Here is a 144,179-nt window from a genome sequence, read left to right on the forward strand (position 1 = left end):
GGGTAGTGGTGGAGGGATGCATGGAGCTTCCATGCCCTCTCTTGTTCCACCCCCGCCATGTTCACCAACCTGGAAGCTCATCAACACTCATGGTTCAAGAGTTTTATAGAGCTCAACCTTCAGGGCTTCCCATTCCAGAAGGTCAGTTAGGTGGGTTGAAGGGTTCGACTTTCTAATCCCTCAGCATTTCTGGTCCCATCCCCATCCTGAAGCTATTTAGGGGCCCCACCATAAGCCACCTCATTAGTATAAATTTAGGTGCTATAGGCCCATTAAGAATAACAAAGACACCCTTACCATTCAGGAAACTCCAACCGTTTTAGGAGCTCTGGTCCAGGGACTAGAGATAAAGACTAAATTTTCGAATCCAGGCGCCATGACTTTTTGAACTGAGAGGGGGAGAGCTACTATGCTTGGCTCTGTTGCTACCATTTAGAAAGCAGAAGTTGGCCATGAGCAGCTCCATTCTGAGTACAAATGCCAAGAATGAATACCTTGGTACTGTGGGCAAGTAGATAGCTGTCAGATGTTGGACATACAGAACTTATCAAAAAGAATAAGCCTATGGAGAGCAGGCCATGCTCTGCTCTGAATTACTTCATGATGAACCGCAGTTTTCAGGCTGTTACTCCATTTTTTGGAGCCATAGTTTGCCATGGGCTACTCCATTTTGGATACAAGTACCAAGGCAGAATGACTCCCCACCCTGCTTGGGGGGAGTTGTTAAAGTAAACAACAACCTTTGACCAGGTGCCATCATAAGGCCCGTGGTGCTTTAAACATGCCAACTTATCGAATTAAACTGGGGAGTATCTGGACACATGAACATCCCAAAATCACACCAGGAACTTATCCAATAAATCAGAAGCACATGGAAGTATCAAACTCATATCAGAAAAACCAGACCCATGAGCTTATTGATATACTAGACCACCAGATGCAACCTCCTCACTCAAAACCCACAAAAGGAAGGGCACCCAGGCCTGGACACTGTGGCACCTTGACTTCATCATCTGGTCACTCATCATATGCCTTGCCCAGGAAAATTGCCACAGCAACGAACCTTTGAATCTCTGTCCTTGGGCTTTAGCAGAGTGTGGTTCCCCCCTTGCATGACAATCATTCTAGTCCCACTCCAAGCTGACACTCCATGCTGACCCTGGGAAACTGCTGCCATCTGGACCTTGGCCTAGAATTAGTTCTGTGCTGTGACAGCTCTGTGCCCTGAAGATGTTCTTTGGCTGGTGCAGTAATCTTATCTGACCACCTACAGAGAATCTTTGCATTTGTATCTGTTCTCTGCCTTTGCTCAGCCTTCGGAACTTCTGTGTCTGCCTTAACTCTTTTTGAACTTTTCTGTAATACACACACATACACACACACACACACACACACGCACATTTGTGTAAAGTGTGATGTGTGACTTGAGTGCTAGATATTAGAAATCAAGATTGGAATAAAAGAACCTGTCATTGCCTGGCTTATGACTACCAGGTGACCCACAGGTACTCAGTGAATTGCCACTGATGAAAGTGGTGTAGCCTGTGAATGTATTATTTTTTAGTTTTTTTAAATGTATTTTTTAGTTGTTGATGGACCTTTATTTTATTTATTTCTTTATATGTGGTGCTGAGAATCAAATCCAGTGCCTCACACATGCTAGGCAAGCGCTCTACCACCGAGCCACAACTTCAGCCCTTAATGTATTCAGTAAATTCTGATGTTGGGGAAAGACCAAACATATTTCATCTGTGTTAATGCCAGCATGCTCACAACAACCCCCAACTACACCCCACAACAAGATAAAATTTTAACTCACCCTTGCTTACTGGTAGAATTCCAAAGGGCTCTCTAGTTTGCAAAAGCTTAATTCCAAGCTAGTCACAACACGTTGTTTAATGTGTTAAATAGAGGTGAGATTGATCAGAGGTGCCCTTTATTCTATGTGGAGACCCTGGGAAGCAGTGTGTGTGTGTGTGTGTGTGTGTGTGTGTGTGTGTGTGTGTGTGTGTGTGTATGGTGTGTTTCTGAGAGACCAGGAGCAAAGTTTAGAGAACTCTACCTACAGATACAAATATTTAGAAGAAATAGGCTTTCAGGATGCCCATCAGCATAGTGAGATGTGCAGATAAGTTCCTGTCAGTTCACTTAGGCTGCTATAGCAAGATACCACAGACTGGGTAATTTATAATAAAGAGAAATACATTTGGCTCTTGGTTCAAGATCCAGGGGCCATGTTTGATGAATGCCTTCCTGCCATGTCATAACCTAACATGGCGGGAGACATCACATGGGTGAGAGAGAATAAGAGAGGGCCAAACTTGATTTTGTAATGAGCCTGTTCCCCAAATAAGGAACCTACTCCAGCAATAACCCCCTTAACCCATCTATGAGCACTCTGTCTCCATGAACTAAACACCTCCCCTTTGGCCCCAGCACCCAACACTGTTGAGCTGGGGATTAAATTTCCAATACCTGGTCTTTGTGGTGCACATTCAAATCAAAGCGGTTCCAAACCTTTGCTTTCAATAAGAATGAAGAAAAAAAAAAAAAAGATCTTTACAAATAAGCCAGAAACCAATGAGTGATTTTTGGCCAAGATATTGAAATAAATTGTGTTCCTGGTTGCTGGCAGAATTTCAGTATTCCCATTATGAAATGTTGATTCAAATCCAGATGCTAGAGGGCATAGTTCATTGTGTTCCATTAATGTCTTTGAATTAAAGAGTGTGTATGTCCTGATTACTCACTCATAGGTTGTCACATGGTTCTCTTTGAAACAAGGATAAAATCCACTGATTCATTAATCTGACCACGACATGGTAGGAAGTAATAGATTCAAAGACAAACCCATACAAGAAAATCAGGTTGCAAAAATGAATCATCCTTACACACCTACTTATCTTTTCTTTGTAGCTATTTTTGGATGCATATTGCTGTTTAATTTAGGAGAACTCATAGAATCTTTCTAAGGATCTGCTTGGATTTGTTCCAGCAAAGTCCTCTGCTTCCTCCAAGGCCCAGTTTGAGCCACACCTATCATGACTCTTCTCCAGCAGCCTTATTTAGTTCCTTGCTATGGATCAATTGTGGTGTTTCCCCAAATTCATATGTTGAAATATTAACCCCTATTGTGATGGTATTAAGCATTGGGACCTCTGGGAATTAGAGTTAGGTCATCAGGGCAGAGTCCTCATGAATGGGGACTTTGTAGAAGAGACCTCAGAAAGCTCCCTGGCTCTTTCTCTGCCATGAGAAGATACGTACGTTGAGAAGTCAGCAGTCTGAAACCAGGAAGAGGGCTCTAACCTGCATTCAGCCATGCCAGTTGGTACCTCCTCTTGGACTTTCAACCTCCATAATGATGAAAAATACATTTCTGTTGCTTTTCAGCTGCTCAGCCTCTAGTACTTTGCTGAGACATCCCTGGTTTACTATTCCTGCTGTTTCATCACCATAATCACCTAAGAGTTCTGGAAACAAAACGAAACACATAAACAAACCAGGCAAGATTTCTAGAGATTATCACCTTTAAGTAAGTCTTGGGTGGGCCCAGTAATCTACAGTTGTAAGAGTTTTCTTGGCAATTGCAGTTACCACACAGAGTAAGAAGCCAGGGATCTATCTTACTTATCTAGTACCTAAGAGAAGTACAGTAGATAAGTTTTAGAAATATATAACCCCCCAAGACTTGCTTTTCTGAGAACTGTTTTCCTATCCACAGGGGTGGGTCCTGATAAGTGTGGTTTTAGTATACAACTTTCCCTTAGGCCCTGATGAATTGACCGAGGAAAGACATCTGGCATAAACTAGGTCAATTTTTTTTTTTTTTTCTTGAGTTTTGTTGGAATTGAGAGCAATTGAGATGGAAGAAGTTGGGAATTGCATCACGCAGGAGGACATCAGATCCAAGGTCTACAATGTCGGCTGCTAGGTCCCTCAGGTTTTCTGGTTCCTATTTTCCTGATGCACATTGCACTCAGATTTTTCTTTAATTATGTAAAAAGCTCTGTATTAGTTTCCTCAGGCTGCTGTAATAACAACCCAACCCCAACCCCTGCTTAAACCAATGGGCATTTACTTATATTCTATCATTATTCAGGGGGCTGGAGGTTTGAATCAAGACTGTTGGTTCAGGGCTGGGGAGATAGCTAAGTCAGTAGAGTGCTTGCCTTGCAAGCACAAGACCCTGGGTTCGATCCCCAGCACCGAAAAAGGACTGTTGGTATCTCCCAAAGGCTGTGAGAGAGAAAGCACCCCATGCATCTCTCCCAGCTTCTGGTAGTTGCCAGCAATCCTCTGGGTTCCTTAATTTGCAGACATTATTCTAACTTCTGCCTCCACCATCGCAGGGTCTTCTTTTATGTACCTCTGCTCAGTGATGCTAGTCATTGTATTTAGGGGTACCCAAAGAATGTCAAGATCCTTAACTAATTATATCTGAAAAAGGCTCTGTTTCTAAATAAGGTCACAGTTTAAAGTTCTGGGTGGATGGAAATGAATTCCAGGACCTGCTCCACACTCATATTGCCAAAGACAATACATTTGAAATTCCAAAGAGAAAGAACTTTTCTTCCTTGGCACTGATAACCATAAAGATTTGACAGTGATGGGGTTGGGGTCAGCTTAAGTCATATGATCACCCCTGGACCAATCACTGTGTCAATGGAGGTGGACATTCTGATAGGCCAGCCTGAGTCACATGCTGAGAAAGAGGGTCCACATGATTGACAATCTCACCAATCACAAGGGACAGAGGAGAAAAAAGTTCCAGAAGGGCAAAAATGCTGAGGAGATCATGTATCTGCTGTGGAAGTTCAGCCTCTCAACATCATTACAATTCATTCTGGCCCAAGATTCAAAGGAAAAATAAAAATTCCAATCAACTTTTACATATACTCTGTCCTAATCAGTTACCCCTTAAATAGGGTGTAGCACATTTTAGTTGAAGGGTTCCTAAGGCTTATTAATAAAAGATGAAATCATGAATTAAAAGACCCAAATCTTAGTCTCCCTGTCTCAAAATTGTTTTATCCCTAAAAGCAACTCTCTGTTCAAAGACATGATAGTTACTCACACTGACAAAGCACTTTGCACTTCTGTAGCTGTTCTCAGAATGGATAAGCACAATAACTCTGGGAAGGAGGTCTGTGCTATTATTATCCTAAAGATTTAGGAAACTCAGGATCAGAGTAAGTAAGTAATTTGCCTGAGGTCAACCAGAGTCAGAATCCAGACCCATCATGCTGAGATAAGGCAATCTCAAAAAACTAAAGGACAAATGATCCCGCTGATAAGCGGATGATGACACATAATGGGGGGTGGGAGGGAGCAAGAATGGAGGAAGGAGGGACTGTATAGAGAGAAAAGAGGGGTGGGGGAGTGAGGGGGGGAAAATAACAGAATGAATCAAAAACTATTACCCTAGGTAAATATATGATTACAAAAATGGTATGCTTCTACTTCATATACAAACAGAGAAACAAGATGTATCCCATTTGTTTACAATACAAATGAATTAAAAAAAAAAAAAAAAAGAATCCAGACCCACCTGATTCCAGATCCTAGCTAGAAGAGGACAGTTATCCCTCAGTATTCAATGGGTTCAGTTTCAGGACTCCCTACAGATATCAAAATCTATGGATGCTCAAGTCTCTTATATAAAATGTCCTAATATTTTCATACCACCTATGTACATCTTTCTGTATACTTGGTCTTCCGTATATTACTTATAATACCTAATAAAATGTAAATGCAATGTAAATAGTAGTTATACTATATTTTTAAGGGCTGATAATAAGAAAAAATGTGTATGTCAATATGGATGCAATCACTGTAGACCTAACCACATTTTTTTATCCACAGTTGGTTGAATCCACACATACAGAGTCCATGAATGTGGGGGGTCACCTTTACTCTAGCAAACAGCTCCTTTCTCTCAGCCCGCCTCTCCATGACAGAAATCACTCTCTGCTGGGACACTCTATTACCACTTTCAATCTCACAAACACATTTTTTCTTCCCTGTAGGCACATATTTTTGTCCAGAAGAAATGTGAAACTCAGAGGTTCCAGAAATCAATCTTTGTTCTTTCCTGGGAAAGTGGGGAGGGGGGAAAGGAGAACTTTATTAGTTTCTTCTTTCATTATATAAACAGAAAACAAACAAAAACACCCCAAAGTATGACTCCTTTCTCTTTTGGCAGTTTGAGGACCAAGGCTTGGGATGGTGGATTTCAATTGTAACCAGAGGGATATGTCTGGACTCAGGGAGACACCCATGTGCAGACTTACTGGACAGATTCAGGCTGCATGGTGTGAGGCAGTAATGTTAATTTTTCTACAACATGACTAGTTCTGGGCAATAACAAGAGAAAACAAATGGCATTTTATCATTGCCTGTGAACTTGTAGAAAATTCAGCTCTTCTTGTCATCCCAGACCTCCTGAGCACTTAAGGAAGAACCAGGAAGAAGGGTGAGCCTAATATCTAACTTTGTATGTTAATTTGGCTAGGTTTCCATCAGTATCCAGACATTGGGTCACACATCAGTCCAGATGTTGCTATAATGATATTTTTCAGGAGAGATCCAAGATGGCGGACTAGAGGGAGGCTGCATTCCTTGTCGCTCCGTAACTCCAGTTTCAAGCAGAGGCTATCTGTTTCTTGGTGAGGCAGTTTTTGCTGCTTACCGATCCCCTGCTGTTTACCCCATTTGTCTGCTGTGATGACCTGCAGTCTGCCAGCATATCGACGCCTTTTTTGAGTGCAGATTGCTCACTGTCAGGCACCTATCATCTGCCATTTGCCTACCTCTTGCCTGTCCATTGCCTGCCTTACACCTATCCATCACCCAAAGCACGAGGTTCACCTCCCAATTGTCCAACAACAGTCAGCAAACTGATCGCTGACGGCCAGTGGAGCACCAGCTGCCTGCTGTTGCCTGGAAGTTCACTGTCACAGTACCTGCAGGTTTGATTACACGTGGCTGCCACCATTTTGACACAAAAGCTAGGCCCCATAGGACCCCTGGCCAAACTGACTGAGCCCCATCTCCAGGATCCCTCAGCCCGACCAATCACTCCCTGCCTCTGGGGCCCTCACATCAACTGACTGCTCCCTGCTGCCAGGACCCCCAGACCAACTGACTGCACCCGGCCTCCAGGATCCCACAACCACACCAAACACACCTGACCTCCAGGACCCCTGCCTGACCAACCGCATCCTGTCTCCAGGACCTCCAGCTGACCACGTCCACCCCTGAGCTGCAACTCCCCATTTGCCAACACATTTCGAAGCCAGAGCGGCCATCTTGGATAATCCTGGAAGCCATAGCTCCGATCTTTAGGTGGGGCAAATCCCATCCTGAGACGCCTGCTAGAGGCTTTGAAGCTCATTGTCAGGTACCTCTCATGCATCAGGCTACTGAAGACTGGGAGGTTTCATTACTATATGACTATTATACTGTAGATTTTCTTTTTTTTTTTCCTTATTGAAAAAATTTAAGTTTTTATTTCTTTACTTTTCTTGCTCTCTTTTCCTTTTGCTTACCTGTTCCCTCAGAGTCTCTTTCTCCCTTTTTTGCATGCTAACATCCAATTTCTTTTGATTACACTCTCACCCTTTCTATTATCTAGAACTTCTGTATATTCTTATCCCATTAACAGCTACATTCTACATCCCTCTGCATCCTCTTTGTCCTCCACTAGAAACCGCAGACCTTATTGCAAATCTGTTTGTTTTACTGAAGATAATATTTGAACTCAGAATATTTGAATTCTGTTTATTATGACAATTTTGTTATTGTCCTCATAGGGGCTATTTGGTGTAGGATTGCATAGTGTCTGAATTGGGCACTGCTAATATTGATCTCCCCTTAAAGAAAAGGTTTTGGAAACCTATAGGGCCACTATAAGCCTATAGGGGGAAATCTGCAATACCCCAGATCTGCACTGCTAGAGGGGAAGATACATGAACAAAGATATTTTTCAGATGAGGTTAGTATTTAAATCAGTTAGACTTTGAGTAAAGCAGATCATCCTCTATCACATGGATGGGCCTCATTTAATCGGTTAAAGAGTTTAAGAGAAACCAGACGGAGGACCTGGGAGGTAGGAGTCCTGCCAGCAGAGGGTCTCTGACTTGAACTGTCCTTCCTTGGGTCTCCAGTCACTGCCTCACTCTGCAGATTTTTGAGGCTGTAATTAGAATATAAAAAATTTTAACTTTCATGATTGTGCAAACCATGGCATAATTGTCTCTTGAAATACATTTTTATACACTATCCAATTGGTTCTGTTTCTCTGGAGAACCTGACTAATCCAGCAAGAGTTGCATAGTCTCTCTTTCCTACAGCACATGCTTCCACACATTCTTCAGCTGCAATGTGCCTTCCCCTGCCCTGCCCATGTGGCTACTGATGTTTTTGTGTTTCCATGGTTACCTATGCTTCCCTGCCGGCACCCTCCACAACCCACCCCCCAGATGCCTGTGGTCTGCTGTATTGTCTCCCTTCCAATGTAGGTGGTTTTACTGGATATATGGGTCATTCTCACACATGCCATTGTTCTTCCACATCTCTCTGTCCCCTACTTTAAGTATGTTCTCTGTGCCTCAGTCAACATCCTTGCACCGAAGACCAAAAAGCGGCATTGACTTGTGCTCAGTCTCTTAGGGACTTCAGCATCACAGGTATTTCAGGTTACTATCTCCTCTTTCCAGACTTTGGAACACATTTCTAGGGTAAACTATTGTTTCTAATAACCTTCTAAGATGTCATCAAGATCTCTTTTCCAAGAAAAATTAGTATACTTATATCTTCCAAGGAGTATCCTTCTGAAGCACAGATATAAAGACATTATAGCAAATCCTCTCTTGATTTCTCATAGGTTTTATGTGTCTTATGTTTGGTTTTTGATATTCTAATTCTGCTGTTCAATTCACCATCATTTGGAAACTTACAGAATCCCAGTGATGCTCACATTAGAAATAAATGAGAAGACATTTCTTTAATAATTGATTAGTCTTAGAATCATGTAAACATGGAGTAGTTCTAATCTTTAGAAATAGTTAACTTTTCCTATACATTTACTATACATTATACATTTTTCATATACATTTATACTTTTACCATACTTTTCCATTAGGTATTTGTGCTACTTTCATATTGAGAGTGACAATCCATTTCTTTACTATATTACTTGATATTCTGACCTTGAAAATTACCCAGGAGACCAGCAGAAAAATGCAGAGTGGTCTTCCTCTGAGAGGATGAAACAATCAGTGTCTGTACCTTCCTTCCTTAGCTACCCAAATCTGATGAGAGTGATACACAGTATAGATGGTTCTTCCCACCTTTTCCCCTCATGGGGCTGAGGATTGAATCCAGGGCTGCATGTATGCTAATCAGGTACTCTACCACTGAGCTACACCTCCAGTCCCACAACACAGTTCTTAAAAGAATAAATCCATAATAGAGCTGTAAAAGAAGAAAGGGCATATTCAGTAAGTGTGATGTGTGTGCATGGAGGGGATTTCTGGAATATAGAAAGTTACCCCACTCCTTGGTATATATCCAAAGGAGTTAAAATCAGCATACTACAGTGACTCAGCCACATCAATGTTTATAGCAGCTCAATTCACAATAGCTAAGCTATGGAACCAACCTAGGTGCCCTTTGACAGATGAATGGATAACAAAATATGGTATATATACACAATGGAATATTACTCAGACATAAAGAAGAATGTCTTTATGACATTTGCCAGAAAATGGTTGGATCTGGAGACTATCATGCTAAGTGAAGTAAGCTAGTCCCATAAAACCAAAGGTCGAATGTTTTCTCTGCTAGGTGGAAGCTAACCCACAATAAGGGGGGAAATGAGGGGGTAGAAGTGCAGTAGATTAGACAATAGGAAATGGAGGGAAGGGAGTGGGAATAAGCAAAGACAATGGAATGAATCTGACATAGTTTTCCCATGTACATTTATGAAAACAACACAGTGAATCCCACCACCATGTACATCCATAAGAATGGGACTCTAACTAGAGTAAGATAGATTCCATGCTGGTACAATTATATCAAAACAGATTCTGCTGTCATATACAATTAAAAAGAACTGATAAAAAAAAAAAAAAAAAGCAAATGGCATCAGATTGATTTAGAAACCAAGGCAGAGAGAGTTATGCTAGCTAGAGACCAGTAACAGAGCAAAGTCATTTTCCCTAAATGGGGCCCCAAAGACCCTCCAAGTTTGGGATCAATAATAACAAACATGAATATTAGTTCAAAACCTACTTGCAGAATAGAAAGATTGCAGCTTGTCATGCTTCCCAGTCATGTTGGGTATGAAAACCTGCTTATCTATTTCCTGTTGGAAAACAACAAAGTGGAAATGTGTATTAAGTATACCAATAGTCAAAAAGAAATATAAATGGCTTTTAAATGCTTGAAAATATGCTCAAATTCTCTAGTAGGTAAAAGCAAAAGAATGACAACACACCATATTTTACTCATTTAAAAGCTGATAGTATTCTGTTTAAGCATATGAGTGAACAGTCTCGGACTCTGGTAGGAGTTTAAAGCTACAGTCTTCCAGGATAGCAATTTATCAGCCTCTAACAAAATGTCACATGTATATAGATTTTCATTCTGCAATTCTAGGAATTTCCTACAGTAATATAGACACAGGTTGGATAGAAATATAAGGATATAATGTGCATCATTGTTTGCAATGAATAAAAATTAGAAACTAGAAGGAAATGGGTAAGTAAAAGATGTTTTGTTCATACTATAGAATATTATTGGATACAATATTAAAAATGACCGACACAGAATGATTCTCAAGATCTACTCTTAAAATAAACAGCAGGGCTGGGTAGAGAACTTGGCTAGAATGCAAAGGCCCTGGGTTTGATTCTCAATGCCACACACAAAAAAAATTAAATAATAATACTGGGATAAAATAAATAAAAAAATTTAAAAAGCCATGTGCTCCCTGCATTGTCTGAATGAACTCAATGCAATCATAAGTGTCCTTAGGGAGACAGTAAAGTTATGATCAGAGAGAAATGATTTAAGGATGAGAGAGAAGGACAGAAGCAGAGCTCAGAGAAGACAGCAGATGCTGGGCTGCTGTTTTGAAGACTGACGGGGAGAGCCACCTCTACCAGCAAAGAAATGCAGTCTGGAAAAGGCAAACAGTCTTGCCTGGAGCTGGTACTTTTTCCTGTGTGTGTGTGTGTGTGTGTGTGTGTGTGTGTGTGTGTGTGTGTCCAATGGTTTTATTTTCATATTAACTGTGTATATGGTAAAACATGCTAACATTTGATGAGGGGGTTTCTTTTATTTGTTCTAATTAGTTATACATGACAGTAGAATGTACTTTGACATATTATACATAAATGGAGTATAACTTCTCATTTTTCTAGTTGTACCTGATATAGAATCACATTGGTCATGTAGGTGGTAGGAAGACTTCATTGTTTATTTCCTGATTTGATGTAATTTTGCTAATGTAAAACAATGTGCTTACTGGTAGGAATTACAAACCAAACAATTCAGGGGTGATAGGGTATTGTATCATCAATTTACTCTCAAATGGCTCAGAAAAAAATAATTTATACTATTCTTGAAAATGGTCAGTATGTCCAAAATTATTTTAAAATCAATAACAGCAAAAGAAATCATATAGGATATCAAATCAGGAAATCAACAAGGAAGTCTTCCTACCACCTAATCCAAAGATCTCATTCAAGTTTCTCCAGTGACCCCAATAATGTCCTTTATATAATGCAAAATGTCCAGTATAGTTTCTCCCACAATGTACATGTTGTATTAATGCATTCTTTCAAGTACATGCTTTGATTTGTCTATCACTGCAGAGATTAATTATGATGACTCAAGGGGATAGCTATCAGATTTCTTCACTGTGGAACACCAACCTTTTTCAATCAGAAAGGAAAAGTAAGGCTATTTAAATATCCCATTTCTTTTTGAACAATGACCTACTGATCTTTTAGCATCCATAGATACTTCTTGAGTTAATTGTTACTATATTAATTACTAAAAGTGATTTTCCGATTGTGTCATTTTTTTTTCTACATTTACTTATTGGCATTTGCATTAGTTTCTATTGTGCATCACAGTATATTAGTGCTGCTGTAATAAGCTACCACAAACTTGGGGGCTTAAAACAACATGTTTATTATTTTATTATTCTGGAGGGCAGATGAAATTAGTTCCATGAAGTTAAAAGCAAGGTGTAACAGGCCTGTGTTCCTTCTGAAGACTAGAGAAGCTGTCTTAGACCTCTTTTAGCTTCTGGAGGCCTCCTGCATTCCTTGGCTTACGGCCCCTTCCTCCATCTTCAATCAGCAGCATAGCATCATCTTTGCTTTCTGACTTCTACTTCTATCTTTCCATGTTCTCTCTGACTCTGATCCTTGTGCCTTCCTTCTTCTCAGAAACCTGTGACTACATTCTGTCCATGTGGATAATCTAGTATAATTTTTTTTTATCTCAACCTCCTAAGTTAATCATGCATGCGAAATACTTTTTACATGGAAAGATAACATATTTACTGGTTCTGAGGATTAGGACATGGACTCCTTCTCCTCCTCCCCCTCCTTCTCATCTTTCTAAGGATTGAAACCCAAAGGCACTGGACCACTGAGCTACATTCCTAGCCCACCACTCCCTTTTATTCTTTGAGATAAGGTCTTGATAAATTACAGAGGCTGGTCTAGAACTTGCAGGCCTTCTGCTGCAATCTCCCAAGTCACTGGAACGATAAATGTGTGCCATCATGTATAGCATGACGAGGACATCTTTGGGGACCATTACTCTGCTTCCATAGCCTATTGGGAGAAAAGTTTCTTTCTCTCTCTCTCTCTCTTTGTCTCTCTCTCTCATAGATTCCCATTTGATTCAATGGATTATGACCTGTTACTGGTTCATTAAAAGCCTCTTTAGACTGATTGTGTCCTTTTATCATATTTCCATTGTTCTTTGAGGGCTTCCTTATTTTCTGCCACAAGACATTCCAACTCGTCCCATACTTTCCCTGCCCCAGCCCTGGAATCAGTCATTTTTCAAAGAAATTCTGATTTCTTTTACTGGAGAATGATGTTTACAAATCACAAATGGGCACCTGCTGTGTTCATTGTTATTAGGGTGTTGCTGCTCTGAGAACCACTCAGGTAATAGACAATAAATACACATATATGTATATATTCATACACATACATGTGTACATACCTACATACGTATACACACTCAAACACATACATGTAATATATATTACACATAATGTATTATATATAATGTTACATATATCATATAGATATAATTAATCCATATCTATCTATTTAAAGCCATGATTTCACCCCAGTATTTTTTTGGGGGGGGGGTTGTAGGTGGACACAATACCTTTACTTTTTATTTGTATGTGGTGCTGAGGATCAAACTCAGGGCCTGACGCGTGCTAGGCAAGCGCTGTACCTCGAGCCACAACCCCAGTCCCAGTATTATTTTTAATTCTCATCTAACCAGTTAGTTTTTTTTTTTTTTTTCAATCTTTCACAGTTGTAGCTCTTTTCCAAAATAGGCAAATCTGACCCTCACCATTCTCGAGGTATTGAACTGTTGCACCAGTCAGTTCCTCTTGTATGAATCCCTCTTCCATCCTTGCCATAGATCTTCATGCAGACTCCGCCCTCAGCCCAGTTGGCCTCCAGTGGCCCATGACAGGCTGCATGGACACCTTCCTCACTCTGGGTGGCCTCTGTGGCCTTGCTCCAGGTCTCCCTGCCATCCCTCCACATGGATGCCCTTTTGCTCTGTCAGGTTCTAACAGTCCAAGCTGTGTCCTGTGGATGTCCTCCTCCTCTGCTAGGGGCTGATGTCCTGTGGGGGTGGCTGCCACTGCTTCTCCCTCCTCTCCCCATTCTTCCTACTCAGTCCATTGGGCTCCAGTAACCCATGTTGGGCCTCAACTACTTCCACAAATGCTTGGACGCCCTCCTTGGCCTGCTTGTCTCTGAAGCAAGGAGCTGGGTCACTGCTGTTGCTGTCCCCACATGGTCCCCTTCCTTCCCTTGCTTGGCCCTCAACACCGACAGGGCACAGCTACCCAGGGAGGGGTGTGCTGGAACTGGCCCAAAATGGCTCATTACCTTCCCAACTCTGTGTTCAGGTCACATTGGTAGCTGGAAATTGGCCACCATGGGAGTATTTATACCACAGCAATTGACAAACATTACAAATCAGGCCCTCCGCAGCCCCAGCTGGCTTTTTAAACATTTACTCACACAGCAATAGCCTAACCCCATTCCAATGTCTAACTTGCACAGCCTCTTCTAATCACTTTTGAATTTATAAAGGGAAGAATGGAGGAAGGGAAGAAGGAGGGAGAGAAGACATGAAGGAAGGCTTTACTGTTTAGGTTTTAAATTAATTAATTAAATTAGCTTAAGTTTTTTGCCATGTTGGGGAGGGAATCCAGATACTCACACATGCTAGGTAAGAGTTCTACCACTGAGCTACATCCCCAGTCCCTAGGTTTGTTTTTTTATTTTTATTTTTTAAATGAGGAACATCAGTTACTTTTATATTTGAAAAAAAACAAAAACACAATGATTGCTACCAAGTTCTGTTTTTCTTAAATAATACTACTTATTTAGGACTAAGTAAAAAAAAAATTCAAATTTTCCATCATTCCAAATTGGATTAAGATAGTTACTGTTGAAAAGAAAAGAAATGATTAAGTATGACTTAATTCTTTTATTTTAGAGTCCACAGAGACTGAGACTTTAATCTTCACATTGAATAGACAAGAGAACGTGTTTAGAGGACAACAAAAGAAGGCCGATTGGACTTCCAGACAATATTACAGTCAATATATTTTGACATTGAAATGAGTAACCACATACAGTAAAGAAAGTTCCTTGACTCAAGACTTAAAAAGATTAAATAAAGCAAAGCTGAGCTGTTAAATATTCCGTACTCAAATCATTTTCTGCAAGATCCTTAACTTCATAATACAGCTATGTTAGAGTTCTACAAAAAAAACAGAAGCAATAGGAGATATGGATTCATATATATTCATGTGTGTGTATATATATGTGGTGTGTGTGTGTGTGTGTGTGTGTGTGTACAGAGAGAGAGAGAGTTTTTTTTTTTTTACAATTAATCATGTGATTACTGAGCTTGGCAAGTCTGAAGTCTGTGGACCCAAAGCCTAGAAATTCAGGGAAGAGTTGATGTTGCAGTCTTGAGTCTTAAATTTGCAGGGCAGGCCAGGCAGACTAGACACTCGGGTTGGTTTCTAGGTTTTAATGTTAGGGTTGAATCCCTCCTTCTTCATGAGACCTGAGACTCTGCTCTTCAGCCCTCCATTGACTGGAGGACATGCACCCACATTATGGAGGGTAAATCCACTTTATGTAAAGTCAATTGATTGTAAAGGTTAACCACATCTACTGAAGACCTTCACAGCAACATCCAGGTTCAAATTTGATCAAATAACAGCATGATCACTTAGCTGACTTGACACAAACGAACCATCCTAATGATTATCTGCTTTTAAAGGAATATTGATTTTCTTTGGTAATCAATTCCAAAAATTTGACTTCTTTTTTTTAGCACTAATTATTTAGGGTTAAGTAGCAACTAATTAACTGCTAGCTGATTTTGAAAAACTTGCATGCAAATCTTATGAGAAAATTGACTTGCGTGTGTTAGAAAACATTTACTGTGTTATTTGGGATCAATTTTAATTTTTGCATTCTTTTCTCTGTGATCATATATTGAATTTTCACTGGAGATTTTCCTTGATGTCAACTATATTTGGGGATAATATAGATTATTTTTACTGAACATGTGTCATTGGTTTGGGCAAACAACAGCGAGTCTTGTGATGTGGACTGGACCACATGAGCAGGGGTATGACAGATGCAGGGTCTGTCTCAGCACTCTGTGGCGGGACCTGGGTCCAGCAACTTGGACTAATGTGGGTCAGGCCTCCAAGGGAAGGGCTCAAGTCCCCCACCCCCACTCAGTTGCTTTCCCTTTTTATAGAGCAAGCATGAGAATATCTTGCCAGCTGGGACAAAGTGTCTGTTTGGGCATCCGGCAGGCTGAGGAGAGGCGACAGCTGCTGAGAGAGCGAGCTGTCTGGAGTGCCTGCTGCCAGCACCTGTTGACCTTCAGCAGACCACACTTGGGCACAGTCCCTCCTGCTGAGAACAAGGAGGAGGTGCTGGCCTTGTGGAGATTTGTGCCAAGCAACCTAAGTTTTCAGGGTCAGACAATCCCGTTTATCTTTCCACAAAGAATATAGAGAATTCGTAAATGAAACAAATTTTAAGTAAAATTTGGGTTGTTGAGGGAACAATGTTTTTCTTTTCTTTTGCCTCCCTCTTTCACATTATTGCCTATAGCTGCTACCAATTTGAAACAACGTTGAGATAATCTGCATGCACAGTCCCTGCAAGAAACAACATAAAGAGAGCTATCATATATACTGATATTGGGATGGTATTGCTACAGGTTAAAAGTAACCTCAATGGAGCATAATGATTTTATAATCTACTGTTTAAATAAGACAATAAATAAAAATATATATATGGGTTTAACAACTTCAATTGTTTAAGCAGTGAGGGCTAAATTATATTATTTCATCTCTAGTATATTTTAATGTACCCTCTGTCAATTCCATAGAAACCTTCCTTGTAGACCCATTTGTTCAATAAGGTAGCACTAGCCACATGTGATTATATTCATTAAAATTAACTAGCTTAAATTAACAATTAGTTTTCTCAGTCACACTAGCCACATTTTAAGCGTTCAGGAGCCACATGTGGCTAGTGGCAACCTTATTGAACAACATAGTTATAGAATATTTCCATCATGGCAAAAAGCTATATTGGATAGTGCTTTGGCAGGAAACAAAATCTTGGCTGGTCTGATGTTCAAGTCTCATCAGAAACCTGTTTAAGAGAAGCAATGTTTATAGAAGATTGGTGGAAAGTGCCCATTCCTATGATTTCTTTGAGTTTCAACCTGAGTCAAGCAAGATTCCCCATCATCAGCATTTCTAGAATACAGTCTTGGCTTTTGAACTACTTTCATTGAATCATATTTTAGGATTTTTGTCTAAGAACATACTAAGAAATAACCTCATGAATATTGCTGTGCCTGCAAGTAAAGAATTACTCAGCTCTAATGGGGACCTGCCAAGAGGATATTGATGCCATTGTGATTGGGCATTCATGGTCACTTCTGGGAGAAATTGGGCAGGAAAAAAAATAATGATAAGGGAGATGACTGGATTAATCCAGGATGGACCTGAGTCCATATTAATACTAATAAATGTATAGAAAGAGAATGGAAAGTTCTTCCTAACCCTCAAATGCCAACAAATGAATGCAGAAGGTTGATAGAATATCTCCATTTGGCTACCACCATTATCATAAATGTGTCAAGCAAGAATTAGCAATAGAGACTGGGGAATGAAAATTGGATAAAAATAAGATATTACATGATATCAAAGTATTGCCTTATAAAATATTTTCAGTGATAAAGGTAAATAAATAGTAACTTCAAAGTGGAGAAACTTGGAAGATGCTATCTTAACCAAGGGTTAGGTTAACAGCACCAGTAAAGGGAAGAGACAAGATCAGGTGCCTCCTGATGGGATGCACTGAAGACAGAGTGTCACTTCTAAGATATTCCTACCAAAATAGTAGGGGCTCATCAAATCATGAGGAAACATTTGAACAAGACAAAATCAAGGGACCTCCTACAAAATATCTGGCTTGTTCTGTTCCAAAATGTCAAGGTCTTACCAGACAAAGGAACACTGAAGCAGTGTTCCAGATTAAAGATCAAAGAGATGCGATAATAAAGTGCAAGTCTGATGCTAGGATAAGATACTAGAGCAGAATTTTTTCCATCTGTCATAAAACGCATTTGAGAAAAATGGTAGAATCTGAAAGGTTGATTTATTAGGAAATGGTACTTTATCAATGCTAATTTCCTGATTTTGATTATTATTCTGTGGTTATGCAAGAGAATACCCTAGCTTTTAGGAAACACACACTGAACTATTTAGGAATAAAGGAACATTGATGTCCCCAATTATGGTTCAGAAATATGTATACATGCATGTAGAGAGAATAGAGATTGGGAGAGAGGGGCCAGGGACAGAGACAGAGGAGGATGAAAAAGTAAATATATGGTAACAACAGAACAGACATTACATTTGGGGAATCTAAGTGAAGAACCTGGGGGACTTCCTTGTCCCATTTTTTGCAATTTTTCTATAGGTCTGAAATTATTTTCAAGTAAAAGTTCATAACAGAAATAACCTCATGAAACTCATTACTGTTGTGAGAGATTTAAACTTCTTGAATCTCCATTATGAAATTTAACATGCGCAAATTCTCACAGAGTTAAAAGCTATAAAAACTTTGATTCCCCGACCTCCCCCTGCCCCCGACCCATAGACTGTGCAGTTTCTCTTTTTGTCTGTTAAAGGTATGTAACTGTTTCCTTTTCCAATGTGATCTCCAGGAAGCTCAGAGCTAACTTTTCAGCTATTATAACTAGATAGAACTCTATAGAAAATTCTGTTTTCTATGTGCCCATTGGTTCTATGAGTCCTGTATTTCCCTAGTATAGGTACTTCTGTTGTTTATCTTCATCTGCTACAAATCTTCTGTGGGCATATGCAGCAGCATCTCTATGTTCAGCATCTCTCTAGTCCAGGTCCTGTTCTCTGTATCTTTCACCTTCTAACTTGTTTGGTGGACAACCCCACCAGGGCGATAGTCAGGCTACTACTCCCATTTTGCAGTTGGGGAAACTGGAGCACAGAAGTGCTCAGCGCACTTATGTCTGCCAGTTTACAAAGAGGCAGAGTGGAGAGTGGAACCTAGGCAGTGTCTCCACAGCCAGAGTGTCAACGGTAGCCCCTGGGAAGGGGAAAATCAGAAAGGGCAGGAGCTCATTCCAGTTCTGCACAGAGATCTCCTCAGTAAAGAGCTAACAACTCTCAAGGTGAAAGTTAAATAGTCTTGAAAAGAAATACCAGTCCATATTATATTGCTATCATCCCAAATTGGCTTGTGGAAACAGATAATTAAAAAGGAAGATTTTAGCAAAGAGTGTTTTTCTTGAAATTAATATTTTTGAACCCATTACATTTTTATCATGTATGATATCAGAGAAGAACCAGATCAGGTAAGGGAAGAGGTTTCTAGGTTAGGGGGAAAAAATTATTAGGAAGTCACTTTAACAAATATTAAAGTAGTAGGACAATTGATTAACTTCCCCCACACACCTTATTGTTCCTTAGAGAAAAAAATAATTATCTATTTATCTAGATATACATATATACATATATATATCAATCTATATGTATGTATCTATTGTACAAAATTCTGAAAATTGTTAAAATAAAAATGGAGTTGTTTGTGTCAAACCTAACCAAAGGAAGTGAATAAGGATGGAAGTTATGAAGGAAGGGTTCTTATGCATGTTTGCCTAGTAGTAACTATAATAAAAGATATATGTGATACAAGCCTGCATGGAGGCCACCGCAATACTTATCTGTGGACATCTGTCCAGCAAGCTGTCTGGTACCAATCTGGCTAGTAATTATTGTGGCCAATGATTATTGTTTCACAATATGTGATATAATCTTTTCCATTTTTGTGTTTAAAAATGTCTCTTGCCTTAACTTCTTTGAATATGCTCATAGTTTAGAATGTATTTCTATTGCAATGCACTGCTACTCTAAAATAAATACCATTATTTTTTGAAGACACTCTTTATGATTTTTTTTAGATCAAATACACACAACACCCACGCGTGCACATACACACACACACACACACACACACACACAAACACACACGCAGGGCAAATTCAAAACTGTAAGACAAGAAACTAAAGTAGATAAGTGGTCTTGGGCAAATCACTAGTACCTACTAATGACAATCAAAACAACAGGTGTATTTACTAGCTCTGGGTAACTTCCTCCTCACCCCTTTGTAGCTCAGGACCTAAAAAGGGGACTTCCTAAAGCAGGGATGGGTGATCCAGAGCGTGGCTAAAGGCACAAATTTCCCTCTTCTTGGAAAGTACTTTACCCTTCATTGGCTACTGCCAAACAAGAGGGTTTCTTCCTGTCAATCTGTCTCATCAAACCCTGTTCATTCCTTCATAAATGTTACTGTAAGTTGTAATTATAAGCAAACGTACTTTAACTTGGTTTTCACCATAATAGCTTGCATAGATACAAAGTTATGCTCAGAATCAAAGAAATTAATATCATGTTGGCATTTAGGCTGAATTTTATTATCATGGACTTTGTCTTTTCTGCAGGACAGTTGCTGGAACACATGGGCACTTTTGTGTCAATCAGGAAAAGGGAACCCTTCTTTTGACGAACTAACTTGGAAAAAGTTTTCCTTCTTCTTCCAGTTTCAGGCCTGGGCACACAGCTTGGACATGCATTGTGCCATGGATTTTAGCCCTCACCTGAGGCCTCTTTGCAAGATGCAAGCACACATCGTGGCCTTGCTTTGCTGGGTCATGGTGTGCCACAAACTCACGAATCTAGCCCATGACCATATTTTGTTTGATCCATTAAAAAAAAAAAATGAGTATCAATGTGTAAAATTTAGTTCAGTCTACATAAAAACATAAACTTTTGACTTCTGTTCAGAAGATCCAGTAATCCTGCTCCTTACTTCTTCCATAGCAACAACAGAGTAGAGTCAAATAACAGCTGCTGACTTTGAACCCTGCAGTTCGCCTGTTTCCCATCATTCCCCATCATCTCTGACTCAGAGGCTGAGTAGGAGGTTGTCATTGCTCAGGGCTTTGTGGTGGTGTTTTTGCTAGTTCCAACCTATTTTATTCACTTTTGTGACTGCCCGGGCCCCTGTAGGCTTTTAGACATTCTGCCCCTGCTACAATCTGATTCTCTAACACAAGGTGACAGTTACAAATTCAAATTTTACAGCTGCTAAGCTCTGAGTTAAAAAGGCAGAGCATCTGTTTCAGAGTCTTGTCAAATTGACTTCCATACCATTGGTTCTAAGGAGGGCCAGACCAAACCTTACAACTGCGGATGAATGTTGTACTACTACATTTCCATGTATTTGCAAGCTTACATTTTTATGTCTTTTGAGTTATAGCGGCTTGGAGGAATAGGATAATACATTTATTGTGTTTTTGTTTAGATTGGGGGTGAATGAGGCTTATAGGACGGTATAGCTCTTGAGCCATTTTAGGCTGGGAGCAGGTGCTAGGGATTTTTTTTTTTTTTTTTCATTTTTTTTTTTATTGTAAACAAATGGGATACATGTTGTTTCTCTGTTTGTACATGGCGTAAAGGCATACCATTTGTGTAATCATAAATTTACATAGAGTAATGTTGTTTGATTCATTCTGTTATTTTTTCCCTTCCCCCCACCCCTCCCACCCCTCTTTACCCTCTATACAGTACTTCCTTCCTCCATACTTGCCCCCCTCCCTAACCCTAACTCTAACCCTAACACTAACCCTTCCCTCCCCCCCATTATGTGTCATCCTCCACTTATTAGCGATATCATTCATCCTTTGGCTTTTTGAGATTGGCTTATCTCACTTAGCATGATATTCTCCAATTTCATCCATTTGCCTGCAAATGCCATAATTTTATCATTCTTTATGGCTGAGTAATATTCCATTGTATATATATACCACAGTTTCTTTATCCACTCATCAATTGAAGGGCATCTAGGTTGGTTCCACAGTCTGGCTATTGTGAATTGAGCAGCTATGAACATTGATGTGGCTGTGTCTCTGTAGTATGCTGATTTTAAGCCCTTTGGGTATAGGCCAAGGAGTGGGATAGCTGGGTCAAATGGCGGGTCCATTCCAAGTTTTCTAAGGAATCTCCACACTGCTTTCCAGAGTGGCTGCACTAATTTGCAGCCCCACCAGCAATGTATGAGTGTACCTTTCTCCCCACATCCTCGCCAACACCTGTTGTTGCTCGTATTCTTGATAATCGCCATTCTAATTGGGGTGAGATGGAATCTTAGGGTGGTTTTGATTTGCATTTCTCTTATTACTAGAGATGTTGAACATTTTTCCATATGTTTGTTGATTGCTTGTAGATCTTCTTCTGTGAAGTGTCTATTCATTTCCTTAGCCCATTTGTCGACTGGATTATTTGAATTCTTGGAGTAAAGTTTTTTGAGTTCTTTATAGATTCTGGAGATTAGTGCTCTATCTGAAGTATGATTGGCAAAGATATTCTCCCACTCTGTAGGCTCTTTCTTCGCATTGCTTATAGTTTCCTTTGCTGAGAGAAAGCTTTTTAGTTTGAATCTATCCCAGTGGTTGATTCTAGCTTTTATTTCTTGTGCTATGGGAGTCCTGTTAAGGAAGTCTGAACCTAGACCAACAAGGTGAAGATTTGGACCTACTTTTTCTTCTATAATCTGCAGGGTCTCTGGTCTGATTCCGAGGTCCTTAATCCATTTTGAGTTGAGTTTCGTGCATGGTGAGAGATATGGGTTTAGTTTCATTCGGTTGCATATGGATTTCCAATTCTCCCAGCACCATTTGTTGAAGAGGCTATCTTTTCTCCATTGCATATTTTTGGCCCCTTTGTCTAGTATGAGAAAATTGTATTTATTTGGGTTTGTGTCCGTGTCCTCTATTCTATATCATTGATCTACCTTTCTATTTTGGTACCAATACCATGCCGTTTTTGTTACTATTGCTTTGTAGTAGAGTTGAAAATCTGGTATTGCAATACCCCCTGTTTCACTCTTCCTGCTAAGGATTGCTTTAGCTATTCTGGGTTTCTTATTCTTCCAGATGAATTTCATAATTGCTTGCTCTATTTCTGTAAGGTACATCATTGGGATTTTAATTGGAATTGCATTGAATTTGTATAGCACTTTAGGTAGTATGGCCATTTTGACAATATTAATTCTTCCTATCCAAGAACATGGAAGATCTTTCCATCTTCTAAGGTGTTCTTTAATTTCTTTCTTTAGTGTTGTATAGTTCTCATTGTAGAGGTCTTTCACCTCTTTTGTGAGATTGATTCCCAAGTATTTTATTTTTTTCGAGGCTATTGTGAATGGGGTAGTTTTCCTAATTTCTCTTTCTGAAGATTCATCATTTATGTATAAAAATGCGTTGGATTTATGGGCATTGATCTTGTAACCTGCTACTTTACTGAATTCACTTATGAGTTCTAAGAGTTTTCTGGTGGAATTTCCAGGTTCCTCTAAATATATAATCATGTCATCAGCAAATAGGGATAGTTTGAGTTCTTCTTTTCCAATTTGTATCCCTTTAATCTCTTTGGTTTGTCTAATTGCTCTGGCCAGAGTCTCAAGAACGATGTTGAATAGAAGTGGTGAAAGAGGGCATCCCTGCCTTGTTCCAGTTTTTAGGGGGAATGCTTTCAGTTTTTCACCATTTAGAATGATATTAGCCATGGGCTTAGCATAAATGGCCTTTACAATGTTAAGGAATGTTCCCACTATCCCTATTTTTTCTAGTGTTTTGAACATGAAGGGGTGCTGTATTTTATCAAATGCTTTTTCTGCATCTATTGAAATAATCATGTGATTCTTGACTTTAAGTCTATTGATATGGTGAATTATGTTTATTGATTTCCTGATGTTGAACCAACCTTGCATCCCTGGGATGAAACCCACTTGATCATGGTGCACTATCCTTTTAATATGTTTTTGTATGCGATTTGCTAAAATTTTGTTGAGAATTTTTGCGTCGATGTTCATTAAGGATATTGGTCTGAAATTTTCTTTCCTTGATGAGTCTCTGTCTGGTTTAGGTATCAGGGTGATATTGGCTTCATAGAATGATTTTGGGAGGGTTCCCTCCTCTTCTATTTTATGGAATACTTTGAGAAGTATTGGAATGAGCTCTTCTTTAAAGGTTTTGTAGAACTCGGCTGAGAACCCATCTGGTCCCGGACTTTTCTTTGTTGGTAGGCTTTTGATGACTTCTTCTATTTCAGTACTTGAAATTGGTCTATTTAAATTGTTTATGTCCTCCTCGTTCAGTTTAGGCAATTCATATGTCTCTAGAAACCTGTTGATGCCTTCAAAATTTTCTATTTTGTTGGAGTATAGATTTTCAAAATAGCTTCTAATTATGTTTTGTATTTCAATCCTGTCTGTTGTGATATTTCCTTGTTCATTCCGAATTTTAGTGATTTGGGTTTTCTCTCGTCTTCTCTTTGTTAGTGTGGCTAAAGGTTTATCAATTTTGTTTATTTTTTCGAAGAACCAACTATTTATTTTGTCAATTTTTTGTATTGTTTCTTTTGTTTCAATTTCATTGATTTCAGCTCTGAGTTTAACTATTTCCTGTCTTCTACTACTTTTGGTGCTGTTCTGTTCTTCTTTTTCTAGGGCTTTGAGCTGTAGTGTTAGGTTGTTTATTTGTTGAGTTTTACTTCTTTTATTAAATGCGCTCCATGAAATAAATTTCCCTCTAAGTACTGCTTTCATAGTGTCCCAGAGATTTTGATATGATGTTTCTTTGTTCTCATTTACCTCTAAGAATTTTTTAATTTCCTTCCTAATATCTTCTGTTATCCATTCATCATATAATAGCATATTGTTTAATCTCCAGATGTTGGAATAGTTTCTGTGTTTTACTCTTTCATTTATTTCTAACTTCAATCCATTATGATCTGATAGAATACATGGTAGTGTCTCTATCTTCTTGTATTTGCTAACATTAGCTTTGTGGCATAATATATGGTCTATTTTAGAGAAGGATCCATGTGCTGCTGAGAAGAAAGTGTATTCGCTCTTGGTTGGATGGTATATTCTATAAATGTCCGTTAAGTCTAAATTATTGATTGTGTTATTGAGATCTATGGTTTCTTTGTTCAATTTTTGTCTGGAAGATCTGTCCAGTGGTGAGAGAGGCGTGTTAAAATCACCTAGTATTATTGTGTTATGGTCTATTTGGTTTCTGAAATTGAGAAGGATTTGTTTGACATACATGGATGAGCCACTGTTTGGGGCATAGACGTTTATGATTGTTATGTCTTGCTGATTTATGCTTCCCTTATGCAGTATGAAATGACCTTCTTTATCCCTTCTGACTAACTTTGGCTTGAAGTCCACATTACCTGAAATGAGGATGGATACTCCAGCTTTTTTGCTGAGTCCATGTGCATGGTATGTTTTTCCCCATCCTTTCACCTTTAGTCTACGGGTATCTTTTTCTATGAGGTGAGTCTCTGCGCCTAATAGCCTGGCTATGCGGCCCCTCCTCTGAGCAGCCACCTGGGGCCCTGTACAATCGCTCTGAATCCCAGAGACCCGCCACATGCCTCTTCCTCCGGACAGCCACCCAGTATTCCGGTGGGGTCACTAGGAGTCCAAGAAACTCACTTCGTGCCTCCTCCTCCCACCAACCACCCGTAGCCCTGGGCAATCAATCACTCCGAGTCGAAGTGACCCTCCCCGTTCCTCCTCCTTCTCCAGATAACCCCCGGGGTGTTCAGGAGCGGTCGCTCTGAGTGGCTCTGAATCCACGTGACTCGCTGCACGGGTCCTCTGGGCAACCGCCCGGAGCTCTGGTGCGGGTACTCAAGACCAAGCGTCCCACCACGCTTCTCCTCCAGGCAGCCCCCCTGTGTTCAGGAGCTGTCCCTTTAAGTCCAAACAACTCACCACTTGCCTTCTCCTCTGAGCAGCCGCCTGGAGCGCTAATGCAGTCACTGCGAGTCCAAACGACCCGCTGCGCTCCTCCTCCTCCTCCTCCTAGTCCTCCGGGCAGGCCCCGGGGTTCAGAAGTGGTCTGAGTCCAAACAGCTCGCCACGCAGCCCCTTCTCTGGCAACCGCTTGTAGTCTGGTGTAGTCACCCCGAATCCAAGCGGCTGCGCTCCTCTTCCTCCTCCTCGTCCTCAGGGCAGGCCCCGGGGTTCAGAAGCGTCGTTCTGAGTCCAAACAGCTCGCCGCGCGGCTTCTCCTCTGGCAACCGCCTGTGGTTCTGGTGCAGTCACTCCGAATCCAAGTGGCCACGCTCCTCCTCCTCCTCCTCAGGGCAGGCCCCGGTGTCCTGAGTCCACACAGCTCTCCTCGCCACTCTTCCCCTGGGCAGCCGCCGGAGCCCCAGTGGCTGCTCCGAGTCCCAGCGCTGTGCCGAGCGGCCTCCTTTACGGCGCTCCCAGCTGTCCGAGTTCACTGCTCCAGCGGGGGGAGGGGCGTCTCGCCGGCAGCTCTATTTCACAAAGTTTCCTGCGTTCCGGGACCACGGTCCCATCCGGGATGCATCCCCAGGGGGTGAGAGTCACCCGGCTGCTTTGAGTTGGTCCCAAGCGTCTCAATATCTCCTCTTTTGAATCCTGAGTCCCGGAGCAACATGAAATGCAGCCACCCTCTAGGCCGCCATCTTGAAAACCAGGTGCTAGGGATTGAACCCAGGGCCTCTGGCCAGCTAGGGAAGTACTCTACTACTGAGCCACACCCCAGTCCTTGAGCCCTATTTTGAGGAAGATGAGGAACACAGGAACTGGATAAATATGTCTAGTTGAGAGTGGGACAAAGGACAAACTGTGCCCAGGATCAGGAAAGAGAATAATCTGCTCTGATACTCCTTAAGACTTTTCTGACTGTCTTTCTCCCCATTTCTATGTAGTCTGAGGCTGTCTGTGAGGCTCACCTCCTATAAACTGTCAGTCAGAAACCTTTGCTGAAATAAAGGCCAACTATTCTGATTCCTGATGCAAAGCTGGACTGGAAAACTCACTTCTACCCTTGGTAGTTTTACCTGGAAAGTCTATGATAGCGCTCCACATTTCCAATTAATGACTGCTCACCAGAATATTGACATAAGTACTCACAGATTTTCTATTACTGATCTAAACAGTAAATTCTGGAAGAAACCAAACTCTGTTCAGTCAATCAATGAAGATCAGAACATTATAGTTCCCAGCAGGGAGAGGAGCTAAGAAAATTGCTAGGGAAATTGCCTTGGCCCAATGGCCTGAGAAAGAGGAGCAGGAGTCTGTGGAGTCAGTCTTGGGTACAAGTTCAAGTATTTATTTCATAGTCAGATCTGGCCTGCCAAGTGGAGACACCTGACAGGTCTTTCCTACTGAGTGTCACTCAGCATTTTTTTTAATAAAAAGAAAATCCACTGAATACGAAAAAGGAAATGAGTTGGTGCAATTTAGAAAGATGAGAGAAATTTTAACTGATTATCAATTGTTTCTGAATGATGTTTCTCCTTTTGCTTAAAGAATCTCAATGTGGATGCAGAAATTGAGTATATTTTTGTTTTTAATTAGTGACTCAACACAGTAGTAAAGGAGGTTTCCTGCCTAAAGCATGATGTGGCTAGAATGACTCAGAGGTACAACTCAAGTGGGAAACAGGGTACAATAAGTTCTGCAGCTTTGGAAAGAAATGGAAGTCCTCAACAAAATGCATGACTTTGCTTCATATTAAAAAATAAAATTTGGAAGAATCCATTTGTAGGTTTTTTTGTTTGTTTGTTTGAATCTCAGACTAAACTCTACAGTACTTCAACACTGATAGATGGTTTGGTGCAGGGATAAAACTCTCTGGAGACACTGGCTGGCTGATTTGTGAGTCACTCCCACTGACTTTCTGCCTCCTTTCGTTCAATCTAAGTAGTGTTCTGGTTACATGCAAGATCATCTGATCTGATTCTACTGAAATCCACACACATATTCAAGTCAAGCAGCAACTTAGGATGTAGAAAAGTAGTTTTCAATATGCTTTTAATAGAACTCACAGTAGATTTTATACACAACCCAGTACTTCAAACAATCACACACTCAAAAACAAGTTGAAAACGTTTCACTAACAGTAGCTACTCTTAGAATGTGTATTGCAATCTGATTTGTTGTATTCTGTTCTGTTCATATAAAAAGATGCTGCTGTAAACCTACAAAATTGAATTTATTTCCACTAATGGTTGTGAACCAGTTTAAAAAAAAAAAAAAAAAAACCACAGATTTAGAAAGTGTATTTTTCTCTATTTTAGATGTCTATGTGAAATGATAGCCAAGAATCTATAAACTGGGAAACAACTGATACTGATATTCAATAACATCTGAGTTAAAGAATAAAGGTGACAAAGGCATTTATTTTAAAAATAGCAACTACTGGTGCCTACTCTGTAATCATTATAGTGTTAGGTTCTTTACAAACATTTTATCTAATCTTCATAATGACCTGTAATTTAGGGTACTATTATTCCTGTCATGGGAAGAATCCAGGTTAACAGAGGATAGCAAGAATTAACAAGACTCCAATGGAGATGGCAGGTCACACAGACTGACCTGCCACATTGCCATAGCTGCTCAAGGGGATGAGACTAAGTGGATAGAGTGAAGCAGTTTATTACTCTGGGGACAGCAAACTATAGCAGTTTAGTACGATAGAGTCAGTCCCCTGAGTCCCAAGCCCTATGGGATGGTGCAGATGACAGTTTTGCCACTGCCCCCCCAACACTGGGGATTGAACCCAGAGAAACTCCACCACTGAGCTACCTCCCCAGCCCCTTTCTATTTTTTATTTTGTGACAAACTCTTGCTAAGTTGCCCAGGCAGGCCTTGAATTTCTGATCCTCCTGCCTCAGCCTTACTACATTGCTGGGATTACAGGCCTGTGTCAGCATGCCTGGTGAGGTTTAGCACCTTTTATAGCAAGCAGTAACAGGACAGTTCCTTTCCCTATGGGTGAGCAGAGGCTGAGTGATATTATTTTCTTAAATTCGTATAAGTAATGTGGCAATGCATACATGATAATATGTTCTGGTTTACTCTGATGTAAATGCTCTTTTCACTCTACCACACGGCCTTGCTTTGATTCCATAGCTAATCTGGGCCCTTTCACCTGGAATATACCTAAAACTTCTGATAATTATGGGCAAGTTGTGAGACAAAACACTAACTCGGTACATGGATCATTTTATACACAGACAAAAATAGAAGTAGGAACAATTCGGAGGTGGGATTTCTAAACCAAAAGTCTTTGTGATTTTCGCAAATATGACTAAATTGCCCTTCATAAAGGTTGTATCAATTTACACTCTGAACAGCTTTGTGAGGGAGCACCTGTTTGCTAATGTCTCCAAAAATGACACAAAAATATTCAGTCTTTGCCATTCTTAGGGAAGCGAAGTGGAATTTTGATGCAATTTTAATTTATCATATGAGTTGCATATCTTTTCATTTAAGTCATTTGTATTTTTTCTTATGCAATTGACACTTTGCTTAGTTTTCTTAATGTCCATGAGCTTTGTATATGTGTGTACACTGAAAGTACTTTTTCTTAGTTTGCCATTCATGCAAATTTTCCCATGCACAATTTTTTGTATTTTTTATGTTTTAAACGTCATCAGACGTAGTTGGCATTTTCCATAAGGCTTCCCAGTTTTGTGTAGTTCTGAAACCATACATTTAAGAAATTTCCAACATTTTCTATTCAGTTGTTTTCATCTCTCTGGAAATTACTATGACATCGAGTTTGAGATAGGAGTAAATCTCCTTTTTTTTTTTTTTATGGCTATCTAGTTAGCCTATAGCACTTCTTTAAGAAGTATTTTCTACAGAGATATCTATTAAATTCCCACACCACACATATTTGGTCTATTTCTGGGTTCTATTCTATTTCATTAATCTGAGCAGGTGTCAGTACCATATCACTTCAGTTCTTGTTGCTAGAAATACGTATTAACAGGCAGATATTCACCTCGTAACCCTTCTTTTGCAGTACGTTTCTTGGCTATTACAGTATACTCCGTTTTGCTTAAGAATTCTGGAATCAGCTCTTCCTTCTCTTCAAAATCCAGTTGCAATTTTACTGAGATTATCTTAAACTTATGGGACAATTTAAGGAGAATTAGCCTTTATCAGGTGTCTTTTTCAGTTGCTGTGGCTCAAAACACTGGAGTCACCTTTGAGGCCTTCTGTCCGAAAATTAGCAAATCCTGCCAGCAGTTCCTTCAGTATATTTCCAGAATATGACCACTTATCTCCCACTCCACCTCCCACTCTAATCAAGCTACCATCATTTTTCACCCACTTCCTCCATAACTGGCCTCTGCCTTTCCTCTTGCTTCAGCCTGTTCTTAATGCGAACGCAGAATAAACCATTCAAAAGTCAGATGGTCTCACCACTCTGCTCAAAAACTCTCTACAAGGTTTTCCACCTCATAGTGAAAAACAAAGACCAAGATCTGGAGGTGTTTACCATGTGGTTACGAGGGGCAGTATTGCATGAACAGAAAATAGCCAGAATAATGGCTACCAGGAAGAAGGAACACTGGCAGATGAGGCCACACCCAGCAGTAGGCTACCTTCCAGGGTCTGTAGGTGAGTCTAAGCAAAAACTGGTTTAAAGTAGTTACCTACCTGGGGTGCAAATTGGGGTAAGAAGGGTGTGGCAGGGAAGGGAATATTTTTATACTAAACTCGTGGAACTACTTGACTTCTAAAACTTGCATATGACTTTAATAAAAACTTAAAGCATTTTTAAAACTTATGATAGAAAGACATTGAAACTCACAAATTGAACAGATGGCACTTGTCAGCATGTTGTGGGAATAAAGCATTTCTTTCAGCAGATGGACATTCTTATAACCCTAAAACTCCATGGCTTCTCAGTTATCATGGGCATTTTAAACAAAAGAACTAACATCAATCAATTTAAAATTCAACTTCTGAGCTGCCCCTGGAAGGTAAGGAGTATTTGCTTTTAAGTGAATGGCAAACTGAAAAATTTTAGATTGAGTGATCTTTGAAAAACAGACAAGGTGTGTGGTGGGTGTTCAACAGTTTTTAATTTCAATTTGTTTTTAAAAAAATCATACTATTAGGTAGACATTTGACAAAATGTGACTTTTAAGAATACAAAACAGTGAAAAGAATGCAGCCTTGAAAGTGTGTGCTTTCATTGAAGAAGACTCAGAGAGATGAAAATCTCCGCAGGTTCCAGGGGTCCAAGTTTAACTGTGTTCCTTCACAAATGAGATTGATCACAAAGGACTCAGAATGCTTACTGTCCTCTGTAAAAACAAATACATGCCATTCAGCGTCACCAAGCAGTGGCAGAATGTAGTGCTAGAGGACTTCAAAGGAAACTTCGGTCTAGGCAGAGTTAAGGCTCACCACATCCACCTCCTTCCTCCTTGCCTCCTGTACCCTACAACTCATATTACAACTTTCAAGGTTCATTTTTTCCTTCTGAATTTTTGTTTTTGGGTGCAAGGATTGAACCCGGGGCTTCACTGAGCCACACCCTCAGCCCCAAGGTAAATTTCTCATTACCTAATATGAAGCAAAATGTTATTATTCTGCATCTTCTTTACCCCATGGACAGTGTCCTCCTTTTCTAATTGCAATCCCTTGTAGTAATAAAAGAAGGAGTTTAGCCATGCTTTGTTCCTTAAAATATCAAGAAGTTTCCTAATGGGCCCCAAAAAGGACATATAGCCCAAAAAGGTTGCAGAAAAACATGCAAGATAACTTCCAACCTCCCAGATGCCAGTAGGAACAAAAGGAAAAGGGGCAGGGGTGGAAACGTTTCCTATTTTATCACCACCATGAGTCTATTAAGACAATTTATTTTAGAAGACAGATTTAAGCAAATGATTCCTCTAGAAATGGTGGGAAAATGAAAGCAATTTTCTTATTTTTGGTTCTCATCGGCAAGAAATTATTGCTATTATTTATTTATTCTGGCACTGCCTCTTAAGTTGGTCCCTTCAGCTCTTCATGTAAGTAAAATCCATGTAAACAGTATTTGTCTTTACCTGTAACTTAAATTTCAATTATCCTATTTTTCATTTTGGTAAGTCCTGTTTGGTTTTTGTTCTAATATGCTTGATGATTTTTAATAGTTTATTGTTTCTTACTTAAAATGCTTAAGAGTCTGGATAATAATAATATATCCTTGGGGCTCTGATTCAACTAGAGTTCGTTTTTATGTTGCTTTGTTGGATCTCATGCTGCCTTGCTTGTGAATTATATGACTGAGTGAGTGCCTATGTGGGACTTCTTTAGGTTTAAAGTAGGTTCTTTTTCAAAAGCAGGTATGTGTTCTTTTGTGCCAGTTGATATTAAAGTAAAATCTTGGTTTGAGGGTTTTTTGTTGTTGTTGTTGTTGTTTGTTCGTTTTATTTAGAGCACCCATATGGGGAGGAATTTGGGCTGAAATTCATATATGAAGTAACTCTGAGTACAAATTTTCAGAGGAGTATATATTTATGTGTATACTTATAATTTACCTCTCCATGTAGAACTAGAGTTCAAGACAAGAATTCCTTCTTGGGCCTTCACTGGGAGACGGGACTCAGTCACAAGTAAGTCAGTGTTTGTGAGTGTGCATGCACCCTGCCTATGTGGGACCCCTTACACTGGGCTGAACCTGGACTTCATCTCCAGTCTTTTGGACCCTGATGCTGTGAAAATTAAAGCTGTCCTTAACCTCCAGTTTGCAACTCCCTTTAATTTGTTTTTGTCTATGGATAAGACTTCAGAGTTTATCTGAAAACCTTTTTTGTAGTAATGGGATTAAACCTAGTGCGTGTGCATACTTGGTAGGTGCTCTACCAGTGAGCTGCAACCCCAGCCCTGAAAAACATTTTTTAATTCTACAATTTGCATAATTTACAATAGAGGGAATAGCTCATACCATAAGGTTATGCAGATTTATGAAATCGGTAATTCTCTCTAAAGTGATGTGAAATAAAACATGTAGAAAAGTCATTGTAATTCAGACTTTATTGCTTATTAGTTATGTCATTCCACACATTTTTAAGTAAACAGACTTTGAGAAAATATACTGGGAGTGTTACACAGATGATGGCAATACTGATGAAAGTGTTCAAGTGTTTCACATAAGGTAATAAGAGGCAGCACTGCCACCATCACCCCCAGAAATTTGTACATGTCATATAAAAAGAGTAAAAAGAGTTCATTGGCATTTAACTAGCATTATTCTTTGTAATCTATGAACCACAATAAGCATGAAAAATTTCAGAACCTTCAAAGCAAAACAAAGTATTTTTTTCCACTACCAAATTTTTTTAAATGAGCAAACAAATCTACTTAACAACAAAAACTATACATACACAACCCTGAAAACAAACGCTGTCAAATTCTAGTGGTCCTCAATTTTGATGTTAATTCAAGAAACAAATGTGATTCCACTTTTGAAATGAGATTAAACTCATTATAATTATACTTAGTTCATACTTCAAATGATTTAACTGATGCCAAAGTTAACTTTGTAAAAATCATGGAAACATCTCAAGTTGCTCTTATGCTAAGGTGATTTCTTTAGAAGTTAATTATTCTTTACACCCACAGAATAACTTCACATTCTAACAAACCACCCTTTCAGATAAATGGCAGTAGTCTTAAGTGTACTTAAAGCTGGGGAGCATATACGAAATCACCGTAAATCACACATAACACCAATAACTTTTCCTAGTAAAGCTATACCAATAGTTTCCTCTACTAATGATTTAAAAAAATCAAGCATGTTTAACAGTTCGGCATTTGAAAGACTTCTATGTATATTATTAAAAAGATGCAGAGGTTGAGAAATACGTTTGGATATTTGAAGACACTATAAAAATAACAAGACCTGAAATGTGGTTTTATGTTGAACCCACTTAAAGACTTCAGTTATCTAACAACTAAAACACCACAATAGCAGATAAATAGAAATTTATTTAAAATCATTGTCTCCAACAGTACAAAAATTAAATATTAAGGCATCTTTTATTCCCATCCTAGTATATGCAGCAAAGAGAAATGTTTTAAATAAGAGTCAGCATTTATTCAAATGCTCTCTAATGTATTTGGCAGGTTTGTTTTTATATTCTCCTATTACATATATCATTGAAAGTTCTCATGATCAAACCCCTGACCCAAATCAAGAGAAAAGTATAAATAGATTATCAATTTATTAAAGGGAAACAGTTCATCATTGAAAAATAAAAAAGGAACTACAAAGAGTTTCATAAAAAGTTCAAATACTGGTATTTAAATTTCTCTGAAGCAATTTATGCTTCAGTGATTAAGCAAAAGAAGAGATGAAGACTTTAAGATGGGAAGCCAATTAATATGGATCATGCTATGGAACAACTGTACAAGTAAAATTCTGCTCTACTGGGATGACAGTTTGAAAAGGGCTCATATCCACTACAATAAGATCATATAAATTAACACTGATTATTATTTCCCATGTTTGTCCATTTATAAAGCTCAATAGGCTTCATGAAGTATATTAAACAGTAACATTTTCACCTTTTATTAAGGCAAGTTTGTGAAAATAATGTAATACAACCAGATCTCTTCATGAACTTCCCACTGACAACAATTTTTAATGTAAGAAACATACAAAACCCCTGTATCTTATAAAAAGTCACCTCAATACCAGAAAATAGTTAATGAAAGATGTTGAACTCAGTTTACTTTTTAAAGGATGTTTTTTCCTTGTCTCAAATTCCAAGTGCTATTCATCATCTTTAGAGCCAGTTTTGCTTAACTATTAAAAAAAAAGATAAAAAAGAAATATGCAACAAGTTTAAGCAATCATAGTGTATCAGTCATTATTTACACTCAATTTCCAACAAACAGGCAGCAAGGTTCAAGTAACTTGAATTTTAAAATATTTATGGCTTTTATCATAGGCTTAGCTACTTCAAACAGGTTAAAAACATGTCCTCAGGCAGGGGTTGTGGCTCAGTGTCATAGAGCGCTTGCCTGGCACGCCTGACGCACAGGGTTTGATCCTCAGCACCACATAAAAAAAAAATAAAAATTAAAAATAAACTGAATAAACAAAACAAAGGTATTATGTCCATCTACAACTAAAAATACTTTTTAAAAAAATCCTTAACAAAAGCATATAACCTCAACAGAACAAGTAGAAAAAATATCCCTTAGAGCTTCCCAAGAAATAAATTAGAACAAAGATTATACAAATAGGAAGGGGTCATTTATAAAACAAATGACATTCTGTTTTTGTTTTCTATACAGACAATAAATTCTTCTTTTTTTGGGTGGGGGGGCAGTGCTCAGGACTGAACACAGGGCTTTACCCATGCTCTACCACTGAGCTGCAACCTCAGCCCAACAGACAGAAAATTCTTAAAATAAATAAACAAAATTCCAAAACCACTTAATAAGAGTTAACATTAAAAAAAAGAATTCTTAAAGTATAATTTCAAAAACATCATTAAAATATCTTAAATTATAATTCTTTCCTATTAATCTCTGGTAAATTTGGGGGTGAGGCACAGAAAATTCTCTATCAATATAAAGATAATTTTGATTAGAATAACCATCTAGTCAATGAAAAACAGCAAAGCACCCAATGAGTCTTGAGAAGATGGGAAGCTGCGAAAAGGAGAAACTTCTAAGAGTAGTGATTCTCAACACTTTGAAACTCTTCACATAATCACTGAGGCCCCTAAAGAGGCTTTTCTTCTTTTTCAAAAAATGTGGGTTTTTACTTACTGCATTTGAAATCAAAACTGTAGTTTCATTCATGTAAAAATAAAAATCAAACCACTATATGATAACCCAGTAATATTTTTTAAGGAACTAAAACTAGTTTCTAAAAAAAACCAAACAATATTGAAGAATGGGGCTGGATTTTACATTTTTACAAATCTCTTTATTATCTAGCTCAATAGAAGACAGTTGGAGAGTCTCACAAAGCTGCTTCTGCAGTAAAACAGGTATGAAAAACAAGACACAGAAATACCAGGAGCATCCTGTTAGATTCCAAACCTACTACCCTAGACATTTTTGGAAGACACAAGAATATAAAAAGCACATGTTCTGTCAGTGCTTCAATAGAGCATTAGTAAAGGCATCATCATAGTTCGTGCAGATGCTCCAAATGCTACTGCACACTCAGGAGAAAATGAATCCAAACAACATCTTGGAGTTGTGATGCAAGTAGTTCTGACCGTATATAACACCTGCTATGGCCTCAGGAACCTCACAGGTCTAAAGACTACACCTGTAAACCACTAAGGATAGCAGATTCTGGGAACAAACTGTGTCTAATGGGTAACTGGCTCAAAAATATCTTTTCCCAGGAAGAGGTACTATGAAATGAAACTGATCAAATTAGGTTATGTGCATTTACAAATATATTGCAATGAATCCCATTATATATAATCATAATGCATCAATAAAAAATTATTTTCCCACATCCCAGGATTATTGGATTATTTTACTTTTATTTTTTTTTTTTTTAAACTTGGAATTTTATTTATATTATCAGGGACTCTTAAATAAAACAACTTTCGGAGCTAGGGAAGGAGGAACACTATCACTCCCTTTTTAGGTCAATCTGATTATTTTTCTTCTCACTTTCAGCTAAGATCTGCTGCACTAGGAAAACAGCATCTGACTGAGAAGCCAGATCATTCTGGAGCACAGAGCATGTTGAGAAGAGAATGTGTTCAGATGGTGAGGTACATACAGGTACCTGTAGGATAACATGAAATATCCCTCAAGCATCAGTGGAAAGGTAATGAGACAATGTCACTGTAGCTTCATCCTAACAGAAATGTCTATGGGGCTGGCCTCTTGCCCAGGAAGGGAGAAAGAAATACTGAATATCTTTATTCTGTTTGCACCCTCATGGCTCCCTACTCTTACATAATGTTTTTTTAATACATGTAGACATACAAAGATTATTTTAAATGGTTTCTATAGAAAACACATTTCATGGACCAAAGAACTGATTTTAAAATATGAATGTGCTGTTTGTAATTTATTCATGTTTGTAGGTCCTCACTAAAGTCCTAATCTTTGCTCTTAAATACTTACAGTAGTTGTGGCACTAACTGCTATGCAAAACTTATTTCATGAAATCCTACAAAGAGAACTAACTTATTGTGTTAAATATCATTTAACATATTGAAGCTAAATTGTGTGCAAGACAAATGTGAGAGAGGTTAGCATAAAACTTAAAAGAAGAAGGTAAACAATTTTAAACAACAAATCCAAAAAATCCTTTTTGCTAATGATGGGCAACTACATGTACAGTCTGTCCTTAAAAATAAATAAACAAACAAACTAAAGTGATTTCTAGTAAAAAACGGAAGCATTCCTTTCCATGACAGGTTTTCTTCAGTTTTCATATTATCCATAATTTAGCATGTCTATTCTTGAGATAAATGTATGTGAACAGTCATGCTTTTTGTAGGGATAACTTATTTCTATAGATTCAGTACTACTTAAGAAAAGAAAATCTAGCCTGGTGCAGTGGTGCATGCCAGTAATCCCAGCGGCTCGGGAGGCTAAGGCAGGACGATCGTGAGTTCAAAGCCAGCCTTAGCAACAGTGAGGGGCTAAGCAACTCAGTGAGACTCTGTCTCTAAATAAAATACAAAATAGGGCTGGGGATGTGGCTCAGTGGTTGAGTGCACCTGAGTTCAATCCTCAGTACCGCCGCCACCCCCCCACGCTGTCCCACAAAAAAAGAAAAGAAAATCTAAAACTCTGGATATTAGAAGCCAAGAATGTGAATGATATTTCAAAAATACTCACATGCTGAATGTAAGGTAAACAGACAGCCCAGGAAATTCCAAAGGTTGCAGGGGTGGGAGGATGGAAAATATAAATTTCATTAATTGATGGCAATGAATATAACAATTTTGAAGATGAGAATATAAACATTATATACCTTCACAACATCAACCCAGTTCCAGCCTCGAGGAAGTTCCCCTTTGTGATCTGAAGGATAAAATAGAGTAATTTTATTTCTAAGACAGGTCATCTAGTTCCAAACTTTCTAACAAATATGATTTTGTACTTTATATATAGCAAATAGATTAAAAGTTTAAATCACACATTACTAAGTAAAAAAAAAAAAAAGTTTATCATCTTTGTGAGTTGAAAGCACCATTTTCCTGGGAATACTTGCAAAGTATTTGATGTATATCCCCTTTTTCCATTTATTTCTATTCAAGACAAAACCTATTATCAAGGAAAAAATACACAGGTGGGTTGGGATCAGTTTATTAGTTTCATGGGTTGCACATTCTTCTTTATATAATATAAAGTCTGCTTATTAAATAAGAAGTTGTGCTAGTTCACTGTGTCATGAGTGAGTGTTTCACACCAGGAAGTTAGGACAATCTAGGAAGCCTCATAAGAAAATGTGTGGCTTCAAGACTAAGAGGCCTACTTAATTTATATAAAATTGGTTATGCTCTGATAAAGTATTATTTAAATAATTCTTCAGAAAGGGTTTTACTTTATTGAGAATGCTTGAAAACCAGTTCATAAGAACTTACAGAAGAATTCATAAAGTGTTTTCATTCTTTTAATATAATATTCACGTTTAAAAAAAATCTATACTATTTAAAAATTCTTTCATTCGAATGATTTGATTTCCTTTATGCTTCAAGCATGCTCTATGTATGTCTTATGAAGTCATCAAATCTATACTAAAAAACAATACTGATTAAGAATATGTAACCAAAAATCTGAAATTCAAAATGTTTCAACATTAGAAACTGAGTAGTTTTAGATTTTGGAGATTTCAGATTGTGAATTTTTAGAATAGAGTTGCAACTGGTAACTATGCAAATATTCTAAAATTAGAATGTTTCTGGTCCCAAGCATTCTGGATGAGGGATATTCAACCTGTATTAATTTTAAAGTAAGGGAAAAAGAAACTAATCCCAGGATTCCTTTGGTTTTCAATATTTTTTATTTAGTTGAAGATGGACACGATATTTTTATGTGGTGCTGAGGATCGAACCCAGTGCTTCACAAATGTTAGGCAAGTGCTCTAGCACTGAGCTATAACCACACCCCCTAGCCCAGAATTCTTATAGGAAATAAGCAATACTACTGGAGCTCAATTTTAGATGCCAATGGTTCCTTCCTCTTTCATGCCAACAAGAATCTGATCCTACTGGTTGTTGTTTATGAGGTACACAGTGGAAGATCACTAATTTTGTTAACTAAACCTTACCCACAGTGCTGAGTCCTATTAAAATTTTATTAGGAATTAAGGCTTCAAGTCACTAACTCCTACAATGCCATTATAAGAAGAAAACAACTAATTTAGATGAGTATCATCGAAGAGATGAAGGTTGGGAGATATTAATGAAAAAAAATGATCAGAGGTCATTCTGCATGAGAGCAACATGTAACTGACACAGTTGCTAAAACACTGCAAAAAGACAGTGACCAAATTTCTAGAAAACAGACCATAACAGTTAACAATTCCTTATTTCCACTGTTTATATCTTAATGCTGCTTTGACATGAGGTGTAACAGATTATTAGATTTTTATTTCACAAATGATTATAATTTCTAAATGTAGTATGGGGGACCAACACAGGATTCCTTTCTTTTTATTCTGCCATTGGAAGACATTAAATAAAACATAAACCACCAATCCTACTACAAGAGAAAGAGAATTTTAAACCCCCTCACCAAAATAAGAGCATTGGTTTTTAGTAACAGGAATTTGGTAACCTCACACCAGTAGCACACAGGTGTTTAAGTATAAATGTATATACATGATAATGTCCATATTTTCCCTAACTAGAAAAAATTCACAGACTGATATTAATTTGCAAATTTCTAGGTTATATAAAGATAACAAGAATATTGTTGAAGTTTGTAATCCTTTCCTAAAGGACTCTGCTTTAGGACACATGAAAATTCTATTCTTAAATCTTGTTTTTTTTTAAATTATTTTTTTTTTGTAGTTGTAGATGGACAACATGCCTTCATTTTATGTTTATTTTTATGTGGTGCTGAGCATTGAACCCAGTGCCTCACACATGCCAGGCAAGCGCTTAGTCACTGAGCTATAGCTCCAACCCTATTCTTAAATCTTATTGTGGTTTACAAATAAGCTAACTATACACACAATTATTAAATAATGCTAAGATAATACCATTATCAGACTTCATTTCAAGAGAGAGGTCTATTCCACACAATTTTTAATATTATGTACACCTGCCACAAAGGAAAATTAGAAAATCCCAAACAAACACGCTAGAGTATATAAGTGGGACACTGTTCCAATGTTGCTCATCTCCAGACTCATTTATACTTTGCCACTCAGTGTGGGGAGCCAACCTTACCTAGCAGAATCAGATGAGGTCAGGCCATGGGACACAGAGACCTGGCTTCCAGGAACTAGCAGCCACAGAGGCATGTCTCAGATTGCCAGAAAGTATGTGGTGCTGTGTGGGAGTGGTTCCTGTCTAGTTTCCCTGAGAAAATGGCTCCCCTAACTCCAACCCATCCTGTTCATCATAGAAGAAGCTCCTCTTGTTCTGGGTCCCTTTTACCTGTGTGACTATAAATTAAAGGAGAGTTAGGCTACTCCATGTTGGGAGAGGCCAGAGGTGGTATGGCCAGACCCGTCGCACCCCCTCTCATTTAAAAAGAGTACTGGCCCTTTTGTGTTTATTGATTAGATAATTTTATGGGTAATTGATTGATTTATAGCCAACATCATCCTCCAGCAGTTAACCCTTTTCTCATCCACGCGGGATGTGGCTGAGACCCCCACAACTCAATTACCTTATTTTCAAGTGATTATCTCTTGTGATAAAGTAGTATTAAATACCTACAATATTCCTGTACTGTGACCAAGAGGTCTCTGATCTAAATGTTCCAAGAATAAAGAATAGAGAATTAATCTTCTAAACCTAAGTATATTAAGCATCCATATCACACTAAAAAGCAATCCATTTATCTGTGTTATAAAAAGACAAAAAAATAACACAAACCTGTTTTGTCAGCCAGTTTACGTTTCTGGGCTTTAGAAAGTTGTTCTTTTTTGTCTTTTTTCTTATTTGATGGAGCTGTATTAGGAGTTTCAACAGAGATGATATTGCTTATGGATGTCTAAGAAAAAAAAAAAAAGAAACAGTTCTTAGACTTCTACCTTAAAACTTACTCAGTTACACGAAATACAGCTATACCTAAAAAGGGTTGAAATTTTCTAGACTTACGAAATGCAAGCATCCTATTATTATTACTCATTTATTAAACCGAGTACCCTTAACACATAATTAATTTCACTCCATAGTTCACATCAAAGAACATAATAAAATGCAAGAGTTAAAACCAAAACCCTAAGAAAGAAGATTTGATTATCTGCATTATGTTAAAGATCCCAGGTTCCAAGATTGGGAGATAGATTAATAGTTTTACAATTTGGTTAACTTATGCTTACTAGGTGTTAACCACTGCTGTAAATGTTTTACATATATCACTCATTTGATTCTTCCTACAATCTTATAAGATAGACACTATTATAACCCTCATTTTGCTGATGAGAAACTAAGTATAGATATATTAAAACACTTGCCCGAAGTCATAAAGTTAATAAGTGGTACAGTGAGGATCTGAACTCAGGCAGGCTGGCCCTCAGTCATTGGGCTTAGTTACCATCCTCTCCTCCATTTGTCTCTCAGTTTTCTTCTATGTGTTCTGTTGAGAATGTGGAAGCCATAACCATTCACGTAGAAAACACCAACTTTGCTGCCAAAAGCTTATAGTATGGTTCACAGGACAAAAGTCAATTAATGGTGACAACTGAAAGTCTTTTAGTGCAAGGCTGGATGCAGAAAGGATTTATATTTGATGCTGCAGGTCATAAGATAACCATTTCTTAAAATTTTCTAGAAATAAAATAATTATTTTTTCTATTCACCAAGGTCTCCTAAAGCTATAACACCTTCAAACTGAACTATGACAGGGTTATTTATAAAAATAAGCTTCATGGAGAAAGCAATTTCATACATATTTTAGTACTACACAAGAAATCCTTTAGATAATCTAAGTTCTATAAAGAGATTAAGTAAATTTTAAAAATACTAGGTTCTTGGACTGGGGATGTGGCTTAGCAATAGAAAACTTGTCTGGCATGCACTAAGGCCCAGGGGTCAATCCCCAGCCCTCCAAAAATCAAAATTAAAAACAAACAAACAACAACAACAAAACTAGGTTCTAGTTTTATGAGAATAAGTACTCTACTTTTGATGAACTCTCCTTCCAATTTCAAAAAAAATTAATGAACAAAAATTAATCACTAGCAGACCAAAACCAAAACAACAAAAAGAATCTTGCAAAAAAATCATCATATACTCACTGTAGAATTAACGGGATGATGATTCTCCATGAACTGCTCTTTATTGTCTTTGGCATATTCAAACAACGTATAGGTCATAGCAGTTCCAAGATTCACTTCCACGGCCTCCTGTAACTTGGCTAATATACTCTGCTTTACAGCTGATGATCTACAATGTAGAACAAACATGTTAAAAGGAAAGTAAAATAGAGAGTACAATGAAAAAAAAAACAATTAAAACAAAACTACTCACATGGTGTTGTTAAAAAAAGCGTTCATAGATATAATTGGAGGTGTTTGGGGATATGTTTCTGTCCAGGAAATCTCTATTAAGAAGGCTTTGGGATCACCATTTTCACCTATCTGAAGAAAAGGGAAATCTTAGGCTTGTGAAAAGTGATAAAAAGACAGAGTGCTAAATCATAATTTTCAAAATAATTAATTCTTTCCAATACTCATGCTTAGATAAGAAATGTAATATTTTGAAAATTTCAGGGGTACAGGCTAAGACTGAGTAGGCCAAGGAGAATATAAAGGGAGTCTAATTTAGTACCAGTCAACCTGAATAGGTTTAGTTTATACCCATGGCCTATCTCTCAATCAGTGTATGAGCTTTTCTAGTACCAAGGCCACATCTTATAAATATTTTTTGTTTTCACCAAGTTTGCTGAGGGTGAAGATAAGACATCATCTGGGGGAATAAGAAGAAAATGGGGAGCCACAGTGGCACATGCCTATAATCCCAGGGGCTCGGGAGGCTGAGACAGAAGGATTGCGAGTTCAAAGTCACACCCAGCAAAACAATTTAGTGAGGCACAAAGCAACTTTTTGGGATCCTGTCCCAAAATAAAAAAATTTAAAAAAAAAAAGGGCTGGGGATGTGGCTCAGTGATTAAGCACTCCTGAGTTCAATTCCTGGTATCAAAAAAAATAAAGGGCGAAAATAATAATCCATAAACTTGAAATTCATCTTTGTCTTAAATTCTCTGACTACAACATCACAACAGGCATAAAGAACAAGTAAATCAATATACATTACACAATTCCAAGAAATGAGAAAATGAGGTATAAAATTGAGAGAAAAAAGAAAAAGATAAAGAATAAGGAAAAGTAATGCCTTAGCCCTGAGAGCAATTCCTGAATAATTTAAACATGTCTTTTGTTTCTTTTGCTCACCATTTTTTCTCTTTAAATTTTAATCTTAAAACTGAAATAGTACAATGAATGCTCATTGAAATTTATTTACCAAATATTTTTTGCCCCATTTATTTTATTACTCCTTTGTTATCACAGAATCAATTTCTACTCTCCCAATATGTGCAATATTTTTCTTTTGGTTTTTGTTGAACAGTTTGAAAGTAATAAAATGTCTTCAAATATACATGGGTAAAGTATCCTAAGAACATCCTCTTTTATAACCACAGAAACATTATCACACCCAAGAAATGTAACATTGATACAAAAATATTACCTAATTTATAATTCATGTTAAATTTCCCCAATCATATCTAAGGTATCCTTTAACAGACATCACCCCTAACCCACAAATGTATAATTCATTGCAGGATTATGGATTGCATTTGATGTCATGTCTCTATTCTACTTTAATTTAGAAGAGTTCCCAGTACTCTTCCCTGTTTTCAAATGTCTTTTATGATAATAAGAATCTAGGCTAGTTTTTTTGTATAAAGTCCCAGATATGAACTAATTGTTGCCTTTATAAAGATTTAAATTCAACATTTTTGGTAAGGATACTATATAGGTGATGTGGTATACTCTCTTGGCATCTTCTAGGGGGGCACATAAAATCTGGAATCATCATTGCTGATCCTAAATTTGATCACTTGGTTAAGGTATTCTCCAGATCTCTTCGATGATAAGGTACCTTTTCATTTTTTAATTAAGCAATCTTGTGGAGTAATACTACAAAACTGTGTGAATACCTTGTTTCTAAACAACCTTTTACCCCAAGGTTTTAGCATCCATTAATAACCCTTACCTGAATCAATTATTGCAAAATGGTAGTTTTCTAATAACACCATGGGACAGTTTGTGAATCAACATCTCCTCCATAGCTTTTTTAAAAAAATGTTCTATTTGTTTTTAAAAATATTTATTTTTAAATAGCAGTAAGATTAAAATTTTTCACCCCAAATTATTACTTGATTCACCTATACTTTCTGTCCGGTAGTTTTTCATCCTCATCCCCTTAGTCTCAATCATATTCCATACCAATCTAAGGTGAGGCTCAGAAATCACACCAAATAAATGTAGGCATCTATTTATATACCTGTATAAGCTGATTATGTGCACAATAATGCCATCAGTTTATGCTTGTTTTGAATACAGAGATAATAAAAATGTGATAAAAGTTATTTTTTCTCCAATCACTAAGTTCTTACAAAAGATATCCTTAGGAATAAATTGCCACATGTCTCACATTATGCTAGACAAGACCATTCCTGTCTTTAAAGGAGATAAGCCATTTAGATAACTCACTACATTGCTGAATAATAGTTTAAAAGAGATAGAACAAGGTAGGAAGAAAAAAAGAGAATGGTTAATTAATTCTGTTTCAAAGTCAGAGCAGAAATAGGAAACATAGGTCAAATATATCATAGAGGAGGCCTGAGTTAGGTCTTAAAGGAGAAGCCAGATGAATAATGGATGAGAGGTGAGAGAGAGAACAAAGAATATATCTAAAAACATAATATTTTAAAAATTCAGGGAAATCTTTAACCATTCATTATGTTTAATACATGTTAATGGCAGGAAGGTTTAGAAAGGCATTTCAAATCAGACTTCTGAGTGTTGAGCTAAGGAATTTAGCTCTCATTCTTTATATAGGCGAAAAATTCCATGGAGAAATCTCTTTAAACAAGGGAATGAGATGACTCCTTAAGTGTTTCAGAGAGCTAGTCAGTCATCTACTGGAGAACCACTGAAAGAAGAACTGAAAGCAGGGAAGCCTACTAAATTATTCCATATAAGAACTGAGGGGCCTGCTTAGGGCACTGGCAGAACTGTAACAACTCATCTCCTTTGACTTTCAATACACTATCTGCAATTTCCTGTTTTGTTCCTCTTAAATCCACCCTATAGTACACATGTACTATCATGCATCCTATAGTACATAGGATGGATTTAAGAGGAATAAAGCATGAGATTGGAGACAGTAGATTGAGATTTCAAAGCATTCTGCATATGATGCTCAGTGCTCAATAAATAAGTGATGCTAATGGAGACAATTAGGAAAGTATAGGGAAAATTTCAATCTCCCATTTACTAAGAGGAGGATGACAGTACTTGATAAAGTTTGGGGAGGCAGCTAGACTCAACAGAAGTGCCCAGGATATAACTCCATCTTTAATTTTGGCTATTAAAAAATCCCTTGGTTGAAGTCAGCTATATATTTTTTTATTTAGGAGTGTTATACTTTTCCAAGTTTTCTTTATAGTGGTATGTTTATTTTCAAAATTTCCCCGTGATTCTTTGTGGTATATAGAACTGTAGTGTCTTCCTCATTAATTAAAGAAAACTGTCTAATTAAAATAAAAAGTCTCCTGGCTGCTATGTACATGGAAATGGTATAAAAATGTTGAACTTAAAAAAGAAATGAGAACTAATGAGCAGGTAGGACAGTATCCAAAGGGAGTAACCACGGAGAAATTACTTCCTGTGATAAGTCTACAATAAAATCATATATACAGATCATTTCTTAAATAATTTATTTTAAATGGTGGCAATGTGCATAATAGCCATAAATCTTTTACAAAAACATTTCTCATTAAATAGTACTTATAATCACCTGGATAAATTGTTTATATTTATTTAAGACATAAAACATTGATACTCTTTTATGTCGATAAGTTTACAAGCAACTCCCACTTGGAAGAAAAATGTCTCATATGTGTCAAAAATATTCACATATATTTTAGAACACAGAATTAAGAAAGTATCACCTTTTCTTGACTGTATCGTAGGGTAGTAAAAAGAATACCAGACATGGAATATAGACCTGGATTTTAATCCTAATAATTATCAATATCAGTTATGGGAGCTTTAGAAGCTGTAATAGAGAAAAGTCATTTTTAAGAAGGCAAGACCATATAAATTCTAAGACTTCTCCATTTCTTACATTTTATGATTCTGGCACAGGAAAAAACAAGTTACCTTGGTTTTAAGATAGGTTCTGAATTAAATTTTAAATGTTAAGAATGATTAATGTCACTGTGGTGAATTTTTTATTTAACTACTTCAGAAAACACAAAGATGTAATGAATTTAAAATACTAAATTTTTAAAAAATCAGCATTTTTAGCAATCTTTGGATTTTTTCTAGCAAAGCAGTAAGTATACCTATTCATGCCATGTCTTACCCTATATTGAAATGAAACTGGACTTAATTCCCGGAAACTTTCATCTCCTTCATAAATAGAACGTAATGCTTCTAGTTCCATCTGAAAGAGAAGAATCAATGAGTTTGGTTTAGTGGTTTAAATGGATTAAATGCAGGGTATTTAGCTTCTCATTCAAGTCCACTCAACTACATAAAACTTGGTTAACCTGTAAGGACTTAGATGCTTATGAGTAATGTGTACACACCTACAAATCACAGTTACATTGAAAAACTTTGAAACCAAGTGTCAGACACTGTTAAGCATTTTACATTGTATCATCTCACTAAATTCTCAAATCATTCCTCTTGAGAAGACCTTATCAGAGATTTCTTCCTTCCTACTACAGAGGAATGTAAGATTTAGTTTAAAGCAACTGCACAGCATGTGCCCTCTATCATTCTATTTAAAAGCAGGCTGGGATAGAGAAAGTATTACACCTGAAGATGAGAAATAAAAAGCACGAACAATTTCTCATTTTTTACACATATTATTTATATTTGTAATTCTTTCCATAGAATGATATAAAGGTAAAAAAGAGAGAAAAAATAGTTAAGGCAATAAGAACTTTTAAGAAAAACATTGACATGATCTACTCAAGAGAAAAAGTAACTAGTAATCCTTGCCTGAAAATATTTCTTAGAACACCATGGTTTTACAAATAAGAAATCTTAATCACTATCAGAGATCACAGGGTGAATTCTTCAGAAGAGAACCAAGACAGACTGCATTTGGGTATATGTTTTCGTTTTCTGAAGGATTTGTGTCATGAATTCTATAAACTAAATATGGTAACCTTGATCTACACAGACAAAATTTTAGAATAGACTACTAAAGAGATAGTATATGACAACCCAGGAGAGTAAGGAGAAATGCTTAAGACCTAGTAAGTACATGCAAAACAAGACCTATCTAATCCTTCTTAGGGCAACTCAGTTGGTTCTTTAGAGAAAGCACCACAATCACAGTCTATCTAGATTTCAGCAAAGCTCACAGTTTCTCTTGCTACGTATTCAGAAAACAACAGAGGAATTCAAACTGGATTCAAGAATTAACTAAGATTAGATTGGAGCAAATAACTTCACCCAAAATATAGTGCCACTCCTTTGTAGCACTCCCATATTTTAATTAATGATTGGATAGGAACAAAAATAAACGGTAGGTTTGTTAATTTTGTAGATGATAATTGGATTAGACAGGAAATCATGCTAGTGGCAGAATAAGAATCCAAAAGACCTCCAAAACAAACAAACAAATAATGATGAAATGCAATGGAGTAAATAGAACTTGTACTTAGATAATTAACTATATATAGGGGATGAAAGACAACTTGCTTTGGATAAATAAAGCAAGGGTGTTACCTGACAGTAAATCAGAAAACAGAGGGACAGAAATAAACTTAGAATCTGTCCATGAACACTGTATTCTGGGATAGTAAAGAAACTGAAAAGAATGGCTGTATGAAAAGCTAAAAGGAACCATCTCATGGTTTTAAAAACTGGACAGGAAAATATCTTCAAAGATCTGGACATTCATTATGAAGAAGAAATAATTTTCTTGTTAAAACAGATTCCTTGTAAATTAGTACAGTCACTATTGGAAACAATATGGAAGTTCCTCAAAAAACTAAAAATAGAATTACCATATGACCTTGTTATACCACTCCTGGATATATATTTGAAGGAAATAAAGTCAACATATGAAAGAAATATATGCATACCCATGTTTATTGTAGCACTACTCACAATAGCTAAGACAGAGTCAGCCTAGATGCACATCAATGAATGGACAAAGAAAATATCACACACACACATACAATGGAGTATTATTCAGCCATAAAGAATGAAATCATGACCTCTGAAAGAAAATGGAACTGGAGGACATCATGTTAAGCAAAATAAGACAGTCACAGAAAGACAAATTTTGAATCAATTGGTCTGAAGTAGAATACAGGCATTTGATTTTAACAACCACAACCAAAGTTTGCATCAGTCAAACTCTGAGAAATATCACCCTATGTTCTGGGTTGTGCAGGAAGAAGACTTCTTTTAAACTGATGCAAGATAATTATACATGTTTATGGGGTACAATGTAGTACTTTGACACATGTATATATTATGCAATGATCAGATTAGGGTAATTAACATACACATCACCTCAATTTACCTTTCTCCATGGGTGAAATCACTCGAAATCCCTTCTTCTAGCTATTTTATAATACGTATTACCCTGTTGTTAACTTTGGCCACTCTGCGTGTAACTGAACATAACTTATTCTTCCTATCTAATTGTAATTCTGTATCCATTGACTAACTCTCTCCTCCTCCACATCTTCCTAGGAATATATACCCCCACAGGATTATTAATGCCTTAGAAACTCACCTAGTAAAAATATTTTGAAGGGTATTCATATATCTTGTAAAACGCTAGCTTTCAAGTAATACACTCCATTCCAAATAGATAGGGAACTACTACTAATATACTACCCAAGGAAACTTAAGTCCTAATCCTAATTCTACCATATATTCAATGTGCAGCCTTTATCACTACAGACACCTTTCCTCATCTGTAGTTAGAAGATACCCCTACAGATGACCTGTAGCATCCCTCTGTTATATGATTCACTGTCAAAAATTTCACAATAAGCATAAACCCTACAATTCTGGTGGTACCTGTGTGCTCAAAACAAATTTTGTAGCTACTTGTCAACTAACATATGGATAAATGATTCCACTAGAAAATATTAAGAGAAACGGGAGACAATGGTGTCATTAGTTCCCTCCACCACAAATGTAACTAACTCAATTAGCCCTCTCTTTACTAGCCAACACATTTTAAAACTTAAAGGTGATTGGATTCCAAGTCAGCATAACTCAGTACCCAAGCGCTAAGCAACTTGGGATATAAAGACAGAGGAGCAACCCAGGGTCGGGTACCAAGGGCACTCATCGTTGGTAACAAGGAAACTTAGGTAGATCTTCAGGTTTGCAAAAATGAATGATGCGGGGAGGGTGAGATCAAGGCAGACCCTTTCCCAGCCACACATGCTTGACCTCTCCTGGCAGGGCATCCCGGTCGGGCTCCAAGGCGAACGACACACGTGCGGGCCTCGGACTCCTAGGATGCCCTACCTACGGACTTGCGCAGTGAAAGTGGTGTCCAGCCGAGGACTCACCTCCTGGTCCTCGTTGGCACTCATCGCGCCGGGAGCCTCCCGGGCGGACAGCGTTCGCGACAACTAAGGAAAAGCAAGGGTAGCGGCCCCGAGGCCAGGGCGTTCCCCTTCGGTGCCGCGTACGCAGGGTGGGGAGTAAGGTCTTCGCAGCTGTAAACGCGAGTTCACGCGCACCCTCAGCCCTCCGCAGCAGCAAGCAGGCGGAGGTGGGCAGTGGGGGGAGGCCGAGGTCGTGGCAGGTGGGGCGCCCAGGAGCCTGGAAGGAGGCTGCAGGGCGGCAACGGCGGAGGCTCCGCCCCATCCCTCTCACCACTTCTCTTATTGGCTCCTTCTGTCTCCGCCCCCAGATCTTTCCCCTCTAGGAAATGGAGCGCCTTCCTGACGTTTTGAGGAGCAACGTAAAGTTCCGGACTGCGATTGGCGTAGAGTGCTGTCACACAAGCCCAGAAAGTGCTTCCTGTTCCCGTGGTGGGGAAAGGGAAGTCTCGCCTACTGGAACCGGTTCTCTGGCTGCGACCCTAGGGTCGGTCGTGGGCGTTCTGTGACACCCTTGCCTGTCTCCCCTCGTACGCTCTCTCTCCTGGCGGCGACCGGCCACAGCTACAGCGGGCCCAGGGCGTGAGTCCCGGGTGAGTCCGGGCCCGGAGATGTGCGGGGCCAGGCGAGACCTCTGAGAAAGAGAGCTAGCTCTTACCAGTGCTGCTTTGGGGGCCTGCGTTTTCCCAAGGCGTGAACGAGTGCCAATCCTGGCACTTATCTTTCAGCCCCGAAACAAAACGCGCTTATTTCGAGGAACTTTCAGGTGTGGTGGGTGGTCATAGAGGAGAAAGATTTCGTCTGCCTATGGAGTTACAAGGTTATTTCTCCTCCACCCCCATTTCGGCTCCAAACTGTCATTTTTCTTTTGATCATTTCGTAGTTGGACATCTCTGAATTCCATTTCTAAAAGCCCATGTCCAGCATATTGAACCTGCAGTGAATTAAAAAGTAACCACCACATTCTTTTTTATTTGCCACCTTGATCACTTGATCACTTGATCACTTGATCACTTTCCGTACATCTTTCATGCTAGCTACCATTACTTCCCTTGCATTGCAGGACCTCCAAACAGAGTGCTCATTTACTGCTTCTGCATGCCCTTCCGTGTCAATTTGGTTACTTGCCCCATTGGCTACTTTCAGGATAACTGGAAGTTTCTTTTCCCCTGGCTGTCATTAACGTCTATTCTGTCTGCACTTGTCTTTTACCGGTGTTGTTCTCATTCCTCCTTCCCTTTTTTGCAGAATAAGCATGACTATTTCAAGTGTCAAACTTTTAAGGTAAACTATGGGAGGAATTTGTGGTACAGTTTTCATACAGTAATTTTGGAACATTGATCATAATATAGAGCTGCAGTATCCAGTATGGTAACCAGTAGCCGCACGTGGCTATTGAGCACTTGAAATAGGCTCTATAAAAAATTGTGCTGTGCATATAAAATTTAGATTTTCAAGACTTAGTAAAGAAGAAAATTCAAAATATCATTAATAACATTAATGTTTGCAAAATGTTTTGGACTTACCAGGTTAAACAGAATATTATTAAAACGAGTTCCATCTTTTTAATATGACTACTAGAAATTTTTAAATTATGTGGCTGATATTATATTTCTCTTGGACCAGCACTGATTTAAAGTTTTATAAGTCATTTGTATTCCCCTTATTTCTACTCTATATTAAAAAATGGCAGCTATTCTTTTGATTTTTTGGAATGATTAAGAGAAATGAATCTTTAGAGCTCTAGTCTAGTGTCTTTGGTATTAAACAAAGGTACCCATGTTGCATTTGAACTATCTCTTATTAATATTCATTCCCAAATTCCCTTGGAATAGCATATTTATTTCTTTGCCTTCCTAGCTTAATCCTATCTTAAAAATATCTATCTAAAGAATTCTGCATTTTATATTGTAGACAATTATCAGTTCTGGCAAACTTTCCAAATATTTATTCGATTTTCATTGTTCTTACATGAACATGAGATGCCTATAAGTCTTTCCTAAATTAACTTTTCAGTTAGATATATTCTGTTTTAGGGGTCAAGTAGTGGCATAAGTGCACGTCATTTTTCACACTATCATTCTGAGTTCTGTATAGTATATTGGTGAACATCACCTTTTAAAGGAGCTCATGATACATCTTTTTGAAAATGAGGTTATTTTAAAAATATGACAGTTTTGTTTGTAGTAAACACATTTTTATTTGTTTTTCCAAATTAGCACATACTTGAATTTATTATCAACTCAGCTAAATGATACAATAGAGACATATCTTTCTAGCAATTTTCATTTATTATTACATTTATTATTAGTTTTTCTTACAGATTTTCCTTTAAATAGTACATTTTATATTAACTGGGGAAAAAGAAAACAGCTGTTATTTAGATAAGCATATTATATTAATAGTATCCTAGGCATTGAGAAATTAGATGTTATCAATTACAGAGAAATTAGAAGTTGTACTTTATGAGTCAATAATTATTTTTTTCTATTACTTATGTATAAAATAGTTCAGGTCGACCTATTATTTTGATTTCCTTCTTTCTTGATCTGCTGACTCCAAAATTTAGTGTACATTTTGAGAGATTACTGAAAATATTGATATATCTGAAAGTTAACTACAATTTTTTTAATGTGAAAGGGTTTTTGAAAAAATCTAACATAAATAATTTTAATAGGTCCAACTCGTTTTTCTCTCTTCTATTGTATGGGCTTGATGGTTTTCAGACATTCAAAGCATTTTGTTTTTTTGTAATTTTTAAAAATGATGCATATTCACACATTTGTTTTTTAAAATTAGTTATGAATGTATTAACATTTGTATTTCAGGTTTTTTGCGACACCTTAAATATGAGCCCCACGCAGTGGGACTTCCCTGTGGAATTATGTTGTCGGCCTATGGCTTTTGTTACACTTACAGGCCTCGATGTGGTTTACAATGCTGTACATCGAGCTGTCTGGGATGCTTTCTGTGCCAATCGAAGAGCTGATCGGGTACCAATTTCTTTCAAGGTGCTCCCAGGTGACCATGAATATCCCAAATGTAGACCCAAGGTAATGATATTGAGATTGCATACATTCTTTCCCTCTCTGTGTTTTCTTATTCTCATTGTGTGCATGGGGAACATCCCTGAGTTTATCATGTTTGTGGTTACAGTGATATGTAAGGAAAACCTTAGGGGCAGCAAATATAGCTCAGCTGGTAGAGTGCTTGCCTTGCACGAGGCCCTGGGTTCAGTCCCCAGCACTGCAAGAAAGAAACAAAGGGGGGGGGGAGGGGGAGGGGGAGAAAGAACGAAAGAAAGAAAGAGAAAGAAAGAAAACCTTAGGCATTTTCAGGTACTATGTAATATACTACATATGTGTTTAATAATGGTTAATTTTTTAAACCTAAAGGAATAATTACTTTAAAAAGCTTTGTGAGGGGGCTTATTGGTGCATGCCTATAATCCTAGTGGCTTGGGAGGCTGAGGCAGGAGGATTGTGAGTTCAAAATTGTTCTCAGCAATGGTGAGACACTAAACAACTCAGTGAGACCCTGTCTCTATAAATAAAGTACAGAAAAAAAGGGCTAGGTTTGTGGCTCAGTGGTTGAGTGCCCCTGAGTTCAATCCCTGGTAACCAAAAAAAGAAAAGCTTTGTAACCTGTAAGCTTGCATTTGCTTTTTTTATTTGTAGAAAAAGAACCCCATGTCTCTACAAATTTAACAAAGTTTTAAAGGGAAAGTCTCACCTTTCCCATTCATCATTACCAATAGCATTATAGAATCCATGGTCTTTGTGGTTTGGTTCAATTTCAAGTATACTTTTTGGGTGCTTGCTTTGTGTTTGGTAACTGGAACCATGCAAGAAGCTGGTGATATAAAGCAAACTTGTGAATGATACTTCATCCACAAGTAAAGTAAATTGCTGTCGTGGCAATATATCTTTGAAATAAGTGAAGCCATATTGAATTTCAGCCAATGTTTTATTTGAGCAGTTTCTAGAACAGAAACTGGAATGTTGAAAAATAAAAGTAGAATTTACCTAGAAAAGGTCTGGATACTTCTTCACAGGGTACTTGAGATCCTAGACATCATTAGGAACCCTGACTGTGGTCATTCTTCCTTAAATGGGAAGTGTAGTGTTTCTAGGGTTGAGATTCTACTTCTAACACTTGCTAGCTCTTCTTTAATTTCTGTAAACCTGAAACTACTCATCTTCAGATTGGGTAGTGTGCACATTGAATGAGATAAGTGTGCATACAGTGCCTGGCATTCAATATGAGGTTTCTGTTGCTATTGTTATAAAAAACAAAAAAAAAAAAAAAAAAAAAAAAAAAAAGAAAGAAAAAGAAAACACCTCCTTAACTTTTGCCACTATTTGTAGAGAACTTCCTATGAGTGGTACATTCCTAAAGGGATCTTAAAGACTGGCTGGATGAATAAGCATCTGAATCTGGTGCCTGCCCTGGTGGTTGTGTTCTATGAACTAGACTGGGATGAGCCTCAGTGGAAAGAAAAACAGTCTGAATGCGCTACCAGAGTGGAAATTGTCAGGTATGATCTCCATTTATCAGGCTGCCTGTGGTAGTTTGAGGTGTCTGTTTTACTAACATTTATTGAAGGCAACAGAGTGTTGTTTGGACTGCAGTGGTCACTTTGAAGATTGTTGACCTCCAGTGAAATTTGTTCAGTTCCTAAAGTATTAACTGCACATTATGCTAAGTCTACAATGAAATTTAGAAGACAAATTGACAGACATTTCCAAATGTTTTTCTTGCATTCTTGTTTTGGAGACATTGTAATTTACTATTTAGTCCCATAAGACACTTTCATTTTATCTCTATTCAGTTTTAAGATAATTAATTATTTTATATGACTACGGTAATGCATTGCTGTAAAGAAGTAAGTTTTAAGTAAATTATATCATAATTTTTACCAAAAAACTTATATTAAACTTTTACTTTTAAAGGGAACAGCTATCACTCTAAAGAAATAAGTTGTATTATAATTTTTACATAAAAGCACATACTAATCTTTTGCTTTTAAAGGGAATGACTAATACATCACTGTAAAGAAGTTTCTACATAAATAAAATATCCACATAAGTATATATTAGACTTTTGCAAAAGCAGGTTTTTGTAAGGATTAAAAGCTTGATGTAAGATTATACTTTTAAAATTGAAATGATTATGGCATACACTTTATGTGCAGGAAAAGATTCACTATGATCTTTATTTTTAGTCAAAATTTATCTTAAGTTGAATTATCAAACTTGTATTTTACATAAAACTTGAATACATTTAGTTAAAATGATTTAGTTACTTAATTAATTTTACTCTTTTTCTGAAACAGGCAAAGTTTACAAGGAAGAAACACAAAAGTCGCAGTGGTTCTGATTCAGAAGAAAACCCCTTTGCCCCCAGGTAACAAAAGTTAATAAATTAATTAATTGCCTTATACCTCTAATTCTCATTATCAGGAGGTAGATTCTTTAATGTTTAAACCTTTCATGCATTCATATTTTGGGCTGATGAAGTGTTTATTTTTTAAAAAGTACCAATAATGCATGAATAAATGTTTGTTTTAAAAAAATAAAGAATCATAAAGATTATAAATCCTATTCCTCCAGTTCCACTGACCTCTTCATGCAGTCATATGTCAGTTGACAAAATAATTAATTCATTTGCTTTGTAAACATGTCATTTACTTATTTGAGGTCTATTTATAATTTTATTCCTTACACATATAAAAATGCTAATAAGATTTGTAATTTCCTCCAAGATGTTGTTATTTTATGCAACCTTTTTTTTTTTTTTTGTGGGTGTATGTATGTGCTACTGGACTTGAACCTGGGGTTTTGCCCATGCCAGGCAAGCACTCTACCACTGAGCTATACCCCAGCCCTATCATTTTAAATGCTGTATCTTCTGCCTTTCTAGATTTTCTTAGATCTGTAATATTTTTTGTTTTTATATTGAGACTTGTAGCATCCTAAGTGGTTTTGGAAACTTCTCTCATGAACTGTTGCTTCCATTTTGACTTAATTTTTTAAAAATAACTCTGTGTTGTTTCTGTTGGCATTACTTGGCCTTTCTTTCCTGGCTTAGAAAATTCTACAGTTTTTTCCTAAAAGTTTTGTGCTATGTAACTGCAGGCTCTCAAGGAACCCAGAAGTTGTACTGACATGGTGAAAAGTGCTTTGGGTTTTTATTCCTGATTCCAGATTTGGGGAAATATTCACATAAAAAATACACTGCTTTTGTTTTTCTCTTTTTGGGGTTTATAAACAGGAGAAGATGTCATTGCTTCAGAAAGGGCTGCAGCTTTATGCAATGCATGTGAACTCTCAGGGAAGTCTTTGTTTGTGCTGCCCCACACTGACCACCTTGTGGGTTATATTATAAGGTAAATAAAGTCTCTTAAAGTTGTATTTTTTAGCTTACTCCTTAGGAATTAAGTAATTGCTATCTTAAACCCATTTGTTTTTGAGAAAAAAAAATGTTCAGTAGAAAAAAATATAAATTATAGAGGATATGGGGTAAAATAAAAATCTCCTGTCAACTTTTTAACTTTATCAACAATTACTTAAGTACCCTTTCAAAAAATGTCTTCGATGTAGGAAGAAATATATGCATATCTTTATGACACTATGTATACTCACAAGAACAAATGTAATATAATACATATTGATTTTCCACTTAGCATTACTATACTGATACCTTTTCACATGTACATCTCGGTCAACCTCATTTTTTAAAAAAGTGTTGAGATGGATACCCTGGTGAGTGTTGATAGTTGCAGCTACTCCTAAGACTGAGGCAGAAGGATTGCTTGAGTTCACCAGTTCTGGGCCAGCCTGGGCAACATAGTGAGAACCCATCTCAAAAAGAGAGAGAGAAGAGAAAAGAAAAAAAGTTTAAATGATCCCTTGTGTTTTTCAGTAATTACCACGTGTGATATATGTGATCTTTTAAATGATAGCGTCTCTATTTTTTCATTCTTTATTTCTTCATTCTTGATATTTCGATCTATTTAAAAATGTTTTAACAAGGCTCTGAGTCCCATTAAATATTAAATCTTTATAAAGAGCAAATTACCTGTAGACACATCATCTTATTGTTTTCTAATATTTAGTGTTGCAAAGAAATTTTATAGTTTCACATTTTTTGTGAGGGTACATTTAGGTGGGACTATTTTCATTGATTTTGGCTATAAAATAATTTTTTTTTCATTGTGCAAAGTATTATAAACACAAGAATAGCTTAATTTATATTTGATTATTATTTATCTTACATTTGATTCTCCTTCTCAGTAGCAGACATCTGAAAATTATCTTCCAGAGTATTCTCATTAGTATTGAATTACATTGTTTCTAAGAAAGTGAAGCATAAATTTAGAAGGAGAGAGCATGCAAAGGCAACAGGATCAAATAAAAAGATGAATTGTAAGAAAATATAAATGTAGTTAAGAAAAATTCATATTGGAAATAACAAACAGTAGAATGGACACCACAGAAAGTCAGAGTAGTGATGCTAAATGTAGCATTGAGATGTAACTCAGAATGCAGAGAAAAAGAATAATGAGTTTTGTATTTTAATGCAAATGTATTACCAATGGGAAACACAAAGAAGAGAAGGGCATGTATAGGTAACTGGTAGCACATACTAAGGGCTTTCTTTCCACTGGGGCTCGTCCCAGCCTCACAGCTGGCCCTTGACTACCTCTCAAGGCTTTGACAGCTCATCTTTGCACTTTGCATTTCAGAACTTCCCTGTTCACAATGCTGTTTCTTGTCAGTGTGCTCTCACACTCGCTCATCTTCCAGTTTCCTTTTTCTCTCTAAAGAACTCAGCTTTCAAATACACATATAGCCTTGCTTAGAAAGCCATAGTTCTCTGTCCTTTATCTTAATCCAGTGATTCTTAAAGCAGAGTAATTTTACCCTCTAGGGAACCTTTGAATATTTATGATTGCCACAACTGAAGGGGTTGTTATATTGGCCTCTAGTGGCTAGAGACCTGGGATGCTTCTACACATTCTGTAGCACACAGGACAACCCTGCACAACAAATAATAACCTGGTTCACAACATCAGTGGTGCTGAAGTTGAGAAACGGTACCTTAACCACTAGGGAACCTGTCTTCCTCTGCTTTCAAATGTAGTGCTGTCATGGATGTGAGAGAAGGAGAGGGTGTGGTTTCTGCTTTTATTCTTATGGTCTTATTGGGGGATAAAGAAACATTTAAATAAAGAGTATAGTATCCCAATGACTAATGTCAAAAGCAAGTGCTCTTGAGTCCATGACCTCCAACATGTGCATCTGAACACAAGGATTGCTTAAGACAGTCCATTAAAGATGAGGAAAGACATTAAACCCTTTTTTCATATTTATATTTTATCTTGAGAGAGAATAAAGCTGACTACTCGGAAACCTTCACATTCATTAATCTTGGAGGACGGTGGCAGAGTTACTCAAGCATGTATTTTCGGAGCAGTCTGATGTGTTAAGGACAAATACTGTAGAAAGTCAGTGATTTGATTTATTTTCTTTAAATGTGCCAAAGAGTGATAATGCTTATAAGGTTAATTTGTTGGAGGATGACTGTGAAAATCCTTTGTATTGCATAGCTTCACTGATCATATCAAGGCAAAATTCTTTGAAGAGTTGTGAAACTTGATGATGAGTTAAGTATTTTTCTTTTATAAGTGTATTCCAAATTTTCAGATCTTTCATCTTAGCATAATATAGGCTCTCATTGTAATGCTAACTAGCAAATGTTTAAAACACACACGCACACGCACACAAACATACACTCAACCACTTAAGTACCCTGCTTTTGAAAATAAGACTTTTTTTTTTTAAGACTCTTTTTTTTTATTGTAAACAAATGGGATACATGTTGTTTCTCTATTTGTACATGGAGTCAAGGCATACCATTTGTGTAATCATAAATTTACATAGGGGTAATGTTGTTTGATTCATTCTGTTATTGTTTTCCCTTCCCCCCACCCCTCCCACCCCTCTTTTCCCTCTATACAGTCCTTCCTTCCTCCATTCTTACCACCCTCCTTAACCCTAACCCTAAACCTAACCTTAACCCTAATGCTAACCCCTCCCACCCCCCATTATATGTCCTCATCCGCTTATCAACGAGATCATTCGTCCTTTAGTTTTTTGAGATTGGCTTATCTCACTTAGCATGATATTCTCCAATTTCATCCATTTGCCTGCAGATGCCATAATTTTATCATTCTTTATGGTGGAGTAATATTCCATTGTATATATATGCCACAGTTTCTTTATCCATTCATCAATTGAAGGACATCTGGGTTGGTTCCACAATCTGGCTATGGTGAATTGAGCAGCAGTGAACATTGATGTGGCTGTATCTCTGTAGTATGCTGATTTTAAGTCCTTTGGGTATAGGCCAAGGAGTGGGATAGCTGGGTCAAATGGTGGTTCCATTCCAAGTTTTCTAAGGAATCTCCACACTGCTTTCCAGAGTGGCTGCACTAATTTGCAGCCCCACCAGCAATGTATGAGTGTACCTTTCTCCCCACATCCTTGCCAACACCTGTTGTTGCTTGTATTCTTGATAATCGCCATTCTAATTGGGGTGAGATTGAATATTAGGGTGGTTTTGATTTGCATTTCTCTTATTACTAGAGATGTTGAACATTTTTCCATATGTTTGTTGATTGCTTGTATATCTTCTGTGAAGTGTCTATTCATTTCCTTAGCCCATTTGTTGATTGGATTATTTGCATTCTTGGTGTAGAGTTTTTTGAGTTCTTTATAGATTCTGGAGATTAGTGCTCTATCTAAAGTATGATTGGCAAAGATTTTCTCCCACTTTGTAAGCTCTTTCTTCGCATTGCTGATAGTTTCCTTTGCTGAGAGAAAGCTTTTTAGTTTGAATCTATCCCAGTTATTGATTCTTGCTTTTATTTCTTGTGCTATGGGAGTCCTGTTGAGGAAGTCTGGTCCTAAGCCGACATGTTGAAGATCTGGACCTACTTTTTCTTCTATAATTTGCAGGGTCTCTGGTCTGATTCCGAGGTCCTTAATCCATTTTGAGTTTAGTTTCGTGCATGGTGAGAGATATGGGTTTAGTTTCATTCTATTGCATATGGATTTCCAATTCTCCCAGCACCATTTGTTGAAGAGGCTATCTTTTCTCCATTGCATATTTTTGGCCCCTTTGTCTAGTATGAGAAAATTGTATTTATTTGGGTTTGTGTCCGTGTCCTCTATTCTGTACCATTGATCTACCTTTCTATTTTGGTACCAATACCATGCCATTTTTGTTACTATTGCTTTGTAGTAGAGTTGAAGATCTGGTATTTCGATACCCCCTGTTTGACTCTTCCTGCTAAGGATTGCTTTAGCTATTCTGGGTTTCTTATTCTTCCAGATGAATTTCATAATTGCTTGCTCTACTTCTGTAAGGTACGTCATTGAGATTTTAATTGGAATTGCATTGAATCTGTATAGCACTTTAGGTAGTATGGTCATTTTGACAATATTAATTCTTCCTATCCAAGAACATGGGAGATCTTTCCATCATCTAAGGTTTTCTTTAATTTCTTTCTTTGGTGTACTGTAGTTCTCATTGTAGAGGTCTTTCACTTCTTTTGTGAGATTGATTCCCAAGTATTTTATTTTTTTCGATGCTATGGTGAATGGGGTAGTTTTCATAATTTCTCTTTCTGAGGATTCCTCACTTATGTATAAAAATGCATTGGATTTATGAGCATTGATCTTGTAACCTGCCACTTTACTGAATTCACTTATGAGTTCCAAAAGTTTTCTGGTGGAATTTCCAGGTTCCTCTAAATATATAATCATGTCATCAGCGAACAGGGATAGTTTGAGTTCTTCTTTTCCTATTCGTATCTCTTTAATTTCTTTGGTTTGTCTAATTGCTCTGGCTAGAGTTTCAAGGACGATGTTGAATCGAAGTGGTGAAAGAGGGCATCCCTGTCTTGTTCCAGTTTTTAGGGGGAATGCTTTCAGTTTTTCACCATTTAGAATGATATTTGCCATGGGCTTAGCGTAGATGGCCTTTACAATGTTAAGGAATGTTCCCACTACCCCAATTTTTTCTAGTGTTTTGAACATGAAGGGATGCTGTATTTTATTGAGTGCTTTTTCTGCATCTATTGAAATAATCATGTGATTCTTGACTTTAAGTCTGTTGATATGGTGAATGACATTTATTGATTTCCGGATGTTGAACCAACCTTGTATCCCTGGGATAAAACCCATTTGATCGTGGTGCACTATCTTTTTAATATATTTTTGTATGTGATTTGCTAAAATTTTGTTGAGAATTTTTGTGTCGATGTTCATTAAGGATATTGGTCTGAAATTTTCTTTCCTCGATGTGTCTCTGTCTGGTTTAGGTATCAGTGTGATATTGGCTTCATAGAATGAGTTTGGGAGGGTACCGTCCTCTTCTATTTCATGGAATACTTTGAGAAGTATTGGAATGAGCTCTTCTTTAAAGGTTTTGTAGAATTCGGCTGAGAACCCATCTGGTCCTGGACTTTTCTTTGTTGGTAGGCTTTTGATGACCTCTTCTATTTCATTGCTTGAAATTGATTTATTTAAGTTGTGTATGTCCTCCTCGTTCATTTTAGGTAATTCATATGTCTCTAGAAACTTGTTGATGTCTTCGAGGTTTTCTGTTTTGTTGGAGTATAGATTTTCAAAATAGCTTCTAAGTATGTTTTGTATTTCACTCGTGTCTGTTGTGATATTTCCTTGTTCATTCCGAATTTTAGTAATTTGAGTTTTCTCCCTCTTTCTCTTTGTTAGTGTGGCTAAGGGTTTATCAATTTTATTTTTTCAAAGAACCAACTATTTATTTTGTTAATATTTCCAATTGTTTCTTTTAAAACAAGACATTTTAATAATGAGTAAAAAAGCAGATGCTTATTAGAGGAAAGTTGTGTTACAGAGATACAGAGAGTACATGACAAAAATGGTCATTTGGAAATCTTTTTCATTGATTGTGATTTTTTTTTCCTGAGATCAATATAAAAGTGTGCTCCATATAAGTATTTGCTGTCCTCATAATTATCATCTTCGTTATTATCGTCTAAATTCTTAAAAGTACTTGAAACAAATTTTTGACTAGTTTAAGACATTTTTTTGTCTATGCGCAGAATTTTATTTAATTCTCTCTGTTTTAGTAACACATCCTTACCATTAGCTTGTCTTCTGATCCACGTCTTGTGTTCTGCTCTTCATTCTCTCCAGAATACACCTTCATCCTTTCCATGGTCAGGGAGGGTAATTACTGTTCCTTATGTAGCCTTTTCAGGTGTTCTCAGTTTTTTTTTTTTTTTTAATTTTTACATACTGAATTTTGATTCACCATACACAGATGGGGTACAACTTTTCATTTCTATGCTTGCACATGATGTAGATTCACACCATACATGTAATCATACATGTACATAGGGTAATGATGTCTGTGACATTTTAAAATAGTTTTGAGGGTCTGGAACTCACTAAAAATCTAAAATATACAGAGATAATATACATCCAGGCAATTAGATTTGGGATCTGGTCTTTACCTTTCCATACTTTAAGAATTGGGATTGCTGTAAGCATTTTCATGGGTGGACCAATAAAAGCAATATTCAACTCTCCCTTCTGTCCCCCTTTTGAAAAGGTGGTGGAGAAATGAAGGATGTAAGTAGTGCCAGGCACTTGTTATTCTTGCTTCTTCTCTTCTTACTCCCTCTGATTTCAAGCTTTAACCCAGGATCTACTTTCAATAATAATTTCCTTTTAAATATAGAGTAGTCCTCCTTTTATTCCCTGAACTTATGAGATGATTTTGCATAGTTTACAAAATTTAGGAAGGCCTTTTCTTGTAGATTTAAATCTACATGTATAGTTAGGAAGCTTGAATGTTCTTCATCTGAAAACAGATAGCTCTGTTTGCTGGAGTGAGTGAGAGCTTTTCCAAGTACAGCTGTAATGGTTAAGATAATGTTTGTGTACTCTAAAAATTATGCTTAATTGATAGGCTCATGCAGCGATAGTGAAAAATGGACTCAGGTGATCTTCATGTGAAATTTGCTGAGTGTATACCACTTATTTTCTGATAAATGGCTAGAGTAAGGAACTGCTTAAAATCAACATTTTAAATTATTTGGTAGAATACACTTAGTTTTAAGATTAAAGCTAGATCGTGTGTGTGTTTTATGTCTATGTATGTGTGTGTATTTAGTTCAAAACAAATCATTGGGTTCCCTTTAGGAAGGAGCTAATTTAATTATTGAGACCAAAAACATTTATGTTAAATATCATAGAGCATTGCAAGTATAAATTCTGCATAGTTTGTAATCCTACAGGATTTCAAAGTACAAATGGATAGATGTGTCCAGGGAAGGCTTTAGGGAAGGGAGGAAGACCTGTAACTTTATTTGAAAGTTTAGATGAGAGGGAAGGAAGTAATGATTATCTGGGGGACAAAGGAACATCATAGAAAAGCATGCATAGTTAGAATTCAGCCAGTTTAAATCACTAACTGAAAAGACAATTGGTTGACTTTTCTATTTTAGAGCAAAGAAATTCAGTGTCTGTTTCCTCCCCCAAAACATTCTAATGGTTTGATATTACCCTAAAAGCATAAGTTTTAAATACTTACTAAAAGAAATGGTCTTTTCAATAGTCCCTCTTTTGTTGATTTGATATATCATTTATTTACTTATGGTTTTTGAAACTGGTTATGTATTTTTCCCCAAAAAAGAAAATCCTCAAATAATATAGAAGTGTACAACTTAGAAAGTGAAAGCTTTACAATATTTACCTATTCCAGACATAGATCTGTAACTGTTTAATTGGTTATATTTAAAGGGAGGGAGGATTTGATTCCGCAGAACAAAATTTAAAGGAAATCAGAGGTCCTGTCAGGCCTACTTGCTCTCAGTTCTCTTTATTAACATTTAATAGATGTTTATCTCTGAGAACACAGCCAACTTAAAAACTAAAATAAGCTTGATATTTATGAGATACTCTAATAATACTAATTGGTTTTGTTTTGTTAATCATTGAGAATGACCTATATACATATTTCTGGCTACCATAAAATTAGATGATCTAAATGTCAAAGCCTTATCATTCTTATTTATAAAACTTTGATAGGTTAATTTAATATATTCCTTCAAACATTATTTGGTTCAAGGTAGAATCTTAATTTTAATTATTTTCATATTTTAAAATTTTAATCTATATTTTTAAAAATAGAAAATCTTAACCTAGAAAGTTTAATTAAAATATAATATCTGATTTTTAAAATTTGAACTCGTGTTTTCTATTTTCTTCATCCATTTTTCTCATGTATATTTAAACCCCTTGAATATAGGTTCAAATTCTGTTTATTCTGATGAGGAAAAACCTTGAAGTTCATCTTTTATCTGACTGTGAATTCTAGCTTTCTTCCATGCCCTGGGCAGATACTCCTGATGTGCATTTATTCTCTCAAAAAAAGTTTAACTAGTTAACTGGTTTATAGTTCTCTGGTTAGAATTTCTTGTTGTCATTCTTATGTAATCTCAAAATTATACAATGAATGAGGATTTAAATCACACTAATGTTATTTTTTCTTTTCATTTGCCAGTTATCATTTTTAGTTTTTCCCCTCATTAGTTTTCTTATCCCCTTTTCTTTCCAAGGATTGGGCTCAGGGGCACTCGACCACTGAGTCACATCCCCAGCCCTTTTTTGTATTTTTATTTAGAGACAGAGTCTCACTGAGTTGCTTTGTGCCTAGCTTTTTCTGAGGCTGGCTTTGAACTCTTGATTCTCTTACCTCAGCCTTTCAAGCCAGAAATTACAGGTGTGCACTATGGTGCCGACTAGTTTTATTATCCTTTTAAGCACTGAAATTAAAATCACACAAAAAATTGAAATCTATTTGGGTATAGGATATTTTTTTCAAGCTACTATAAAATTATAAAATAGTAGTGAAAATAATCTTAGAGATTACCTAATTTTTATAAATTAGGGGAGGTTATTTTTTATCAGTTATATCTTATATTATAAATAATTGTAAAATGACTTTTTGGGAAGTTCTTAATTTTAACTTTTTTGTCTAGGAATTCAGGTTGTACTTTGCTTCACTTTATTTTTTTTATCTCAGTCATTATGAAGTAAAATAGACTTATCTCTGTCGGGATTTTACTTTCAGGTCTTACAAATACGAATCTTGAAGAGTTTGGTTTAAAATAACTTTAATATTTATATTTTTTTATAACAGATTAGAAAATGCCTTTTATGAACATGCACAGACTTATTACTACACTGAGATTAGAAGAGTGAAATCTCATAAAGAATTCTTGAATAAAACAACACACCAGGTACATATTTTTTTAATAACAGAGGCATTCTAAAGCACATTTTTCATTATTAATTTTTTTAAGGTGCTTATTACTTATCTTTAATACTTTTATATCTTAAATGGCTTTAGTACTTCTCAAGTTTTTTTTAAACCTTTTAAAATCTAACTTGTTTTAAAATGAAAGTCTTTGCCCTTAAAATTTGTTTTTAAACTCCTTGCCCTTAAAAAGTTTTTTTTTTTTTTTTGGGTGCTGGGGATCGAACCCAGGGCCTTGTGCTTACAAGGCAAGCACTCTACTGTCTGAGCTATCTCCCCAGCCCCCTTAAAAAGTTCTTAAAGATAGAATTTTATAGACTTTTTAACTATATTCTTGTTTTTTGGAATAATTATTTAATGTTAGTTTTGAATTTTCCTTTATACTTTAATGTTTCCTAGTAATAAACATTATTATAATTTTCACATTTTAAAATATGTATTTAATAGTGCTTCTTTCATCCTTTTCTTTCCAGCTTTTATTTGTTAGACATCAGTTTAAAATAGCTTTCTTCAGTGAGTTGAAACAAGATACACAAAATGCTCTGAAGTAAGTTTCTAAGTTTTCAAACTAAATTTTTCTTGTCTTCATGTTAATTATAACATATTAATGGTAATTTGAGTCTAAGCCAAACTTGAATTAATTTTAAAATGTTTATATTGATTATATTCAAGTATTTAATATTTAGTTTGTCCAGAAATTCATGTAATATAATATGAGATTTAAAAATTTTTTTTTCTGTTTCATTATTGGAAGTAAATTTCAGAGTGTTATAAAGCTTTCTGGTCTAATTTAATTAAACTTCCTGATCTAAAGAAATAGTGTTAAAATTTCCCCTATCTTCCTGTTTTCTCATTTGCTTATTCAGTGGAATTTTAGTGTTAAAAGACTGACTTCCAAAGTAAAATAAATGCTAAATATTATTTAAGTCAGGTTATGGATTTTTTTGTGGTTTATTGTATTTTTTTTTCCAGTCATCTGTGATATTATTTTTTTAATTTTAAATTTTTTTTTTTTTTTTTTTTTTTTTTAGTTTATAATACTCATCAGTAACATCATTTTCCATGTAGAAGGATCTGCCTAAATTCTTCGAGATTAGTTGTCAATGTGTTGATAGAGGCCAAGCATTTTATCTTTTATTTTTACCAGTCACAACTTAATGAAAAAGCCTCTTTTTGTAACTTTGACTCAGTTTTTTTAATTGACAGTGACAGTATAAAAGAGGCAAAAAACCCCAATTATTCTGTAATTAAGGAGATGGAGAAAAATAGAAGTAAATTTTAAAACTCTGTTAGTCATAAGAATATTGTATATGTATCTTATTTTTATTTACTATTGAGGTGCTGAGCACCTGTGTTCTCTGAATCTTAATGACTTCATATGGTTATAACTGGCTTTCATTTAGCTTATTTTTATAGGTGACATTAAAAACCATTGAATTTTAACATCAATGAAGAATGATGTTAAAAACCTTCAATTTCAGGTCTATTAAAAAATAATTCTCAAGGGTTGGGGCTGTAGCTCAGTGGTAGAGCGCTTGCCTTGCATGTATGAAGCACTGGGTTCAATCCTCAGCATCTCATTATCAAAAAATAAATGAATAGATAAAGATATTGTGTCCATCTACAATTAAAAAAATATTTTCAAAAAATAATCCCCAGAAGAAAAAAATTTACCTGGACGAATTAAGAGTACACTTTTTGCTGTGGAGCAGCCTGTTTTGCGATTTTCTCATTGCTTTCCATCTTAGGGTAGCCCCTTTCCAACAGGGCTCTCCTTTCTCACCTCCACTCTCCTTCTGCATCAGCCACCCTAATAGGGACATTTCCCCTCCTCTCCAGCCTCGGCCTGAGATCAGTGCTATCCTTAACCTGTGCAAGTACTTGGAGTTAAAAAGTTGTTGACCTGTGTTATGTCTTGATGTCACCTTTGCTAATGCAATTTTGTTTGAAAAGCTTGTAATGATACTTTTTTAAACATGTATTGTTTGGACAGAATGCTCATTTTTCAGTATAGCTAAGTAACTTTCATTTGTCAACTTGTTTTCCATTGGTTAATGATGGATGTTAATGACAGAACAATATACAGGAAATAGTTCTGCTCTTTGTGAAAGTCATTGATTCCTCTCAAATATATTATTAATCAATAGATCATTTTTCAGAACATTGGAGATCAATATGTATATGCTGTTATTGAGCTGTTAAGAGTTAAATATTGGATAAATATTATCTCTTCTTTATAATAATTTTGTTTTTAGGAATCTTAAAATTAATTTATATCATAATTAACCCCCTTCCTCATGTTTATATAAGGAATTATAGGACTGCCTATAATCTTGTACATGAATTGAGAGCTCATGAAACTAATATTCTGGAAATCAAGACCATGGCAGGATTTATAAATTACAAGGTAATGCTTCTACTTCCAAGTACAGGAAATTTATCTTAAATATTGTCTTTTTTAAATTGGAAAATCAAAATTAGTTTCTTACTCTGAGAAGTTGGTGTTCGATTAATGATGCTCTCCTTTTTTATATCCTTTTATTCAAGAAGGATCTTGATTCTTAGCAGCCTAATAGTAATGGTTGTGCTTTTTTAGGTACTGGTTGGGAGTTTTTTGGTGTTTGGTTTTGAGTGGGAACAGGGGTTAGTAAAAAGAAAATTACTTATATTACTGAATTTTAAAAGATGCAACATATTAGAACTATATAAGCCTTTCTTGATTTAATGACACAACTGTGCAAAAGGTATATCTCTTCACCCTATAGGAAACTTTTATAACTGTTGTTTGAGCATTTTAAGATTGTACATGATAGTGATAGCTCTCCCTCTCTCAGCAGACAAATATGGGGTGGTGTTTGCTTTTAATTTTCCAAATTCATCTTTGAAAAGAAGTCTGGCATTAAGTTGGTAATGTGTGAGCAAATACTTTAATTGATTATTAGTGTAAGTGTAATTTGTACAGCTTCTGTAGAGAATATTTTTGCAGTGATTGTGTAGACTTAAAGTGAACATTTCCTTTGACATAGCAATTACATTTCCAGAAGTTTATTTGATATATATGCTAACACTTGCAAATCACATCTATGAATGCTTGTTACATCTTCTAATAGGAGACAATTGGGAACAAACTAGCAGTAAGTGATTAGTTATATAAATATAAATTATAACTCTAGTAGAACTTTATACATCTATTAAGAAGGAGATGGCTCTAATATGTTGATATAAAATGATATCTAAGGGCTGGGGATGTAACTCAGTTGGTAGAGTGCTTGCCTTACATGCACAAGGCCCTGGGTTCAATCCCCAGCACCACACACAAAAAAAAGATACCTAAGATATTGTTGGGTGAGAAAACTGAAACATAACTCAGTGGGTCTTATGCAGTGCTGATAGTATATTAGTTCATGTATATAAACACACACATGCTTGTCTGTGTGTAGAATATACTAGGAAGCATATGCCAGAAACATGTTGCCTCTGGAAAGGGAAACTAGATGTCTAAAGGACAGAAATGGATAAGAGACTTAACTTTTCATATATTCCTTTATTTCTAAAAAATAAAATTGAAAATTGTAATAAGCATATGAAAATTACTTGAGGCTTTAATTATTCTTTTTTTTTCTCTTACCCCAAATACATATAGATTGTATCATTTTGAAAAAACATCCCAGGCAAAAAGGTTTTGAAAATTTCTATAATCCTTGTTTCTTATGAAGGTAACTGCACTTTGTGCTACAGAAAATCTTTAGCATTCTGACAATTCTAAAACTGAATGTCAATCTATTCTTTCTCAATTGCCTGTTGAACATATTTTACTTGAGCCCATCTTTATGTTCTTCATTGGGCATAATTGGGTATAATTTTTTATTATTATTTCATATTTTTGAAAAGCTTTTCTAAGGTATGGAATAAGTTCAATATAAGTACTATAATATTGTACTTGATTCCTTGAAGGGACTTACCCTCTCCTTTTAGCATAACCTTTTTTGTGAAGAAAATAATTTATATTGCAAAGCACTTTAGAGAAGGAAATTCTGTAGTCTTTTTAAAGTTATTCTCAAAACGTTACATGTTTCTAAGTGAATTTGTCTTTTGATTTCCCCCCTTATTTTGGGGTTGATTTTTACATTTTGCAGATCTGTAGGCTGTGTTTTCAACACAATACCCCATTGGATGCAATTGCTCAATTCCGAAAACACATCGACTTGTGTAAGAAAAAAATTGGAAGTGCGGAATTGTCTTTTGAGCATGCTGCATGGATGTCTAAACAGTATGTTTTAAATTGTACTTCTAGAATGTTGTAAAAAATAATATATGGGGTTTGGAAAAATGGAATTAGTGTGGATTTTGGTTCTAAACTGAACTAGGTTTTTTTTTTTCCAGTAAGTATTTTTTTAATGATATGATATAAGTGTGTTTCTGGTAATAATATGTATATTATTGGTTCTTAAGAGAAGTCATTTAATTCATGGTACTGTCTTTTCCATTCAACATACATTCATTTGGTTTCTGCTGGGTGTCTATATCCATAGAATACAGGAGTGAGCAAAACAAAACTCCTACTGTCATAGAGCTTGCCGTTTGAGCTTATGTTTAAAAATTGCTAGAAGGAAATTGTTCTTAGAAACTTGGTTGTATTTTGAGTGGTGAAAACTATGTTGAGATCTAGTTTGATGGTATATCTGTAGACTTTTTAGTGAAGAAGAGATGACTTAAATGCAGAATTTGTCTGTAACCTTAAAATTGGTGTATATTAGTCTCACACACTAGAAATTATTACAAATTTTAACTGTTAATCAATAGCATTTTAGTACAAGGTATTGAGGTTATAGTTCCCAGCAAGAATTAATTACTGGAAGTAAACTGCTTTTGCATTCTTTTTTATTTCTTGATTTTTTTTTTTTTTTAAAGATTCCAGGCCTTTGGAGATTTATTTGATGAAGCTATTAAGTTAGGGTTAACAGCTATTCAAACTCAGAATCCTGGTTTCTATTATCAGCAGGCAGCCTATTATGCTCAGGAGCGGAAACAACATGCAAAAACCCTTTGCAACCATGAAGTAAGTTACCAACTCCTGTGTTATCTATCATTTAGGAAATTTATTAATCTTCCCTTGAAAGAAGCTAGAACTGATTAGTATTATAATTTGTTTCCAAATCTTGAATATAATATTTTAATCTTTCATTATTTTAGGAATTACGACTTTTTAGTTCACTTTGTTTTTATCTGTGAATTGAGTGGAAGTTTTCCTGTTTACATATGATTCATAACTGTATTACATATATTTTTAAACTTTGGCATATTATAGTTTGAACACAGTATTTTAAAAGGTGATTAAAATTAGGAGTATTAAGAAAAGAAGGACCGGGCATTGGCAGATATTCACTGGAATGTTAAAAGTGACATTTACATCAAAAAATTTGAGAAGCTTTAAAAATATACATATCCTTTGACCCAGAACTTTATTTTCAGAAATCCATAGCAGATAATAGATTCTCAGAGATAAGTAGCAAGTTTAAGTTCTCATAGATGTATTAATTATAATGTAAAATTGAAATAAGATGAACAACTATAGGGAATTTGTTGAAGTATGTTATTCTAACTAAAATATGTTTATTCTCAAGAATATCTGTTGTTTAGAAGAATAATGATATGGTGAAATGCACAGATTGTATTTCATTGAAAAATTATTCCAGTCAGTAACAAATTTTTGTATAAAAATCTATAAAAATAATGTCTACTTTTAAACAAGTGATAATAGGTTTAGATATAATTTAAATTTTTATCCTTTGCTTTTGGGTTTTTCATTCATAAGAATGCACTTATATTGCATTTTGGTTTCCAAGAGAAAAGTTATAAAGAAAAAAAGCAGTGTAAATCTGCCGATTCTGCTATCAAAAATACCACTCTCCCCAATACCAGCACTAATACAGAAGTGATAAGAAAATTGTGTCTTTAAAACTCCTCAGAATAATGTTTTTGTACACAGAGAATATTTATACATATGGAATAAATATCAAACAATTTGCAGGGTTTTTTTTTACTGGTTTATTATAGCAAAGATAAAAAGAAAATATAAAGACTTTAGTTGCTGTGAAATCATTTGTTAAAATTAGATTGATTTGTTCAGTTTTTATAAGATTTTCTAAATGTTAGATGAAACTTATTTTTAATTTGAATTTTGTTAAAATTAAATTCATGTTAAGATAGTCACAACTGTGATAGTTGAATGTGTGTTTGATGTATTTGTGAAAACTTATTCAGTCAGATTGTGCTAGAGTCCATTTGTGATGGAATAATACATAACTCTTATTTAAGTTTGGTTTTTAATTTACAGGCTTCTGTAATGTATCCCAATCCTGATCCCTTAGAAACACAAACAGGCGTTCTTGACTTTTATGGACAAAGACCATGGCGACAAGGAATACTAAGTAAATATTTTTCCTTCCATCACTTTTTTCTCAATCTCAAAAGGCAGAGGTAGCTATTATGATTTCTTATGCTTAATATAGCCAGTGGAAAATTTTTGTTGAAATTAAAATATATGCTTTTGAAACATTTTTTTCAGATTTCTTTTTAGATTTTAGATTTGTTTGTATCACTATATCATAGGTCACTTTTAATTAAAGATATTGATGTGATTAAAAGATTTGGACATCTGTTGTGTTAAATGACACAATAAGCCATTGTTGACTATTGAAACATTTTAATTCCAGTTAACTTTAATAATTAATTTGACCTTTTAAGACAACATTAACTTGTATCACCTTTAAAATAATTTATAAGTTGGGTGCCATGGTGTATCCCTATAATCCCAGTGGCTTGGGAGACTGAAGTAGGATGATCACAAGTTCAAAGCCACTCTTAACAACTTAGCAAGGCCCTAAGCAGCTTAATAGAACCCTGACTCTAAAAAAATAAAATGGGCTGAGGATGTGTCTCAGTGGGTAAGCCCCTTTGAATTCAATCCCTGGTACCAGAAAACAAAACAAAACAAAAATTATCTACATTGGTGACTGTCTTAAGTGTTAAGAAATTATATACTTTGATCTTTATAGAGAATGTGTAGAGGATGATATGAATAGTACTCTTAAGATAGTTGATTCCACTAAGTAAAAGAACACTGAGCTCAGTAATGTTCTCTGCAGAACAGATCACAAAGAAGTTTTTATGTTAATAAAGCTGCTTTAGAATCTCTAAGAGTCTAGAATAGTTGAGAATCTTAAGTACATTATATTACAGTAAAGGACTCAAGGAGTGTACACATACAATGTTTATGTGAAGATTTAAGTTAAATGAGCTGTCTAAAATGGGTTGCGTCTCATCTTACACAGGTTTTGATCTTTCTGATCCTGAAAAAGAGAAGGTGGGAATTCTTGCCATTCAGCTGAAGGAGAGAAATGTTGTTCACTCTGTGAGTTGTTGTTTTTTCCCCTAAATATAAACTATTTTTTACATCATTTAAGGAAAATGAGATTATTTAAATGTTTCACATGTTCTGTCTTTTCAAACAGGAAATCATAATAACTCTCCTGAGCAATGCTGTTGCACAGTTCAAAAAGTATAAATGTCCAAGAATGAAAAGTCATCTAAGTATGTATCCATAACATGCCATAATTCATGTAATTTTGAGTAATTTTAAATTACATACATAAATCTTTTTTTCCTTCATAGTGGTTCAAATGGGAGAAGAATATTACTATGCAAAGGATTATACCAAAGCTTTGAAGTGAGTCTTATTTACTATTTATTTTTAACAAGTATTTTGATTACCTTACAGTAAATAAAAATAGAAATTTATATTGAAGGATTTATTATTTCTGTATTTCTATTATATTCCATTTCTGTGGTATTTTTTTCAAGTGCCTTCTCCTAGCACTATCTTTTTCAGAGTTTTAGGAAACCTGAGGTTTAAATAAGTGTGAAAAATACCTGTATCTCAGTGGATTTTCTTACATTTATATAAAATGAGAAAAAGCACTTTTTATTATCTCTAAGAACTCTTCGAACCCTTCTTGTGAAGTTCTTCAGTGTGCCTTCTTGTCATCCCTTAGATTGCTGGATTATGTGATGTGTGATTATCGGAGTGAAGGATGGTGGACTCTGCTCACATCTATATTGACTACAGCTTTGAAATGTTCCTACCTTATGGCCCAATTAAAGGATTACATTACTTATTCCCTAGAACTCCTTGGAAGAGGTAGTGTGATGTTCTTTCAGTAAAATTCCGATCTACAGAGTTATTTCACATCATTAAGCTTTTTAATTGGAAGAACAATTCAGTCTCAAATATTTAGTAGTACTTATATTATGTGTAAGTCATTGTGCTTAGTCATCTTAGAAGAAGTATTTTCTCTAAATTATTATAGAACCATTAAGCAAGGTAGTAAACTTACTTGCCTATCTATAGTTTTAATTTTATTGCTTCATTTTAGCTTCAACTCTGAAAGACGATCAGAAATCTCGTATAGAAAAAAACCTCATAAACGTTTTAATGGTAGGTTGGAATTCTTTGTGTAAGATGTGTTAACAGGGATATGTATACCTAGATCTATATTTTAATATAGTTATATGTTTTTTCAACTAGTTGAACAAATGTTTAACTCTGTATTGGTGCAGAATGAAATTCCAGATCCTGAACCTGACTGTGATGTCTTAGCTGTGAAAACTGCTCAGAAGCTGTGGGCAGACCGAGTTTCTCTGGCCGGCAGCAATGTCTTCACAATAGGAGTACAGGACTTTGTGCCCTTTGGTAGGTCACCAGCATCTGAAATATTATTTTAGGGAAATCATCCTTTTTTCTACAAAATAAATAGATATAGAATAATAAATATAAAAGTCTGGAAAGAATTTTCAAAGTGCAATCGTTTTATAGATAAGTTGTGATTTTAAAAAAATTTCTCCTAAATGTCTTATGGAGATAATCAAGATATTAAATGTTTGACTTATGTCTTAAAACATACTTTGTTCATTTTTGTACTTCAGGCATTATCTGAAAAGGCAGTTACTTAAAAGGTTTATGCTTTAATGTCTAGTCAGGTCTTCTGACATAAGTTAATCATAAAATGTTCTTTTCACTTTAAAATCTTGACATTTTAGAGGCAATACTGATTTTAAAATTAAAGAAGGCTTTGAAACTTATTTAACTTTCGTTCATTTTTAAAAAGCGAACTACATTTATGGCTGTTATATAAACTGTCCTAAGTGCAGCAGTCTGTAAAATACCTTAAGTAAGAAATCAGTAAGAATGTAGACATGTCTTTTCTGAGGAGTGAATGTGATTCATAGAATAATGTGTGTGGGTCTTGAGTGTCTGATAGTGGGTAACTCAGCTCTTTTTGTTTGACTTCTAGTACAATGCAAAGCCAAGTTTCATGCCCCAAGTTTTCATGTTGATGTTCCTGTTCAGTTTGATATTTATCTGAAGGCTGATTGTCCACATCCCATTAGGTTTTCCAAACTCTGTGTCAGCTTTAATAATCAGGTAATAGTACTTTTTAATGTGTTTTTATTGTGTGTTTATTATTATAGCTTGCATTTTCTAATTACATAAAATGAACTTAGTGAATTTTAGGTCTTAATGGTTTCACAGTAATAAGTAACTTTAGTAAGCTCTGTAATATAAATGTATTTATATTTCTGAACTCTAGCAAGTCAAGTATTATACTTTTCCTACTCTTTATTTTCACTTCTTGTTTATGAAATATTAAAAATTCTTTGTGTATATTTTTATTATGTATAATTTGAATTTTAAATAAGATTCAGAATGAATATAATCAATTTTCTCAAACTCATTTGCTTCCACTTTTATTTAAATGTTGTTAACGTGGGGTTATAGAACAAATACCTGTTTAATATTCAAAAAGTTAAAATGGAATAGATGGCTAGAAAGTAAAAAGTACATGTATAAATGTATAATCTTCCAATTCCATCCTCTTGGAGATTCTCTCTGTTAACTTCTTGAATATTCTAGATATTTTTCATACATGCATGTTTAAATAACTTTTTTTCCTTGAAGAAATGGGATCATACATTTCTTTCATTTGAACATATTTGAATGTGATATAATAAAGTCAAGTACTTGATTACATTCCAGCTATCTCATTTACAAACTCATTTAATGGATAATATTCTTTTGTGCTCCCCAAAAGTATATTGAGCCTTTAACCAATAAGCATTTATTGAGAGTCATAATAGTATTCTGAACCTGAAAGAGTGTAGAATATCATCCCCATTATAATGTAAGCATTTGGGGGCAGGGACCAGGACTGACTCACAGATTGCCCAAGCACATAGAGACGATTGAATTGTATAGTACAAACTAGAATTATAGTTATATTAGGCATGTCAAGAAAAGGGAGGAATTTCCAAGAATGAAGATGATAGGTATAAGAGGATGAAAAGAGAACATGTTTGGTAATGAGAACACAGTGCCAGGGAGCACAAGTGCACATTCTGTATGTATGCATAAGTCAAGACAGTGACCTCGATAGACCAGAGAGTTTTTAAGGGTGGGTGGTGGGAAATAAGGCCTGGTGGTGTACAGGAGTTTTGAAGAGTTAAGCAGAGATAGACTGATGAATAAATAGAAGTCATTTGAGATTTATGTATTTAATTGTTCTTTTATCTGTGTTCTGTTTATTGAATGGTAATAAAGGGCATTATCTGTTTTAATATAGTTTGATTCATATAAACTGAGAAATGTCTTTAATACAAATGGTTAGATAGACCTAGGTTGCCTGAAAATCAGCTTATTTTATTTAATTTCAGACTCTTACCCAGGGATTTCTTCTAATTGGTTTGAGAATATTGAAGCAAGGGCATGGAATTTATGTCTAAAAAACTCCATTGTAGTAGCAAAATAGAGGGAAAGATATGATGTTATGGAAACTGATTAGAGGCTGTTTGTATTAACCCAGGTATGAAGTATGAGGATTTGGATCAGGATTCTAGTGGTGGGAATGGAGATATAAGATACAAGAGGCATTTAAAAATAGATAAATCTGAATTCTTGAGTGAAAAGAGAGAATAAGGAATGTGGATAGGATGAATAAAGGTCAGGAGATAGACCTAGCAAGTCTCTCACAGCCCTTTATAATAATAGTGACAGCCATGGTTTCGCCTTGTATGTGTAATCATTTGGCAATTACTTGTTTTTCTTATTGGAATCATAGTTCCACAAGGATAGGTCTTTTTTTATTTTTCTTTCTTTTTTTCCCATCATGAAATACTCTTAAGTCTGATATTAGAGGTTCACTTTAGGGACTCTTATTTTACTTTTTCCTTAATATCCTACTATTCCATTTCTTGTGTCTTTCTTTTTTATTTTTTTTTTTTTAACAAGAAATACAAACTACTTCCATAATTATAAGTTAATAAAAATGCTACAGTAGAATGTCAAGTTTTAAAAGTTAGAGTATATTCTGAATATACTTTATTTGAAATTCAAGATGGAAATCATAAGAAAAAAGAGTAGAATACTTAAGTTTTATAAGCATAGACTAGAAATGAAAGTCTTAGGGAAATGTATAAAAATTGAACTATGTAAGAAAGTCTTATGAAGGTAATTCATCTGGGATAGAGGGTGGTTCTTGGGAAGCTCTTGATGTTTATTGAATAGATGAGAACGGCAATTCTGCAGATCCATGCATGAAAGATGTCTCTGTTTGCCGGGCACAGTGATGCATGCCTATAATCCCAGTGGCTCTGGAGGCCAAGGAGGAGGATCTCAAGTTCAAAGCCAGGCTCAGCAAAAGAGGTGTTAAGCAACTCAGTGAGATTCTGTCTCTAAATAAAATACATAATAGGGTTTGGGATGTGGCTCAGTGGTCTAGTGCCCCTGAGTTCAATCCCTGCCCACCCCACGCCCCGCCAAAAAAAAAAAAGATGTCTCCGTTTATCCATTTGTGAGAAATATTTTCTTCTGGGAAGGAAGAGAGACTTTCAGTCATTAGGTTTGGGATGTGCTGACTTAGGTGAGATGGGATTTTATTCTCTAGACAATCATGACTTTAAGTCTATAGTTAAGGAAATAGGACAGGCTACCATAATTTTTCTGTGGGAGATTTTAGCACAAAGGTACAGAATATGTGGAAATGAACCAACTTACCAATGAAGTAAACATAAAGAGAAAACAACAGAACTGAAAGAAAGCCAAGGACCCAAACTCGTTTGAGACCCCTGCATTCAAGGGACCAGGTAAAGAATAAAGGCCTTTGAGTGAAAACCAGAAAGTAACCAAAGAGGATGAGAGCATGAGACAGTGTAGTGTCTCAGAAGCCATGTGGAAAGTAAGCTCTTTAAGAAGCTCTTTGTTGCCTGGCATTGGTGCAACAAAGATCACGTTTGTCTCTCTCTCTACAAAAGGGGTATCTAAACATTTGCAGAAACCAGGATGTATGTAATGAACTGTTTTTTCTTATGGTATCAGGAAGTAAGTGCCTAAATTTAGCATTAAAATACTTCCTTTTATTAATAACCCATTATAATGCTTCTAGCTCCAAATCACTTGGTATTTAGTGCTAGCAAAACAGCTGGCATTTGACCTTTGTAAAATGGTGACATTTGCTAACCTCTTTTTCAGGAATACAACCAGTTCTGTGTAATAGAAGAAGCATCTAAAGCAAGTGAAGTTTTGGAAAATTTGACCCAAGGGAAGATGTGTTTAGTTCCTGGTAAAACAAGAAAATTGTTATTTAAATTTGTTGCAAAAACTGAAGATGTGGGAAAGAAAATTGAGGTTAGTTATGAGAGTTTTAATTAAAAATATTTTTAATTAAAAGCAGTGTGTTTATGTCAAACAATTTAAATAATACATAATTTTCTAAATAAAAAATAAAAATTTTCCACCTGAATTTCCCAAGGAAAATCATTCAGGGGAGTTTGGTAGGTTTCCTTATAGACATTTTTCTGTGAATATATTTATAGTGAAAAATTTTTTTTCAACTGAAAAATCAGTAGTTAGAATAAGATATACTCTATGTTTGTATAAATATGCTGTATAAATTGACTAAATATGTTGTCAAAATTGACTCATCATGTATAACTGAAAAGGACTAATAAAAAATTGGACAATATGTACATAATACTATAGTTACTTTTTTCACTTAATAATGTATATTAGATATCATTTCATGTTAGTACATAAGACCAGTCTCATTTCTTAATGACTACATAATCACTTAAGAAATTTCAAACAGTATATATTGTATAATATAGCAAGTATATCTTGCATAATATAATTAAGACTAAATTTCTTTTTAGTGTTTAAACATTGCTGATTGCATATAGTTAAAGAAAAAGCAGTGATTAATATTTTAAAAGATTGACTTAATATTGATAATTAGAAAGACCTTCAGAAATATATGATGTAAGTAATGTTTTATGTGAACATACACTCTGGAGCCAAACTGTATGGCCTTAAATTCTGACTCTTCAGCTTGCTAGCTTCTGACGCTGGGCAGTTAGTTACTTAACCTCTTTGTTTCTGTATTTATCTGTAAAGTGGGGATCATAGTGTCACCTACACCTTCAGGTTTCATGAGGTTTAGATCAGATTTGTAAATTGCTTAGGATAGTGGTTAGCACAAAGTAAGTATGTACTCATGACTTGAATGAGAATGATTAGCTATTTTAAACTTGGGGCCATTGTTAAAATAGATAGTACATGGGTTGTTCTACCAATATTTCTATAACAATTTCTATGAAGCTGTTGGTTTTATCATTAACCAGAGAGCATTTTGTTTATTTGTTTTATGGTGCTGGGGATTGAACCCAGAGCCTTGTACATGCTAGGTAAGTGCTGTACTACTGAGCTATTACCCCAGTCCCAGAGGCTTTTGCTCATTCATTTTATAAAAGTCCTTCCTGATTTAACTAAATTTGATGTATTTCATATTTCATTTTTTACATGATAACTGGGGAAACCTACCACATATAAATCATAATCAGTAATTATATTTTGAGTCATTTTGGTAATGCATTTAGTTGAAAAGAACATTTATTCAAATTATAAAACATTTCACTGCTAGTACTACAAATATTTTCAGGAAAAATATTTGTGAAATTAGAAACTAGGTTGTAGTCATATCAGTGGTTACTGAAATATTTATTTCTTCAGCATCCACTAATTGAGCATCCATAAAGTCAAGTACTTTGCTAGGTATTAACATAACTGCATTGTACAGTCTCCTGGCTTAAAATTCAGGTTATGATCTAAATTTCAAAGATGATGAAGTTGAAACCCAGAGTACAGTAAGTCTGTGTTCCAGCCAGAATAAGACTCTAATAACAATAAGTGTTGTGCATACTGTTACACTGTGGGTCTCTGATGAATTTTGTACCATTCTCAGGATGATTTTGTTGAGGGGGATGGCGACAAACATATATAATGGCATTTCTGACACACTTTCCTCTTTCAGATTACTTCTGTCGACCTGGTTCTGGGCAATGAGACGGGCAGGTGTGTAGTTTTGAGTTGGCAGGGAGGAGGAGGAGATGCTGCTTCCTCCCAGGAAGCCCTGCAGGCTGCACGTTCTTTCAAAAGACGACCTAAACTCCCTGACAATGAGGTTCACTGGGACAGCATAATCATCCAGGCAAGCACAATGTAAGTCTGGTTTGCCAGACAAATTATTAAAGATCATTCTCTTTTTTTATTTGTACTGGAGATTGAACCCAGGGGTGCTTTACTACTAAGCTACATCCCCAGTCCTTTTCAGTTTTTATTTTAAGCAGAGTCTTACTAAGTTGCTAAGGCTGGCCTTGAACCTCTAATCCTCCTCAGCCTCCCAAGTCACTGGGATTATAGGCATGCACCACCATGCCCAGCTCTCTTTTCTTTTAAATATATTTGAATACTTAAAAAAAAAAAAAAAAAGGTTGCTTAGCTAAGCTTTCTTTTTAAAGGATCATTTCCAGAGTTCCAAACATTTCTGTGCATTTGCAACATGAGCCTCCTGCCCTGACAAATGAAATGTATTGTTTGGTTGTGACTGTTCAATCTCATGAGAAGACCCAGATCAGAGATGTGAAACTCACTGCTGGTTTAAAACCAGGTAAGCATTCATTTCTTAAGTTTTATCATTATTAAATCCATCATTAAAAAAGTGCCATGGTGTCAATGGTAGGATATTTGTTTAAGAGAGTATGATATAGGGCTCTTCACACAGCATTGGTTATTATGATAACATTTAGAATCTCATTGTCTTAAAATCCCAATTTATTTACTCTCTTAGGACAGGATGCGAACTTAACTCAGAAAACTTATGTGACTCTTCATGGAACAGAACTGTGTGATGAGTCCTACCCTGCTTTACTTACTGACATTCCTATTGGAGACTTACATCCAGGAGAACAGGTAAACTTGGCCAATGGGAATTGGAGAGAGGAAATCAACTGTTCTATAATTTTAAATATACAGCAAGTTTTAGATAGTTTCAGAGTATTTTAACAGCAGATACTAGAATTTAAAAAGTGATTTAATTAATGAACATTTTACATATTTAAATATCTAGAATATGTGTGGCAGTTTTTATACAAGGGATTTTAGAACAGGTGATCCTAACATGGAGAGTTAGTTGTTATATAAATAACTGCTGTCTGTAACTTAGTGCATTAACCTCTCAATCTACTTCTGTTTCCAAACCAAATACGAAAAGTTATTGGGAAGTTGAAGGCAATAAATAAGAGAGAGAGAGAGAGAGAGAGAGAGAGGGCAGTATACCCTGGAAGTATATGCAGGGTTCTTCATAGAAGGAACTTGAATTAATTAGATTAGTTATACTGTAACAACCTATAAAAGAGAAAGAATTTGGCCACTTGGTATAGTAAACTCTGAAAGTTAGAACTATTATGCTGGAATATATCAGGTCGAAGTCTCTGTAATATTAAATTATAACACTCTGTTACAGCTGGAAAAAACATTGTATGTTCGCTGTGGAACAGTGGGCTCCAGGATGTTTCTTGTGTATGTTTCTTACCTGATCAATACAACTGTTGAAGAAAAGGAAATTGTTTGCAAGTGCCACAAGGTATTTCTTTTTCATAACAGTATGAAATACTATACATAGATCAATCCTATCTTTTGTGTTGTTTTAGTTAATATCTTCTTGGTCTTGGCAGCAATGTTGTCTCAGCTTTTTCTTAGGAGTTGGTCCTCAGTCCAGCAAAGAAAAAGGCCTAGCAGTTTGGAAATTTATAGTTTGGTTATTGTACAGTTTCTAAACCCTAGGCTTTTTAAGTCATTGGGAGAGAAAAACATGGAAAAAGGATGTGCACTATTTCCTAATTGAGAGAGAGAAAGACACATGTCATACTGTCAGAAATTTCACATAGCCTGGTGTAATGCAGAGCCTCCATAGCATGTTAGAGATAAGACTGCCAGTCTCAGCACTTTATATCATTATCTCATTTAATTCTTATAACAATCCTGTGAGGATTATGAAACTAAGACGTAGACCATTTAACTTGCCTGGTGTCACATTGCTTTGTCTGAGGTTGCACAACTAGTAATCATGAACCCAGCTGGGATTAGAATCCAGCTGTATTCGGCATTACATCCTGAGCTTTTAAACAACATGACTTTCTTTTTTTTTTTTTTTTTTTAAGATTTCTCACCAATGATGTGAGTTATTTGTTTTGAAAGATATAATAGTCTCATTGTTCTTTTTTTTTCCAAACTGTTTTAGAGAGGGGTATAGCTTATTGGGTGAAGATCAGATTCAGTTTAGTTTCTACCTTTGTCACTTATTTTCTAACTGTGACAAATCTTAAAGTGGCAATCCTCCTCTTAAAGTGGCAATCCTAATAGCACCTTTTTCCTTGAATGATTGCATAAACATGGATAGTGATTATAAGTGTCCAATATGTTGCTTTCTGTTGTTGTTATTATTATTATTGTTTTAGTCATTTTGAGCCAAGGTGAGGTAAAGAACTTGCACAAGAGAAAGACCCAGATTCTAAACTTGGTACCACTAGTTTTGTGGCCTTAGACTGTATCTTTCTTAACATCTGGTTTTTCTTCTGTAAAGTGGTGATGATACCTGCTCTGCCCTCTTCACTGTATCCTGAGATAAAATCATGTAGAAGAAAGTACTTTGCAGGGTGAATTGTCATAAAACCATAGACAACTTATTAAAAGTAGTTCTCAGGTTTTGTTATTTAGATTTTTAAAAATATGATCTAAGAAAAAGAACCTTTCTTCTTAATGTATATCTCGAGATTATTTATTGGTCATTACTGATTGTGTTTTTTTATGCCTTCTGTTGTAAATTTTTATTTATATAAAAAATTTTAGAAATGACACTGAATGTTCCCTTTGCATTTTCTTGCAGGATGAAACCGTAACAATAGAAACTGTCTTTCCATTTGATGTTGCAGTTAAGTTTGTTTCCACAAAGGTATGTTCCTGTGGTGAATACTGGAAATCATTTAGGTTATAGATATTGGTGGGAAGAGATAGAATGGACTAGTGTAATTACTTACAGACCTTTTATCTTCATTCGTGACAGTTTGAGAACCTGGAAAGGGTCTATGCTGACATCCCTTTTCTGCTGATGACGGACCTTTTAAGCGCCTCACCATGGGCCCTCACTATTGTATCCAGCGAACTACAGCTTGCTCCCTCTATGACTGCAGTGGATCAGTTAGAGTCCCAGCTGGACAAAGGTGAAACTTGACGTCAACCCCATTTAAATGGCAGAGTTGTGTGTGCATGGGCCTGCGTGTGCGCGCGCATGCGCGCGCGCGCGTGTGTGTTGTGTGTGAGAAAGAGACTGAGCAAGCTAGCAATGTAAGAGTTGGCTTTTTGCTAAATGAGGGAACTTGAAACAACACTCACAAAAGCAAATACACTTAGAATTAAGGTAGAATCAGTATCATTTACTATTTGCTTGAATATACCTTATTTTAAGAGACAGATTTTTTTTACTCTGATGAAGTTAAACTCTGAAAAAGATACTTAAAAGTAAAATAGGAATTCTTTTCTTTTCAAATTAGAATTTTTAAGAAGTTATTTTTTCTTATAATTTTGAATTGTTTATTGTTGATATAATTTGAAATGAGACATGATGTTTAGATGAGAGAGTGAGAGAGAGAAAGGAGAGAGAAATATGGATTTCACTATGGATTGTTATCTATCTAGAGTCAGATCTCCATTAATCTATTACAGCCTCCTTCACTAATTCTTTACAGGGTTCAGTCATTTGCCATACAGATTAAATTAGATGAGCAGTATCAGATTTATAATATATTTCTCTCTCCTTTCTCTCTCTCACTCTCTCATACACACACACACACACACACACACACACACACACACACATATTTGCATTTGACCTGAAAATACATTTCAGTGTCTTAAATAATCATCATATGTTTATTGAGTGCCTCACTATAAGACTCCAGGCCAGGTTCTTAAGAAGACATCAGAAAGATTAGGTAGTCTTCATATTTACTTCATATTACTTCATATTACTGTGTTTAGAAAACTCATCAGAAAGGAGGTACTGATTTCCCTTGGAATGATAAAATAATTAGGTTTTTGTCAAGATCTTGGCATCAAATCTTTATGTGATAACAATAGATAGAAGTCAAACATGTCTCTAAACCTTTCTATGTAAATGCTAAAAATAATTTCCATGTTCTCTAAAGTAATTATCATTAAAAACATTTTGTTTTCAGAGTGCCGTCAGCATCATTTAATGCGTATTTTTAAATTAAGGAATAGTCTCTAGTTTGAATTTCTTATTTATGAGGATCCTATTGCTGCTATAACAAATGATTACAAAATTAATGGCTTGAAACAGCACAAAATTATTACCTTTAAAGTTCTGGAGGTTAGAAATCCTAAAAACAAGGGGTTGGTTTCAGCAAATTCTTTCTTCAGGCTCTTGAGGAAAATCTGTTTTGGTCTTTTTCAACTTGCCTGGGCCACTTGCATTCCTTGGCTCATGGCTCCTTCCTTCATCTTCAAAACCAAAAGTTAACACTTCTGTGTCACAAATTGACCGTAATGTTCATTGTTAATAAATGTTGTGATCATTTTGGTTAACTTAGAATTTATAATTTATGGAGGACTTTGGTAGAGTTTAATATGAATGGCTTGAGTTTTTTTAAAAAGCTATTTCCAGAGGTTTGAATTGATGCATTTTTAAATGTACTAGACTACAGTATCATTTATTAGTCCTAAAATTACTTCAGAGAGCTTACTTGAAGTAAAAGTTGACCCAGCTTTTTTCCTTTTCACTATGGATTGTTATCTATCTAGGGTCAGATCTCCATTAATCTATCACAGCCTCCTTCATTAAAAAATTATAGAATTGCTGGGTATGGTGGTACATGTCTATAATCCCAGAGGCTTGGGAGGATGAGGCGGGAGGATGAGGCAGAAGGATGATGACAAGTTCAAAGCCAGCCTCAGCAACTTAGCAAGGCCTTAAGCAACTTAGTAAGACTTTGTCTCAAAATAAAAAAATAAAATGGACTGGGGATGTGGCTGGTACCAAAAAAGAATATAAGAATATAAGAAATCACAAAAATAACAACCTCTTGTTTGGGGTGTTGTTATTCTTTCCAGGTTTCACTCAAATGTTCTAAAATCGGCATCAGAAAGGCACCATTGCCTGGTTGCATTTAAAGGAGTGGTATTGCAGGCTGTGAAGTGCTGACAGTTGAGAAGACTTGATTTAGATGAGCACCTATCTTGTCATGAGGAATTTATTATAAAATTAACAAAATGAAAGCTTCCTTTTACAAACAGGCGATTGGTCACAACTAGCCTATCACAAAGTAATACATGATAGATTTCCATTTGAGTGATATCAGTAATGAATATTCACTCAGAGAAAAAAATAGAATTTTTGAAATTTACATTATGTGTACATTAAAGGGAGACTTATGTTTTCTCTTTTTCTCTAAAATGTTTTCTTCAGACATGAAATAATTTGGAAAAAGAATAATAATCACTCTGGGGATTATTCTACCTCTAAGCTCTTCCTGTTCATTAGTTTTAGAATGACATACAGATTTCTCACTGGTTTTTATCATAATTAAATATTGGTACATTAGCACAAACACTGGACCTTGAAAAAGGTATTTAATGTCTGTGAGCATTACTTTCTAAGTCTCTATAAATATTTAATTCATAACATATTCCTTATTATTTATATTACTTAAATGTGAAATTCTCATAGATGACCACTGCATAAGATTATAAAGATTCTTTCTTATAGTTGTCTTACAGACTGGAGAGAGTGCTAGTGAATGCTTTTGTCTTCGATGCCCATCTGTTGGAAATGAAGGTGGAGTAGCAACTGGACATTATATTGTCTCCTGGAAGAGGTAAAAATAGTATCTACTCTATCTCTTCTTCATGTCTTTGTTATTCTGATACCTTGTTTGTCTTATCATTCTGAGGAGCAGAATAGAAGTCACATGAATATGATCAGTGCTTATGAATATGAATATGATATGTGCTAAAATTACAAGGACTAAAAAGGAAAATTAAACTTTGTGTTTGTCACAGTTTGTGCTATATAAAATTTCATTCTATGTTAATGAAATCTCAGCCATACTAACTCTGAAGATAGGATTGTGAGAACACATCAGGTGGAAACTGTATTCTTTGATAGTCAACATAAGTGTCTACATAGAACCCAAGAGAAGAGTTTTGGCAATGTTGCTGGATATAATTTCAATATATAAACATGAATTGCATTTCTGTATATCAAAAGTAAGCCGCTAGGCAATGTACTTTAAAAATAGAGGGATTGAGGATATAGCTCAGTGGGAGGGTGCCTGCCTAGCCTACATGAGGCCCTGAGTTCAATTCCCAGTGCCTCCCTGCTGACAAAAAAATAAATAAAAGAGTAAAAATAAAAATAGATATCATTTTCATGATAACCACAATTCTAATATACCTAATAGATGATTTGCCTTGCTTTTCTGGAGAAAATATAAGACTTTTAAAACATTAGAGGGAAGAGATACATAATGATCTTGTGTAAGATTTAATCTTTAAAATTTTTCTATAGATTCAATGCAGGTCCTTTAATATTTCAACAGATATTTTTTGTTCAATTTTTGTGTAACTGGACACTTGATTCTAAATTTCATGTGGTCTGGGTGTGGTGGCATATGCCTATAATCCCAGGGACTTGGGGATCTAGGGCAGGAGGCTTGTAATTTTAGGTCAGCCTCAGCAACTTAATGAGACCTTATCTCAATATTAAAAATAAAAAGGACTGGGGCTGTAGCTGAGTGGTAAAGTGCCCTTGGGTTTAATCCTCAGTACTGAAAATAAAATAAAAATTATATGGAAAAGCAAAAAGTCAGAAATAGTCAAAATGCTTCCAAAAAAGAACTAGGCAGTGGTTCTTGCACTTCTAGACTCTAAGACTTATTATAAAACTCTAGTAGTCACCACTGTTGGCTCAGGAATATGTACATAAGCCAATAGAATGGAAGAGTCTAGATCCATACCTATATGGAAATGATATTTTACAGAGAGAGCATTGCAGATCAGTGGAGAAAGAAAGAACTGTTTTATGACTGGTGGTGAATAATTCGCTGTTCAATTGGGAAAAATTTGGAATTCAACTATATTCTAGATAGAAAAATTCATTCTGGCTATATTAAATATCTTATTGTAAAAGGGAAAACTTTATTACTTTGAACAAAAAGCATAAGAGAATTACTTTATGACATGGGATAGATCTTTAAATAAGATCTTTAAAATTGATTAATTTGGTTGATTAAAATTAAATTTCATTTCACTGAAAATATCATAAAGAAAGTGAAAAGACAAAGTACAAACTGGGAAAAAATATTTGCAACATGTTTAAATGATAAGGATTAATGTTCATATCAAGAACTTCTATAAATCATATTTAAAAAGACAAGTCACCTGTCAGAAAGATGAGCAAAATACTTGAGTAGACAGTTTAAATGAATTAGAGGAAACTACATGACTAGTAAACAAACATATGGAGAGAAGCTCAACCTTCCTAGTAATTAGGGAATGACAGATTCAAAGCATGCTTGATATTCATATCCCACTAACTTGGAAAAAGGAAAAGGGTTAACAATACCAAGTTTACCAAAGATGTGGACTATATACTGGAACAACTGATGGAAATCTAATAGGCACTGCTAGATCAAGTTGAAAGTATCTATAATGCTGCAGATCTAGGAAAGGTCTCAGACATGCACCCGAAGAACATATATAGAAGAGTGTTCATAGCCGCACTGATTATAATAATTAAAAAATTAGAAAACTAAATGCTCATCAATAGGAAAGTGGACAAATTGGGGCACATTCATGCAGTGGAATACTACTTAAAAGTGCAAATGAATGAACCAGAGGTGCACCTGTCGATACCATAATATAAAGTGAACGTAGCAAGCCACAGATGAGAATATGAATAAATTGTATTTATCTAACACTGAAAAGCACAAAACATGCTATATATTTCTTAGGACTGTGTACATAATTTGAAAGAGTGTAAAGAAATACATGAGAATGATGGATACCAAAATACCAAATTTAGGATAGTGTTTTTTGCTTGTTTTATTTTTTTTGGTACTGGGTACTGAAGCCAGGGCCTCACCAATGCTGAGCTACATCCCAGCTCTGAATTCAGGGTAGTGATTATCTCTGGAGGGAAGGGTGGGGGATGCAAGTAGGAAGGGCTCTGTAGGAAAATTCAACTGTATTATTTTATTTTCTTTCTTGGACTGGGAGACAGATAAGTGATATTTCATGTGTTATTCTCTTGGTATGGCTTAATTATTTTCATAAGTTTTAAAATGGGATACAATTTTATTACTTAAAAGTGAGAAAAATCATTATAAAGGGAGTGTTTTAGACAATTCAGAGTAATGAGTGGGAAGATATGAATGTTATGACCATCACGAAAAGGTTATAAATTATCAAAATTAACCAAAGAAGAAATTCTTAGGCCTAAAAACTTAGTATAACTGTGAAGAAAACTCAGAAAATGAAACTTGAAGTCTTCAAAAAATAAATTTATTAGATGTGATTCCATGGCTTTATTATTTATTATCCTCATGTTACAAATTGTATGCAAAGCAGAGAACAAGAACATTCTCCAGTGGTTCTTCTCATAAAGAACTGATACCAAAGCCTGACACAGGCAGAAGATAAAAATAAAACTCAACCTTTTATTTGAGAAAAGGTAGTTCTCAACCTTTGTGGTCCCAGGACACTTTTACACTTTGAAAAATCTTTGAGAATCCTAAAGAGTTTTTGTTTATGTGAGTTATATGTGTCAACATTTAACATATTGGAACTTAAAGTTGAACTTTTTAAAAAATGAGAATGGGAAAATATGTGATCCAATTTGTCTTTTCTTTCTCCTACTTCTGAATTATATTAATGTTTAGTTTAATTTACATGTTTATAGGAATTAAGACATTATTTCAGAAGTACTGTTTAAGAGCAAGGCATGATGGCACATGACTGTAATCCCAGCAGCTCAGGAGGCCGAAGCAGGAGGATCGCAAATTCAAGGCCAGACTCAGCAATTTAGTGAGGCCCTAATTAACTTAGTGGAGGCCTTAAATAACTTAATGAGACCCTGTCTCAAAATAAAAAGGGTTGGGGGTGTGTCTCAGTGGTGAAGCACCCCTGGGTTCAGTCCCTGGTACCAAACAACAACAACAACAACAAAAAAATGAAGTACTGCTTAATTATCCTGTCATGCTACCATAATACCAATATATATTTATTATTGATGAAGGCTTAGATCCTTTACCTTCACTTTTGCTGTGTCGTAGTTTGTACCAAATGTGAACTGTTTCATCTCCAAATGACTCCTCATAAGGGATTTATTTCCCTGGCAGTCAAACTGCCAGCCACCCTCACCCTAAACATAACATGGGGGAAACACCAAACAGTTTCATAATGTTACTTTATACATTTATGTTCCTTAATACATCTATACTTTATGCATATATACTCAGATGTAAATGTTGGAACACCAGTTTTTTGATTGATAGTAAAAAAATGTTTTAATTCTTCGTTTCTACTATGTGCTTTTAGCGAGTTATTACAGTGGTCTGGGGCTTATCTGTGAACCATTCATCCTTAATGAGACAAGGAGTTGGTGTCATAATGTAAATCACCACACTACTTCCCACACTGAGAAAGTTCTACTACCAAAAACACCGAAGTGAATGGTGTGCTTCATGACTGCCAATCTTCTGTAGCTCCTGGCTTTTCCTCTACTAGCAGCAGCAGCCAGGAATTGTATCCTTTATTCCTCAGAAATATTCAAAACTAAAGTGAGATTCCAAAAGCTCTTACTTTACAAAAGTACTTCTATTAGTAAAGTTTTGGGAATGGATAAATATATTTTCTTTGAAACTAGTTGGTAAATACGCATGTTTCCTGTATTTGATTTATTAATATCCTACATAAATTGTGAGTTTAAAACATGGCCTTTTCTGCCCTAGGACTTCAGCCATGGAAAACATCCCTGTCATCAGTACAGTCATCACGCTGCCACATGTGATTGTAGAAAATATCCCTCTCCATGTGAATGCAGGTAGCAGGAATTCAAATTTTACTTGATAAAAAGAGTTCAGTAATAATATGTATTTTAGCTTCTAAGGTTTTTAAACTTTGTATTATGAAAAGTTTCTAATATTTGTAAGTAGATTATGGCTAGTTTTGTTTCGTCTCTGCCCTACATACTCCTCCCACCCCCATTATTTTGAAGAAAATAATCTGATGTCATTTGACATGCAGATATTTAGTTTGCCTCTTTAAAAATAATGGCTAGTTTCCTCTACATAATAATAATAACATTATTAGGACTTCAAAAAATCAATAAATGCTGACTATCATCAAATTACACTGTTAAAATTTTCTTAATTGACCTTGAATGTTTTCCAGTGTAAGGTCTATATACTACAATTCATGAATAAGTTTCATTCTATCCATCTGAATCTGTAGGTAGGACAGCTCCCTCTTTCCTGTACTTCTCCTCCCTTCCACTGTTAACCCCTTCATGCCCTCTCTTCCACTGTGCTTTCTCCATTACCACCATGCTCTTCCACTTTCTCTCCCTCTTCCTTGGTACTTATTTGTCAAAGAAATCACATCATTTATCCTCTTCCCCATAGCCTGAATTTTGCTACTTGCATGGTACCATTTTTAATATTTCTCTGTCTCTATAAATTGACAGTCTATAGGCTTGGTCAGATTCAGGTTCAAGTTTTGGCAAGAATATATTGTGGTTAATGTTATGTGCTCTGTCAGGAGGCACATGATATCTGTCTATCATGCCTTCTTTCTTTACTGGAATACTTTTGTCAAGAGAAACTTTCCTTTATTAACTACCAGGTTACCCTGATGTCTATAACAACTTTGAAAAAATAGCCTATAGTGTTGGCTTCAACAGCACATACACTAAAATGGGAATGATACAGAGAAAATTGGCATGGCCCCTGTGTACGGATAACATACATTTTCAGAAAACATTCCATATGTTTGCCTCCCAGGAAAAATAAAATGGCAGAACTATAAAACACATACAGCTCTGTGTGTGTGTGTGTGTGTGTGTGTGTGTGTGTGTGTGTGTGTGCGCGTGTATGAATGAATTAATTGTTTCACTAAAACAGAACTTTTGCTTATTCTAGTTTAGGAACCATGATTGATACTTTGAGAAATAATTTGTCTAAGTCAATCATTTTTAGAAGACTTATCTTCTTCTTTTATCCATAGTCCCATAGCTATTAGCCAATCAAGAAATTATCTGGCAAGAACACGTGATATCATTCATTTAAATAATACTGTGTCTATAGGATGAGATTCATTTACAAAATGAACTCACTAATGTTGATCCCTCTTTTTTTTTAACCAAGAGAAACGTGTCATCTTTCTCTTTAGATTTGCCATCGTTTGGGCGTGTCAGAGAATCTTTACCTGTCAAGTATCACCTACAGAACAAGACTAACTTAGTTCAGGATGTGGAAATTTCTGTGGAGCCCAGTGATGCCTTCATGTTCTCAGGTCTCAAACAGGTACAGATCACCTTTCATGGTATTGCTTGTGTACACTCAAAAGTATGGTCAGCAAATGGAGAGCTGGACATTTAGTTTTTATAAATGAACCAATTTAGACTGATTGCAAGTCCTGTTGTTTTGACAGTATTGACTTTTTAGCACTTTTAAAGATTAAGTTCAACTTCCTACAAAGATTTGTCACCCTTTTTACATCATCAAGATCAAATCTTACTTCTTACAAACAAAAATTCACAGATCTTTGGAATATATTACGTTAGAATTCCTGAAAAATAATCTCTTGTTTACTGATGAAAGTAGGTGTGTGTAAAAAAGAGAGAGAGAAAGAGAATGAAAGAGAGAGAAACTTAATTTGGGACCTGGAGGCATGACTATATTAATTTTAAAAGCCTTTTTTTCTTTTTTCTTTTTTTTCTTTTTTTTTTTTTGCAGTGCTGGGGATCGAACCCAGGGCCTTGTGCTTGCAAGGCAAGCAAGCTACCAGCTGAGTTATATCCCCAGCCAACCTTTTTTTCTTTTTAACTATCAATGAATTGTTGTAGAAATTTTGATCTTGCATAGAATCTACTTACCTTTTGTATGTTTAGATACAGTTTTGTATCGATACTTAGAAATATATTATTCAAGTTTTTTTATTTGTTTAGGCAAATAATTAAGAAAAGTTTATTAGGTTTTAAAATGACACTCAGGCAAAATTATACTCCAGTGAGAATACTGTCCCTCACTGAGGGAAAAAACAAATACTCCTCAGTTGTCAGTTAATACTTTTTATTAATAAGGGCGCAATTGGAAGGACAAACATGTCTTAACACCTAGAAGCGTCTGCCCTGACTAATCAGCTTTGCTCAGCTTATTCTGGGTGCTATGTTTGTTGTTCAGTGCAAAATAGAATTATATATGAAATATACTATATATCCATGTACTATTTAAATTTATGACATACAATACTAAATATACCAGCTATACTATTTCAGTATACCTATGTGTATATTATCCCTGACATATATATGTACTCATATGTGCTCATTTCTCATTTCCAAATGAATAAACTTTTCTTGATTGTCCTGATCTTTCCAGGCATTTGCTTATAAGTAGTTAGGAAATATAAAGACAACAAACTCTTATAAGTTTATATTATTTTCTAAAGTATTATTAAAGTTTTTCAAACACCATATTTTCCCCTGAAGTTATTTACTTTAATACGGTGGTAAAATCTCTTAAAGAGGATCCCAGAAACAGCTGTGTTGTGTTAACATAATGTTTACAAATAGACACTTTCTAACAAATTATTCTAAAACATTGTGAACACGAAATCTATGTTGTCTAAGACATAAAATAGTTACCTGAGTACTGTTCTCATTCTTAAGCAGGTGTAGGTTGCCTTTAAATCTTGGTAGGAACTGAGAAATCCTGCACATATCTTGTTATACATATCCTGTCCACCTTGTCCTAATCTCATATTAATTCATCCTAAATTTTGGAATCTGTCTGGAAAGTGGGATAGTAGAGAGAGTAAATGTTTTACTGGAAGGATTTGGATGTACATCTTTTGTAAATAATCAAGGAGTAACAATGTAAATATATTGCAATATATATATTTGATTATTTTTCTGTAACTTTTTGTGATTAGATTCGATTACGTATTCTACCTGGCACCGAACAGGAAATGTTATATAATTTCTACCCTCTAATGGCCGGATACCAGCAACTGCCATCTCTCAACATCAACTTGCTTAGATTTCCAAATTTCACAAATCAGCTGCTCAGGCGTTTTATACCTACCAGTATTTTTGTAAAGGTAAGGCTTAGAAATTTCCTACCTTTTAAATTCATGTTCTTAAAAGCAGGCAAAAAGACATTTTTAATGTAAACTTTACTGAACAATCTTTTGAGACTAGCAGTGATGATTTTGACTTTTTATTACATGAATTTGGCAACATTGCTCTTCATTTCTGTGAAGTTACTATTATTTTTGAGACTCTAATTTCAAAGGTTTTTATATTATTAGATGATTTATACTTATTCTATCCTTGAACATACTTTTAAAATTGTAGTTGATGACTAGTTTTTAATCAAATGCATTAACTTTCTAAGTCTTCCTAAACCTTTCTAACTCTTTAATATTGAGTTGGAGTCTCTTCTGAAAATGATCATCTGTCAGAAACTACACTCTGGTTTAATGTTTTGATTTAAAAGAATTAACATCATTTCCAGACTCCTGCAATGAAAGAATATGTAGGATGGTCATAGCATGGGAGAGTGAAATGAGCAAGACAGGTGTTCATTTAGCTCAGCATCCCATCTCTGATTAAGTCATTCCCAGATGCCTAAATTAGAGTCCCTAGAAGCATCTGAGGGAATCTGTGTATCTCCATTTATGTGAATACATATGAACCATGTGTACATTCTTTAAGTTTATAACACTATTGGAATGATGAGTTATATTGCTCACTGCTTCCTTTCTTTGTCTCTCTCTCTTTCAAGTTTTGTCTATCAAGTTCTAATGTATCCTCCATGTTCTCCCTAGCTTCTGTCTTTCCATACTTACTTACATAGCATTTTTCTATCTATAGAAAAATAAATTTTATTAATCCTTTCAACCTCCTGTTCATGCTATACTTTTCAATTATAAAAGAAAAAAAAAATCTCACTTTCAGATCTCCTTGTGTTTAAACAGTAGTGGTGCCAACATTCTTCCTGATCACATTCTGCAGACACTTCCATGGCCATTGCTCACTCTCACATCTGATGTCTTTCTGAAGGAGAAAAGTCTCAGATGGTGAAGTGGTATGGGAATGAATTGTCTCTGAAAGTCCTTTTAGCTGTTTGACTTTTTGAAGTTTGCTGTTTCTGAACTCAGAAGTAGTAGTGTAATCACTGTGGAAATATGTATCAGTGCACAGACTTGATCATATTCTAGCTGTACAGAAATAATTTGAGATGCTTGAGTTATTCATACTGAGAGTAGAGATTTTGGTTCCACCAATTAATCTCTTGTGTTTTTTTCTCTATAGTTCTCAGTGCACCCACACCTAATTCAAATTAATGCTAGTTCAGCCTTTTGATTTTCTTTCACAATGAACCTCTTCTGGTTAGTATTTAAGTTCATTTGAAAAAAAGTTTCCAGAAAATAAACATTCATAAGTTTTAATATAATAAACATGCCCTTTCTTTCCTCTCTTCTTTCTTCCTTATGCTGGAGATTGAATACAGGGTTTTATGCATGCTAGGCAAGCACTCTACAACTGACTACTTCCCCAGTCCCTTTTGTTGTTTTGTTTTTTACTTTATTTTGAGATGTGGTCTAGATAATTTGCCTAGTCTGGCCTTGAACTTGGGATCCTCCCATCTCAGCCTCCCAAGTAGCTGGGATTATAGGAGTGTACCACCACACCCACCAAACATCCCCTTTTCTAATTGCCAGGATCTCTTCTCTAAATACAAGTACCACATTCTAGTAACTTTACTGCTGTCATAAGCATGGACTTGAATCCTCAGATCCAATTCCTTTATTGTTTGGGGAACCTTAACATTATTTGTCATTCCACAATGTGTATATATTTCAAAACACGTTGTACACCTTGCATATAAATCATTTTTGTAAATTAAAAAATATTTTTACCTGTCACATTAGTTAGTGACTAAGGATTACCCTTTCTCACTTACCAACTAAAATTTTACATCTCACACTTTTATGTAACTTTAGAACTGTCTGTGCAATGTAGTAGCCTCTAGCCACTGTTGAAATTTAAATTAAAATTAGTTAAAATTAAGTTAAATTTAAAAATTGTTTGGTTGCACTAGCCACACTTCAGTGTTCAATAGCTAAATGTGATTAGTGGCTACCCTATTGGCTAGCAGTCTTTAGAGCAAGATTGAATTGTTTCCTTTCTTCCTTTGAAAAATTCAGTTTCTAATTGCAACATAGTTACATTTATCCCATAGTTACATTTATCTCTAAAACTGAGCAGCCTCCATAAATACTAAAAAATAAGTGAAGAATAAGAGTAAGGACCTATTCTTTTACTCATTCCATTCCTGCCTTGACTGTTGGAGACCTCATGTGTACATACACACACTTACAAGTGTGCATATGCGTACACACACATACATATAATCACTGCCTCAGGGAATCCCTCAGTAATCATTCTGCTTAAAGCAGAGTAAATGACTTTTGTTTGTGAAGGTGCGATATTATTGTCTTTCATTTCTTGATCACTATTTCTCAAGGTTTCCCTTATAAAAGTCTGCTACATATATATGATAATATTACTTGCAAGCATTATTTTAGCTACTAGATAACTCTGAGGAATATTGCTCACCTATCAGAAAAATCAGCAGCATTAGAGAAAAGGAAATGTTTGTTTTTATCTGCACCTTCTATCCTCATAGTATCTGTTAGATTACTCGAGAGTTCATTGCAAATTGCCTTTTTTCCCTCAAAGAGGAGATTGGAAGATCTTGCATCCCCAAAAGGACTTTGTCTGTCAGCTTAGATTCTTGGCCTGCCTTTAAAGCTTGAGATATAGGAGGGCCCTGAGCAGGAGAAAAAATAAAACTTTATCAATTAGACCAGAAATGGTAACTAGGTTCCATTTCGTGGAGCTGCTATATCACAAGGCTGCGAGAGGATTAACTAAAGTAGACCCTGCTGGGGTCAGCTGGTACTTGGTCAGCTGGTGATCCTGCCATTGGTATCAGAGGGACAGCACCAGGCTCTGCAGTTGCTACCCTAGGCTCAAGTGAAGAAAGAAGGTGGGGTAAAGGAAGAGTGACAATATTTACTTAGATACTTATGCACATTTATTCTGTTTTTGTAAAACGGTTCCTAGAATTTCAAAAACCTTTCAATCAATAGAGTTTCTGTTGTCATTATTACTTTGTAATTCTGTTTTGTGTATTCCACTTTAAAGCCACAGGGTCGACTCATGGATGATACTTCTATTGCTGCTGCATGATGCTCAAGGCCAGCCCTCGGCTGTTCTTACACAGAGGAGTCGGACAGAGTGTTTCATTGTAACCTGTAGCTTTGATCATGGTAAAAAGTTAATCTGCTCTATTTTTTAATGGATGTTATACCACCTGTTCAGAGGAACTCATGCTTAAAATATTAAGAAAATCATCCTCTTATAGTTTCACTAATAAATATTTGAAATCTGTCAGTGTGATGTGAACGGATGTCAGACCCTTGATACCAAATGATACAAAAGTCATTTTATGAATGGTAAGTTCTTCCACAAAAGTAAGTGATTTTCCTGAGGAATTTTCAGAGGAAAATTAAGCATCTCAAACATGATCAGACCAAGAGAGGAAAATGTACCAGTGTCTGCACCCATACAGTTCTCAATCTCTTATGAGTCTCTCAGAGTTGGCCAAACTGGAGATTATCCATCTTCATAACTCCAGGGTGTGCTCACAATATATATACAACAGCACACACTGTTACAGAAAAGCTCCAGAAAGTTTTAATCTAAACAATTTAAAGATATCAAAATATTTTTGCCTGCTATGAAAAATTGTCAGCCTGCAACCAAATGTGGATCACTTACGAAGCAGGTTCATATTTCTGAAGGACCTGAGCTGCAAGGATATGATTATAAACATAATTTCCTAAACTAAAAGTTTTTGAGAATGATATAAAGTTTGAATAAAAGTTCTCAATTATGTCATGCAGTTCCAGAACTCTTGAAAATTCATGTAAATAAAAATTGTCTTTGTTAAAATATCTCTATAATTTAGAACTACCTGATTTCTTGCAAACTGTTAATATTTAAAAAGTGGAAGCATTGTAAAAAGAAAATACGATGTAAATAATTTATCTTCTCTTTCAAATATGCTTATATGTATATCTTTATTTTGAACTTGTTTCACTTCAGCTTCATGAAACAGCTTTTAGTAAGAGCACTGTTCATGAGGTATAGTGGAGAGCGTAGGACCGGGAAGTGGGTATCTGTGGTCTAGAACTGGCTCTGCTAACCATCACTGAGACTTGGACAGTGGGCTAGGCTGTGTTGGGAGGGCGGAGTCATGACAGGAATCCACTGGAATCAAATTCACCTCTACTCTTGCTGGCAGGTGACTCTGTTCAAGTTACTCAGCCTCTATCTCAGTTTTCTCACATATAAGATGTAAATGATAAGACCTGTCTCAGACTCGGTCTGAGAATGCTGTAGATTAATATACATCGGAAGAGTTGGAACAGTGCCTGACCCGAAGTACATGCTCAGCCACTGTCATTTATATCATTACTTTTGATGGAAGTTGAAGAGGATATTCCTGCATCACCTGGAAAGGTCCACATTATCAGAATTTGTTAAACGTTTTACATAATGCAGTACATATATAGTATACACAAGTATGCATAGAGATGTGTGTGTATGTAAATATATAAAACTGTAAACAAAAGTTTCATGAAACAATAGTTCCATTCTCTTTTTATATTTTGTATATTATTGTGTTTTGTTTAAAAAAAAAAAAAACCTTCATTAAAGCTTGGTAAATTGATTTCATAATTGACCAATGGGATATAATCTGCAGTTTGAAAAATACCAGACAAAGATTTTTTAAGGTCCCTTTGAATGCTAATATGGTTTGATGCAGCATGTATACAATGTCTCATGTTAACATTGACATTGTCAGACATGAAGTATGTGTTTGTACATTTGAGTCATTGATATGTATTTTTAAATTAACACTGATGTCAGTATGACTTGTTTAACTATGTCTGCAACTATAAATACTCCAAATAAACAAGTCCATGTTTTTTCTTGATTTGAGAGTTGGTGATAAGAATAATAATTCTACTGTGAATATATTTTATTTACCTGTTTTGAAGCTGAAAATTTTTAATTCAGAAATATATAATATCATGGTCTGCCTTGAATTTAAAAAAATCAGACTGATGGACTCCCAGCGAAGTGGCTCAGTGGTAGAGCACTTACCTGCTATGCTTGAGGCTTTTCAGTTTGATCACCAGCACTGCAGAAGATAAATAAAATAAGAATAAAAAATAAATTTAAGGGGGCTGGAACTGTGGCTCAGTGGCAGAGCACTTGCCTAGGACGTGTTAGGCACCGGGTTTGATCCTTAGCACCACATACAAAAATAAGCAAACAAAGCCATGATGTCTATCTACAAACTCCAAAGTATTTTTTTTAATAAATAAATTTAAAAAAGAACTTACCATTTTAAAAAACACCAAAATCGTCATAGCAGTGCAGGGGTTGTTGTTCACTTACAGCATGTGTCAAGAAGGATCTCACTTTCCCTGCCCCTGTCCCGTCAACCACAGTCGTCTGTCCCTTGTGAGAATATCTATGTGTTCGCATCCTATCATTTGGTTCTCAGCATTGCTCTCTACCAACATATATATCATTCATGGATGCATGTTTGTTTGTTTGGGTTTTTGAATTTTTCTTTTTTTCTTTATTTTTTTTTTAATTTATTTATTTTATTTTTTTGGTTTTTGGTACTGGGGATTGAACACAGAGGTGCCTTACCACTGAGCCACATACCCAGCCCTTTTTTATTTTGAGACAGATTCTCATTAAGTTGCTTAGGGCTTTCCTGGAACTTGCAGTCTTCCTGCCTCAGCTTCTGGAGTTGCTGAGATTTATAGGCATGTGCCATTGGGCCTTGGTAGATGTACAGATTTTTAAATAAAGTGTGATTGGGGGAGGAGAGTATGTATAAAAGTTTGACTCCTGTATAGAAGAAGGCGTCAGCCTCCCAAGTCACTGGGTTTATTATAGGTGTGTCCCAGCAGAATGACTATTACATTGAGTTCTTAAAAATGTCTTTAACATTACTTGAAGGAAAAAATTTTTTTTATTTTAATTCAGTTATTTCTTTCATGGCCCATGTTTTCTCCACCCAGATTCTAAAGTCTTCCAGTTGGTACTCTAACAATAGTGTTAAGAATTCTGAACTGTAGGGGGCTGGGGCTGTAGCTTAGTGGTAAACACTTGCCTAGCATGGGTAAGGCACTGGGTTCAATCCTCAGCACCACATAAAAATAAAGAAAGGCAATGTGTCCGTATCCAACTAAAAAAATATATTAAAAAAAAAAGAATTCTGAACCATAATTTTCACATTGACATTGCCACGGGAGAGGGAGTGCTTTAAAGGCAAAAGCAGCAAATGGAAAAGCTAAGCTCACACTTTTAAAGGGGAAGATCCATTGGGTCTCAGCAAATACTCTTTTGGAGCTCCTCCTGGGCCTCAATCCAGAAAAGGCACCCAAAGTGTTCCAACTCCTGGTTTATGAATTACTTAGCAATTGGTTATATTTTTAATGGTAGAGTGAAAGTGAATAAATAGTAGTCATTGTAATTTTCAAGAATGACAGTTACAAGCATCATTAGTGACTAGAGATTATCTAATGACTATATAATACCAAATGTACATTTTGTCTTGTCCCCACATTTACACCATGTGGATTCAATCTGCTAAGCTAAATATTCTCCAACTGAAGCATTATAAATGATGGCTAAGTAAAAAACATCGACCCTGTGCATGAAATAGAAAACAAATTCATACTTTATTTTTCAAATATTGTTAAATAACTTTTTTTACTTATACATAAGTAGATACAGGTATTTACCCGAAACATTTCTGAAGAGAGATACTCATTTACCACTTGGTAAGCTCCGTAACCATCTTTTCCTTGCTATTAGCAAACTGCCATTATCAGGTACATCTACTAAAGAGCTCCATGACATTCACTAAACAGTACAAAATCCCCACATTTTCATGAAAAAGAAAAGAAACTCATAGTTTCCTTATATGCAGTTTCCTCCCAAAGAATTTTGTGAGAAACTTTCCCTTCCACTCAATTTACTTGTGCCTGCGAACAAAAGCAAGTGATCATAAGGCCTTATTGTTTCTGCTTTCTGAAGCATGTTTCACCAGAGGGGAAAGTAGAACCAAAGTCAAAACTGCCAAGAAAGCATGCATTTCAGGGCATATATGCCATGCAAATTATACCCCAAGCAATTTTTTAAATTCTCTCTTCTCCCCAATAATGGAAAGAATGTAAAACTCAAAGCAGCTTTGAAGTTGATCTTTCATTTAGAGAACACACCCTTAACCATAAGACATCAGCATGCATGGCAAATGGAAACTTTTGTTAGGTTGATCAGGATTTCTAAACCATATATCTTTCCCAAATGTTAACTGCTAACATTTGTTGATTAGTACAATGTGCCAGACAGGTATGTTTTTATCTTGCTTGGAAAAGTCCAACATGGTGGGAGGTACTCTATTATGCCAATTTTAAAGAAATGGAAACTCAGGCACAAAGAAGTGAGATAACTTGCCTGGTGTTCTGGTTATTGCTACAAAACAAATCATCCCAATGCTTAATGGGTTAAAAAAAAATTTTTTTTTAATGGTTTCAGTGGGCCAGGCATTAGGGAAGGGCTATTCAGGCTTGGAGTTGCTTGCAATTTTAGTCAGACAATAGCTAGAGTTAGAATAGTTGGGATAGTGAGAACCATGGGGAGGTGGAGCAGCTCGGGACTAGCCAGCCATCTCTTAATACTGAGTCTTAGGATCTTTCCACGTGGTGCTTGGGCTTCCTCACAGCATGGCAGCCTCAGGGTAGTAGGACTACTTACATGGCAGTACGAATGGAACCAGCAAGAAAGAATCTGCATTGCCTTTTTGACCTTGCCTCCACTGTCGCATAATATCACTTCCTTTGTGGTCGTAAGTCCACCAGAAGTGACATAAACTTTGAACTTTCTCATCCTAGGAGGTATGGGACAGGAGATATTATTGTACCCATCTTTGGAAGACACAACCTACCATCCCCAATGACATAGCAAGGGATTCAAGAACTGGGCTTCTAATGGAGGCATGCTGCCTGCAGAGCTGGTGTTCCTAGCCTCTATTCTACACACCACCAGTCTAATGTTGCCAGTGCTTAATAAATAAATGAGCCTTTGACCAAATATGTATTTGATGCCTACATATATATGTGTACATATGCATATGGTTTGGTTTGTTCTTACGTCTATGGCAGTAAGTCTTTTGCTCTTATTTATTCCTTGATTCCAAGTGTTCATCATGGTCTTACTGTTGGCCAGTTTCTGTGCTGGTTGCTCAAGCCATAAAGGAATCCCTATTTCGAAGACCAGAGTACAGTAGAAAACCCCCACAATGTGATAAATGTACTTAGAAGTGGATACAAGACTGGTGAACTAATGGAATACGTGGAATTTGATTTAAAATACCCCAGAAGGCAAAACCAAAAACTAGGTGGGGGGAAAATGGATGAAATAAGACTTGGGAAATGTTGATAATTGTTAAATACAGGTGAAGCATACCTGGGGGCCCATTTCCCTGTTCACTCTCCTTTTACATACGTTTGAAAAATTCTGTCACAAAAAGAATAAGAAATAAAAGGTAGAAAGGAAGAAAGGAGAGCCCCTTCGTAGAGTATGAGTGAAGAAGGAGCAGAGAGGTAGCACTTCTTCAAGGAGTGACTGGAGTTTTTTTGTTTCCATGTTCATAACAAAACTCTGTCTTTGATGTATGTGAATGCATTTCCATTATCCATGAACAGATAATAGTATGTGAGCCGAATTGTGGAGGACATATAAAAGTTTGTAAAATAAACAAAGCAAGAAGAACTTTCCAGGTGGTGATGGAAGGGAATGCTGGCATCCACCCCTGCCGGCAGCACGGCATGCCAACTGCCTGCAACATAGACCGACTTGTCCACCGGTGACAAAGCAGTGTTGTTTTCCTCCCCCAGAGATGCACTTTCCCCAGAGAATGGGAGTGAGTGGGACAAAGCTCACTTAAGGCCAGGAGTCCTCGCTCCTGTCACTACTGCTGCTCCTGAACAGCAGGACTTTTTCTCCTAAAATTCCAGGATTTGGGGTTGAAGTTCATCTTCTTTGTAATGCTCATTAGATTGAAGAAGTGTACTTTGAAGAATATCTATCTTGGATGTAATTCAACAACCATTATCTCAACAAAGGACAGAATCCACATGCCAGATCTAACAGGAAAAAAATAAGAAGCCCTTTGTTCAAGATGATATCTTGAATTAATAAGAGCAGGCTGACAGGGGCCCCATGAAGGCTTTCTGTGACTGACAATGATTTATCCGAGGCGTTCGAGACTACCAGTTGGCCAAGACTACATTTATAATAGCTTCTCTTCTTCTGACTGCCATCTTTCATTTCATTTTCTGTTTTTAATGTGAATATTTCTAAACACACAGGAAAGTAGAACACTAACAAACTGCCATGCTTGTACCCAGTTTCACAAACATCAATACTGTGCCATTTATCATCCGTCTCTCCTGTATCATCTTACCCACAAAAAGACTTTGAAAAACCACAACGCATTATTATATCTAATAAAATAAATTCCTTGAAATTGTCTACAATATACACTATATATATATATATACACATACATATATATATATACACACACACACACGTACATACATAAAGACACACACATACAATTTGCCCTGGTTGACTAGGCAACCTCTCTAGATCATTTGAATTCAAATCCAAATAAGTTCTATCATTATATTTGGTTATGTGTCAAGTCTTAAGTTTTATATATAGAACACTCCCCCCTTTCTATCCCTTGTCATTGACCTTTTTTTTTTTTTTTTCCAATTACTGGGAATTGAACCCAAGGGTGCTTTATCACTGAGCAGCATCCCCAGACTTTTTTTATCTTTTGAGACAGAGTCTCACTAAGTTGCTGAGGATCTCGCAAGTTGCTGAGGCTGGCCTCAAACTTGCAATCCTCCTGCCTCAGCCTCTTGAGTTGCTGGGATTATAGTCGTGCTCCACTGTGCCAGGCATCATTGACTTGTTGAAGTAATGGGGTCAGTTGTCTTGTAAAATGTCCCACATTTTGTATTTGGCTAATTATTTCTCTACCACATTTGTGGAACTTGTCTCTACCTCCTATATTTTCAATGGACTAGAAATTAGAGTCAAAAACATTCTTAAGTTCAAGTTCTCCCTGCCCTCCTCCCTCTACCCTCTCTGCCTTCCCTCTGGTAATCTCACTTACAGTGTTGCTAAGATTGATCCATGGGTTCACAGGATGACAATCTAATCTCCTTATTATGAGGTTTAGCTAAACATCCATCAATGGCAAATACCTGAATGGGTCATTTAAACAGAAGTTGCAAAATGTAATTTTAGAGTGCTACCATCCATTTAGTGACTGGAATTCTGTATGGAAACTTCTTTCCACATCCATTAGGTGTATTTAATTACATTAAAATAGGAAAGAGAATTTTCATAACTTAATTCTTTATAATTTCAGAGTAAAAAGTTGGTGCCCTTGTGATTTCTAACATTCAAGAGATTTAGTTTTCGTTTTGCGAGTCCTCTTCTTCTCCCCACTCTTAAAAAATAATAGCGTCAGCGAAAGACTAGGTGGACAGGACTGGGTTGGTGTAATGGCTTTCTGGTGCTCTTGGTGGTGACCATTGTCTTTTAAAAAGGAGAACGAAGCCCCTCCCCTTGGAAACAAAGTTTACAAGGAACCTTGAGCTGTAAGGATAAAATCAACAAGACAACGTCTACAAACACAAACCTTTTTAACCGTACATAAAGTCAATATTAATTCAAGGCTGTTCCCAGTGATCACCTTGAGGAATCAGTGTAACACGCGTATTTTATGTTAATTTTTTGGAAATGCATAATTACAGAACATGGCTCTTTTACCACACCCAGCACTGGCAATACTCACAACAACCACTTGCCATATTTTATTTTGGGGTTAGTTGTTCCTCGCCATTGGGTAGTGAAGTGTTTACTGTTGCTCCAATCCACTCTGCCCAAGCAGAACCTTTTCAAGTGTCCCTCCCTTTCACTCACAGAAAATTAAACTAGCGTGGCCTCTTTGGAGAGGTTGTCATGTCAAGCTCCCCTACACGAATAATAAGTCTCACGACCCAGGACTATGTGGGGTGACTGGTTCCAAGTTCTGCAGAGCATAATGAAATTTCCAAAGCAGTCAGACAGGCTGGGTGACTTCAGGACAATGAGCTTTTATGTTTTAAAATAGGAACCCAGCTGTGACGAAAGGAAGAGGTTTTCTTGTACTTGGTTGAAAAAAAAAAAAAAACCTGCAGAAACTCATGCAGATTGAGTGAGAGGGTCCCCTGCTATGCGCCTCCCCTGGGGATCGCTTTGTCTCCTCCTATCAGCTCTGCAGGGATTATGGGCCCCGGATGCCAGGCCTGGGTGTCTCGGCTTGGTGCTAGCAGGGACAGCTAGGAGGTAGCTAGGGGATCTCACACCCCTCTGACTTGCTGGGCTGCCGGGGAAGGACAGGCCCCAATGCGGATGACAGGGACATTGCTGACAACACCTTCCTGGAAGGGGGTACACAAGTCACCTTTCCCATTTCCCAAGCAGAGTGTCTTGTAAGCCTTTGCAGAGCTGCTTTGAGAGGTTGTTATAGTTTGGATCTGGAAGGTCCCCCCACCGGCCAGTGTGGTGAAGGATTAGTCTCCAGCCTGATTGGGGGAAGCAGGCCTATCAGGAGGAAGTTAAGTCATAGGAGAATGTTCTGGAAAGGGATAGTAGGACTCTGACACTTTCCTGTGTCTCTCTTGGTTTCCTGGTTGCCAGGAAGTGACGGTGAACAGCTTTTCCACCTTGCCATACGCTTCCACTCTGATGCACTGCGCCGCCACAGGCCCAAGGGTAACAGGGCCAAGCGACCACAGACTGGAACCATGAGCCCAAATAAACCTTGCTTCTTTATAAGTTGAAGCTGTCACGGCGATGAAAAGCCGACAAACAGAAGTAGTATTACATTTACCTTAAGGTAAACATAAGGAAACATGGCCCAGAAAGAGAAGGGACTTGCCCAGAATCTCCCTGACATTCCAAAGTGTCTGGGGTCTCTGCTGGGGTTATGGCTCAGTGGCAGAGCACTGGCTGAGTATGTGTGAGACACTGGGTTCCATTCTCAGCACCAAAGGTAAATAAAGAAAGAAAATAAAGGTCCATCAACAATTAATAATAATAATAAAAAAAAAAGTGTCTGGGGTCCCAACCCACTTTCTTCTTTAACACCTCTCCTCCCTGCACCCCACCTACTTCCTCCTACCCTGGTGCTTAATTGAAGTGGAGTTCAATTAGGCAAAGCAGAATTTCCCACCCAAGTGTCAACTAAAACCACCAGTCAGTCCGTAAAACACCCGGAAGCTTCCAAGTACCATTATGATGAAGTTTCGAGACTTTTGAGAGAAGAAACCGAGGCACAAATGATCCTGTGATCCTAAGGGTGCCCTTTATTCTCACTGCCAGCTCCATACGAATTTGACATTTACTCTGAGGTATGAGTCACGTGGCTTAAAGATACCAATGATTTCTGTCAAGACGTGAACATGAACAGTCTTATCAGGCACCTCAGCTGATGAACCGGTGTTACTGTGTCATTCAGACCCCACAGGCCAACTAATCCTATTTCCCTTACTATAGTCCTTTTGTCTCTCCCCTAGCTGTGTATGCAGCACAGCAGGGAAAACTCCAGCTGCCATCTTTTTTTCTGAAAACAGAAGAAAACAGCAACTTGGAGCGTTCTTCAAATAAAGTATGATGCAGATAACATTTTGCGTTTTGGAAACCTCTTCAAAAATCCCTAAGACATTTTCACTGATCACACAAAAGGGGGTGGTGGTGGATGTAATTGAAAATCACGTGCCCAAGGCCTAAAGCACCAGGACAGTTGTAGAAACTGGGCAATGACCCTGACAGATGAGATTTACTCTGCTGCCTCTTCTGTCATCCTTTTGTTTGGGTCTGTAGAGCTCCAATTTGTGAGGAAATGGTATTTCCTGCATTTGGAGTCCTGATCTCCCCTATTGATAGGAGGAACTCTCAAAAGTGTGGATAGGAGGGTGTGTTGTGTACACTGTTCACACCAACACTCTGAGTTGGTGGTCACACTGAGGAAAACCTGGATGGACAGAGGCAGGCACCAGTGAGTCTGAGCCCCGCCCATGTACACCACATCCTTGCTGACTGGATGTCATTTCTGTCTCTCAGTGAAAGCTACCTACAAGGTTTTTCTCTTATTTTCTCTGCAACAAACAGCAGAATGAACTCTACTTTCTCACTGAATACAAGACCCAAGGATGTGATGGAGTATCGGCCAGTCAGCAGTACACGGAGCCTGGATGTCTACACCCCCTCGTTCACTCCTGTGAAGCCCCCGAGGCTTTCTCAGTGGCAGTACCTGGTGAGGGCCCATTGTAGGAGCCCTGTGTGAGGATCTGCTCCGCCATGACTCCTAATGAACCCACGTCTTCAGAGAGGACGTTTCCATCTTTGCCGGAGGGAGCCATGTTGAGCTTGTCCAGAGGGGTTCCACCTGCTCACACAGCCACCGGGCTGTGGTGGTGTCTGGGTCTTCCTGATGTTTCCGGGCACCATCAGACAGCACCTGGCCTCCAGTTGCCTGCCTCTCGCCTCGTTCTTGACACTTCTCTGTTGCAGCAGAGGCAGGGGACTCCTGGGAACTTCTTGGTGCCCATGCTTGCTCACTGCCAGGCCCTTGGTGGTGGTGAGGTGGGGAGAGCTGCCAGTACGCTCCTGGGATCTGGTTTCCCAGTAGCTGGCTGGAGACACCCCACCCAGGAAGGAGATGAGGAGCTGACATTTGCCAGGCAAGTTTTTGTCAATAGGAGATAGAAGTCAAAGGATAAATTCGTTCTTTCTCCCTCATGTGGATTCTTGCAAGATGTATGGCTTATTCAGCCTCTCTGAAGACATCCTGCAAGACTGAGAAGTCAGTGGTGCTTGTGACCAGCATCATAATGCTCTTAAGATATGCTCCTTTGGTTTTTTGGGATTGGCTTATTTCACTTAGCACGGTATTCTCCAATTCCATCCATTTATCTGCAAATGCTATAATATTGTTTTTCTTTATGGCTGAATAATATTCCATTGTGTATATATACCAGAGTTTCTTTATCCATTCATTTGTTGAAGGGCATCTAGATTGGTTCCACAATCTAGCTATGTGAATTGTGCTGCTATAAACATTGATGTGGCTGCGTTACTGTAGTGAGGGGGGGGAGGGTATGAAAATGGTGGAATGAGACAGATATCATCACCCTATGTACATGTATGATTAGATTACATGAATGGTATGAATCTACATCATGCACAACCATAGAAATGAAATGATGTATCCCATTTGTGTACAATGAATCAACATGCAGTCTTTAAAAAAAATTTAAAAAAAACATTTGCTCCCCTTCTTCACCTCTTCACTCATTGCTGCTTCCTGGGATTGCTCTCCCCAGTAAAGTATTGACACAAATGCTTTGTCTTTGGTTCTGCTTTCTACGGAACCTGGGATGAGATCTGTTTATTCCAGAATATCTAGAATTCTCTTTTCAATGTAAAAATTGGCTTTTAACATTTTTTACCTAGATCATTTATTTCCTTATTTTTACTTTCTTATTGATGAAAGCAATATATATACCCATAGTAGAATTTTTTTAAATGCAGAAAATTATAAAGAGTAAAATGAAAATAATTCATAACGTCACTACTAAGTGAAAAGACCTTAAATAATTTAGAGAATTTCCTTCCAGCTTTTATCCTTTTCACCAAGAATTTGAGTGTGTGTGTGTGTGTGTGTGTGTGTGTGTGTGTGTAGGTAGGTAGGTATATATGCACACGTGTGTGTTGCTGGGGGTTGAACCCAGGGCCTTCAGCAGGCAAGGCAAATATCCTACCACTGAGCTACATCCCCAGCCCACAAGTGTTTATTTTCTAAGTATTCTTTTTACAAAATAGCCAGATTTGTTATTTTCAAACCATCTCTCATGCCTGACAGTAGACTCATTTGCAGATTTTTTTGCAGCCAACTTAAATTGGAATAATGCAAACCCAAAAGGTAAGACCCTAGGTGTATTTTCAGAATATAATGGAAATTTCCAACATGCCTCACATGCTTTACAAATGTTTGGTCTTGGTTAGCTTTTCTGAATGCACACGGAACTACTATTTCTCTTTTTCCCTTCAAAGATCCTGCAACCATACACATGGGGAAAGAAGAAAGAATTTACCCTCTAACTCCCATTTAGCACTAATAACCATCTCTCACAATGATGTTCTGAGAACAATAAGGCATGGGAGGAGAGCTGATGATACATTACTATAAATAAGAACCGAAGTAGGAACTGTCATGGGATTTGTTGAGAGGTACTAGGCAGCTAAAATGAATATAGCTAAAATAAAGAATATTCATGGTGGTTGGGGAGACTGTGAGGCAGTTATTAATACCACTGACTTTGTGACTAACCGATCCTGACTTTTGTCCCTAAAAATGGTTTGATTCTCAGGTAGTACTTAAACTTCATGAATTGTATTTCTCTCATCTGAAACATGAGAATATTCAATGACTTATTCAATGCATATCTTCTCAATATCAACTATCCCACAAATATTTGCTTAGCAGATGGTAGGTAGCCTTTGGATACAGTAGTGAATAATCCAAAGTCTCTGCTCTCCTGGAGTCCAGAGCAAGGTCTCCATAAAGATAACTTAGCATCATTATCACCATTGTCTTTGTCAACATCGGTGACATTTCTCCTGTGTTGAATATTGATTTAAGAACATCAGTTATCCCAGAGCAGCTCATTTTTAAAAATCACATTTTACAATAATTAGGGATTCACACACGTTTGTACATTAGTTAGGATTCATACAGAGAGATCTTTTATACATTAAAACTAGTTCTCCCCAATGGTAACATCTAACAAAGTTGGAGTACAAGACTACAACAGGATATTGACATTGGTACAATCCACTAATCTTATTCAGATTTCCTGATATGCGTGCGTGTGTGCGTGTGTGTGTGTGTGTGTGTGTGGTTTTAGGTAATTTTATCACATGTGTAGGTTCAAGAGTTCATCACAATCAAGATTCAAAATAGAGGGCTGGAATTGTGGCTCAGTGGTAGAGCATTTGCCTGGCATGTGTGTGGCCTTGGGTTTGATCCTCAGCATCACATATAAATAAATAAATAAAATAAAAGATCCACTAACAACTAAAAAAATATTTTAAAAAACACAAAATAGATTCATTTCTACCCGAATTCTTCATGTTGCCCTTTTATAACTACATCTACCTCCTGACCTGTTGGGGGCCCGAGCCACGTTGGTGGCGCCGAGATGGCGCCCGATCACATCGGCAGCGAGGAGGTTGATTGACATAAGCACACTCAGGTGATTTTCTTGTCCACACACACAATGTATGCGCATGTGTTCTCGAGCACTAATTGCCTGCTCGGAGCCTCTCACCTAATCTTTGCGTAAGAGGCGTGGCCCTGCTCTCCGCCTCCTGGAGGTGATATAAGCGTAGGCACAGCGAGACAGAGAACAGCAGCCATTAGCAGAAAAGCAGCAGAAGAAGACACATGCGCAGCAGCAGCGAGTAGGGGCAGCGGCGGAAGGCAGATAGCGGAACGGAGAACTGAGACGCATCACTAGGGCACCTTGGGTGGACATACCCTTAGTTCACAGGATGCAGGACTTTAAGGTGTAGCAAGTCTCTTCCTCTAAGCTCTAAGCAAAGCCTGTCTTTCTCTCAAAGTTTCTCTCTTAAGCAAAGTCTCTTTCTCTCTGATAAGCTGGGTCTCTCTCTTCTCTCAAAGCAAGTAAACCTCATTTCCTCTATCTTCTATAAACAAGCAAGAAAGCAGTGCACTAAAGAGAAAGATAGAAGTGCCTCAGTTTCCACTCCACCACCCATAAGACCTGTGCAAGTTGTTGCTGCAGGCGGTGACAAATATCCATGGATTTTGGAACCGCAAAGAGCCAGCGACACTGACCAATGCCTCCAGGGTACCTAAGGTCTGCAATAGCTAATCCTTTCTCCATTTCGATAGATTTGTCATTTCAAGGACTTTATATAAAAGGATTAAGACAATATGCAACTTTTGGGGATTGGCACTTTCTGTGCTGTATAATTCCCCAAAGATTCATCCAAGCTATAGTATCAGTAGTCTGTCCCTTTGTATTGCAGGGCCCTATCACAGGAAGGATGTGCCACTCAACATTCACCTGCTCAAGGTGTACATGATAGATGTCCCACCATTTGTTAAACCACACACTCATCTTGGTTGTTTCCAGTTTATGAATATTACAAATAGAACACACTCCACAAATTTTTGTGTGGACATGGTTTTCATTTCTCTGAAATAAATCTCCAAGAGTACAATTACCAGATCAACTGGTAATTACATGTTTAATTTTACTTTTTTAAAAAAACACCTGCCAAGTTATATTTTATACGTCCACCAGCCATATTTGTGATTTAGTTTCTCTGTATCCTTGCCAGCCTTTGGTATTGCCATAATTTTTTATTTTAGCCATTGTGATAGATGTGTGCTGGCACCAGTAGCTTTGAATTTGTATTATCCTAATGGTCAACAGTGCCAAACATCTTTTAGGTCTTTATTTGCCATCTATGTGTCCTTTTCAGTGAAAATAATGTTCATGACTTTGGCCCATTTTCTGATTAGATAGTTTTAACTGTTGAGTTCTGAAAGTTCTATTTATTTATTATTTATTTATTTATTTATTTATTTATTTATTTATTTATTGTAGTTGTAGATGGACAGAATGCCTTTATTTTATTTGTTTATTTTTAATGTGGTGCTAAGGATGGAACCCAGTTCCTCACACAAGCTAGGCAGGCACTCTCCACTGAGCTACAGCCCCTGTCCCCTGAAAGTTCTTTATATATTTTGGAGACCAGTTCTTTATTGGACAGGTGGACATTGAGACACCTTTAGCAGGTGCATGGGTAAACAAAAGGTAGTATGTCCATCATGAAAGAGAACCCAGCAATATAAAGGAATTGACACTTAATACACACACGACTTAAATCAATCTCTGGGAAGTTACACTCACGGCAAGTGATATGGGACAATCTGTAACCTGTCTTTCCATCATCTTAACAGTCATAGCAAAGCAAAAAATTTTAGTTTTGATGAGACCAAATTTATTAATTTGTCCTTTTATGGGTCATGTTTTAATTGTCAAGCCCAAGAATTCATTGTCTAGACATAGAGTCTAGAGATTTCTCCTGTTTTTTCCTAAAAGTTTTATGAGGTCCTTGTTTTACTTTATGTCCATGATATAATTTTATGTGAAATTCCAAAGTAATCTGCAGAAATACTTTTTACATATGTTTTAAAATCATGGTTTATGCTACATTTCAGATCCAGCTGAAAGATTACAAAGTTTTTACTATTAGAATTTAAATTTATCTTTGTTGTTTTTGATGGTAAAAATGTTCATTCCTAATGACATCAACACAATTATCTGCTTATCCTACAAAATACCCAGAATCATTTCAAAATCACTGAGACTGTTAACTGCATTTTCAGATTTCTTTGATATTTTTTGCATTTTGAGATCATATATCTCTCAATAAAAATTGTTTCAGTTTATAATTTGAATTAATTCCTTTATTAACTCAATTAATTTACCTTATTCATTAACTTAATAGTTTCACTTACATAATTTCTTTCTCTGTATGCCACCAGTTTACTATGTAGCTATATTCAGTTAGATTCCATTTTTAGTTTTACTTTTTTTGAATTTAATTAGTGTGGTGGTGGGGCCTCATGGGAGACACATACTCTGCCACCAATCTACATGCCTGGCCCTTTGTTTATTTTTAATTTTATTTTTTTAAACTATATAAACCATTGAATGTTTCTAAAGTCTAAAGTATACTACATGGAAAATTCTACTGAAATCTTGCTTTCATTTCAGTTGCAGATGGTGTTTGAACTTAGGCCTCATAATAATTGTTTTTATTAGCTTTTCATTATCGCTTCCTTTGTTTTTGTTTTGCAAATTTAAATAACTAATTTTATTTATTTCTCCTCTCTTACACAAAAGGTCTCAACTCTATCATACTGATAGATGATGTCATTTTTTTTTACAATGAATATTTTTTATTCTTGGTATGTCTTAATATTTAATGTTTAATATTGTGGAATGTTAGTAATTTTGTGCTAATTGTTATTCTTGTATAATATCTTTGTATAAAACCTTTAGACCCCTCTTCTCATGTACTATATGCTTGTTCCCAACTATAGATAATAATAATAAAACTGACCAATAACCACTTCTTTTCTCCCTTCTTGCTCTTATCCAGCATCCAAATGAAAGTGGCAGTCTTTTACTCAGAGTTAATAATATCTATGGGTTATTAAAATTATTCTATTTTCCATGCTTTGTTCATTCAACTCCATTTTTATGAGTGACATTTTATCTATATTGTCAGACCATATAATAATGATATCTTCTTTTGCTTTTATTCCCATTACTACAGATAAAATACTTGAGGCTCATCAAGGATCTTGTGCTGAAGTGTCTTATGATTATACTGAAGGGTTTTCTGGAGTTCATTTATATAGATTCTTTGGAAAGTCATGTAGGCGTAATATTATCTGAGATTTTGCATGTTTATAACTATTTGTAACCTTTATTCTGGGTTGTTAGTTTGACTGGATATAATACCCTTGACTTACATAGTCTGTCCTTGAGTATTATAAACACGTTTTGTTATGAAATGATGTGTTGCTGTTAACAAGTCTGATACTAATCTGTTCTTTTCTCCATTTCACTTGAAAATTTGGTGGTGGGGGACATCTGGATCCACATGATTTTCTTTCTCTTTACAGCTCAGTGGTTTATATAGAATATGTTTCTATGGGGGCCACTGTGATTGATTTCCCCAGGTAAGTTCAGTGTACTTCTATTTTAAGAAAGATTTTTTAAATATCTCAGTTGTATTTTATAACTTCCCAGTTGCTCAAACGAGAGCAAATGAGCTGACCTCCTCATGAAATAAACTAGACAAAGCCCAACAACTATTAAAGGTGCTAAAGATTAATTCCACCAGCCTGTCTCTCTCCTACCCTATTAAGTACACAAGTGTGCACTATAAAAGGGTGAGAAGTAAAACACTTCTACTGTAAGTGAAGAGTCATAAGAGGCCCAGGGCAGAGAGAAGTCCAGAAGGCATCTGTCCACCAGAATTCACTCGAGATAGATCAGACCATCTCCCTGGGTTCAGGAGTCGACTTGAGCCTTCAAGTCATTATTACTTCATTGAGTTCTACTTTGTTAATATTTGTTTATTTTACTATGAGAGCAAAGTGAGAGGTTCATCTAGTCTATGAATACTTAGAATACTTTATGCACCCCATAAACTACCTGAATCAAACATTTTTATTTTTTCTTCTTCAATTACAACTGATTTTTCACCTAAACTTTTTTTTTTTTTTTGAACAGGGGATTGAATCCAGGGGTACTTTGCCACTCAGCTATTGTGAGACAGTGTGTAAGTTGCTAAGGGTCTCACTAAGATGAGGAAGCTGGCCTCAAACTTGTGGTCCTCCTGCCTCAGCCTCCTGAGTTGCCAAGATTATAGGTGCGCCACGATGCCCAGCTTTACCTTCTATTATTTTAAAAATAAGGAAGAGTCAATCAGCTGAAGAGAAGGTGGGACCTGGAGCTGAGGAACATCATTACTCTTAGTCATCCTTGCACTCAAACAGATTCTTCCTCCAGTTTCTCCATTTCTATCAACGTTTCCCCATTTTCCTGGGCACTGGAGTCTGAACCAGGAAGCAGGGCAAAGAGGCATTCCCTCCTCATTGTAATTCAGGAATGCCAGAGTTTTGTCTTCCCTTTTCCTCTGCCCTCCATACACATTCCTCCTGGTTCACTGAGGTTTGAAATTCTATAATTTATTGCTTTGGCTTAAAGCCAAGGGAAGGGAAGTAAGCACGTTTCTGCTTTTCTTGAGCTGAGAGGGCCAGGCACCCTCTTGCTTTTAGTCCACATCCATCTTATACATAATACCTTTAATAAAGGAGGGAACTGAAACTCAGAAGCTAAGTAAATTTTTCAGAGTCACAAGACAGGTAGACAGAAGGGATTAGAACGAAACCCAAATTGGATCCACTCCAAAATCCATGATTTATCTGATTCGAGGCTAATATTTATGTGGGCCTGCTGCTGTCTTCAGTTTGTCCTAATAGATACTCACTCTCAAAGTAAATCAGTGTAGCATCTGAGAGAGCCACCTCACCCCCATGTCCCTGTGCCTGGCCAGTGCACTGTGCCTGGCAGGAATTCTGAGTGCCTGAGGTCTTTCAGAATGCTCGTGTGGTAAACTAAAAGTGTGGGAGAATTTGTTCCCTCATTCCAATCCCAGCGGCCTTCAACCAACGACTGGTAGAAACGGTGTCCAAAAGCCACAGCTCCCTTGTTGCCCCTTGAGTGAGATGACCCTATACTGATGGCCAGAATTCCCCACTGGGATGAAGCTTCAGTTGTGCCTGTAGGGATGCTCTTGACCACACCCCCTTTATTGACGCTTTATTGACGTCCTTCTTTCCTTGTCTTGGTTCCTAACCACTGACCTTGAATCTTGGTCTTTGGGTTCTGGGGGTCTGCTTCATTGGAACCCAAGCTAAGGCAATTGGCAACATCCTAAATACAGATTTTCGTGAGAGAAGGATCAGCAGACTTTGAGGTCATCAGACACCAGAGTGAACTGAAGAAGAACTAGGCGGCCTTCGTTGGTTCCCAAACATTTCTTAGGCTGTTTGTTCCTCATCACATCAGCCACAGCCATGAAAATGGAGTCATATGTTTGTCCATGAACAAACATTATGGCAATTCCAAGGAAGAAGGATAATGCAGAGCATAAAGTGCTCTGCCCTCCTGAAGGTTGTATACTAGTGCCCCCGGGAGATTTTCTTTTAAAGAACTAAATGGATCACCTAGACTTCAGTAATATATATCTGAAATGTAAAAAAATTAATATATCGGATAGGCTTCACTGCAGAAAAAAAGGGAACAGTGAAACTGAAAACGAAAGGATAGATATTGTTCAAGTTGGAGCAAATAAGAGTAAACAGCAATTTTGTTTTTAACGAAGAGAGATTCAAGGCTGTGGGATAATATCTGGCATATAATTAGAAGAGGAGAGAGAAAATGTGAGAGACCATTTATTCCAAGAAAATGATGATTCCAAACTTCTAAATTTGGGGAAAAAAATCTCTTCCACTTATGGATCCCAAAGGTTCCTCAGTGAATCTTAACCATGATGAATCAAAGAAAACTACCACTAGGCAAATCAGTGGTAAAGTGCTAAAAATCACCAGGAAAAGTGGGAGCTGATACATAAGGAGGTGGGGCGGGGAAGAATGGAGGAAAGGGACCGGACCCTTGGATTGTGTAGAGGGAAATAAGGGGATCTGGGAATGGGGGAAGGAAAGATGGTGGAATGGGACAAACACCATTACCCTGTGTACATGTATGATTACACGAATGGTGTGACTCTACAAGATGTACAACCAGAGAAATGAGAAGTTGTGCTCCATTTGTGTACAATGAATCAAAATGCATTCTTCTGTCATGTATAACTAAATTGAACAAATAATTTTTAAAAAATTTTAAAAATCAGAGAAAAAATAGTCGAAGAAAAAAGCCACATTAGATACAGGAGAACTATGATCGGGAATCATGGAGGCAGAAGACAAAGGAAAAAACATTTTTTAAATGCTTATGTGGAAAAAAATACCCTGTCAACTTAGAATTTTATAACCAATAAAAATAACGTGGAATATCCAAAATAAAGCTAGGTATATTATCTGGATCATATGATCTATGGAAACACTGACTTGGATGATTTAGGCTCCCCTGTGTGGCCTGTGGGCACTAGAATGTGATTCTGAACCCAACTGGCCTGGTCCGATTTCTTATTCTAACGTACTAGCTTGATGAACTTGAGAAAATTCCTATTTCTTTCTGACTCATTTTCTCATCTGTTAACAACAGAGCTTTACAACATATGAAAATATTCTCATCTAATAATAATATCATCCTCGGATGGTTACTGTGAGGATTAAGAGAGTCAGCCCATGATAAATGCTTAACATGGTGCCTGGAAAATGGTAATCACTCAACAAACAAAATCTATTTATTTCAAAGACAATTGTCTGAATTAATTGAATGAGCCAGGCAGAATAAGGATGTGTCTTCATTTCTTAGGACTACTAAAACTAGGTATCACTAACTAGGTGTCTTTAAACAGAGAAAACCATTCTCCCACAACTCCAGAGGCTAGAAATCTAAATCAAGGCTATGCTCTCTCTGGAGGCTTTAAGGGGAGGATCCTTCCTTGACTCAGCTTCTAGAAGTTGCTTGTAATTCTCGGGTCCCTTGGTGTTTGGCAGCATGACTGTGATCTCAGTCTTGTCTTCACATTGCCCTCGTCCCTCCATGTGTGTCTTTCCAAATTTCCTGTTTCTTGTAGTCACCTTAATCCACTATGGCCTTATCTTAACTTGGATACATCTGCAACAATCCCATTTCCGAGTGAGGTTATATTTACAGGCTGCAGGTGGGCATGAATTTGGGGTTCTGGGGGGAAAATCTTTAACACAGTATGAACCTCAATTGTTCACCTCTCTTGACAATTTTCTCTGGATAAGGAAGTTTCTAGGAGATACTTGTTATGTTTCTTAAACCCGTTTGCCCAAAAATATCCTCTGATTTCCTTGTTCACTTTTCAGCATTTGTGGGGTGGGGGAGGTACTGGGGATTGAACTTGGGTACTTTGCCACTGAGTCACATTCCCAGTCCTTGGCATTTTTTTACTTTGAGACAGGGTCTCATTAAGTTTCCTAAGGCCTCACTAAGTTGCTGAGACTGGCTTTGAACTTGCAACACTCCTGCCTCAGCCTCCCAAGTGGCTGGGATTACAGGTGTGTGCACCATACCTGGCCACTTTTTAACTTTTAAAAATCAGATATATTGATTCCAGTAGCACTCTTTGCAGACCTAGGCACCAGTTGCATGTCACAGAGGTCTGCATTGACGTTTGAGTGCTGCTATGCTCTCTGGTTTTGAGATTGGCACGTTGGAGTTTATTTTCATTCCCCTTGTTGTTACTACCTGTCTCTTGGCTCATGTAAACCTCTCTGTTTGTGTGAACTCTCTCTTACTTCTAAATTCTCCCGAGTTAGAAATCAGAACTCCAAGTTTGCTGCAATTGCAGAGTTAGTTTTAGTGTTTGTAACAAAGGGCTCCCCTTAAAGAGAATCAACTAGATTTAATGTAAATGTTGCATGCAGCACATACAGAAATAAGCCAGAATCTTAAGGGTGTACTAACTTGGAGTTTGTGGAGAAGCCTTGAACTCAGCGAAACAATATTACAGATCCTTAAGGCAGGGAAATTAGCAATTATGTATAGTAATACCGACTTCCTATTCTTTGTAACCAGCACTGCAGTGAAGGATCCAGTCTCTGTCCCTGTGGTCCTGAACACCCCTTCTAGTGTTGTCCCTGTGCTGCTGGCTCTTCTTTTCAGCATTGAATCCTTCCTTTTCCTTTAAGGCTACTGTTGCTATTCACAGTTCTATAGCTTGTTTGAAGCAAAGTCTTGAATTATACAAGTTTCATTAACTGATTTCTTTAGAAGGCTTTGCTTCCCCCGCCCCCCAATATACTCTCCAAAAGGCAAACTGCCTGCTCTGTGGCTTGACGAAAAAGCTCTGTCCATCTATCTGGTTCTCTGCCCCTCTCTCTCACCTAATCATTGCTTTTCTTTTCTTTTTTTTAGTTGTAGATGAACACAATACCTTTATGTTATTTATTTAATTTTATGTGGTGCTAGGGATCCAATCCAGTGCCTCACATGTCTTGGCAAGTTTTTTGGTTTTTTTTAAAGATTTTAAATGTAAGTGTATTCATTAGAAAATGGTCCACTTACATGAAACAAAGATTTACGGAATGCTCAATTCCTCTTTTGGAAAAAAAAAAACCAAAATCTTACAAAATTCAGGAATTTGCAGGAGTGAACAGCTTACTAGTCTTAAAGTGTCTTTGCTGTATTTACTGTCCATGTTTTATTTCCCCCTTTTTATTTTTATTTTTATTTTTATTTTTACAGACTGCATTTGGATTCAATGTACACAAATAGGGTACAACTTTTCATTTCCGTGGTTGTACATGATGTAGATTCACACCATTCATGTAATCATACATATACATAGGGTAATACTGCCTGTCTCAGTCTACTGTCTTTCCTTCCCCTTCCCTGCCTATTTCCCTCTACACCATCCAAAATTCCTTCATTCTTCTCTTACCCTCCATACCACCCATCCATCATTATGTATCATCATCCATGTATCAGAGAAAACATTCCGCCTTTGGTTTTTTTGGTTTTGGTCTATTTCACTTAGCATGATGTTCTCCAACCCCATCCATTTACCAGCAAATGCCATAATTTTATTCTTTATGGTTGAGTAATATTCCATTGTGTATACATATCACATTTTTTTTTTATCCATTCATCTGTCGAAGGGCATCTAGATTGGTTCCTCAATCTAGCTATTGTGAATTGAGCAGCTATGAACATTGATGTGGCTGCCTTACTGCATGTAGTATGCTGATTTTTAGTCCTTTGGGTATAAACCGAGGAGTGGGATAGCTGGGTCAAATGGTGGGTCCATTCCAGGTTTTCTGAGGAATCTCCACACTGCTTTCCAGAGTGGTTACACCAATTTGCAACTCCACCAGCAATGTATGAGTGTGTCTTTTTCCCCACATCCACGCTAGGCAAGCGTTTCTACCACTGAGCTACAGCCCCAGCCCAAGCATTGCTTTTCAACACCTGTCATCTCTGCCCATCATAAGTCCCCTTTTCTGCTTTCCTGATTCCCACTTAAGTATTTGCTGTGTAGTTGAATTGCAGATGAGTGGGGTGTTACTGTATTTACTTAGCCTGATAATGTGCAGAAGCTCAAGTGATAATGGAATGTATAGTCCTAATATCACCGAACCTGGGATGCCCAAATCCATTAACCTCTGGCCCCTCTTCTGCCAGGATTCAACAAAGGAGAAGTCAAAAGTTTAACTCACAGGAGGAGAATCAACTGCGCAAACGCAAATTCTTCCAGGCATTAAAGTGAAGGCTCAAATATTGACCTCGTTGTGTCTTGCCATCATTTCTTCTGAAAAGAGGGTCAGTACATGCTGTTTTCATTTTGAACATATTTTTAGATGCTTTGCCATTAAATATAGTTTTGCAGATACCCAATGCCACCAAAATTAAAATAAATAAATAAATACATAAATAACTTTTAAAGAATTCAGTATAGACCTGGCACTGGTAAAATTGTAGTTGCTGCCTTTGCCCACAGGATTCCTCTGCCTATTTGACACCTCCTTTCTGCCCCAGACCCCCTTTGGTGCTCACACTCCAGAACATTCCAATTCTACAGGCATCTGCCTCGTTCTATATTCTTCCTCAGAGCTGAGCTGGACACTAACTACCCTAACACAGAATCCTGGAATTTTCAACCTGAAAGAACTCTACAGATAAAGTAGATGTGTTCATTTTAATGAAGGACAGGATAGGGATGTAAGCAAAAACATATGGATGTGGGTATATACACATATGCACACACACCTTATTTACATAATATAGAACAGAGTGCTTTTGGGGAGGGGGGGTCTTCCAGTCACTCTAACCTCAAACCACTCAAACCTCTGCTCTCTCCTGAGACCTGCCCAGTAAGTGATACACAGCTGAAAGCATCTTATCTCTCTGGTTCAATGAACTGAGCCCAAAACATAGCATTATACCAAGCAGGAAGGATTAGTGAGCCATTATCTTCCTCAGGAATTTTTGCTATGTGAGTTCACTATTTATGAGGCCACAAGTCTCTTTAAAATCTTGGAATTTCATATTATTTTAACTTAAATTTTTATTTTGAGGTACTTTAAAATCCTGTGCCCTTGGAAGAGATGTGTCAGTACTTTTAATCCAGGTAATAGTTGCATAGTACTTATATACTAGAGCACTGTTCAGCGTATCATGATTAATGGATAGGTTGGTGAAATAACTATAAATTTTGCCTTCTAAGATGCCTCTTGAGAGAAATATGGTCAGAAATTACTGGGATAATGGCCTATTTGGGAAAGTTATAATATATTAGGAAACAACTTTGGAATCTAATATTTGGGAACAAGTTAGCCAGGGCCTGGATCCTTCAAAATGCGTTTGATGATCTTCTCATCTATTTAGGTGTATGTCTCCAGGAACAGAACGAATCTTCTGGATCATTCAGTGTCTTTATGCTTCGTTCCTCATTTTTAGGGGTTTAAAAAAGTTTTCACACATATAACAGGCATTCGGAGCCAGTATGTTTTGTGGTTGTTAAGTTGAACAGGATGAAGCCCAATTTGTGAAATGCTACTGTTTTCATCCGGAGTGGTCAGGAATGGGGATTAGGCTGAGGAGTTCAGTGGGGTGGGGGAATGGTCACACCTTTCTGAAGGCCTTCAAGACTTCTGTCCGATCTCCTCAGAGGACTAGGGCTTATGGATATTGTTCCCACTGCACAGAACAACCTTTCCTTCAGCCCAAATTCAGCTCAACCGCAGTGGATTCTATTTATCATTCTTTCAACTCCTTCTAGAGTTCTGACAGGCAAGAATGCCGCCTCAGGCAACCATGTTGTAGAGTAGGCAGGCCCACTCTCAGGGAACCCGAAGCGTTTGGGATTTGAAGTGAATTGGGCACTAAAACTGAAACGCCTTCAGAAACTGGAATTTGGGAACAATTGAACCAAGGCCCAGCTTCCTCGAAATGTATTTGGTAAGCACTGCCTTCAAACTGACCTTTCTGCCAGGGTTTGTGAAGAACAAGGGCTAGCAATTTCTTTTTTTTTTTTTTTTTTTTTTTTCTTCTTTTTCAAAAAGAAAAAAAGAAAAAAAAATCTGACAAAAATTCACTCTGCCAGCTGAGCATGTAGTGTGGGGTGAGAGCGGGTTCCCTCCTCTGTGGGAGAGGGAAGTGTGAGGGCGAGGCCCTCTGGGGCAGTTCTTGAGGCTGGCCATGGCAGTGATGAAGGCTTGAGCTGAAAGCTACATCAAGTTTGAAATACATATTTTACAAGTGGAGGGCGAGGGACGGTGTCCCGGATTCCGTCAGGCATGCACAGAGCATCCTGTCACGCAAGGAAGGAAGGGCGGTGAGCTAACTGCTTAAATCCCTCCTGAGGCAAGGCCCTCTCACTGGCCTCCTCTAGTGCAAAGTCACAGAACTTCTCTGGTCCAAAATAAGGAAGCAAAAACTCCTGAATTCTGAGGAAGCAAAAAAGGAAAGTTGCAGGAAGGAAGGAAGGAAGGAAGGGAGGGAGGGAGGGAGGGAGGGAGGAGAGAGGGAGGAGAGAGGGAAGGAAGGAGGGAGAAAGAAAGAGAAAGGAAGGAAGGAAGGAAGGAAGGAAGGAAGGAAGGAAGGAAGGAAGGAAGGAAGGAAGGAAGGAAGGAAGGAAGGAAGGAAGGAAGGAAAAGAAAGAAAGAAAGGGAAGGAAGGAAGGAGGAAAAGGCAAGAAAGAAAGATTGCAGCTAATTGTTGGCTAAAGGTTTAAAAGCTTTCTCTTCCATCACCTAGAAGGAAAAGCATGGAGCAATGATAGCAATGGTTTGTTGTGACAGGCCATGAGCAGGGGGACCTATCAGGGTCAAAGGCAGGACCTGGGGCCCTAAATGACCATATCCTCAAGAGTAGCTAACATCAGTACCGAAGAAGCAACTTATTTGTTGAGAAAGCTTGGACTCTTGCGGGGAGTCTGGGCTGGGGTGCTGGGGGTCTGAGGATGGAGGCACAGCAGAGCAGCCTGGGCAGCTGCAGGATCAAGCTGAGACTGGGGAAACCTCACCGGGTCATTTATCCTTCTTCTCCAAGATTTTGTAAAGCGAGTATCTGTGACGACCAACATCCAGAGAAACCCCCAAAAGAAAGAGAAGAGCGGGAGACATCTTAAACGCCCCCTAGACAGGGAGAGAGCAGACCCCTCTGGGGCACCATGCCTTTCTCCATCCTTTCCCTCTACTTCCTGGCAACTTCTCCACCAACTCCCTTAATCCTGTTGCCTGGGGGTTGGTTCTGATCCCAGACCCCCAAATCCAGAATGGCGAATGCAGAGCACAAAGGAGATGTAAGAGGTTAGAAAGAGTAGCTCCAGGGTCAGGCTGGATCTGAGTCTGGTAGTGAAGGACAGTCTTGGGGCTTCGATTAGGCAAAACGGATCTAATTTACATTGCCTTAGAACTGCCAGATTCAGTGTAAGTACAGGAGCACTGGTGCAAGCTACGGTATGGAAGGCCCTGAAACATGCTAAGCGGAAGAAGCCAGTCACAGAAAAACACAATTTGTAGTAGAAAGTAAAGTAATGGTAACCCTGTGTGCCAGAATGGAGGTCCTGGGGTTGGCTGATAACAGCTAAAATGTTTCCTTTTAGGGTGGTAAGAATGGTCTCAAATTAGATCGTGGTGATGGTTGTGCAACTTTTCGAATATTTGATCACATGTCCCTTAACAACAGGGACACGTTTTGAGAAATTTGCCCTTAGTGATTTTGTGATTTTGCAAACATCGTGGGGTGTATTCATATAAAGATGGCTATGACATCACAGGTGGTGAGGTCTTATAGGACCACCGTCCTGTCCTATATGTAGTCCATTGTTGCTCGCATGTCATTGTGCAGGGGTATGACTTACTAAAACCCAGTAAATTACACACTTAAGTAGTAGAATTTACGATACATGAATGTTTCAATAAAGCTGTTTTTAAAAGTACAAGATGTCAATTTAAATTTGAATTTTAGATAAACCATGGAAAGAAATTTAGTAACTATACCCTTTACAATATTTAGGACAGGGGCTGGGGATATAGCTCAGATGGTAAAGTGCTCGCCTCGCAAGCACAAAGCCCTGGGTTTGATCCCCAGCACAGCCAAAAAAAAAAAAAAAACAACAACAACAAAAAAAACAATATTTAGGATGTAGTTATACTAAACATATATTCATTGTTTATTTGAAATTTCAGCATAACTGGATGTTCAATATTTTATTTTATGTATTAGAAAGTATCCTTCCACAGCAAAAGTAAGAAGAACTATTTGAAGATGATGGCTAACTTAAGTATCCTGAGTTGATTGATACAGAATGTGTAACTGTGCCAAAGCACCACATTGTACTTCACATACATGTAAAATTATCTGTTAGTAAAAACAAAGAAAGAAAAAGATTAATTACTTCTCAGTTCGTATACTGATATGGCAAAAGATTTAAAAATTCAAAATATAAGAAGAAATAGTTCATGCATGGTCATTTAAATGAGATGTAGGGGGATCCCTAAATGGGATCTTTATATTTTATAAATCTTATCATGGAATGAGAAATATTATGGGGGAAGTAAAAGAGTGGAACTTTTAAATAATTTTGGTTTACGTATATGAGGATATGTTGGGGTTACATGGTGAAGAACTGAAGAAAGTTAGATCTTTTTTATTTATTTAATTTAATTTAATTTTATCTTATAGGGAAAGGTTTATTTGACTCAGGGGGGGTAAGCACCAGGACATGGTTGGGTTTCTTTTCTTTTTTTTAATTTTTTTTTAATTTATTTTATTTTATTTGTTCTAATTAGTTGTACATGACAATAGAATGCATTTATACATTTTTAAAAATTATTTATTTATTTTTTATTTTTTACAGAGTGCATTTTGATTCATTGTACACAAATGGGGTACATCATTTTGTTTCTATGGTTGTACACGATGTAGATTCATACCATTTATGTAATCACATTTATACATTTTGATAGATCATACATAAATAGAATATAATCTCTCATTTTTTTGATTATACATATTGCAGGATCACATCGATCATGCCATCATACATGTACATGAGTTAATAATGTTTGTTTCACTCTACTGTCATTCCTACCCCATATCCCTTCCCCTCCCTTCACTCCCCACTACCTAATATAGTAACTATTCTTTCCTATCTCCCCTCCCCTTATTGTGAATTAGCATCCATAGATCAGAGAAAACATTCAGTCTTTGGTGTTTTGGGGTTTGGCTTATTTCACTTAGCATGATATTTTTCTAACTCCATCCATTTGACCAATGTTGCAAATAACAGGCACTGAATTTAACACGTACTGCAATAGCCCAATTCTCCCATTACGATGCTGGTGTAATAATGCATTCAATTTTCTAAATAAAAATGTAAACTATTGATTAAAATAAATTTAAATTAGACTGAATTGAAAAATTCTACATAGATACAGTGAAAGAGCTCAAACACAGATACAGTGAAAGAGCCCAAATTTCTCCTTTTGAATAATTTCATTATTAATATGGAGCACAATGGGTATGAGCCTTAAAATATGATTGAGATTTAGACACGTAGGAGGCCATTGCATAACTGTATGCCTTCTGAAAATCTTTGAAGGGCAAAAATGGTGGTGGTTGTTTGGTTGGTTTTTTGTTTTGTTTTTCTTTTGTGTGTGTGTGTGTGCATGTGTGTGTGTGTGGTGCTGGTGATCAGACTCAGGGCCTGCATGTGTTAGGTAAGCACTCTACCACTGAGCTACATCTCTCAGCCTTAAAATCTTTACATAAGAAATAGTTGTGGGAGAAAAACAGTGTGTAATATTTTTTGAAAATCAGAAGCAGAATCTAAGAGTCTGAAGAGTATTTGGGGACTAAACCTGCTTTAAAAAATACTCAGTCAGTCAACTCTATTCTTAAATTCATGACAGCTTTTCTCCAAAATGTCCAACTGGATTGTTACTGGGATAGAAGCAGTGATGCCGAACTCCCAGAAGCTGGCACCAAGTGCAGGCACTTCCCACTGCCCTCCCTGTCCACAGCTGGCTTATGTGGTCTGCCAAATTCTGGCCCCAGTCATGTTCATTAAGTCATAGTGCCAATGAAATTTAAATTTCCCTAAACCACAAAGATAGGAAATTTGGGGTCAGAAAACTACAAACTCACAAAACGTATAGACTCTGAAGTCTTTAGAACTGGGGACAATGTTGTTCTTGTTGGACTCAATCCAAACAAGTATTTCAAAAGGAGAAAGAACAACTGGAAAGAGAGTTCCTTGTGCTCACATGGCTAAATGATTTCACTAGAATCTCTCATTAAAATTAACCACATTTACAGACCTTGCTGGGTAAGAATATTTGAAAATTGCAAATGATACAAGCACAAGGTTGGGAAAACATCATCTAGGATATTCATACTTATAATTAGTACAAAATGTGAGATTAACTTCACAGGACTGGGGCTGGGGCTGTAGCTCAGTGGTACAGCACCTGCCTATCATGCAGGAAACCATGTTCAGTTCACCTCCCCGGCAAAAAAGACAAATTGAAACTTCATAAGGATGGGATTTCTACTTGGAATGGAACCACCATTTGACCCAGTTATCCCAATCCTCAGTTTATACCAAATGGACTTAAAATCAACATACTACAATGACACAGTCACACCAATGTTTATAGCAGCTCAATTCACAACAGCTAAACTATGGAACCAACCTAGGTGTCCTTCAACAGATAAATGGATAAAAAAAAAAAAAAAAAAAAACAATACATATACATGATGGAATATTACTCAACTTTAAAGAAGAATGAAATTATGACATTTGCTGGTAAATGGATGGAGTTGGAGAATATCATGCTAAGTGAAACAAGCCAAACTCAAAAAACCAAAGGATGAATGTTTTCTCTGATCTATGGATGCTAATTCCCAATAAGGCAGGGGCAGGGGATGGATAGGGAAGAAGAGAGTTACTTTATATTAGGTAGAGGGGAGTGAAGGGAGGGGAAGGGGTATGGAGTAGGAATGATAAGAGTGAAACAAACATTATTAACTCATGTACATGTATGATTGCATAATTGATGTGATCCTGCAATATGTATAATCAGAAAAATGAGAGATTATATTCTATTTATGTATGATTTATCAAAATGTATAAATGCATTCTACTGCCTTGCACAATTAATTAGAACAAACAAAAAATTAAATTAAAAAAAGGAGAGAATTTCTTCCATATGGGTAAAAAAATAATCAATTTCTTTTCATTCATTCTTGAACACTGAATGTGTTTGAAACCAGTATTATTACCTTCTCCCATCCCCTGTTCCTTTTGTATCAGAAGATCTCTCTTTGCTATTTGTTATGTTTAGATATGAAGATCTCTCAAGTACTCATGCATTGAAGGCCTGGTCCCCATTGCAGTGGTGTTCAGAGATGGGGTTTTGGGGGATTGATTGGATGGTGAGGGTTCTGACCTCATTAGTGGATTACTCAATTGATAGGTGAATGGACGACCGGGAGGTGGTGGAAACTGGAGGTGGTGGGGCCTGGTTGGAGGAAGTAGGTCCCTGGGGGCTTGTCCTGGAAGGGTGTTCCTTTCCTGGCCCTTCTGGCCCACCCCCCAACTGAGTAGCTGTCCTCCACCATGCATTTCCACCTTGGACTGAAACCGACCACGGACTGAAGCCTCTGAAAACATGAAACAAAACAAAGCTTTCTTCCTTTAAGTTGTTTATGTCAGATATTTAGTTCACAGTGATGAGAACCCGAGTAATACTATTGGTTTTAAGTTTTAGTGGAGCCACTTTGGGTTAAATTTCAGCCACCAAATAAAAAAAAACTATTACAGGCCCTCCTGGCCACTTGAGCTAACACATTGAATCAATACTCTCAATTTATATTATGTAATGTATGTTATTATATGTTTATATAAATAAATTGAGTCATTGTCTTCCTTCTGCTCTGATCCAACAACCTTATTGAGTTTCCACTCATTTCCCCCTGATTTCTATTGATATAAATGGATACAGCCTTTAGTGGGTATCGGCACCTCATGGGCCATACTTTGTACCTGTTGTGGACAGCTTATGTCTAGCAGTGGAAAATAGGAGTAGGAGTGGGATTGATGCTGAAGAGGGTCACCAGGCTGTTGGAAGGTGACCCTCTCAGAAGAGACCATCACAGGATCCTCAGGCATAGGCAGCAACCCTTCTAGACAGGGGGAAAGAGCTGCTTCTTTTTTATTCTCTCACTCTGTTCTTTTTAGTTACATGTGACAGTAGAATGTATTTTGACATATCATGTGTACATGGAGCATAACTTCTCATTTTTGTGGTTGTACATGATGTGGGGCTACACTGTTCTTATTCATATATGAACATAGGAAAGTTATGTCCGATTAAGAGCTGCTTCATCTGGCGAAAAAGTCTTGACAGAATTTGGGTCCTGTCTGCATTGAATATGTCTATATGTGTCGATATGCCCCTTATTAAAATTTAGTATCCCATTCCTTTTCGATCATTGCCTTAGCTTTAGCAAAAGAGATCTTTTAAGATTGTGAATTTAATTGGATTGGACTTTGGATTTGGTTTTCAAAAAATTTCCATCCATAGCTCCAAAAACAACAAGAGTAAAGGGGGATGGATTGAAGGGGAAGTCACAGGAGATTTCTAGTCCTTTAGCCAGATCTTATTTAAAGTTCATCCTTTTCTTTTCTTTCCCCAGGTACTTAGAATACCTAGAAGCAACCAAAGCAATTCATATATAATATGTGTTATATATATAATAACCTATATATATATATAAAATCCTATGGTAGAAACTAGTTGCTCAAAAGCCTTGCTATCTACAGGCACTTGATTTTGTTGTTTTTGAAAAATAACTAAAATAACTTTAGCCACTCTGTCTCATGCACTACCATTATTCTTTTTACTAGTAACAAGAGGGTCATTAATACCTTTAAATATAATCGGCTCAGCAAACTGGTTTCTCATAGCCTAGAACTGAAATACATCCTCTGGAATCACTTCTGGTCCCAACTTCTATTCAAGTAAGGGTTGAGTCAGAGAAGCAGAATTATTGTAAGTGATACAGTATAGGGATTTATTTTCAAGAGTAGTCTTTACCCAACTGTGGGAACTGCTAGCTGCTGGAGAGGTCTATGGAAGGCTGCTCCTTCCCCTCTGGTGATAAAGAAGTCTCTATAGATTACTGAGACCAGCGTGGGAAGGAAAGCTAGATATGAGATTGGGACAGCAAGGACAGACTGGGACCCACGAGAACAAACTGGAACCTCTATGTCTCATTGCCTCCAACTCTGATAAGACAGGTCACCTACAGCACAGTGTGGCCTTCAGTATGGAGCCTCACGTGGGCCTGGCCCAGGACTCAGAGATGTTACAGGAAGAAATCTGCTGGGAACCTGGGAAGTCCAAGCCTGGCTGCTGACCCTTGCAGGAGTGGGTGCCAGCAGATTGGTGGAGGCTTGTGTGAGATGATACACTGTCCCCAGCCCTCACTGACCTTTGGAGCCTAAAAGCATGGCCAACCATTTGCTTTTGTCTTCCACATATTATGCAAATTTCTCCTGGGGTCATCCCTAACCCAGAAACAAGCAGGGGATAGAATGCTGGAAATATAGTTTCAGCTTAGCTAAGTTGATACAGTACAAAGTCACCATAACAGACAACAACCAATATAGAGAGAGCACATTTGAACAAGAAAATAAGTAATAATAAATAAAGGTGTCTGTATGTGTATTCCTTACAACAACATTCTGAGATAAACTTTTGTACTATCCCCATTTTACAGATGGAGAAACTAAGGCAAAAATAGGTAAAGTATTTTTTCCTAGGTCTACAGCTAACAAATTCTAGAGCCAAGTTCTGGACCAAGGCAGTTTGCAATGAAAAACAAGGGTATTGTCTGCTACTTTATTTTGTTTATTCTGCATAAACCCTTCACCAAACAGCTCAAAGTGAACCCTCCTTTCAGGTGATTTCATGGGTATTAGAAATCTGTTGTATTCATATACTTTTGTGTTGTGCTTATTGGTAATCTTCCCTAAGTGGATGTGAAACTGTGATATTCATGATCACATGATGTTTTTGTGTTCACCTGAGTTGCTAAGAGTGTCGCACACTGAGCTGGCATTTTGTGAATTCTCGTGTTGATTTGATGCCTTTGACAGAGCAAGTGTACCTGCAAGACATGTCCCGGCGCCCCAAGCAGTGCTAAAGCTGGAAGAGATATTTTCTAAAATACTTCTGTCAAGTCTTTGAAAAGCAATCAGAGCCCCTTCAAGGATTCACCTATGTGCTGGTCTCTCAATAATCACATAATCCAGACAAGTCAGGGCAAAGGAACAGCCTGGGAAGGAAAAGGGGTCACCTCTGCAGCTGCCCAGCTGGCGCTTCTATGCAGAAGGATCATTCCAGAGGATTATGAAGTGAATTCCTGGAGTTTATTCAGCTGATGGAAGGTAGAGGAGACTCAAAACTTCAGACCTATATCCTGCGTCTTTGTGTGGCCCTAGAATGAAAAGGCTCTTTGTTGACTTTTATTTAGATTTATTTAACATTCAACCCACAGAAAACAGAAGGTCTAGTACAACCTTGGGGAAAGAGGCTCCCACCCACCTCACATCATTTTGGCATTAGCTGTTATTGGCTCCCAGAAAACACTGGGAGGGGATTGTTAAGTGGTTGGGTGGTTGGGTTTCCTTTTTTTTTTTTTTTTTTAACATCATTACAGTTAGATCTGCAGTATTTCCTCAAATATGTGAAGGGAAGGGAGCGGTGACTTCCTAAAGGGAAGCATTTATATTTTTAGACTGAAATTGGCTTCTACGAAACTTTTCTCAGAAAACACATTTAAAAAGAGCATTCTGAACAAGAGAAAATACATTCTCAATCATAGCTAAGGGAACCTGGCTCACAAAATATATTATGATTTAGTGAGAAAGAAGTGAACAATATAATTTTAAAGGAGGACCAAAAAAAAAAAAAAATGCTTGTGGATTTTAAAATATCTGTCTGGACTCTACTTTCTTCTGACTTTTCTTGCTTTAGGCATATATCTCAGCAAAGTCCAGGGGAGCTGCTCTTTTTGAAATTTCAGGGTCAGCTGTGGGTGATATCCCATGCCGGGAATCCCAAGAATTCTGGAAGTTGAAGCAGGAGGATCACAAGTTCAAGGCCAGCCTCAGCCATTTAACAAGACCCTTAGCAAGTTTGTGAGACCCTGTCTCAAAATAAAAAATAAAAGAGGACAAGGATGTATTCGGTGGTAAGCACCCCTGGTTTCAATCCCTAGTACCAAAAAACAAAAAAACAGAACAAAACAAAAAGAAATGATAAGGTCAAGTTCAGGTGGTGGTAATGACGGGAGGAAGGAGTGAGTAGGTAAAGAGGGCAAGAAGGCAGCAGAGGTGCTTGACTCACGCTGGTCGCACTTGCAGTGCATCACACTCAAGCAGTCGTACAGGGCCTCCAGTCCAGTGTTTCTCACGTTGACCATGTGCACCAGGAGTTGGGACCCAAATCCACCAGTAACCAGCGAGTCCAATGGGCTACTTCATAAAAGACCTGTCAGCCGTCTATGGAGGTAATAGGACTCTGAATAGCAGCTGATTTAAAGCAGAACCCATTTGCCATACATGGCTTAAAGAGGGACCCAGCTGTCCAGACTAGGTGTTGACAGAGTAAACTTTGCCTCTATGATACGCTTAAGGGGGCTCTGGAAAGACATTCCCTAATTTCTCCATTCTTCTCTTATTTGCTCATCTTGAAATCCATTTAAGAGGACACAAAAGCTTTATGTCATTGTTAGAGATAAAATGTGAATATATCTTAGTAGGAGGTTGACATAAGTATACCCAAAGCTAAGGAGATGTGATAATGGGTCACTATCCATTTCTGAGCAGATTTTTCTATTGGGGAAAGAGATGGTGTGAAATTGCACAGGACCTAAAAGGAGGGAAAGGTACAGATCACAAATTGAAGATAGGCTAGAGGATGAGATTCTGCTTCCTAACTTTCCAAACATTCACAAAAATCAGAAGGACAGCGTGCCCTACTGTATACATGTGTTGAAATATCACATGGTACCCCACAAATATGTGCAATTATTATGTGTTAATTAAAAGAAACATATAATTTAAAGTAGAATGGTGTGCTGACCACCCAGACATATATCATTTATATTAAAAATTTTTACACGTGTCCATCTCTTTCCATGACCCAAGGTACATCTGTATGAGTGTGTGTACTCTGAATCAAGTGTTTGTCTAAAGAATAGAGAGCTTGATGGGCAAAAGTGACAAGATGCACTTTCATTTAGAATTTACTCCAAGTCACATATCAGAAGAGGGACTAGAACCACGACTTCTGGGATCTTAGACTCTGCTCTTTTCACTGTACAACAAATCTTATTAATTATGATGATTCACACCCTACATTTTTTTATATCAGGGATTGAATACAGGGGTGCTTAACCACTGAGTCACATCCCCAGCCCTAATATTTTATTTAGAGACAGGACCAAACTGCTTAGTTGCTAGGGCCTTGCTAAATTACTGAGGCTGACTTTGAACTTGCCACCCTCCTGCCTCAGCCTCCTGAGCTCATCCAGGGTTACTCCTGTGGTTGCCTTTTTCACTGTGGTTGATTTCCTGTTTGTTGGCTTCCCCCGCTGGACCAGTTTCTCCGTGACTGAAATTGCATTTTGGTTGGGGTGAGCTCAGCTGTAGAGAATGTGCTTAGCGTGTGCAAGACCCTGGGTTCTATCTCCAGCGCTGAACAAAACAAAACACAAACAAAAACCCCAAAAACAAAAATCACAGAAACGAGAAAGCACAACAAAATAAAATGTCTTAACAACTTTGTATATTCTTGGTTCTAAAGTCAATCCCTGCCTCTAGTAAACACGCAATGAACCATATTTGTTGCATAAATGACCAGAAACCATGAACTTACAATGATTTAAGTTTTAACTTGGTAGAGTTAAGGTTTAAATGCACATGGAATCAAAGGTAGCAGGGTTTGGTTTATTTTATTTGGGTGTTTGTTTTCCAGGAGTGAAGGTGAACGAGAGAGTTTGGCAGGTTCTGAGGAAGAGAGGAAGCAGACTTCAATGCAGTTATGACAGAGGCTTAAGCAGATTGGAAGGTAGCCCAAGGGAATATTTGCAGAGCTAAAGACCCAGTCAGGGACAGAGAGTGTGGAATTTTTCAAACAAAGAGTTGATTGAGCTCCATGCCGTAGTCAGTTTGGAAGGATGGTGCAGGAGGACAGGTGGAGGGCAGCCCCTGGAGCAAAAGCAGAGCATGGGCTTAGCCACAGTACTGCCCAGGAAGCAGCCAGAAAGTAAGAACATGAATCACCCAGGCAGGGCTTTTCCATGATCCAAAGACAGAGGTTTAAGTTTCTAGAAGTTTGAACCAGTGTCCTCTTTTGTATTGGCCAGGGGTAACCCATCTTGATCAGATATATTCACTTTTCCTTTTTGCCCAAGAAACAAGTTCAGGCTTATCAGTGTGACAGATTCTAACCATTCATGTCATATGTGCACTGTGATCATGCTTTAAACCTGAAAGAACAAGTGGATTGAAAGAGAACTATCTCTGTGATGACCTGTGTTGACCAAAGATGAAGGCCAGGCAGTTTGACACTTGTTTAATTGATGCCTATGAAGGCAGATGACAGAAAGTCCTGCTGACCTCTCTTTTCCTTTTGCGAACCCTGGCTTAGGCCCTCTGGCCCACAAAAGAAAACAGCTAGATGCAACCTCAGGTTAACGGTTAAATGAAACTTAATTTATTGGTAATATTGGTAATGGTGTAACAGTGACCAGAAAGATAAAATGAGGCAGTTAAAGAAAAACAGGGGAACTTTTTTCTTTTTTCTTTTTTGCAGTGCTGGGGATTGAACCTAGGGTCTTGTACATGTGAGGCAAGTTTTCTATAATTGAGTTACATTCCCAGCCCTAAACTGACATTTCTTATACATCCCAGTGTGCGAGAAAGAAATATACTAAAATATTAAAATATAGACCTACCACGAAGGTGTCGAAAATGTTAACTTTGCCCCCTTAATTGTGTGTGTGTGTGTGTGTGTGTGTGTGTGTTGCTGGTGATTACTGTGGCTGCTTTGATTTGGGACAACTCAATCAATATTCCTAATGTTAGATTTAATCATTTATGCATTTTGGGGTCTAATTTTGACATCACACTTAAAACACTTTCATGAATGTTGAGAAGAAAGTATTTTCACTAAGGAAAATCCAAAATCTGATGCCCCATTTATTTGGACCTGTGGCAAGTGTGGCACATCTTGGCAGGAATGTATGTTAGAGGCCAGGGAACAGAAAAATTAGCCAGGGTCCCATAATCCCCAAATGACCTAAGGACCTATCAGTAGGCCCCACTTCTCAACAATAAACAGCAACTCCCAATACTGCCACCTTGGAAGCAAATCTTTGGGGGACACTGGTAATATACCAATTCACCCTGCCTATAATGTGATCATTAACATAATGATAATGTTACATAGAATTTTTATCAATTTATTATGTTTTTCACCTTCCCACCCAATCTTTATATCATTTACAATAGAGAAAAAATGTACACTTAGAGTATTTCTGTTTGCAACATCTTTCCCACTTCGATGCATTTGCAAAACTGCCATTATGCCTTCTGAGTAGTCCAAGACAGCACAGGGCTTCTGTGATTCAGTACTAGGTGGCACCTGGTGTCTTCGGTATTGGAAATGCTTACCAGAATCTCTTTCCCTGTGAGATTTGAGCATGAAGCCTGTGGATTATTCTTCTTGAAAGATCCAGGCACCTTTCTAACGCAGGTACCATGTCAGTCAAAGACCTAATTTACAAATCACTGATGCAGCAATTTTTGCAAAACCGATAACCAAAGAGAACAAATGGCGAAGGGGTGTCTATTGTAAATGGTCTCACCTTAGGCAGACCTAGCTCACCTGCTTAAGGACTCCAAAGACATAAAATTGCTTTATTGTTGCTTTTGCTTTTTCTAACCAATTATTCATGCTTGAATCAATAGCACAAGACTGAGCAACTTTCAGACCTCAGATTTCACTAAAAACTTAACATGAATGAGGTCCTCATAAGTCTGGCCCCACTTACTCGGCTTTGAAGATCCACTTATGAAATGCATTATATTTTGCAAATCTTAGACTCCCCTTCTATGCCTAGTTGGAGGCCAGTCTGGGCTGCTCACTGGCAGCCCAATGAATTTGAACTGGTGAACTTTCCTTCTGGCTCCTGGGCCGGCAGAGATTCCACCCCTAGGTTTCTTTATCTAGTATCTTCCTACTTTCTTAAACTTCCATTCTTCTTTGTATTTTGCTCTCTGAGCTTAGTTTGAACTTCCAGACTTATAAGTCAAAATAAACCCTTCCTTACTTCTTTCCTTCATAAGTAACCTGTGTCAGGACTAAAACAAAGTATACGTCTATCATAGCAAATAATTTTAGCACAAAACTGATCAGAAAAACTGTAGAGTATTTCTGTAATAAAGTAGGATCTTTAGAATTTTTAGTTCTTTCTTGCAAGGGAACCCTTATGTTAGGTGGATGTAATTCTCTGAACACGGATAGCAACTTGTTTCTGCTCATTCCTGTAAGAGAAATATTGGCTTGAGGACTTTACAATACTCATGTGGGAGATGGCAGCAACTTTTGTTTTCCTTGTGGCCGCTTTCCAGAGTGAACTTCTCCCTCTTGTCACTTGCATGCAGTCACAGAAGAAGTCTCTTTAGAGACAGTTCCTTTTACAATGGTGTGTGCCTGAGATGCTCCTGTCCTTTTCTGTTTTGTGGACTGTCTTCCCCAAAGACCACTGTGCCATCAAAGAGTAACATCTGGCCCTGGTTCATGAGTTATTCATTCATTCATTCATTCATTCATTCATTCATTCATTCATTCTTGAACTGGGTCCAGATTCCTCTATATGGCCTTCAAGGCCTTCTGTAGTATAGCTCCAAATGGAATTCCTGGCTTGAGTTGCATTTTGAAACACAGTAGCTAAGACCTGCTGGGTGCTGGTGGGTGGATGCATAGATCCCAAAGAGGTAGTGTGATGTGCTTCCCTCCAACTCTATGAGCTCATCTCTTACCAACAAGCTGTAAGAAGTGTTCATATTTACTGCATTTCCTTTGTGTGAAAAACCTCGCCCTTTCTGCACTGATTCTTGTATCCCTAGTCACCCAGTGTCTTAGTTTGTGTGCACTACTGTAACAAGATCCCATTGACCGGCTGGCCTGTAAAATATGGACATTTATTCTTCACAGTTATGGAGGCTAGGAAGTCCAAAATTAATGCAGGGCAGATTCGATGGCTAGTGAGGGCCCCCTTCCTGGTTCCTGGATCATTGTCTTTTAATTCTGTCCTCATACGATGAACAGGGGGAAGTACCTCTCTCAGGTTTTTTGGGGGGCACTAATCCCATTCATGAGGGCTCTCCTCTTACAACCTCAGCAAATCCCCGAAAGTCCTTCCTCCTCATATCATCACCTCGGGGCCAGGATTTCAACATAGAATTTGTGAGGACACCAACGTTCAGACCATAGCACCCAGCAAGTGTTTCCCTTGATCATGAAAGCTTCTCTGCTTATTCTAATCCTATTGTTTTATTGTTTTGAGTCCCGGGGATTGAACCCAGGGACTCTAAACCATTGAGCCACATCCCTGGTCCTTTTAAAAAATTTTTTATTCAGAGGCAGGGTCTTGCTGAGTTGCTTAGGGACTTGCTCAGTTGCTGAGGCTAGGTTTGAACTCTCCATCCTCCAGCCTCAGGTTCCTGGTGGCTGGGTTTGCAGGTGCGGGCTCCTGCTCACTGTCCTTTCCTTCTGAAATTTCAAAGTAACAATATTTTCTTCCATACAATTAAGGAAGGTTATATCATCATCTTGAATTTTTGTTTTGATTTCAAGTCTGTCTTGTATCTTCCATCTATCTCTGTAAATCCCTGTTTCCAACTCAGCTGGACACTCATTAAACATTTGTGTGGTGAGCAATAATGGATTCCTGTTCAAAATGAACAAACAATAACAATAGCAACTTACTCCCCTGTCTGATAAATGAGCATTTTTCTTCCTCTCTACTGTGCTTTTAGTGGGTTTGGGCAAAATGTGTCCAGTCAACCATCTTTATCCTCAAGTCTGGGTGACTCTTCTAGCTTTCACTTAGTGGAGCTGGGTCCCTGTGGCAGGCGGAACCCGGGGCCCAGGGTCACGCCACGTGCATCCAAAGATGGCGACTGGCAGAGAGCAAACGGCATCCTGATTATGCCTGGAGAAAGGCAGGAAGCGTTTACAATTGGCTGTATGATAATCAGTTCAGCCGCCTAGCGCGTGGACAGATATACTTTACATGTATGCTTGAGCGAGTGATTGCTTGACCTTTAACAGGATTGGATGGACATATCTGGTTACAATTGCTTATGCATGAGACTGCTTATATATTGAGGGTGTTATTGGAATAAAGGGGAAGCTGCTTCATGAACTTCTGAAGAGTACGTGTCTTTTGTCCTGCTGGTGGGGCCGAAAAAACAAGGAGCAGCGGCGGAGCCGCTTGAAGCAGCCCAAGCGGCAAGCAGCGGTTTGCGTGGGTCCCAGTCTCAGCTCCTGTGACAGCAAGTTGAGTGTCCCTGCCAGCACAGTACACTTCTTCAGTCAGAGGACAGAAAGCCAGGTTCTCTCAGCCTTCAGGAGTTACTAACAGCACAAATGGAAATTTAGAAAATGGATGATATTATTTCTTAGAGTGCAGGAGTTGCCAACTGTCCTAGTATCTGTTAAAAGAGAATACACTTAAATATTCAAACTGGAAGATCCATGCAGGTTAAGGGTATAAAGTGATCAACAGCTTGGGTGTAGAGATTCTGATGGAGAGCAGAGCCGTAGGCCAACAGTAGCTGCATTTTTCTAGACATTTCCTTAATCTTGGAGCTAACATTGGGCTTTTCCAGAATCATTGGAGGCAATGCAGAGACAATGCTGTCTGCCTACCTTGGTTTGGACACAAGTGTTTCCTTTTATCAATTTGTGTGTTCTTGGGCAAGTAACTTTACTTTTCTGAGATTTGATTTCCTGATGGTGTATGGAGTCTGTAATGTTAGAGCCTTCCTGGCAAGACTGCTTTGAAAATTATTATTATAATTTATTATCTGTCAGGTGCTGGGAGTACTGCCTGGTTCATCAAGATTATGAAATAGGTGTTTGTTCAAAAAACAAACAAGCAAAAACCTTGTTGTTTGTGGATTTTGTTTCTTTCACAAATGGTACCTTATGCCATTATGGAATTTGATGTTTTCATTCATGTGTTTTGAGATACATTCACAATGATACATATATCTAGCTTTTCTTTTTCCTTTTGGCTGCTAATTAGAATTTCATTGTGTGAATTTATTTTATTAATGGATATTTAAGTTGTTTCTAATTTTTTGCTAGGGAATGAATATTTAATAATTCTTTCATAAATTAGGTCAAAAAATGTATTGCTAATGTGCATTACTAAGGTTTTTTTTAAAGCTTAGTTATGTAAAGTCTCATATTAAATATTATATTTCATCATAGCTAAGTGCTTTAAAATATGAATGAGGCAGAAAATTAACTTGAGAAAACATCATTGCATTACTTTCAAAATAAGCACATATTTTAAACAGACATGGTTTTGGAGAGAATATCTCACTTAACTGTACCTGAATTTGTAATATGTAAATATGTCCATATTTCACTAAATTCCTGGCAAGTGCATCTTTGTAGAATAATTATTTTCTGAGTAAATAATATCTATCATTCACATGTAAGACTGAATTCTCTTTCTTTCTTTCTTTCTTTTCTTTTTGGTACTGGGGATTGAACCCAGGGGAACTCAATCACTAAGCCACATCTCCAGCCTTTTTAAAAAAATTTTTAGAGATAGGTTCTCACTAAGTTTCTGAAACTGGTTTTGAACTCACGATCCTCCTGCCTCCAGAGCTGCTGGGATTACAGGCATGTGGCACAGCACCCAACTGAATTCTTTGTTTTCCAGCATCTATTTTAATGTTTTCCTTTTGCTCATGAGTCTACACTTGGTGATGAATTCCACTTTCAAGGACTTAAAAACAGATGTTTATCAACATAAGACAATTGCACATATTTATTGGTGAATCTTTGCATCATATAGACCAAATCTGCTATATCTTTATCTGAACCTCTTCCCATAGTGACAAGAAATAGGTACATATCCTACTTGTATTCTATTGTGTATAAAATTACTTACTTTTAAGTTAGTTTTGCTTTTAATTTTTTGTTTTTTGGAATATGTGTATATTGTGTTTAATTACTCATTTTTAAATATTAAAATTGTGGGGTTCATCCCTGGAATGCAAGGATGGTTTAACATCCGTAAATCAATAAACGTAATCCATCATGTCAATAGATTTAAGGATAAGAATCAAATGTTTATTTCAATTGATGCAGAAAAAGTGTTCAACAAAATACAACACCCCTTCATGCTCAAAACACTAGAAAAAATAGGGATAGTAGGAACATACCTGAACATTGTAAAGACTATGTATGCTAAGCCCATGGCCAACATCATTCTTAATGGAGAAAAACTGAAACCATTCCCTTTAAAAACGGGAACAAGACAGGGATGTCCTCTTTCGCCACTTCTATTCAACATTGTCTTCAAAACTCTAGCCAGAGCAATTAGGCAGACCAAAGAAATCAAAGGGATACGGATAGGAAAAGAGGAACTTAAGCTGTCACTATTTGCTGATGACATGATTCTATATTTAGAGGATCCAAAAACCTCCTCCAGAAAACTTCTAGACCTCATCGATGAATTCAGCAAAATAGCAGGCTGTAAAATCAACACGCATAAATTTAAAGCATTTTTGTATCAAGCGACAAAACAGCTGAAAGGGAAATGAGGAAAACAACTCCATTTGCAATAGCCTCAAAAAAATTAAAATACTTGGGATTCAATCTAACCAAAGAGGTAAAAGATTTCTACAATGAAAACTACAAAACATCGAAGAAAGAAATTGAGGAAGACCTTAGAAGATGGAAAGATCTCCCATGTTCTTGGATAGGCAGAATTAATATTGTTAAAATGGCCATACTACCAAAAGTGCTATACAGATTCAATGCAATTCCAATTAAAATCCCAATGATGTACCTTACAGAAATAGAGCAAGCAATCATGAAATTCATCTGGAAGAACAAGAAACCCAGAATAGCTAAAGCAATCCTTAGCAGGAAGAATGAAACAGGGGGTATCGCAATACCAGAACTTCAACTATACTACAAAGCAATAGTAACAAAAACGGCATGGTATTGGTACCAAAATAGACAGGTAGATCAATGGTACAGAATAGAGGACACGGACACAAACCCAAATAAATACAATTTTCTAATACTAGACAAAGGTGCCAAAAATATGCAATGGAGAAAAAATAGCCTCTTCAACAAATGGTGCTGGGAAAACTGGAAATCCATATGCAACAGAATGAAACTAAACCCCTGTCTCTCACCCTGCACAAAAATCAACTCACAATGGATCAAGGACCTCGGAAATCAGACCAGAGACCCTGCATCTTATAGAAGAAACAGTAGGTCCAAATCTTCAACTTGTTGGCTTAGAATCAGACTTCCTTAACAGGACTCCCATAGCACAAGAAATAAAAGCAAGAATCAATAACTGGGATGGATTCAAGCTAAATAGCTTTCTCTCAGCAAAGGAAACTATCAGTAATGTGAAGAGAGAGCCTACAGAATGGGAGAATATCTTTGCCACTCATACTTCAGATAGAGCACTAATTTCCAGAATATGTAAGAACTCAAAAAACTCTACACCAAGAATAAAAATAACCCAATCAACAAATGGGCTAAGGATATGAACAGACACTTCACAGAAGAAGATCTACAAGCAATCAACAAACATATGAAAAAATGTTCACCATCTTTAGTAATAAGAGAAATGCAAATCAAAACTACACTAAGATTCCATCTCACCCCAATTAGAATGGCGATTATCAAGAATACAAGCAACAATAGGTGTTGGAGAGGATGTGGGGAAAAAGGTACACTCATACATTGCTGGTGGGGCTACAAATTAGTGCAGCCACTCTGGAAAGCAGTGTGGAGATTCCTTAGAAATCTTGGAATGGACCCACCATTTGACCTAGCTATCCCACTCCTTGGCCTATACCCAAAGGACTTAAAATCACCATACTACAGAGATACAGCCACATCAATGTTCATAGCTGCTCAATTCATAATAGTCAGACTGTGGAACTAACCTAGATGTCCTTCAATTGATTAATGGATAAAGAAACTGTGGTATATATATACAATGGAATATTACTCAGCTATAAAGAATACTAAAATTATGGCATTTGCAGGCAAAAGGATGAAATTGGAGAATATCATGCTAAGTGAGATATGCCAATCTCAAAAATCCAAAGGGCGAATGATCTCACTGATAAGCAGATGATGACACATAATGGGGGGTGGGAGGGGGGCAAGAATGGAGGAAGGAGGGACTGTATAGAGGGAAAAGAGAGAAGGGAGGGGTGGGGGGGAAGGAAAAAATAACAGAATGAATTAAACACTATTACCCTATGTAAATGGATGATTATGCAAATGGTATGCTGTTACTCCATGTACAAACAGAAACAACCATATCCCATTTGTTCACAATAAAAATAAATAAAAAAAAAAGAAAAAATAAAGTTCAGATCTTGCAACAACAACAAAAAAGTTTGAAATACAGGAAATGAATAGTAATTTGTATTATCCCACTTTTAAAGAAAAATACTTTTTACAAATAAAACACTTTTAGAAGTCATTCAACAATTATGCAATAGTGTTTAACTTAGATCTATACACAATGAACTCCTTTTTAGTCTACCATTGCCACTTACCAAACATTAATTTATTGGACAACATCAAGTCCTTCTTTTTATATTCAGTATCATTTTCTAAGGTTGAATTGCATAATAACCATTATTCCTAATTCCATTAATTACTACTTCCTGTGACTAAAAAAATCCTCATTGCAGTTACTAATGGACCTCTTTATTGCTTACCTTTTTCAAGTTAAAGAAGGTCATAGTTTTGCTGAAGTTTTTGATCATGAATGTATTTTGAATTTTGTCAAATGCTTTTTTTGCATCTGCTGAGATCATCACATGATCTTTCTTCAGACCGTTGATGTGGTGACTTATGTTGATTAATTTCCCAAACATTGTAACAGCTTTTAATTCCCTGGATGGTTGCATACACTATCTTGTTATGTATTGCTGGAACTTTGATAATATTTTGTAGAAAACTTGAAACCTGAAATTTTCTTGTACTTTGGTCTGGATTTTGTGTTAGGACAAAGTCATTCTAGAAGAATAAAGTGCTGAGTGTTTTAAAAAAATTCATACATACTTATTTAAAAAAATACCTTACATAAAAAAATAAATATTAAAAATATACAGAGTGAGATAGAACAACATATTAAACCCTTTACTGAAGCTTCTCAGTCTCACTACCAATGGTCACTCCTATCTCTTGCTTGGGTTTTGACAGGCAACCTATGGCACTCACAAAAAGGGTCCACACTAGAAGAAAGCTTTATGAAGGAACTATTTTAAAAGGAGTGGGCATGGTTAAGAGAAGGTAGCAAAAAACAGTGAAGTTCCAGGGACAGGAGCGGTTACTCCTTTATCACTCTGGAGGCCTGCAGGAACAAAGGAAAGGGTGGTTACCAATCCCACAAGAGCAGCCATCATAGAAAAAGGCCCTAACGAGGAATCATAGCCTTGGGTAGAGGAATGTCACTGTTGCCCACAGAGGACCTGCCCAGGAAGAGCTGGGACAGTAGATACTCCATTATACTCCATTGTCTTTCTCCTTTGGACTCTTTTAGCAGTGGCTCCTAGCATCCAGATCCAACTAGAAATAAGAGGGCAAAGGAGCCATCGGTGCTGTCCAAGGCAATATGTCTCCTTGGTGGAGAGCAGGAAAGAGGAGGATGGGGCCAGACAAGGAGAAAATCTAGCCAGGTTGCTCACCCACAGCCTCAGTGACTCCGTTCTGATACAGTCTCCCTTCAACACGTGACAGCTGCCATTTTCCCTGGCTTTGTTCTTAGGACATAGGTAGCCTCCTGTCTCTGTGAAGGATGATCCCTTAAAGATGAGAGCTGCCAGGGGGAAGTAAGAGGCTCCCAAATGGTGAGTTGCTAGGCAGTTTACCACAAAGGGCAGACCAGAGCACAGATGTGGCCTGTGGGGATGTTTTAATATTTAGAGTCTGATTCATCAAATCCAGGTGGAAATCACTTAGATCCTTGGGTCACCAAGCAGAAGTTTATGAAAGAACATCTAGCTCTTAACCACTGCATGACAAATTATAGAGGCATCTCCCTTCCTACAAATGCAAAGTTTAAACTTGATGTAACCACAGAATTCCTTTTGTTTATTTGTCATCCTTTCCCCAACATGTACTGTGTTGTAATACTGGTATAGATATTAGCAAACTATAAAAAATTACTTATATTCCATTATTTCTAGCCATATGATGAATATATGGACCAGGTAAGGTTGGTTTTTAAAACTATCAACACTTGTTCTTTAATTTTGCCCATGGGATTGATTAGGATAGACTTACGGTAGTCAATGCTATATAAAATGACCGCAGACCTCTATGGTTGAGATCTATGAGTTAGGAAGAGAGCAGGGTACCAAGAGAGAAATTAAATTTTAGTAGACAGCATCATTTCCCACTGTGGCTAGAGTAACACGTTGTCTTCTGAAAAATGTTAAGTTGAAGTTGGAGTCTATTTTGTGCTGCTGTAACAAAACACCACAGACCAGGTAATTTGTAAATAACAGAAATATGTTTCTCACAGTTCTTTAGCCTGGGATGTCCAAGATCACAGTGCAGGCTGATTCATTGTCTGGTGAGCATCAGGTCTCTGCTTCCAAGGGGGTGTCTTGAAGGCTGCATCCTCTGGATGGGAGGAATGGCGGGAGGAACAGAGGCAAGAAAGAGGAATTTTCTCCACTGAGTTCTTTAGAAGAGCATCTAGTCCCAGTCACAATAGAAGGGCAACTAGTCCCATTCACCTCTTAAAGTCCCCACTTCTCAATATGATCATGTTGGCCTTTATATTTCAACCCCTGAATTTTGGAGGGAGCACACGCAAATCATAGCACTGGTTTAGGAGAGAATTCAAGACAGTAATTGGAACAACTTGTAAGTAAATTAATTATGATATGATATAGCTTAGAATCTATACTTTCCGCAGGGCAGTGATTAGCTTAGGAAGACCCTGTCTTGAAATAAAACATAAAAAGGGCTGGGGGTGTGCCCTTTTATGGGGTTTCATCCCCACTACTGCCAAACAAAACCAGACAAAAGCAAAATACAAAAATAAAACACCAAAACCCAAACAAACGAGATAACAACAAAGCACCCTAAGCATTTCTCAGTGGTGAGCCTAATGCAGCCCACATCGGCATCATCAGACCTTTTCTAGAACCCCAGGCATTTTTTCCACTCTCCTTGACATGACCCACAAACCAGTCTCCACTTCTTAGCGCTCAGTTCCTTGTGTGAGCACAGTCCTCTGTGGTACCACGAGTGACAGTGGCAGACAGGCTGTCCCCAACACAAATGGAGACCCATATGGCACTTTTCTAGATATTCAACAGGTTTACATCAAGCTAACCAACTGTTAAAATATGTTTGGCAAAACACTTTATCGTCTTAATTTTGTTTTATCTTTTTATCAGTTTTGTTAAGATAAAATTTACCTAGCACAATAGCATAACATTCACTTCATTTAAAAATATAATTCAAATAATCTCAGGCTCTTCTTTTTCAGATATGTATAATGAACACTAGAATCTAATTTTAGAACATACCCATCACTATAAAAGAAAATCTTTTATCGGCCAGTCATCATTCCTCATTTCCACTTGGCCTTAGGTAAACACTAATCACTCTGTCTCTTCTGTCATCCTTTTATTTATTTATTATTATTAGCTAAAGTTTCTCTTTGTGCAGTATAGTTACACATAGTGGTGGGATTCGTTCTGACATATTCATAAATGCATATGACATAATTTGCTCCATTTCCATCCCTGACACGTTCCCTTTTCCTCCCCTCCTAATCCCTCTGCTCCCCTTCCTCTATTGGTCTTCCCT

At 37.0% G+C, this 144,179-nt stretch overlaps 2 protein-coding genes and 1 long non-coding RNA gene across 8 annotated transcripts; 2 read left to right on the forward strand and 1 right to left on the reverse strand.

Moving 5' to 3' along the window:
- Window positions 1–5,533: 5,533 nt before the first annotated feature.
- RWDD4 (RWD domain containing 4) lies at window positions 5,534–50,051 on the reverse strand. Of its 6 annotated transcripts, none has more exons than XM_079141866.1 (8): window positions 49,752–50,045; window positions 46,559–46,639; window positions 42,434–42,543; window positions 42,202–42,349; window positions 40,835–40,952; window positions 37,756–37,805; window positions 10,297–10,369; window positions 5,534–6,094 (listed from the first exon to the last, which is right to left on the reverse strand). In XM_079141866.1, the coding sequence occupies exons 1-8, from the start codon at window positions 49,773–49,775 to the stop codon at window positions 6,078–6,080; spliced, it is 621 nt and encodes a 206-aa protein (XP_078997992.1). In that variant the 5' UTR covers window positions 49,776–50,045; the 3' UTR covers window positions 5,534–6,077. The 6 variants fall into 6 exon arrangements, with proteins under 6 accessions (XP_078997992.1, XP_078997991.1, XP_078997994.1 ...); XM_079141865.1 differs by lacking the exon at window positions 5,534–6,094 and adding an exon at window positions 9,354–9,477 and having other exon boundaries at window positions 49,926–50,051; XM_079141868.1 differs by lacking the exon at window positions 5,534–6,094 and adding an exon at window positions 9,354–9,477 and having other exon boundaries at window positions 42,434–42,539.
- LOC306662337 lies at window positions 19,465–33,552 on the forward strand. The gene is made up of 2 exons (XR_013764088.1): window positions 19,465–21,313; window positions 26,468–33,552. It is a non-coding gene; the product is annotated as an uncharacterized lncRNA (long non-coding RNA).
- A 177-nt stretch (window positions 50,052–50,228) lies between the features above and the next one.
- On the forward strand, window positions 50,229–97,982 carry TRAPPC11 (trafficking protein particle complex subunit 11). The gene is made up of 30 exons (XM_079139070.1): window positions 50,229–50,380; window positions 52,616–52,840; window positions 54,155–54,324; window positions 55,123–55,193; window positions 56,061–56,175; window positions 65,049–65,148; window positions 65,639–65,712; window positions 67,476–67,572; window positions 69,302–69,435; window positions 70,077–70,224; window positions 71,503–71,596; window positions 72,500–72,579; window positions 72,680–72,758; window positions 72,840–72,894; window positions 73,220–73,365; window positions 73,601–73,662; window positions 73,785–73,917; window positions 74,519–74,649; window positions 77,749–77,904; window positions 79,586–79,773; window positions 80,073–80,221; window positions 80,402–80,523; window positions 81,077–81,196; window positions 82,499–82,564; window positions 82,676–82,832; window positions 85,397–85,505; window positions 89,640–89,731; window positions 91,078–91,211; window positions 92,842–93,009; window positions 96,125–97,982. Exons 2-30 carry the CDS (start codon window positions 52,637–52,639, stop codon window positions 96,167–96,169), a joined length of 3,399 nt encoding a protein of 1,132 aa, XP_078995196.1. The 5' UTR covers window positions 50,229–50,380; window positions 52,616–52,636; the 3' UTR covers window positions 96,170–97,982.
- Window positions 97,983–144,179: the final 46,197 nt, after the last annotated feature.

Source organism: Sciurus vulgaris (assembly GCF_902686455.1).
Source record: "Sciurus vulgaris genome assembly, chromosome: 5".
NCBI lineage: Eukaryota > Metazoa > Chordata > Mammalia > Rodentia > Sciuridae > Sciurus > Sciurus vulgaris.

Excerpts from the sequence above, each read along its gene's own strand:
- RWDD4 (XM_079141863.1), bottom strand. The coding sequence starts at position 49,775 with ATGAGTGCCAACGAGGACCAGGAG. Across the intron at positions 42,544-46,558 it reads CAGTTTCATTTCAATATAGG|ATAGGTGAAAATGGTGATCC; the intron begins GTAAGACATGGC and ends CCTTTTCTTCAG. Across the intron at positions 10,370-37,755 it reads ACTGGGTTGATGTTGTGAAG|GAAATAGATAAGCAGGTTTT; the intron begins GTATATAATGTT and ends GTTTTCCAACAG.
- TRAPPC11 (XM_079139070.1), top strand. The coding sequence starts at position 52,637 with ATGAGCCCCACGCAGTGGGACTTCCCTGTGGAATTATGTTGTCGGCCT. Across the intron at positions 73,918-74,518 it reads ACAGGACTTTGTGCCCTTTG|TACAATGCAAAGCCAAGTTT; the intron begins GTAGGTCACCAG and ends TTTGACTTCTAG. Across the intron at positions 91,212-92,841 it reads TGTTCTCAGGTCTCAAACAG|ATTCGATTACGTATTCTACC; the intron begins GTACAGATCACC and ends TTTTGTGATTAG.